We start from the raw sequence: 120147 nt of genomic DNA on the forward strand, positions 1-120147 counted from the left end.
AGGCTCTGTAATGTTGTTACTATAAAGGCTCTGTAATGTTGAGACTATAAAGGACTCTGTAATAATGTTACTATAAAGGCTCTGTAATGTTGTTACTTACTATAAAGGCTCTCTAATGTTGTTACTATAAAGGACTCTGTAATAATGTTACTATAAAGGACTCTGTAATAATGTTACTATAAAGTCTCTGCAATGTTGTTACTATAAAGGGCTCTGTAATAATGTTACTATAAAGTCTCTGTAATAATGTTACTATAAAGGCTCTGTAATGTTGTTACTATGAAGGCTCTGGAATGTTGTGAGTATAAAGGCTCTGGAATGTTTTTACTAAAGTATCTGTAATGTTGTTACTATAAAGGGCTCTGTAATAATGTTACTATAAAGTCTCTGTAATAATGTTACTATAAAGGCTCTGTAATGTTGTTACTATGAAGGCTCTGGAATGTTGTGAGTATAAAGGGCTCTGTAATGTTGTTACTTACTATAAAGGGCTATGTAATGTTGTTACCATAAAGTCTCTGTAATGTTGTTACTATAAAGGACTCTGTAATAATGTTACTATAAAGGCTCTGTAATGTTGTTACTATAAAGGCTCTGTAATGTTGAGACTATAAAGGCTCTGTAATGTTGAGACTATAAAGGACTCTGTAATAATGTTACCATAAAGTCTCTGTAATGTTGTTACTATAAAGGACTCTGTAATAATGTTACTATAAAGGCTCTGTAATGTTGTTACTTACTATAAAGGCTCTCTAATGTTGTTACTATAAAGGGCTCTGTAATAATGTTACTATAAAGGACTCTGTAATGTTGTTACTATAAAGGACTCTGTAATAATGTTACTATAAAGGACTCTGTAATAATGTTACTATAAAGTCTCTGTAATGTTGTTACTATAAAGTCTCTGTAATGTTGTTACTATAAAGGACTCTGTAATAATGTTACTATAAAGGACTCTGTAATAATGTTACTATAAAGTCTCTGCAATGTTGTTACTATAAAGGGCTCTGTAATAATGTTACTATAAAGTCTCTGTAATAATGTTACCATAAAGTCTCTGTAATGTTGTTACATAAAGGCTCTGGAATGTTTTTACTAAAGTCTCTGTAATGTTGCTACTATAAAGGACTCTGTAATAATGTTACTATAAAGTCTCTGTAATGTTGTTACTATAAAGGCTCTGTAATGTTGAGACTATAAAGGACTCTGTAATAATGTTACCATAAAGTCTCTGTAATGTTGTTACTATAAAAGGTACGGTAATGTTGTCACTATAAAGGCTCTATAATGTTGTTACTATAAAGGGCTCCGTAATGTTGTTACTATAAAGTCTCTGTAATGTTGTTACTATAAAGGCTCTGTAATGTTGAGACTATAAAGGACTCTGTAATAATGTTACCATAAAGTCTCTGTAATGTTGTTACTATAAAAGGTACGGTAATGTTGTCACTATAAAGTCTCTGTATTGTTGTTACTATAAAGGACTCTGTAATAATGTTACTATAAAGGCTCTGTAATAATGTTACTATAAAGGCTCTGTAATGTTGTTACTATAAGGGCTCTGTAATGTTGAGACTATAAAGGACTCTGTAATAATGTTACTATAAAGTCTCTGTAATGTTGTTACTATAAACGACTCTGTAATAATGTTACTACAAAGGCTCTGTAATGTTGTTACTTACTATAAAGGCTCTCTAATGTTGTTACTATAAAGGACTCTGTAATAATGTTACTATAAAGTCTCTGTAATAATGTTACTATAAAGTCTCTGTAATGTTGTTACTATAAAGGGCTCTGTAATAATGTTACTATAAAGTCTCTGTAATAATGTTACTATAAAGGCTCTGTAATGTTGTTACTATGAAGGCTCTGGAATGTTGTGAGTATAAAGGGCTCTGTAATGTTGTTACTTACTATAAAGGGCTATGTAATGTTGTTACCATAAAGTCTCTGTAATGTTGTTACTATAAAGGCTCTGTAATGTTGTTACTATAAAGGCTCTGTAATGTTGAGACTATAAAGGCTCTGTAATGTTGAGACTATAAAGGACTCTGTAATAATGTTACCATAAAGTCTCTGTAATGTTGTTACTATAAAGGCTCTGTAATGTTGTTACTATAAAGGACTCTGTAATAATGTTACCATAAAGTCTCTGTAATGTTGTTACTATAAAGGCTCTGTAATGTTGTCACTATAAAGGCTCTATAATGTTGTTACTATAAAGGGCTCCGTAATGTTGTTACTATAAAGTCTCTGTAATGTTGTTACTATAAAGGCTCTGTAATGTTGTTACTATAAAGGACTCTTTAATAATGTTACTATAAAGGACTCTGTAATAATGTTACCATAAAGTCTCTGTAATGTTATTACTATAAAGGCTCTGTAATGTTGTTTACTATAAAGGCTCTGTAATGTTGTTACTATAAAGGCTCTGTAATGTTGTTACTTACTATAAAGACTCTGTAATGTTGTTACTTACTATAAAGGCTCTCTAATGTTGTTACTATAAAGGACTCTGTAATAATGTTACTATAAAGGACTCTGTAATAATGTTACTATAAAGTCTCTGCAATGTTGTTACTATAAAGGGCTCTGTAATAATGTTACCATAAAGTCTCTGTAATGTTATTACTATAAAGGGCTCTGTAATGTTGTTACTTACTATAAAGGCTCTGTAATGTTGTTACTATAAAGGCTCTGTAATGTTGTTACTTACTATAAAGGCTCTGTAATGTTGTTACTTACTATAAAGGCTCTCTAATGTTGTTACTATAAAGGACTCTGTAATAATGTTACTATAAAGGACTCTGTAATAATGTTACTATAAAGTCTCTGCAATGTTGTTACTATAAAGGGCTCTGTAATAATGTTACCATAAAGTCTCTGTAATGTTGTTACATAAAGGCTCTGGAATGTTTTTACTAAAGTCTCTGTAATGTTGCTACTATAAAGGACTCTGTAATAATGTTACTATAAAGTCTCTGTAATGTTGTTACTATAAAGGCTCTGTAATGTTGAGACTATAAAGGACTCTGTAATAATGTTACTATAAAGTCTCTGTAATGTTGTTACTATAAAAGGTCTCTGTAATGTTGTCACTATAAAGGCTCTATAATGGTGTTACTATAAAGTCTCTGTAATGTTGTTACTATAAAGTCTCTGTAATGTTGTTACTATAAAGGCTCTGTAATGTTGTGACATAAAGGGCTCCTGTAATGTTGTCACTATAAAGTCTCTGTAATGTTGTCACTATAAAGGGCTCCGTAATGTTGTCACCGTAAATTCTCTGTAATGTTGTTACTATAAAGGATCTGTAATGTTGTTACTATAAAGTCTCTGTAATGTTGTTACTATAAAGGACTCTGTAATAATGTTACTATAAAGGCAATGTAATGTTGTTACTTACTATAAAGGCTCTGGAATGTTTTTACTAAAGTCTCTGTAATGTTGCTACTATAAAGGACTCTGTAATAATGTTACTATAAAGTCTCTGTAATGTTGTTACTATAAAGGCTCTGTAATGTTGAGACTATAAAGGACTCTGTAATAATGTTACCATAAAGTCTCTGTAATGTTGTTACTATAAAGGTACGGTAATGTTGTCACTATAAAGGCTCTATAATGTTGTTACTATAAAGGGCTCTGTAATGTTGTTACTATAAAGTCTCTGTAATGTTGTTACTATAAAGGACTCTTTAATAATGTTACTATAAAGGACTCTGTAATAATGTTACCATAAAGTCTCTGTAATGTTATTACTATAAAGGGCTCTGTAATGTTGTTACTTACTATAAAGGCTCTGTAATGTTGTTACTATAAAGGCTCTGTAATGTTGTTACTTACTATAAAGACTCTGTAATGTTGTTACTTACTATAAAGGCTTTCTAATGTTGTTACTATAAAGGACTCTGTAATAATGTTACTATAAAGGACTCTGTAATAATGTTACTATAAAGTCTCTGCAATGTTGTTACTATAAAGGGCTCTGTAATAATGTTACCATAAAGTCTCTGTAATGTTATTACTATAAAGGGCTCTGTAATGTTGTTACTTACTATAAAGGCTCTGTAATGTTGTTACTATAAAGGCTCTGTAATGTTGTTACTTACTATAAAGGCTCTGTAATGTTGTTACTTACTATAAAGGCTCTCTAATGTTGTTACTATAAAGGACTCTGTAATAATGTTACTATAAAGGACTCTGTAATAATGTTACTATAAAGTCTCTGCAATGTTGTTACTATAAAGGGCTCTGTAATAATGTTACCATAAAGTCTCTGTAATGTTGTTACATAAAGGCTCTGGAATGTTTTTACTAAAGTCTCTGTAATGTTGCTACTATAAAGGACTCTGTAATAATGTTACTATAAAGTCTCTGTAATGTTGTTACTATAAAGGCTCTGTAATGTTGTTACTATAAAGGACTCTTTAATAATGTTACTATAAAGGACTCTGTAATAATGTTACCATAAAGTCTCTGTAATGTTGTTACTATAAAGGCTCTGTAATGTTGTTACTTACTATAAAGACTCTGTAATGTTGTTACTTACTATAAAGGCTCTCTAATGTTGTTACTATAAAGGACTCTGTAATAATGTTACTATAAAGGACTCTGTAATAATGTTACTATAAAGTCTCTGCAATGTTGTTACTATAAAGGGCTCTGTAATAATGTTACCATAAAGTCTCTGTAATGTTATTACTATAAAGGGCTCTGTAATGTTGTTACTTACTATAAAGGCTCTGTAATGTTGTTACTATAAAGGCTCTGTAATGTTGTTACTTACTATAAAGGCTCTGTAATGTTGTTACTTACTATAAAGGCTCTCTAATGTTGTTACTATAAAGGACTCTGTAATAATGTTACTATAAAGGACTCTGTAATAATGTTACTATAAAGGCTCTGGAATGTTTTTACTAAAGTCTCTGTAATGTTGCTACTATAAAGGACTCTGTAATAATGTTACTATAAAGTCTCTGTAATGTTGTTACATAAAGGCTCTGGAATGTTTTTACTAAAGTCTCTGTAATGTTGCTACTATAAAGGACTCTGTAATAATGTTACTATAAAGTCTCTGTAATGTTGTTACTATAAAGGCTCTGTAATGTTGAGACTATAAAGGACTCTGTAATAATGTTACCATAAAGTCTCTGTAATGTTGTTACTATAAAAGGTACGGTAATGTTGTCACTATAAAGGCTCTATAATGGTGTTACTATAAAGTCTCCGTAATGTTGTTACTATAAAGTCTCTGTAATGTTGTTACTATGAAGGCTCTGGAATGTTGTGACATAAAGGGCTCCGTAATGTTGTCACCGTAAATTCTCTGTAATGTTGTCACTATAAAGGGCTCCGTAATGTTGTCACCGTAAATTCTCTGTAATGTTGTTACTATAAAGGATCTGTAATGTTGTTACTATAAAGGATCTGTAATGTTGTTACTATAAAGGACTCTGTAATAATGTTACTATAAAGGACTCTGTAATGTTGTCACTATAAAGTCTCTGTAATGTTGTTACTATAAAGGACTCTGTAATAATGTTACTATAAAGGCTCTGTAATGTTGTTACTTACTATAAAGGCTCTGGAATGTTTTTACTAAAGTCTCTGTAATGTTGCTACTATAAAGGACTCTGTAATAATGTTACTATAAAGTCTCTGTAATGTTGTTACTATAAAGGCTCTGTAATGTTGCGACTATAAAGGACTCTGTAATAATGTTACCATAAAGTCTCTGTAATGTTGTTACTATAAAAGGTACGGTAATGTTGTCACTATAAAGGCTCTATAATGTTGTTACTATAAAGGGCTCCGTAATGTTGTTACTATAAAGTCTCTGTAATGTTGTTACTATAAAGGACTCTTTAATAATGTTACTATAAAGGACTCTGTAATAATGTTACCATAAAGTCTCTGTAATGTTATTACTATAAAGGGCTCTGTAATGTTGTTACTTACTATAAAGGCTCTGTAATGTTGTTACTATAAAGGCTCTGTAATGTTGTTACTTACTATAAAGACTCTGTAATGTTGTTACTTACTATAAAGGCTCTCTAATGTTGTTACTATAAAGGACTCTGTAATAATGTTACTATAAAGGACTCTGTAATAATGTTACTATAAAGTCTCTGCAATGTTGTTACTATAAAGGGCTCTGTAATAATGTTACCATAAAGTCTCTGTAATGTTATTACTATGTTACTATAAAGGGCTCTGTAATGTTGTTACTTACTATAAAGGCTCTGTAATGTTGTTACTATAAAGGCTCTGTAATGTTGTTACTATACTATAAAGGCTCTGTAATGTTGTTACTTACTATAAAGGCTCTCTAATGTTGTTACTATAAAGGACTCTGTAATAATGTTACTATAAAGGACTCTGTAATAATGTTACTATAAAGTCTCTGCAATGTTGTTACTATAAAGGGCTCTGTAATAATGTTACCATAAAGTCTCTGTAATGTTGTTACATAAAGGCTCTGGAATGTTTTTACTAAAGTCTCTGTAATGTTGCTACTATAAAGGACTCTGTAATAATGTTACTATAAAGTCTCTGTAATGTTGTTACTATAAAGGCTCTGTAATGTTGAGACTATAAAGGACTCTGTAATAATGTTACCATAAAGTCTCTGTAATGTTGTTACTATAAAAGGTACGGTAATGTTGTCACTATAAAGGCTCTATAATGTTGTTACTATAAAGGGCTCCGTAATGTTGTTACTATAAAGTCTCTGTAATGTTGTTACTATGAAGGCTCTGGAATGTTGTGACATAAAGGGCTCTGTAATGTTGTCACCGTAAATTCTCTGTAATGTTGTCACTATAAAGGGCTCCGTAATGTTGTCACCGTAAATTCTCTGTAATGTTGTTACTATAAAGGATCTGTAATGTTGTTACTATAAAGGACTCTGTAATAATGTTACTATAAAGGACTCTGTAATGTTGTCACTATAAAGTCTCTGTAATGTTGTTACTATAAAGGCTCTGTAATGTTGTTACTATAAAGGAATCTGTAATAATGTTACTATAAAGGACTCTGTAATAATGTTACTATAAAGGCTCTGTAATATTGTCACTATAAAGGACTCTGTAATAATGTTACTATAAACGACTCTGTAATAATGTTACTACAAAGGCTCTGTAATGTTGTTACTTACTATAAAGGCTCTCTAATGTTGTTACTATAAAGGGCTCTGTAATAATGTTACTATAAAGGACTCTGTAATGTTGTTACTATAAAGGACTCTGTAATAATGTTACTATAAAGGACTCTGTAATAATGTTACTATAAAGTCTCTGTAATGTTGTTACTATAAAGGGCTCTGTAATAATGTTACTATAAAGTCTCTGTAATAATGTTACCATAAAGTCTCTGTAATGTTGTTACATAAAGGCTCTGGAATGTTTTTATAAAGTCTCTGTAATGTTGCTACTATAAAGGACTCTGTAATAATGTTACTATAAAGTCTCTGTAATGTTGTTACTATAAAGGCTCTGTAATGTTGAGACTATAAAGGACTCTGTAATAATGTTACCATAAAGTCTCTGTAATGTTGTTACTATAAAAGGTGTAATGTTGTCACTATAAAGGCTCTGTAATGTTGTTACTATAAAGGCTCTGTAATGTTGACTATACTATAAAGTCTCTGTAATGTTGTTACTATAAAGGCTCTGTAATGTTGAGACTATAAAGGACTCTGTAATAATGTTACCATAAAGTCTCTGTAATGTTGTTACTATAAAAGGTCTGTAATGTTGTTACTATAAAGTCTCTGTATTGTTGTTACTATAAAGCTCTGTAATGTTGAGACTATAAAGGACTCTGTAATAATGTTACTATAAAGGACTCTGTAATAATGTTACTATAAAGGCTCTGTAATGTTGTTACTATAAAGGCTCTGTAATGTTGAGACTATAAAGGACTCTGTAATAATGTTACCATAAAGTCTCTGTAATGTTGTTACTATAAAGGACTCTGTAATAATGTTACTATAAAGGCTCTGTAATGTTGTTACTATAAAGGCTCTGTAATGTTGTTACTATAAAGGACTCTGTAATAATGTTACTATAAAGTCTCTGTAATAATGTTACTATAAAGTCTCTGTAATGTTGTTACTATAAAGGGCTCTGTAATAATGTTACTATAAAGTCTCTGTAATAATGTTACTATAAAGGCTCTGTAATGTTGTTACTATGAAGGCTCTGGAATGTTGTGAGTATAAAGGGCTCTGTAATGTTGTTACTTACTATAAAGGGCTATGTAATGTTGTTACCATAAACTCTCTGTAATGTTGTTACTATAAAGGCTCTGTAATGTTGTTACTATAAAGGCTCTGTAATGTTGAGACTATAAAGGCTCTGTAATGTTGAGACTATAAAGGACTCTGTAATAATGTTACTATAAAGTCTCTGTAATGTTGTTACTATAAAGGCTCTGTAATGTTGAGACTATAAAGGACTCTGTAATAATGTTACCATAAAGTCTCTGTAATGTTGTTACTATAAAAGTCTCTGTAATGTTGTTACTATAAAGGCTCTATAATGTTGTTACTATAAAGGGCTCCGTAATGTTGTTACTATAAAGTCTCTGTAATGTTGTTACTATAAAGGCTCTGTAATGTTGTTACTATAAAGGACTCTTTAATAATGTTACTATAAAGGACTCTGTAATAATGTTACCATAAAGTCTCTGTAATGTTGTTACTATAAAGGCTCTGTAATGTTGTTACTTACTATAAAGACTCTGTAATGTTGTTACTTACTATAAAGGCTCTCTAATGTTGTTACTATAAAGGACTCTGTAATAATGTTACTATAAAGGACTCTGTAATAATGTTACTATAAAGTCTCTGCAATGTTGTTACTATAAAGGGCTCTGTAATAATGTTACTATAAAGTCTCTGTAATGTTGTTACTATAAAGGACTCTGTAATGTTGTTACTATAAAGGCTCTGTAATGTTGTTACTATAAAGGACTCTGTAATGTTGTTACTATAAAGGCTCTGTAATGTTGTTACTTACTATAAAGGCTCTCTAATGTTGTTACTATAAAGGACTCTGTAATAATGTTACTATAAAGGACTCTGTAATAATGTTACTATAAAGGCTCTGTTATGTTGTTACTATAAAGGGCTCTGTAATAATGTTAATAAAGTCTCTGTAATGTTGTTACATAAATGGAATGTTTTTACTAAAGTCTCTGTAATGTTTACTATAAAGGCTCTGTAATAATGTTACTATAAAGTCTCTGTAATGTTGTTACTATAAAGGCTCTGTAATGTTGAGACTATAAAGGACTCTGTAATAATGTTACCATAAAGTCTCTGTAATGTTGTTACTATAAAAGGTCTCTGTAATGTTGTCACTATAAAGGCTCTATAATGGTGTTACTATAAAGTCTCCGTAATGTTGTTACTATAAAGTCTCTCTAATGTTGTTACTATGAAGGCTCTGGAATGTTGTGACATAAAGGGCTCTGTAATGTTGTTACTATAAATTCTCTGTAATGTTGTTACTATAAAGGGCTCCGTAATGTTGTCACCGTAAATTCTCTGTAATGTTGTTACTATAAAGGATCTGTAATGTTGTTACTATAAAGGATCTGTAATGTTGTTACTATAAAGGACTCTGTAATAATGTTACTATAAAGGACTCTGTAATGTTGTTACTATAAAGTCTCTGTAATGTTGGACTCTGTAATAATGTTACTATAAAGGCTCTGTAATGTTGTTACTTACTATAAAGGCTCTGGAATGTTTTTACTAAAGTCTCTGTAATGTTGCTACTATAAAGGACTCTGTAATAATGTTACTATAAAGTCTCTGTAATGTTGTTACTATAAAGGCTCTGTAATGTTGCGACTATAAAGGACTCTGTAATAATGTTACCATAAAGTCTCTGTAATGTTGTTACTATGTACGGTAATGTTGTCACTATAAAGGCTCTATAATGTTGTTACTATAAAGGGCTCTGTAATGTTGTTACTATAAAGTCTCTGTAATGTTGTTACTATAAAGGACTCTTTGTTGTTACTATAAAGGACTCTGTAATAATGTTACCATAAAGTCTCTGTAATGTTGTTACTATAAAGGGCTCTGTAATGTTGTTACTTACTATAAAGGCTCTGTAATGTTGTTACTATAAAGGCTCTGTAATGTTGTTACTTACTATAAAGACTCTGTAATGTTGTTACTTACTATAAAGGCTCTCTAATGTTGTTACTATAAAGGACTCTGTAATAATGTTACTATAAAGGACTCTGTAATAATGTTACTATAAAGTCTCTGCAATGTTGTTACTATAAAGGGCTCTGTAATAATGTTACCATAAAGTCTCTGTAATGTTATTACTATAAAGGGCTCTGTAATGTTGTTACTTACTATAAAGGCTCTGTAATGTTGTTACTATAAAGGCTCTGTAATGTTGTTACTTACTATAAAGGCTCTGTAATGTTGTTACTTACTATAAAGGCTCTCTAATGTTGTTACTATAAAGGACTCTGTAATAATGTTACTATAAAGGACTCTGTAATAATGTTACTATAAAGGCTCTGGAATGTTTTTACTATAAAGTCTCTGTAATGTTGTACTATAAAGGACTCTGTAATAATGTTACTATAAAGTCTCTGTAATGTTGTTACATAAAGGCTCTGGAATGTTTTTACTAAAGTCTCTGTAATGTTGCTACTATAAAGGACTCTGTAATAATGTTACTATAAAGTCTCTGTAATGTTGTTACTATAAAGGCTCTGTAATGTTGAGACTATAAAGGACTCTGTAATAATGTTACCATAAAGTCTCTGTAATGTTGTTACTATAAAAGGTACGGTAATGTTGTCACTATAAAGGCTCTATAATGTTGTTACTATAAAGGGCTCCGTAATGTTGTTACTATAAAGTCTCTGTAATGTTGTTACTATGAAGGCTCTGGAATGTTGTGACATAAAGGCTCTGTTATGTTGTCACTATAAAGTCTCTGTAATGTTGTCACTATAAAGGGCTCTGTAATGTTGTCACTATAAATTCTCTGTAATGTTGTCACTATAAAGTCTCTGTAATGTTGTTACTATAAAGGCTCTGTAATGTTGTTACTATAAAGGACTCTGTAATAATGTTACTATAAAGGACTCTGTAATGTTGTCACTATAAAGTCTCTGTAATGTTGTTACTATAAAGGACTCTGTAATAATGTTACTATAAAGGCTCTGTAATGTTGTTACTTACTATAAAGGCTCTGTAATGTTGTTACTAAAGTCTCTGTAATGTTGTTACTATAAAGGACTCTGTAATAATGTTACTATAAAGTCTCTGTAATGTTGTTACTATAAAGGCTCTGTAATGTTGTTACTATAAAGGACTCTGTAATAATGTTACTATAAAGTCTCTGTAATGTTGTTACTATAAAGGCTCTGTAATGTTGTGACTATAAAGGCTCTATAATGTTGTTACTATAAAGGGCTCCGTAATGTTGTTACTATAAAGTCTCTGTAATGTTGTTACTATAAAGGACTCTTTAATAATGTTACTATAAAGGACTCTGTAATAATGTTACCATAAAGTCTCTGTAATGTTATTACTATAAAGGGCTCTGTAATGTTGTTACTTACTATAAAGGCTCTGTAATGTTGTTACTATAAAGGCTCTGTAATGTTGTTACTTACTATAAAGACTCTGTAATGTTGTTACTTACTATAAAGGCTCTCTAATGTTGTTACTATAAAGGACTCTGTAATAATGTTACTATAAAGGACTCTGTAATAATGTTACTATAAAGTCTCTGCAATGTTGTTACTATAAAGGGCTCTGTAATGTTGAGACTATAAAGGCTCTGTAATGTTGAGACTATAAAGGACTCTGTAATAATGTTACCATAAAGTCTCTGTAATGTTGTTACTATAAAGGACTCTGTAATAATGTTACTATAAAGGCTCTGTAATGTTGTTACTATAAAGGCTCTCTAATGTTGTTCTCTGTAATAATGTTACTATAAAGGGCTCTGTAATAATGTTACTATAAAGTCTCTGTAATGTTGTTACTATAAAGGGCTCTGTAATAATGTTACCATAAAGTCTCTGTAATGTTGTTACATAAAGGCTCTGGAATGTTTTTACTAAAGTCTCTGTAATGTTGCTACTATAAAGGACTCTGTAATAATGTTACTATAAAGTCTCTGTAATGTTGTTACTATAAAGGCTCTGTAATGTTGAGACTATAAAGGACTCTGTAATAATGTTACCATAAAGTCTCTGTAATGTTGTTACTATAAAGGTCTGTAATGTTGTCACTATAAAGGCTCTATAATGTTGTTACTATAAAGGGCTCTGTAATGTTGTTACTATAAAGTCTCTGTAATGTTGTTACTATAAAGGACTCTGTAATAATGTTACTATAAAGGACTCTGTAATAATGTTACTATAAAGTCTCTGTAATGTTGTTACTATAAGGGCTCTGTAATGTTGTTACTTACTATAAAGGTTCTGTAATGTTGAGACTATAAAGGGCTCTGCAATATTGAGACTATAAAGTCTCTGTAATGTTGTTACATAAAGGCTCTGTAATGTTGAGACTATAAAGTCTCTGTAATGTTGAGACTATAAAGTCTCTGTAACATTGTTACATAAAGGCTCTGTAATGTTGTTACTATAAAATCTCTGTAATGTTGTTACTATAAAGGACTCTGTAATAATGTTACTATAAAGTCTCTGTAAAGTTGTTACATAAATTATCTGTAATAATGTTACTATAAAGGCTCTGTAATGTTGGACTCTGTAATAATGTTACTATAAAGGCTCTGTGATGTTGTTACTATAAAGGCTCTGTGGTGTTGTTACTATAAAGGCTCTGTGATGTTGTTACTATAAAGGCTCTGTGGTGTTGTTACTATAAAGTCTCTGTAATGTTGGACTTTGTAATAATGTTACTATAAAGTCTCTGTAATGTTGAGACTATAAAGGCTCTGTAATGTTGAGACTATAAAGGCTCTGGAATAATGTTACTATAAAGTCTCTGTAATGTTGAGACTATAAAGGGCTCTGTAATAATGTTACTATAAAGTCTCTGTAATGTTGAGACTATAAAGTCTCTGTAACATTGTTACATAAAGGCTCTGTAATGTTGTTACTATAAAATCTCTGTAATGTTGTTACTATAAAGGCTCTGTAATAATGTTACTATAAAGTCTCTGTAAAGTTGTTACATAAATTCTCTGTAATGTTGTTACTATAAAGGCTCTGTAATGTTGAGACTATAAAGTCTCTGTAACATTGTTACATAAAGGCTCTGTAATGTTGTTACTTTAAAATCTCTGTAATGTTGTTACTATAAAGGGCTCTGTAATAATGTTACTATAAAGTCTCTGTAATGTTGGACTTAGTAACAATGTTACTATAAAGTCTCTGTAATGTTGTTACTATAAAGGCTCTGTAATGTTGTTACTATAAAGGCTCTGTAATAATGTTACTATAAAGTCTCTGTAATGTTGAGACTATAAAGGGCTCTGTAATGTTGTTACATAAATTCTCTGTAATGTTGTTACTATAAAGGGCTCTGTAATAATGTTACTATAAAGTCTCTGTAATGTTGGACTTAGTAACAATGTTACTATAAAGTCTCTGTAATGTTGTTACTATAAAGGCTCTGTAATGTTGTTACTATAAAGGCTCTGTAATAATGTTACTATAAAGTCTCTGTAATGTTGAGACTATAAAGGGCTCTGTAATAATGTTACTATAAAGTCTCTGTAATGTTGTTACTATAAAGTCTCTGTAATGTTGTTACTATAAAGGGCTCTGTAATGTTGTTACTATAAAGGGCTCTGTAATGTTGTTACTATAAAGGGCTCTGTAATGTTGTTACTATAAAGGGCTCTGTAATGTTGTTACTATAAAGGGCTCTGTAATGTTGTTACTATAAAGGGCTCTGTAATAATGTTACTATAAAGTCTCTGTAATGCTGTTACTATAAAGGGCTCTGTAATAATGTTACTATAAAGTCTCTGTAATGTTGTTACTATAAAGTCTCTGTAATGTTGTTACTATAAAGGCTCTGTAATAATGTTACTATAAAGTCTCTGTAATGTTGAGACTATAAAGGCTCTGTAATGTTGAGACTATAAAGTCTCTGTAACATTGTTACATAAAGGCTCTGTAATGTTGTTACTATAAAGTCTCTGTAATGTTGTTACTATAAAGGGCTCTGTAATGTTTGTTACATAAATTCTCTGTAATGTTGTTACTATAAAGGACTCTGTAATAATGTTACTATAAAGGACTCTGTAATAATGTTACTATAAAGTCTCTGTAATGTTGTTACTATAAGGGCTCTGTAATGTTGTTACTTACTATAAAGGTTATGTAATGTTGAGACTATAAAGGGCTCTGTAATATTGAGACTATAAATAAATGTTGTTACTATAAAGTCTCTGTAACATTGTTACATAAAGGCTCTGTAATGTTGAGACTATAAAGTCTCTGTAATGTTGAGACTATAAAGTCTCTGTAACATTGTTACATAAAGGCTCTGTAATGTTGTTACTATAAAATCTCTGTAATGTTGTTACTATAAAGGGCTCTGTAATGTTGTTACTATAAAGGACTCTGTAATAATGTTACTATAAAGTCTCTGTAAAGTTGTTACATAAATTATCTGTAATAATGTTACTATAAAGGCTCTGTAATGTTGGACTCTGTAATAATGTTACTATAAAGGCTATGTAATGTTGTTACTATAAAGGCTCTGTGGTGTTGTTACTATAAAGGCTCTGTGATGTTGTTACTATAAAGGCTCTGTGGTGTTGTTACTATAAAGGCTCTGTGATGTTGTTACTATAAAGGCTCTGTGGTGTTGTTACTATAAAGTCTCTGTAATGTTGGACTTTGTAATAATGTTACTATAAAGTCTCTGTAATGTTGAGACTATAAAGGCTCTGTAATGTTGAGACTATAAAGGGCTCTGGAATAATGTTACTATAAAGTCTCTGTAATGTTGAGACTATAAAGGGCTCTGTAATAATGTTACTATACAGTCTCTGTAATGTTGAGACTATAAAGTCTCTGTAACATTGTTACATAAAGGCTCTGTAATGTTGTTACTATAAAGTCTCTGTAATGTTGTTACTATAAAGGGCTCTGTAATGTTTGTTACATAAATTCTCTGTAATGTTGTTACTATAAAGGGCTCTGTAATAATGTCACATAAAGTCTCTGTAATGTTGTTACTATAAAGGCTCTGTAATGTTGTTACTATAAAGGCTCTGTAATGTTGTTACTATAAAGGCTCTGTAATGTTGTTACTATAAAGGCTCTGTAATGTTGTTACTATAAAGGCTCTGTAATAATGTTACTATAAAGTCTCTGTAATGTTGAGACTATAAAGGCTCTGTAATAATGTTACTATAAAGTCTCTGTAATGTTGTTACTATAAAGTCTCTGTAATGTTGTTACTATAAAGGGCTCTGTAATGTTGTTACTATAAAGGCTCTGTAATAATGTTACTATAAAGTCTCTGTAATGTTGAGACTATAAAGGCTCTGTAATGTTGTTAATATAAAGGGCTCTGTAATAATGTTACTATAAAGTCTCTGTAAAGTTGTTACAAAAATTATCTGTAATAATGTTACTATAAAGTCTCTGTAATGTTGGACTTTGTAATAATGTTACTATAAAGTCTCTGTAATGTTGTTACTATAAAGGCTCTGTAATAATGTTACTATAAAGTCTCTGTAATGTTGTTACTATAAAGGCTCTGTAATGTTGTTACTATAAAGGGCTCTGTAATAATGTTACTATAAAGTCTCTGTAATGTTGTTACTATAAAGTCTCTGTAATGTTGTTACTATAAAGGGCTCTGTAATGTTGTTACTATAAAGGGCTCTGTAATGTTGTTACTATAAAGTCTCTGTAATGTTGTTACTATAAAGGGCTCTGTAATGTTGTTACTATAAAGGCTCTGTAATAATGTTACTATAAAGTCTCTGTAATGCTGTTACTATAAAGGCTCTGTATTGTTGTTACTATAAAGGACTCTGTAACATTGTTACATAAAGGCTCTGTAATGTTGTTACTATAAAGTCTCTGTAATGTTGTTACTATAAAGTCTCTGTAATGTTGTTACTATAAAGGGCTCTGTAATGTTGTTACTATAAAGGGCTCTGTAATGTTGTTACTATAAAGGCTCTGTAATGTTGTTACTATAAAGGGCTCTGTAATGTTGTTACTATAAAGGGCTCTGTAATGTTGTTACTATAAAGGGCTCTGTAATGTTGTTACATAAAGTCTCTGTAATGTTGTTACTATAAAGGACTCTGTAATAATGTTACTATAAAGTCTCTGTAATGTTGTTACTATAAGGGCTCTGTAATGTTGTTACTATAAAGGTTCTGTAATGTTGAGACTATAAAGGCTCTGCAATATTGAGACTATAAAGTATCTGTAATGTTGTTACTATAAAGTCTCTGTAACATTGTTACATAAATAATGTTGAGACTATAAAGTCTCTGTAATGTTGAGACTATAAAGTCTCTGTAACATTGTTACATAAAGGCTCTGTAATGTTGTTACTATAAAATCTCTGTAATGTTGTTACTATAAAGGACTCTGTAATAATGTTACTATAAAGTCTCTGTAAAGTTGTTACATAAATTATCTGTAATAATGTTACTATAAAGGCTCTGTGATGTTGGACTCTGTAATAATGTTACTATAAAGGCTCTGTGATGTTGTTACTATAAAGGCTCTGTGGTGTTGTTACTATAAAGGCTCTGTGATGTTGTTACTATAAAGGCTCTGTGGTGTTGTTACTATAAAGTCTCTGTAATGTTGGACTTTGTAATAATGTTACTATAAAGTCTCTGTAATGTTGAGACTATAAAGGCTCTGTAATGTTGAGACTATAAAGGGCTCTGGAATAATGTTACTATAAAGTCTCTGTAATGTTGAGACTATAAAGGGCTCTGTAATAATGTTACTATACAGTCTCTGTAATGTTGAGACTATAAAGTCTCTGTAACATTGTTACATAAAGGCTCTGTAATAATGTTACTATAAAGTATCTGTAATGTTGAGACTATAAAGTCTCTGTAACATAATAAAGGCTCTGTAATGTTGTTACTATAAAATCTCTGTAATGTTGTTACTATAAAGGGCTCTGTAATGTTGTTACATAAATTCTCTGTAATGTTGTTACTATAAAGGACTCTGTAATAATGTTACTATACAGTCTCTGTAATGTTGTTACTATAAAGGGCTCTGTAATAATGTTACTATAAAGTCTCTGTAAAGTTGTTACATAAATTATCTGTAATAATGTTACTATAAAGTCTCTGTAATGTTGGACTCTGTAATAATGTTACTATAAAGTCTCTGTAATGTTGTTACTATAAAGGCTCTGTAATGTTGTTACTATAAAGTCTCTGTAATGTTGTTACTATAAAGTCTCTGTAATGTTGTTACTATAAAGGGCTCTGTAATGTTGTTACTATAAAGGGCTCTGTAATGTTGTTACTATAAAGTCTCTGTAATGTTGTTACTATAAAGGGCTCTGTAATGTTGAGACTATAAAGGGCTCTGTAATAATGTTACTATAAAGTCTCTGTAATGTTGTTACTATAAAGGGCTCTGTAATGTTGTTACTATAAAGGTCTCTGTAATAATGTTACTATAAAGTCTCTGTAATGTTGTTACTATAAAGGCTCTGTAATAATGTTACTATAAAGTCTCTGTAATGTTGTTACTATAAAGGCTCTGTAATAATGTTACTATAAAGTCTCTGTAATGTTGAGACTATAAAGGCTCTGTAATGTTGAGACTATAAAGGGCTCTGTAATAATGTTAATATAAAGTCTCTGTAATGTTGAGACTATAAAGGGCTCTGTAATAATGTTACTATAAAGTCTCTGTAATGTTGAGACTATAAAGTCTCTGTAATGTTGAGACTATAAAGTCTCTGTAACATTGTTACATAAAGGCTCTGTAATGTTGTTACTATAAAATCTCTGTAATGTTGTTACTATAAAGGGCTCTGTAATGTTGTTACATAAATTCTCTGTAATGTTGTTACTATAAAGGACTCTGTAATAATGTTACTATACAGTCTCTGTAATGTTGTTACTATAAAGGGCTCTGTAATAATGTTACTATAAAGTCTCTGTAATGTTGTTACATAAATTATCTGTAATAATGTTACTATAAAGTCTCTGTAATGTTGTTACTATAAAGTCTCTGTAACATTGTTACATAAAGGCTCTGTAATGTTGTTACTATAAAATCTCTGTAATGTTGTTACTATAAAGGGCTCTGTAATGTTGTTACATAAATTCTCTGTAATGTTGAGACTATAAAGGGCTCTGTAATAATGTTACTATAAAGTCTCTGTAATGTTGAGACTATAAAGTCTCTGTAACATTGTTACATAAAGGCTCTGTAATGTTGTTACTATAAAGTCTCTGTAATGTTGTTACTATAAAGGGCTCTGTAATGTTGTTACTATAAAGGACTCTGTAATAATGTTACTATAAAGTCTCTGTAATGTTGTTACTATAAAGTCTCTGTAATGTTGTTACTATAAAGGTTCTGTAATGTTGAGACTATAAAGGGCTCTGCAATATTGAGACTATAAAGTATCTGTAATGTTGTTACTATAAAGTCTCTGTAACATTGTTACATAAAGGCTCTGTAATGTTGAGACTATAAAGTCTCTGTAATGTTGAGACTATAAAGTCTCTGTAACATTGTTACATAAAGGCTCTGTAATGTTGTTACTATAAAATCTCTGTAATGTTGTTACTATAAAGGACTCTGTAATAATGTTACTATAAAGGCTCTGTGATGTTGGACTCTGTAATAATGTTACTATAAAGGCTCTGTGATGTTGTTACTATAAAGGCTCTGTGGTGTTGTTACTATAAAGGCTCTGTAATGTTGTTACTATAAAGGCTCTGTGGTGTTGTTACTATAAAGTCTCTGTAATGTTGGACTTTGTAATAATGTTACTATAAAGTCTCTGTAATGTTGAGACTATAAAGGCTCTGTAATGTTGAGACTATAAAGGGCTCTGGAATAATGTTACTATAAAGTCTCTGTAATGTTGAGACTATAAAGGGCTCTGTAATAATGTTACTATACAGTCTCTGTAATGTTGAGACTATAAAGTCTCTGTAACATTGTTACATAAAGGCTCTGTAATAATGTTACTATAAAGTATCTGTAATGTTGAGACTATAAAGTCTCTGTAACATTGTTACATAAAGGCTCTGTAATGTTGTTACTATAAAATCTCTGTAATGTTGTTACTATAAAGGGCTCTGTAATGTTGTTACATAAATTCTCTGTAATGTTGTTACTATAATGGACTCTGTAATAATGTTACTATACAGTCTCTGTAATGTTGTTACTATAAAGGGCTCTGTAATAATGTTACTATACAGTATCTGTAATGTTGAGACTATAAAGTCTCTGTAACATTGTTACATAAAGGCTCTGTAATGTTGTTACTATAAAGGGCTCTGTAATAATGTTACTATAAAGTATCTGTAATGTTGAGACTATAAAGTCTCTGTAACATTGTTACATAAAGGCTCTGTAATGTTGTTACTATAAAGTCTCTGTAATGTTGTTACTATAATGGACTCTGTAATAATGTTACTATAAAGTCTCTGTAAAGTTGTTACATAAATTATCTGTAATAATGTTACTATAAAGGCTCTGTAATGTTGGACTCTGTAATAATGTTACTATAAAGGCTCTGTGATGTTGTTACTATAAAGTCTCTGTAATGTTGTTACTATAAAGGCTCTGTGGTGTTGTTACTATAAAGTCTCTGTAATGTTGTTACTATAAAGTCTCTGTAATGTTGTTACTATAAAGTCTCTGTAATGTTGTTACATAAATTCTCTGTAATGTTGTTACTATAAAGGACTCTGTAATAATGTTACTATACAGTCTCTGTAATGTTGTTACTATAAAGGGCTCTGTAATGTTGTTACATAAATTATCTGTAATAATGTTACTATAAAGTCTCTGTAATGTTGTCACTATAAAGTCTCTGTAATGTTGTTACATAAATTATCTGTAATAATGTTACTATAAAGTCTCTGTAATGTTGAGACTATAAAGTCTCTGTAATGTTGAGACTATAAAGTCTCTGTAACATTGTTACATAAAGGCTCTGTAATGTTGTTACTATAAAGTCTCTGTAATGTTGTTACTATAAAGGGCTCTGTAATGTTGTTACTATAAAGGGCTCTGTAATGTTGTTACTATAAAGGGCTCTGTAATGTTGTTACTATAAAGGGCTCTGTAATGTTGTTACTATAAAGGGCTCTGTAATGTTGTTACTATAAAGGGCTCTGTAATGTTGTTACATAAAGTCTCTGTAATGTTGTTACTATAAAGGACTCTGTAATAATGTTACTATAAAGTCTCTGTAATGTTGTTACTATAAGGGCTCTGTAATGTTGTTACTTACTATAAAGGTTCTGTAATGTTGAGACTATAAAGGGCTCTGCAATATTGAGACTATAAAGTATCTGTAATGTTGTTACTATAAAGTCTCTGTAACATTGTTACATAAAGGCTCTGTAATGTTGAGACTATAAAGTCTCTGTAATGTTGAGACTATAAAGTCTCTGTAACATTGTTACATAAAGGCTCTGTAATGTTGTTACTATAAAATCTCTGTAATGTTGTTACTATAAAGGACTCTGTAATAATGTTACTATAAAGTCTCTGTGATGTTGGACTCTGTAATAATGTTACTATAAAGGCTCTGTGATGTTGTTACTATAAAGGCTCTGTGGTGTTGTTACTATAAAGGCTCTGTGATGTTGTTACTATAAAGGCTCTGTGGTGTTGTTACTATAAAGTCTCTGTAATGTTGGACTTTGTAATAATGTTACTATAAAGTCTCTGTAATGTTGAGACTATAAAGGCTCTGTAATGTTGAGACTATAAAGGGCTCTGGAATAATGTTACTATAAAGTCTCTGTAATGTTGAGACTATAAAGGGCTCTGTAATAATGTTACTATACAGTCTCTGTAATGTTGAGACTATAAAGTCTCTGTAACATTGTTACATAAAGGCTCTGTAATAATGTTACTATAAAGTATCTGTAATGTTGAGACTATAAAGTCTCTGTAACATTGTTACATAAAGGCTCTGTAATGTTGTTACTATAAAATCTCTGTAATGTTGTTACTATAAAGGGCTCTGTAATGTTGTTACATAAATTCTCTGTAATGTTGTTACTATAATGGACTCTGTAATAATGTTACTATACAGTCTCTGTAATGTTGTTACTATAAAGGGCTCTGTAATAATGTTACTATAAAGTCTCTGTAAAGTTGTTACATAAATTATCTGTAATAATGTTACTATAAAGGCTCTGTAATGTTGGACTCTGTAATAATGTTACTATAAAGGCTCTGTGATGTTGTTACTATAAAGGCTCTGTGGTGTTGTTACTATAAAGTCTCTGTAATGTTGTTACTATAAAGTCTCTGTAATGTTGTTACTATAAAGGGCTCTGTAATGTTGTTACTATAAAGGGCTCTGTAATGTTGTTACTATAAAGGGCTCTGTAATGTTGTTACTATAAAGGGCTCTGTAATGTTGTTAATATAAAGGGCTCTGTAATAATGTTACTATAAAGTCTCTGTAATGCTGTTACTATAAAGGGCTCTGTATTGTTGTTACTATAAAGGACTCTGTAATAATGTTACTATAAAGTCTCTGTAATGTTGTTACTATAAAGGCTCTGTAATAATGTTACTATAAAGTCTCTGTAATGTTGTTACTATAAAGGCTCTGTAATAATGTTACTATAAAGTCTCTGTAATGTTGAGACTATAAAGGCTCTGTAATGTTGAGACTATAAAGGGCTCTGTAATAATGTTACTATAAAGTCTCTGTAATGTTGAGACTATAAAGGGCTCTGTAATAATGTTACTATAAAGTCTCTGTAATGTTGAGACTATAAAGTCTCTGTAATGTTGAGACTATAAAGTCTCTGTAACATTGTTACATAAAGGCTCTGTAATGTTGTTACTATAAAGTCTCTGTAATGTTGTTACTATAAAGTCTCTGTAATGTTGTTACTATAAATTCTCTGTAATGTTGTTACTATAAAGGACTCTGTAATAATGTTACTATAAAGTCTCTGTAATGTTGTTACTATAAAGGGCTCTGTAATAATGTTACTATAAAGTCTCTGTAATGTTGTTACATAAATTCTCTGTAATGTTGTTACTATAAAGTCTCTGTAATGTTGTTACTATAAAGTCTCTGTAATGTTGAGACTATAAAGTCTCTGTAACATTGTTACATAAAGGCTCTGTAATGTTGTTACTATAAAGTCTCTGTAATGTTGTTACTATAAAGGGCTCTGTAATGTTGTTACTATAAAGGACTCTGTAATAATGTTACTATAAAGTCTCTGTAATGTTGTTACTATAAGGGCTCTGTAATGTTGTTACTTACTATAAAGGTTCTGTAATGTTGAGACTATAAAGGGCTCTGCAATATTGAGACTATAAAGTATCTGTAATGTTGTTACTATAAAGTCTCTGTAACATTGTTACATAAAGGCTCTGTAATGTTGAGACTATAAAGTCTCTGTAATGTTGAGACTATAAAGTCTCTGTAACATTGTTACATAAAGGCTCTGTAATAATGTTACTATAAAGTCTCTGTAAAGTTGTTACATAAATTATCTGTAATAATGTTACTATAAAGGCTCTGTGATGTTGGACTCTGTAATAATGTTACTATAAAGGCTCTGTGATGTTGTTACTATAAAGGCTCTGTGGTGTTGTTACTATAAAGGCTCTGTGATGTTGAGACTATAAAGGGCTCTGTAATGTTGTCACTATACAGTCTCTGTAATGTTGTTACTATAAAGGACTCTGTAATAATGTTACTATAAAGTCTCTGTAAAGTTGTTACATAAATGATCTGTAATAATGTTACTATAAAGGCTCTGTGATGTTGGACTCTGTAATAATGTTACTATAAAGGCTCTGTGATGTTGTTACTATAAAGGCTCTGTGGTGTTGTTACTATAAAGGCTCTGTGATGTTGTTACTATAAAGGCTCTGTGGTGTTGTTACTATAAAGTCTCTGTAATGTTGGACTTTGTAATAATGTTACTATAAAGTCTCTGTAATGTTGAGACTATAAAGGCTCTGTAATGTTGAGACTATAAAGGGCTCTGGAATAATGTTACTATAAAGTCTCTGTAATGTTGAGACTATAAAGGGCTCTGTAATAATGTTACTATACAGTCTCTGTAATGTTGAGACTATAAAGTCTCTGTAACATTGTTACATAAAGGCTCTGTAATAATGTTACTATAAAGTATCTGTAATGTTGAGACTATAAAGTCTCTGTAACATTGTTACATAAAGGCTCTGTAATGTTGTTACTATAAAATCTCTGTAATGTTGTTACTATAAAGGGCTCTGTAATGTTGTTACATAAATTCTCTGTAATGTTGTTACTATAATGGACTCTGTAATAATGTTACTATACAGTCTCTGTAATGTTGTTACTATAAAGGGCTCTGTAATAATGTTACTATACAGTATCTGTAATGTTGAGACTATAAAGTCTCTGTAACATTGTTACATAAAGGCTCTGTAATGTTGTTACTATAAAGGGCTCTGTAATAATGTTACTATAAAGTATCTGTAATGTTGAGACTATAAAGTCTCTGTAACATTGTTACATAAAGGCTCTGTAATGTTGTTACTATAAAGTCTCTGTAAAGTTGTTACATAAATTATCTGTAATAATGTTACTATAAAGGCTCTGTAATGTTGGACTCTGTAATAATGTTACTATAAAGGCTCTGTGATGTTGTTACTATAAAGGCTCTGTGGTGTTGTTACTATAAAGTCTCTGTAATGTTGGACTTTGTAATAATGTTACTATAAAGTCTCTGTAATGTTGTTACTATAAAGGCTCTGTAATAATGTTACTATAAAGTCTCTGTAAAGTTGTTACTATAAAGGCTCTGTAATGTTGTTACTATAAAGGCTCTGTAATAATGTTACTATAAAGGCTCTGTAATGTTGAGACTATAAAGGGCTCTGTAATAATGTTACTATAAAGTCTCTGTAATGTTGTTACTATAAAGGGCTCTGTAATGTTGTTACTATAAAGGGCTCTGTAATGTTGTTAATATAAAGGCTCTGTAATGTTGTTACTATAAAGGGCTCTGTAATGTTGTTACTATAAAGGACTCTGTAATAATGTTACTATAAAGGACTCTGTAATGTTGTTACTATAAAGGCTCTGTAATGTTGTTACTATAAAGGCTCTGTAATAATGTTACTATAAAGTCTCTGTAATGTTGAGACTATAAAGGGCTCTGTAATAATGTTACTATAAAGTCTCTGTAATGTTGTTACTATAAAGGGCTCTGTAATGTTGTTACTATAAAGGGCTCTGTAATGTTGTTAATATAAAGGGCTCTGTAATGTTGTTACTATAAAGGGCTATGTAATGTTGTTACTATAAAGTCTCTGTAATGTTGTTACTATAAAGTCTCTGTAATGTTGTTACTATAAAGGGCTCTGTAATGTTGTTACTATAAAGGGCTCTGTAATGTTGTTACTATAAAGGGCTCTGTAATGTTGTTAATATAAAGGGCTCTGTAATAATGTTACTATAAAGTCTCTGTAATGCTGTTACTATAAAGGGCTCTGTATTGTTGTTACTATAAAGGACTCTGTAATAATGTTACTATAAAGTCTCTGTAATGTTGTTACTATAAAGTCTCTGTAATGTTGTTACTATAAAGGCTCTGTAATGTTGTTACTATAAAGTCTCTGTAATGTTGTTACTATAAAGGCTCTGTAATAATGTTACTATAAAGTCTCTGTAATGTTGAGACTATAAAGTCTCTGTAATGTTGAGACTATAAAGTCTCTGTAATGTTGTTACTATAAAGGGCTCTGTAATAATGTTACTATACAGTCTCTGTAAAGTTGTTACTATAAAGGGCTCTGTAATAATGTTACTATAAAGTCTCTGTAATAATGTTACTATAAAGGCTCTGTGATGTTGTTACTATAAAGGCTCTGTAATGTTGTTACTATAAAGTCTCTGTAATGTTGGACTTTGTAATAATGTTACTATAAAGGCTCTGTAATAATGTTACTATAAAGGCTCTGTAATGTTGTTACTATAAAGGCTCTGTAATGTTGAGACTATAAAGGACTCTGTAATAATGTTACTATAAAGTCTCTGTAATGTTGGACTTTGTAATAATGTTACTATAAAGGCTCTGTAATGTTGGACTTTGTAATAATGTTACTATAAAGGCTCTGTAATGTTGTTACTATAAAGGGCTCTGTAATGTTGTTAATATAAAGGCTCTGTAATAATGTTACTATAAAGGCTCTGTAATGTTGTTACTATAAAGGCTCTGTAATGTTGTTACTATAAAGGACTCTGTAATAATGTTACTATAAAGTCTCTGTAATGTTGGACTTTGTAATAATGTTACTATAAAGGCTCTGTAATAATGTTACTATAAAGGCTCTGTGGTGCTCCTATATTATAAAGGCTGACGCATAGAGACACTGCAACCTTGGGATGTCTCTCTCTCTCTATGCAGTAAACCTATACACTACAGGTAGATCCTGCAGTCACATTACAGCTTACAGCTTTGTTCAAACACACACGTGCACAAGAACTCACGCATAAACAAACGCACACACCACAATACTAACGTATGGTATGAATGTGGCTGTAATTTCCCTGGTAATAGCCATGTCCATGTTTACGTAAGCTGATGTGAGCTTGGGCAGGGGGATAAATATGAAAAATGCTTTGGGCCAAGCTAAGGAAACAGATTCACAGATTTTATCACACTCTCACTGAACCTGTCTCCCCTGATTTACTAACACTCAATCTGCCCTACAGGTTTTTGTTCTCTGTATTGTTAGTAATGATAGACCAACCTATCTAATCCTTTGTACGATTAATGGATCCAGTTCCCTAGGGGTAGGAGCAAGGAGTTCAAGTGGCATTGGTCAGAAAAGCTTCTCGAATCACTGCTCTGTAATCAGTCAGTTCTCTCCACTAGAGAATTAATCGGCTGACCCTACGACTGTTCCATAGACCCACAGGCATCATCAGGATGGGACATAGTGTTCAGGTAGAAATACCTAGTATAGAACACACATGATCATTCTCTGTCATGTAAAATTAATTGTAGCAGTTCTACCGAATACATCTCTGTCTACATCATTGATCCACAAAAGGCCGCTCCATAGGCCAACATTTACCTCATATACTATCCACTGCCTATTATAAACCCGCTATGATTTACATCCCGCTTTACATCCGCACTGTACCCACGCTGGGTGTGGCCACTGCCCGGATACATCATGACGTTACGTGCGCGGATGCAGTGTGCTCTCTCCCCTCTCATTGCATAAACAAAGACAACGATGTGTAGGTGACATGTTATCACAAAAACCCAGTTGACAACAAAAATACAACGTCTCTTAGAATACCTTAACCGTTATTGTACCCCGCAATGCCACGTTGTACGTTGTTAGTAAACAAAGATGCTTCGTTAGGAAGTATAAAAACGCTTACTCACGCACAATCAGGATTCAAGAAATCCAGTCGATTATAGCCGATTTCCCCTCGTATATCAAGATCAACCGGGTGGGGAACTATTGTAGTAAATGTGGAATGTGGGATTTTATTATATGTGCTGCAAGGGCACGCGGTACGGTGTGGAGAAGAAGCGTAAAACGGCAACGTCAAACACTGGAACTTTTCCTACCGGAAAAACGGCCGTTATGTCAGTTGATCAAGATGATGGGATATGTCTGTCGAGTCAAGGTCATCTCAGATTTACTCGTTTCTTCTATTTCCGTTCGTTTTCCTATGCCAATAGCCATCTCTCTCTATCTCTCTTTCTCTCTCTCTTTCTCTCCGTCCAGCTCTTACCGAAAAACACCGACCGCACTGTACCGACTGTGACGTCACGAACGTCCACAGCTGCTGCAGGGTGATAAATGTATATTAAAGCCTATGGTTTAAATAAGCAGAAATACTACCACCTTGTTATCAAATTAGTACTACCACTATGAACAAAAATCGTATACATGGTTATGGATGGATACAATTTAAAAAACGAGGCTAACTTTGGCTTTTGAAAAGAAAAGAAAATGGTATCATAAAATGAGCTTGGATGTTTAATATGAGCTCGAAATAGCCCATTTTGAAATAGCCCACATTCTGTTTGCAATGAGTGAATGTTGAGGGAAAATAGACAAATGCCTAAATGATTGTAGATAGCCCAAGCATGCTTCATGAAAATCTAAGTCCTCATTTTGGCAATATCCTATGTCCTATGCCACAGTCACAAATAGGCCGAACTGATGTTCAACCCACTGACGTGCCCACTGGTACACTCTTCTAACTGACTGAGCTGTGTTTGTGTGTTTTATTTCATGTAACCAATGTATTTTAATAGGTAAATTGACTGAAAACGTATTCTCATTTAAAGCAACGAACTGGGGGATAGTTACAAGGGAGAGGAATGAGCCATTTGGAAACTGGGGATGATTAGGTGGCCATGATGGTATTAGTGCCAGTTTAGGAATTTAGCCAGGACACCAGGGTTAACACCCCTACTCTTACAATAAGTGCCATGGGATCTTTAGTGAACACAGAGAGCCAGGACACTCATTTAACATCCCATCTGAAAGACAGCACCTTACACAGGGCAATGTCCCAATCACTGCCCTGGGGTATAAAAAAAAATAGAGCAGATGAAAGAGTGCCTCCTACAAGCCCTCCAACACCACTTCCAGCAGCATCTGGTCTCCCAGGACCAACCCTGCTTAGCTTCAGAGGAAAGCCAGCAGTGGGATGTAGGGTGGTATGCTGCTGCTGCTGCTGCTGCTGCTGCTGTTGGTCCGTGTGAGTGTGTGTGTGCGTTCGTGTGTGTGTGTTTGATGAACTGTGAGTTGGGGACACAGAGGCCCCATTGTCTCTAGGGAAAAATTAACAGCTATTGGCTGAGTTTCAATCCAGAACGTTGATCCCTCCCCTCTGCCCTCATTTCCTGTCCTTCACAACAGCTGAGATAACAATGTGTCCCAATAGTCGGAAGTGGTTTCCTTTCCCCATCTCTCCTTCATCTGAACTAAATTTAACATCTTATCTGGAGAATGGTACACTTTGGAGGGCAGTGTCCCCGTCACTGTTCAGGGGCCTTGGAGTCTCCACTTTCAGCAGGACCTGGTCTCCCAGTCTTATCCAAGGATTGACTAGGACCACTCTGCTTAGCTTCATAGGCATCCCTGCATACATAGTAGTATTCATGGCTACTATGTTGATGACTCTATCTTGACCTCTGATTGGCTAGGTGGTTTCCACCATATTGTTAGAATCCATTTCGTTTTGGGATTGTTTTGGGTCTTGGCTTATGTGTGGTTTTTTGGACTACATCAAGGATCAAGTCCCCGTCTTAAGAGAAAGGAGGATCCTACAGTACCACCTGTGAACACAGAGCGTCAGTATAGCGCCACTGTCGAGGCTTTCACAGAGGAGAGGTTTTCCTGAATGTGACACCAACGTCCATCATGAGTGCAGTGTGCGGACTTTGGCAACAGAGTGAAAGGCCCGATAGTTCTAATGTAAAGTAGCCTAAACAAAGAAGCTAATAATAACAGCGATTCAGCACAACTGAAGCGGAAAGAGGCAGAATCAGAATTACGATGTTCACCACTAAATGTAGCACCACCAAACAATGGACGGTCACAGGTGCAGCATCTAGGGCTGCGTTTAGACAGGCAACCCAATTCTTATCTTTATGTCACTAATTTATATTTTGACCAATTACATAAGATATTTTCACATCTGATCTTTTTCAAGCTGATCTGATCGTTCAAAAGACCAAATAGTTAAAAAAAATATCAGGATTGGGCTGCCTGTCTAAACGCAGCCTATTAGGCCTAGGCCTATACTCTCGATTGTTAGCATATTTATTTCCTAACAAATAGTAAATTAAGTGAAATTAAAGAAGACAGACTAGACTACATCCAAACACAAACAAACCACTCGGATGATGATAAATAAATCATGCTCCAGCGGTCATTGTTCAGAGACTACCTATCTATAAAGTGCGCGTTCATGTCTCTCCGCGCTCTGCTATTGTTCCGCTCGCGCGTTTCCCTTGGTTCAACAGTTTTGTAGCAACAACACCAACCCCAACCCCCACCTCTACAAAAACACGGTGTTTATAACATCCACCCTCGGGGACGCGCACTGGACACTGGCTTTCACTGATGCATATTATTTTGTTGGACAATGTTCTGCGTAATTTGTGCGTTTGGTAGACTGTTTGTCTGATTTCCAGTTGACTTGTGATTTGAGGTGTATGTCAATACAGAAGATTGTTGTGCGGTTCTGGGTTTCGGAAGGGCTTGTTCAGAGGGACTCTGCCCGAAGCGCGATTCTGACGATTTATTTTATTGACGATTTTCTGAGAGAAGGCTTTGATTGTAATATACAACTGTGCACACTTGGACGTGAGAAACTATAATGTATAGTTGTCTACCACATGCATTGTAAGGGAAGGGAAGATAGTCTACTGCAACTGATTTTCGACAGAGGAGGAGGAGGTGGGGTGGATTGTTAGATAAGAGGGACTTTGTAAGGGGCTCAGCCAGGACATGTGAGAAGAACAAAACTATGCCCCTCACTGACGGACGAGAGCGGACAACGGACACACGCACCTGTCTGTCCACTGTCACACCGTGGCATATGGTGGTGTGTTTTTGTCTGGTTTTCTCTCTAGGAGACATAAGATTTACAGCCTTTTGATGGCTTTAGTGATTCGGTTTATTTTTGTCCAACCTATAGCCTAGGATACAATAGGAGATAATTGGACCCAAATATATTCCATTTTAAATTTGTATCTATTCAGATCACCTTAGTCTCAGATAAAAAATCTATTTTGCAAACGAGACTTGGTCGAATAGCAGCAATAGGCCTAATGTCTCATTGAGATTTAAATAATCCCTTCTTCAAAGGAGCATTGAATTGATTGAAAATGAATTTCGATCAGATTCTAACAGCTGTAGGAGGGTTTGGAAAGTACCAGAAGATTTTGTATGTGTGGATCTGTCTGCCTCAGATACTACTGGGTTTTCATATGATGGTCAGCATCTTTACCGGGGCTACACCAGGACATCGCTGCCGGGACAGCCCGAGCTCAGGCCCCGGTAATAACGTTCATAATGGTAGCCTGGCATTGACTTCAGCCGTTACTGCAAAGCTGAACCTCAGCATCCCGGTGGATCCACAGGCGGACGACTCCTGCGTCCTCGTGGACATTCTAACAGAGAACGGGACTGCGCGCGCGCCTTGCGAGCACGGATGGGTGTACAGCCAGGAGATTTATCAAAGCACTACCATCACTGAGGTAAATAATGCCTTTCCCTTATATTGTGTTCAGATTAATGGGGTTAATAGGAAAATGTTAGTTTCATCTGTTCACTTCCCTACTACAGTGCCATGGTCAACAGGGTACCATGGATGGAGACTAGGTGGAACCTCAGCTGTGCTAGGGGAAGATGTTATGAACAGTTCTCTCATCAGACCTGTTGTTCCCTGTCTCACCACACTCACTCACACACTTTCTCTCTCTCCTACAGTGGGACTTGGTGTGTGACAAGGCATGGCTCAACAGTCTGGGGTCTTCTGTCTACATGTTGGGTCTGCTGGTGGGAGCAGTCATCTTTGGAGCTATGGCAGACAGGTACATAACATAACCCTTGGCCCCTAACCTCTGACCCTCTCTACATGTTGCGTTTGCTGGAGGAAACTGTCGTCTTTGAAGCTATGACAGACAGGTATAGATGTAGCTTCTTAATTTGAGACAGTTTACTACAAGCAGGGGGAAAAAATCCTATAGCAACAGGAATTTGAATTATTATGTGGATTATCAAAGCACTACCATCACTGAGGTAAATAATGCTTTTCCCTTTTTGTATGGGTTGATACATTTTTTGTGGAAAATACAAACGTTAGAATCATTTTTAAACATCAAATGCACTACAAGTCTTTCTTCATTGCAGGAATGTTCTCTGGCAACAGGGTGATCAGATTAAGATCCTACATCTGTAGAATCTTCAATAAACCTTGACCCCTACCACCAGACCCTAAACTAGCCATACTCCCAGAACGGGGTCAAAAGGACCACAGGTCCTGACTTAAAGGAACTAAGTCGGACTTTCAATTTAATGCTGTTATGAGTTGTAATAGTAAAATGCACAAGGTGCAAATTCAAAATTTGGTAATGTATGGGCAGTTTTCCTCTTGTTATGTCATTCACTAACAGACCTTAGAGAGAGATATTTATAACCTGTCAGGAATTTACAGTTTATTAAGTACCAGCCCATGTTAGCTAGGTAGGATGTTAGCTAGGTAGGATGTTAGCTAGGTAGGATGTTAGCTAGGTAGGATGTTAGCTAGGTAGGTAAATCAGGCTAACTAAGCAGCTATCTAAATCTTGTAGTTACCATGGCCAGATGATTTGCCCATGGGGGCCTCTATGCCCCATGGCAAAATGTGTATAATTGCAGGAACTTATCTTTAAAACTGCAAAATGTTCTCTCAACCAAAAAGAGGGGTGTGAACAGTTTGGGGTCGCATGGGTCGGGGTTTGTTACTACGCCGATAAATTACAATATTCATCCGGACCATAGCCACCTAGGAAATTTCAGTAGCTCTGACCCCTACCTAAAACCTAACCCATGGTCAACAGGTACAATACTGAATTTATAACTTCAATGTCATACATTTTGAAAAATACTCACAGTCTCCCTCCCTTCCCTCTCTCCCTCTCTGTCCCCCTCTCTCTCTCTCTCTCTCTGTAGGATTGGTAGGAGGAATGCCCTGCTCCTCTCCCTAGCACTACAGACAGTGTTTGGAGTGGCTGGGGCTTTCGCTCCAAACTTCCCTGTGTATGTCCTGCTGCGATTTATTCTGGGGACTACTATCTCTGGAGTCATCATCAACGCCTTTGTACTGGGTACACACACGTATACCCCCCAAAATGTTAACTGTAATCTATATGACTGCTATTTACACAGGACTGTAATTTACATGAGACCATTCTGCCAAACATTCAATCCATTATTAGAATTTAAACAGTACCACAATGACATCACCTATATTCCTTCTTTCCAACCCCAGAACACACATTATTCCTAACCCCTGACCCCTAGCTCTATTCTCAGAAACCTAAACCCCTTAGTTCCACACCACCCGATCCACTCAAACCTTAATCTCCCCTTCCCCTTAACCTAACCCTTATTATACCTCTCCTTCCTTTCTCCTCTGCTTTCCTTCCACCCTCTTCTCCCCCTCTCCTTCCATCCCTCATTCTCTCCACAGGTACAGAGTGGACGTGTGCCCAGCGTCGTATGTTAGCTGGTGTCTTCACTGACTACTTCTTTGGCCTGGGCTACATGCTAATAGCTGGACTAGCCTACCTCATACGAGACTGGAGAAAACTACAGCTGGCTATATCTGTTCCTGGCTTTCTCTTCATCTTCTATATATGGTGAGGACACACACACACACACTAATGCTTGGCCGGTTGCTCTTCACTATTCATGTCTCTTTCTCTCTCCCAGAAGAAAAAAGTAATGTCCGCAACTCTGGTATTCTCCCATGGTGATTTAATCAGACGCACAATCAAGACGTTTCGTTCCGAGTTGGATCTTTGTCAGGTCATCATACACCACTGTGAAACACACCTACCTAAAAAACCTCTAGATGCATTAACATCTGGTCACTTGAATACATATAATACTTTAACCTCACAATAAATATTACACAGTAGACATGATGGAAAAACATAAATACAGTTTGTCTTGTATCCATGTAAATATACAGTGCCTTCAAAAAGTATTCAGACCCCTTGACTTTTCCAGATTTTGTTACTTTACAGTCTTGTTCTAAAATGGATTAAATAAAAAAAATCCTCAGCAATCGACACACAATACGCCATATTTGTCAAAGAAAAAACAGGTTTTTCGAAATAAAAACTTATTTATATATAACTTATTTACATAAGAATTCTGCACCTTTGCTATGAGACTCGAAATTGAGCTCAGCTGCATCCTGTTTCCATTGATCATCCTTGAGATGTTTCTACAACATGAATGGACCTGTTGTAAATTCCACCTGTTGTAAATTCAATTGATTGGACATGATTTGGAAAGGCACACACCTGTCTCTATAAGGTCCCGCAGTTTGACCATGCATGTCAGAGCAAAAACCAAGCCATGACATCAAAGGAATTGTCCGTAGAGCTCGGAGACAGGATTGTGTCGAGGCACAGATCTGGGGAAGGGTACCAAAACATTTCTGCAGCATTGAAGGTCCCCAAAGAACACAGTGGTCTCCATCATTCTTAAATGGAAGATTTTTGGAACCACCAAGACTCTTCCTAGAGCTGGCCGTCCAGCCAAACTGAGCAATCTGGGGAGAAGGGCCTTGGTCCGGGAGGTAACCAAGAACCTGATGGTCACTCTGACAGAGCTCTAGAGTTCCTCTTTGGAGATGGGAGAACCTTCCAGAAGGACAACCATCTTTGCAGCACTACATCAATCAAGCCTTTATGATAGAGTGGCCAGACGGAAGCCGCTCATCAGTAAAAGGCACGACACCCCTCTTGGAGTTTGCCAAAAGGCAACTAAAGATTCACAAACCATGAGAAACAAGATTCTCTGGTCTGATGAAACCAAGATTGAATTATTTGGCCTGAATGCCAAGCGTCATGGTGGAAACCTGGCATCATCCCTACAGCATTATGCCGTGGGGATGTTTTTCAGTGGCAGGGACTGGGAGACTAGTCTGGATCGAGGCAAAGATGAGCAGTGCAAAGAACAGAGAGACACTTGATGAAAACCTGCTCCAGAGCACTGGGAACCTCAGACATGGGCAAAGGTTCACCTTTCAATAGGACAACGACCCTAAGCACACAGCCAAGACAATGCAGGAGTGGCTTCGGGACAAGTCTCTGAATGTCCTTGAGTGACCCTGCCAGAACCCTTACTTGAACCCAATCGAACATCTCTGGAGAGACCTGAAAATAGCTGTGCAGCGATGCTCCCCATCTAATCTGACAGAGTTTGAGAGGATCTGCAGAGAAGAATGGGAGAAACTACCCAAATACAGGTGTACCAAGCTTGTAGCGTAATACCCAAGAAAACTCTGCTGTAATCGCTGCCAAAGGTGCTTCAACAAGGTACTTAGTAAAGGGTCTGAATAATTATATAAATGTGATATTTCTGTTTTTTTTTATAAAAACCGATTTTTGCTTTGTCATTATGGGGCATTGTGTGAAGATTGATGAGGGATTTGTTTTAAAAAAAAAACATTTTAAAATAAGGCTGGACAAAAAGGGTCTGAATAATTATATAAATGTGATATTTTTGTATACAATATGATATTATATACTCTCTCTCTACCCTCAGGGTGCTTCCTCAGTCAGCTAGGTGGTTGCTAGCCAATGACAGGAGAGAGGAGGCCATTGTTCTACTACGCAAAGCTGCTACAGTCAACGGACGTGTATTACCACCTACTATACAGGTACCACACAGACACATCTTATGTTTTTCACAGTGTTTGAGCATATTATTTTATGTGTGTGTATGTTTAGGTGGACTGGTGTGACATGGAAGGTAGAAGGAGCCACTCAGCTGCAGATCTTGTTAGAACACCCCAGATGAGGAAAAGAGCTCTTATCCTTTTCTATGTCTGGTAACTAAGAAGTGTGTGTGTGTGTGGACGTGTTTAACTATACATGTGGGGACCAGAAGTTCACACAAGAATAGTAAACAAACAAAAATTTGAAACTGGGGACATTTTGTTAGTCCCCAAAAGGTCAAATGCTATTTCTATGGGGTTTCTGGTTAAGGTTAGAATTAGTGTTAGGGTTATAATTAGGTTTAGGTTTAGGAGCTAGGGTTAGTTTTTCGGGTTACAGGCTGACTACACAGCTCGCGTCGCAAAATAAATTTAGAAATCTATATTATTCAATTATTGCACCCACACTGCTCGCATGTGCCAACGAGCATCTGCGTTGCAAGGGCTAAAATAGAAGTCAGTTCTATTTCTGACGCAGATCGAGCTGCAAGTCCTGCCTCTCCCATCTCCTCATTGGTTTATAGAAGCAGATACCCACGTGGGTGACTGAAAGACGAACAAGGTCGGTGGCGGTAATGCACCTAATTTATGAAAGTTGCCAATCGCAATATAAAGTCAAGAGAAGAAAAAGCCTAGAAGGAGGAGAGATGACTAGAAACAATTCGTTTGACCGTTTTATGTGTGGATTAATTGTCGGAGTAGAGGACCTTGTGCATTTCAGGTAAAATAACTCAATGTTTATATCCCAGGACAAATTAGCTAGCAACAGCAAGCTAGCTAAATAGGACAAATTAGTTAGCAAGTGCAAGCTAACTAGCTAAATTGCCATAAAGGTTTAATGCTTTTCGACCTGTCCCCAAATGAATGTAATTGGTTCAGAGTTTGTTTTTATATTTTAACCTGTGTTTGGTGTGGGGGGACAAAATACATTTATGCACGATGGCGCACGTGCGCAGCCAGTTTGGGTTACGTGTTAGGGTTTGAATAAGGGTATAGGTTAGGGTTAGGTTTATGGTTAGGGAAAATTGGATTTTGAATGGGACTGAATTGTGTGTCCCCAGGAGATTAGTAATACAAGACTGTGTGTATGTGTGTGTCTAACCCTGCTCTTTCTCTCTCTAGGTTTGTGAATGTATTGGTATATTATGGACTGTCTCTAGGTGTATCTAAACTGGGCTCAGACCTCTACCTGACCCAGTTCATCTTTGGATTGGTGGAGATCCCTGCCAGGTCATTGGTTCTCCTGTTCCTCCCTTGGAGCAGACGCCTATCCCAGAGTGTCTTTCTGGCCCTGGGGGGCGTGGCCTGTCTGCTCACTCTAACTGTACCTACAGGTGTGTGTGTGTGTGTGTGTGTGTGTGTGTGTGTGTGTGTGTGTGTGTGTGTGTGTGTGTGTCAGTGGAGACTCCTCATAGGAGGAAGGTTATCCTTTTTAGATAAAACTATACTAAATATAATCACATCACCAAATAATTGATTAAAACACACTATTTTGCAAATAAAGTCTACTGTAGCCTCAACAGCACTCTGTGGGGTAGCACCATGGTGTAGCCGGAGGACAGCTAGCTTCCATCCTCCTCTGAGTACAATGATTTCAATACAAAACGTAAGAGGCTCATGGTTCTCACCCCCTTCCTCCAACATATCATCCAATCAAAGGATCAGAGAATTAATCTAGTATTGAAAGCTTAAGCTACAGCTAGCTAGCACTGCAGTGCATAGAATGTGGTGAGTAGTTGACTCGAAGCGAGAGAAAGAAAATAGTTGAACATTTATTCCTAAATGAAGGAGAAGCAAGAGAAATAGAGAGATTATCATTTTTTTTCAGTTTCACTTATTTAGCTAGTAAATGCAGCGAGCTAGTTTAGCCTACCGAAACGCACTGCTCAAACAGAGGGATGCTATGTTAGCTAGCTGGCTATGACTATCCAACACAACTGAAACTCCTAAAGTCAAGGTAAGCTTTTGCTTTTACTAATTTATTGCCACTGGGGCCCGCTGGTGTAACTGCTTACTGGCTGTACACTGTAACGTTACTGCATGATTGTAGCAGATTTACTAATAGAACTATGACGTTACTTTAGCTAATAAGGTGACAACGATGTAGGCTGTGTGTAGCGGTTTGGCTTGGAAAGGTTTTTTCAGCTGATGTGTTGTGCATTTAAGTCCACAAGCGAAGGGAAGAGGTGAAAGGAGGAGAGTGCATAACCTAGATGCGAGAAGGAATACAACGTGGCTGATATGAAACTGTGAACTGTGTTTATTCGTGATCAGTGGTGTATTCATTCCATAGATTCTGTTGAAAAACATTTCTTAAACAGAAGCAAACTGAACAAAACGGAGATTAACATACCTGTAACATATTGGGTCCACAAAACAGCTGCTAGTCTGTCTACAAAACACCACGGCAGGCAGCCTAGCGGTTAGGAGCGTTGTGCTAAATGACAAAATCATGTAAGAAACATTCTCTCTCCATCCCTCTCTCTCTCTTAGACCATCCCAACCTGATAACAGGTCTAGCCATGGTAGGAAAGTTTGGTATCACTGCTTCCTTCGCCGTTATCTATGTTTATACTGCTGAGATCTTCCCAACTGTACTACGGTAAGAAGTGTGTGTGTGTGTGTGTGTGTGTGTGCACATTCATTTGTGTGATTGCTAACTTCTATTACCAGTGTGTGTGTGTCTACAGGCAGACAGGAATAGGTGTGTCCAGTATGTTTGCCCGTGTAGGGGGTGTGTTAGCCCCCCTTATCAACATGCTCCATACCAGAAGCCCCTCTCTACCCATGCTCATCTTTGGCTGCACCCCCCTGCTTGGCGCAGTTCTCGCCCTGGCACTGCCAGAGACTGCCAACAGACCACTACCGGATACCGTAGAAGACGCAGAGAACTGGGACACTAGGTATTATATCTACTGACAGACAGACACACAAACACACATCAGGGTTGGGGTCAATTCCATTTCAATTCCAGTCCATTCAGGAAGTACAATGAAATTTAAACTTTTCAATGAGGAAAATGTGGAATTGGAATTTGGTTAACATTCTGAATGAACTGGAATTGACCCCAACCCTGACACACACACACACGCGCACACACAATCAAGTCCACAAACTAACCCCTATTGCCAACCATAACCTGTGTTTCTTGACTGTTTTTGTTTAAAACGTTTTATGAGTTTGTTTTCTACTTCAGGTTTCCTCCAAAGAAGGGCCAAGGAGAGGACATTATCCAATCAGCAAGCAGCACAGAGGGGCAGGAACTACAGCGCCTAGCAACGGAGTCTTGACCACTTACACACATCCCAGCAATCCACACACAAACACACATACAGTTCAAGTCAGAGGTTTACATACACCTTAGCCAAATACATTTAAACTCAGTTTTTCACAATTCCTGACATTTAATCCTAGTAAATATTCCCTGTTTTAAGTCAGTTAGGATCACCACTATATTTTACGAATGTGAAATGTCAGAATAATAGTAGAGAGAATGATTTATTTCAGCTTTTATTTCTTTCATCACATTCTCAGTGGGTCAGAAGTTTGCATACACTCAATTAGTATTTGGTAGCATTGCCTTTAATTTGTTTAACTTGGGTCAAACGTTTTGGGTAGCCTTCCACAAGCTTCCCACAATAAGTTGGGTGAATTTTGGCCCATTCCTCCTGACAGAGCTGGTGTAACTGAGTCAGGTTTGTAGGCCTCCTTGTTCGCACACACTTTTTCAGTTCTGCCCACATATTTTCAATAGGATTGAGGTCAGGGCTTTGTGATGGCCACTCCAATACCTTGACTTTGTTGTTCTTAAGCCATTATTACACAACTTTGGAAGTATGCTTGGGGTCATTATCCATTTGGAAGACCCATTTGCGACCAAGCTTTACCTTCCTGACTGATGTCTTGAGATGTTGCTTCAATATATCCACATAATTTTCCTGCCTCTTGATGCCTTCTGTTTTGTGAAGTGCACCAGTCACTCCTGCAGCTAGCAACCCCACAACATGATGCTTCCACTCCCATGCTTCACGGTTGGGATGGTGTTCATCGGCTTGCAAGCCTCCCCCTTTGTCCTCCAAACATAACAATGGTCCTTATGGCCACCAGTTATTTTTGTTTCATCAGACCAGAGGACATTTCTCCAAAAAGTACAATCTTTGTTCCCATGTGCAGTTGCAAACCGTAGTCTGGCTTTTTTTATGGCGGTTTTGGAGCAGTGGCTTCTTCCTTGCTGAGCGGCCTTTCAGGTTTTGTCGATATAGGACTCGTTTTACTGTGGTTATAAATCATTTTCTACCTGTTTCTTCCAGCATCTTCACAAGGTCTTTTGCTGTTGTTCTGGGATTGATTTTCACTTTTCACACCAAAGTACATTCATGTCCTGGAGACAGAACCCGTCTCCTTCCTAAGCGGTATGACGGCTGAGTGGTCCCATGGTGTTTATACTTGCGTACTATTGTTTGTACAGATGAACGTGGTACCTTCAGGCATTTGGAATTTGCTCCCAAGGATGAATCAGACTTGTGGAGGTCTACAATTGTTTTTCTGAGGTCTTGACTGATATCTTTTGATTTTCCCATGATGTCAAGCAAAGAGGCACTGTGTTTGAAGGTAGGCCTTGAAATACATCCACAGGTACACCTCCAATTGACTCAAATGATGTCAATTAGCCTATCAGAAGTTTCTAAAGCCATGACATTTTCTGGAATTTTCCAAGCTGTTTAAAGGCACAGTCAACTTAGTGTATGTAAACTTCTGACCCACTGGAATTATGATACAGTGAATTGAAGTGAAGAGAAATAATCTGTCTGTAAACAATTGTTGGACAAATTACTTGTGTCATGCACAAAGTAGATCCTAACCGACTTGCCAAAACTATAGGTTGTTAACAAAAAATTTGTGAGTGTTTGAAAAACGAGTTTTAATGACTCCAACCTAAGTGTATGTAAACTTCCGAGGCAACCTCTCACTCGTTACAAGATTCAAAACCACATACCATACAGAAGGTCTGTATAGAAGCACTATGCCATGCAAGTAGCATGTGCGCACACACACACTCATATACACTTGCACACATACAATATGGGGGTCATTCATAATTCCTACAGTGAATGAGTCGCCCATGTTTTCCTAACCATAAAAAACAACTTTTTAGCGCTCTTCATTCAAACATGTAATATTGGTTTTGGTTTTCAGAAATTTGATAACATTACCGGGGTGGTAAAAACAAATGAATAACCCCAAAACACACAAACGTGCCAACAAGATTTTAGGTTGTTTGGTGAAACATGCTCATGTGATGAGTAACCTTGTCTGAGACCTGAAGATTTGCATCAACTCCCTGAGCAAATGCCTTTAGTTCAGTAGGCTATACTTTTTATTGCACACGGATGACCTGTCAACCTTCTAAAACATGTTTGAGAACCAATTAACTATTTTCATGGTACTGTACATCTGTCATTACATATCTAAATCGTATGTGGTATATCTATGCAATATGTCTACGCCGTTTTGTTACTTACTATCTTACTGCCTTATCTTTTCCAGATAACTATCACTCGAGAATGCTAGCTTGAGAGTACATCAGAATATTGCTCATAAATGTGAACACATGCACTAGCTTTTTACAATACCCTTTATGTAGCGCTTATAGTCTATTATGCAGGTATAATTCAGAGGTTTGCAAGCATTTTGGTTGATCATGTGTTGAAAGTAGTACATTAACTGCTACAGCTCTTTTTGGCTGATGTGTATTTTGTTCTGAGGGCATCATTGACAATTGGCAAAGGTTAGATTTGATCCATAGCTATAGACACTACATCACCAAGAGTATGTGGACACCTGCTTGTTGAACATACATTCCAAAATCATGGGCATTAATATAGAGTTGGTCCCCCCATTTGCTGCTATAACAGCCTCCACTCTTCTGGGAAGGCTTTCTAACAGCTGTTGGAACATTGCTGCAGGAATTTGCTTCCATTCAGCCACAAGAGCATTAATGAGGTACAGCAACGATTTTGGCGATTAGGCCTGGCTTGCAGTCGCCTTTCCAATTCATTCCAAAGGTGTTTAATAAGAGTTGAGGTCAGGGTTCTGTGCAGGCCAGTCAAGTTCTTCCGCATGGATCTCACTTTGTGCACAGGGGCATTGTCATGATGAAAACAGGAAAGGGCCTTCAAACTGTTGCCAAAAAGTTGGAAGCACAGAATCATCTAGAATGTCATTGTGTGCTGTAGCGTTAAGCTTCCCCGTTACTGGAACATCCAGAGGCATTTTGTAACACATTTTTGCAACCAAGGCCAAGATGTTTAAACATGCTATGACAGTGCCATTCTGTGAGCGTATGTCTACGGCTGAGCCGTTGCTGCTCCTAGGATGTTTCCACTTCCCAATAACAGCACTTACAGTTGACCAGGGCAGCTCTAGCATCACATCAATTTGACAAACTGACTTGTTGGAAAGGTGGCATCCTATGACAGTGCCATGTTGAAAGTCAGAGCTCTTCAGTGAGGCCATTCTGCTAATGTTTGTCTATGGAGATTGCATGGCTGTTTGCGCGATTTTAGACACCTGTTAGCAACAGGTATGGCTAAAATAGAAGAATCCACTAATTTGAAGGGGTGTCCACATACTTCGGTATATATAATGTACATGTGGTGCTACTGCTAGCAACAGCAAGGCATACATGTATTCATCATGTGTTTAGAACAACTGATTGTGTTGGGAAGAGTAAAGTCTTATTTGTCACATGAGTTAGCAAAACACTATTGAGTCAGCATGAACACAAAAAAAGAGCAGCAAGTACAAAAACATTCCACATTTATTGAGATGACTCCACGATTCCAGAGCACAAGTGTGCGTATAGCATGATTCAGTGTGTGCGCACGTTTGTGACAAAGTGTGTATATGAAAGGGAGCGAAAGGCACCGTGCGCCAACCAGCAATAAACATGTCTAAAAATCTTACTGCCTAAACGACATTACTTCATCCCATGCACCACACACACTTCTGATATTATTCCAATTTCAAATACCCCCTCCTATCATTTAAAAAGGAATGGTAACTCCTGTGCGTGCGTTTCATGTTTCTCCCTCGCTCTATGCCAGTGTAACATACGTAGCATCAGTTGTAACACCACAGTTGTTATCCTTCATAGACATCAGTATGTACCCATCGTTTCCCCAGTAGGTTGACCAGGAGTTCTTCACCAGCCAGTAAGGCTCCGCCCCCATGACACCATAACCCACTGCAAGCACCGCGTGGTCCAGGGAGTCAGTTGTGTTTCCTAGGCGTGAGGGAGAAGAAAGAGATTGCGTGAGTGATCGCGAGAGAATGAGAACAGCCCTGGGGAATACCTCAGACAGATTTGAAGAATAGCTGTGTATGTTTACCCTATAGCAGGCGTATTCAACTCTTACGCTACGAAGTCTGGAGCCTGCTGGTTCTGTTCTACCTCATAATTAATTGCACCCACATGATGTCCCATGTCTAAATCAGTCCCTGATTAGAGGGGAACAATGAAAAACCGCAGTGGAACTGGCTTCAAGGTCCAGAGTTGAGTTTGAGGGCACTATAGTATATAACTCACCACATTTGGGTTCATAGTAGACCCCGTGGCTGTAGAAGACAAAGGATCTATGTCCTGCGTCAATACTGACGGCCACTGGGCCGTGTTTAAACAACGCCACCTTCAGCGCCTCGGCATCACCTGACGTCACATTGGTGTAGCTCTGGACACGAGCTGTCAGCTGAGAAGTGTTGAGGTGGCACAGGCCATTCTGTTAGGAGAGAGTCATACACTAGGTTCAAGTACAGTATATTGTAAAGATTTACATGTCCTGTTTGTCAGAGTATATGAGTTTATAAACAAGTGTGTGTAAGACATGAAAAGCAGCCGGCAAAGCATAGAGCCCTGTGGATTACCTCTAGACAAGCTCTCTGTGTGTGTGTCTCACCATGCCCATGTAGGAACCATAGGTCTCCGTAGTGGCGATGCCTCCGTGTTTCATGATCCACTCATAGGCCCTCCACTCCTCTCCGCCATCACATCCGTTATTACCAAAGCCCCAGCTACAATCTACCAATATCTGCTGGGACAAGACCTGGAGGGACCCTGACTACAGGGAGAAAAGAGAAGAACTGACAATTATAACTAGGTGAGAAGCATTCTACTTCTCCGGGGCAATAAACCTGCTAACAGAAGGGGGGGGGGGGGGGGGGGAAGAGAGACAAATTACTGTTTTTTCACAGCAACTTCCACAGCTGCATCTGTGGGTTGCTAGGAGGTCAGATGGGAGGAATCTGATTGGCCCCCTGGGAAGTAGTATGTTTATGAACCTGCCAGTGCGGCAGGACACAGCACCTCCCGGTCACTTCCTACTGAGAGGACAAACTCATTTCCTTAGAGCTGGCAGAGGTACAAAGGAGGACCACTGACAAGACTAACAACCATCCCCTCAACTCTCCCAAATAAGTCCCAACTTCAGCTTAAATTGCCTCCTATGCAAGTTCAACAAACTCCTTGAACCACCACACGTGGCTCATTGAAAATCTCCTGAACTGCAATCAGGTACTACTGCTAATGAGTGCGTGTTGTTCAAGGGAATGGTGAATACTCAGCGCGACAGCCCATAAGAAACCTGTCTTGAACATTTCTAGAGTTGCTAGGCAACACCAGTGAGGAAGGAATGCCTGTGGATATGGATTATGGGGTGCAGGGAGACCAGAGATGGCGGTGATACATGCAAGTATACTACAGCTAGAGATCTTAAAACACCTCAACCACAATCAAATGCAAATACGTGAGAGGAAAGTGTTCACAAGCTACAGCTAATTGTGAACAACAAGTTGACATTTATTTTTCATCCATTTTACCATCTGAATAAAAGGACAATATTAATTATCTTCCTCCTTGGGGATGAGCTACAGCGCTGACTGTTGATATGGGTAGAAAATCCAATTAAATTTCCATCATTCATTAAGTTGGGTAAATTATAACCTTTCAGTGCAGCCTAAGACATTATTGAAAAAAACCTAACTTGCTTTACTTCACCTGTTCTGAAGATGGAGGGGTGTTAGAAAAACATGGTGTGGAACACAGATCAACTTGACCATATTACCAGACAGCAATATGGTCAAGTACAGCAAAGAAAGACCTAGCAAAGCTAGAGCTGGCTCAGAACAGAGCTGCATGCCTTACCCTTTACAGCACTAACATGCACGATAGTCTCTCCTGGTTGAGGTTGACGAGACATGAAATGCGCCGCTTCTAGTTATGAGTTATATTACTGTGATGAAAGTTCCAGATTGTCTGCACAAGCAAATAACATTCAGCTCAGACACCCATAACCAAAGTCCGAAAGACATTCACAGCAACGCACAGGATTCATAGCAAATTATTCAAGCAAACAGAAAAATTCCCTTTAAAAAACAGAGTCAACATTTCATGGTACAGAGTTTTCTAATTTACTGGAATTAAATTGGCCTGTGTGCATTTTACTTATCAAACAACTATCACAAGTGCACAGCATAACAGAGCCTAGTTGGAGTGAGATTTCTCCTGCAGCTTCTCTGCAGGAGTAAGACTTGTCCTTTTATGAGCCCATTCATTGCACAAGACTTTTAAAATGCAATAATGTGTTAAACAGTTATGGTGCATGATTATTTATTTATTTTATTTTAAAAACTATTTGTATCTCAACTGGTAATTGAAGCACATCTCCCAATCACCATCAAGTCAGGCAACTACTATCAGTGAGTCACCCACCACTTTACAGCGTGAGCTGGAGCTGCATTTTGAAAACATACTTAATTGTTTGACACCTGAATGTTCGTCTTACATTGCGTCAAAGTAGCCTATAGGCAAAATCTGACCATGGCAACATGGAGGCAATTATGTTATTTTTAAAAAGTTTGAGGAAGCTTACAATTTAGCCTACTATTCTGTGTGCCAGGTATGATTTTCATATGCGCATTTCTCATGGAACTTTCATTTCAATAATGTTTTTCATTTCTCAAAATCATTGTCACGTGCTTAATCATAAAATCTTAAGGCCAGGTACTTCTGTTTGCTCAAGCGCACGCTCCCTCAACATTATCAGGAGGGGAACAAGACAGTCTTTTTGTTTGAAGGGCTCAATGAAACAAATCTCTTACATGGTTATGAAAAACATAAACTTGTTTCTCAGTGTAGCAAGTTCTGAACTCTGCAAAGAACATTGTAAATTACTAATTAATCTAACCAAATGACAAGGATTAACAGTACATTTACTACTGGTGACAATCCCCATTACAAAAAAATAATTCTCAAAGGGCGAACAATGAGCAAGACTTGGCAGGATACAGCTGAGCCATTCTGGAGAGACTGGTCTATATCTACGCCACACATCCCTCCCCTCTTCACAACATTCTGGAGAGACTGGTCTATATCTACGCCACACATCCCTCCCCTCTTCACAACATTCTGGAGAGACTGGTCTATATCTACGCCACACATCCCTCCCCTCTTCACAACATTCTGGAGAGACTGGAGCCACACATCCCTCCCCTCTTCACAACATTCTGGAGAGACTGGTCTATATCTACGCCACACATCCCTCCCCTCTTCACAACATTCTGGAGAGACTGGTCTATATCTACGCCACACATCCCTCCCCTCTTCACAACATTCTGGAGAGACTGGTCTATATCTACGCCACACATCCCTCCCCTCTTCACAACATTCTGGAGAGACTGGTCTATATCTACGAGACACATCGCTCCCCTTCTTGTTACAACATTTAAAATTATACTCAAGACATTATCGTCACACATGAGATGTTTTTCACTGACACCCGCAACTCAACCAGCTTGGCCCATTGCCACGCGTGCTACCCAAATTGCGGACTTCCAATAGGCATAGGCCTACAAGCTTGTGATTTGAAACAATCCACAGCAATTTTCTTAAAGAATCTAATAATCCTTGATTCCTCTGATGCTAAGTTGTGCTTTCTGGTGAAGTATTTTATTGCTGTACAGATGGGAGTAATTATAGAATTTGGGCACATGCTTTTCCATTTAATTCCCTGTTGGACCCACCGCTATGACATTTCTCTCCTGGTTCTCATGTCAACTCTATTTCATTGTCCAGAAGCCAAAGGCAACATTCCTAGTCATATTAGCAACCCATCCTAGTTATTGCATCTTTAGATCCCCCTGCTATCACATGCCCTGTTCAGAATGGGGGTGTTCCAGGTGCCCTGTTCAGAATTGCATTTTGGCAAACATTTGAAAATGACGTTTTATTGGCTGCGTCATTAAATGAGTAGCATGTTCTGTTAAGATGCATTAACATGGTCCACCTTTTCCCAAACAGAAACCCTGGCGGACACTTTGTTGTATTTTACATTTATGTGACTGTTCGTCTATCAGTGTGTTTGTGGACCACAGTTAGAATAGTTGCTGCAAAAGCTAATGGGGATCCAAATAAACAGCTATAACACCACTCCAACTGAAGTCATTCTAAAAATCACTGTGAGATATTACTTTCAGGAAGAGAGCGCCCTCTACTGCTCCAGTGGTGGCAAAGCTCCAACATGAACCACAGATGGCCTGGTCCTTCACCGGAGTCACAGCACCTAGAAAATACACACAATGTTGTCACACACGCATGCACACGCACATGGAAGCTGGTGGGTGGAACTATAGGAGAACGGGCTGAGAAGTCTCTGGAACAGAATAAATGGAACGGTATCAAACAAAAATATGGAAACCACGTTTGACTCCATTCAGTTAATTCCAGAAATTACAATGAACTCGTCCTCCTATAGCTCCTTCCACCAGCCTTCTCTGCTCCACACACCATAGAGCCTCCAGTCCAGCTGATCAGGGACCTGTACTCCAGTGTATAGGTGCATGGGGAACGGCAAGCCGTTGTTGGGCCTCTTCCCTCTATTTCTGCCCCTCATCGCAGACATCTCCGACATGGTGAGGTCAGACAGAGAGTTGACCCCCAGGGAGAACGACAGGCCAGCACGGTTCATAGAGTGGACATACCTGGGAGAGGGAATGATGGAGGAAAGAGCGAGAGGGGAATAGAGGAAAACAGAATTTGTAACCAAATTATATTCACCTAAAACTTTCAATCATTCATTTGTTTCTCTTGCCCTCTCCCGGTTTCCTCAGCACCCTCACCGGAGGTTATGAACGAATGCGTGCTCTCTCTTCTCATGCTCTCTCTCGTCACCATAACGACGCCCAAACTGCTCCTTGAAGTGGCCGAACAACCGCTGGGCATGGCCTAACGAGGAAGTGTGAATCAGATCTTTCATCGGATTGGCCAGCAGGTGGTGCTCCACCCCCGGACCAGGAAATGAACCACAGCTCATCCCTGAAGAGAGAGATGTGACCGACAAGGACAAGAAAGTGATTAAGATTGTTTGTTAAATTGTCACATGGCTTGAGAGCTGTGTGTGCGCATGCGAACCATCAGGCAGGGCAAAGACTTTGGGGTCAAACTTTGAGCTGAACTCCTTGTAGTCGACCAGATATTTATCATAATGGGACCCCAGCAGGGTGTTGTAGCCCATCATCTCGTAGTATAGGGGCGTGGTCAGCTCAGCTCCTCCCATAACCCCTCCTTCAGGGCGTGTCACCCAGAGTGTGTAGGTATTCTTCTTGTGTCCGACTACTGTCACATTCTGCCAGACCTCACAGAGCACACCTCCATAGTACTCCATCCTGAGGAACTACACACAAAGACCACTTATTACAAATAACTTTTCAAAACTACCTGTATTAATTGAAAAACTCAACTACCACGTACACACCATGAACCCCTGGAGGTCAGGTAGGGATCCTTGAGGTGTGACTGGCTCTTCTTCTGTGCCATTGACCTGGAAACACTTCATAATGTTTAGCTCCACCTCTGTGGTCTCAGGAGTGATCTTATAGGATGATCCCCAAGGAAGCTCCATCCCCATCTGGTACGTCGACACCTGGCCTGCAGGTCACCATGACAATGTGACAGGTTAAAGGACATATTCATAGCCTGTTATACATTGAAAAGTATTAGTAAGTTCATAGTATGTGAGGATCTTAAAACATCTAAGGTTAAAATATGCATTCAGTATTAGTTGATAGAGATTGATAACATTCATATAATTGTGTTAAAGTTCAAATCTGTCAAAGGGTACGAATTGTGAGAGTAATGTGTAAACGTTATATTGATTACTTTATTTTGTGGTGCCTAAAAGTGAATCTGTGATCTACGAAATGCTTTTAATCTATGAGCCGGAGATCGATTGCTCTGGTCTCCACCCATATTCCTGGGGAAATTCGCTGTCTTTTTCTCATTGAACTAAATGTTGACTTGAGAATACAACACCGTATCACTCTCGTGATTATTTCTCCCCTGTTTTCAGGGGCGTAACAACACACAGAAAATAAGAACTGAAGTTGACTGCGTGTTAGTGCTGAACTAACGAAAGTCTGTACAACCTAGAATAGAGTTAGAGATCCCTGGTCTTAGTGGCCCTCTCATCTCCAGGATTTTATAGCGTGATTTAAAAGAAGCTGTAGTTCACTGCTTAGTTGACAAGTTTCACTGTCTAGAAGTGCTGAGGTTTCAGTCTACTGACCTTGACTCAGTAGAAAGGCCTCTGTTCCACACGTGATTCACTGAAGGGGCATCTCAAATGACATCCACTACAACCCTGCTGCCAACATGCACTACTTCTGATCAAAGCTGCAGCACAGGGGACTCCTCAAAAGGATGTCATTTCAGACCAAAAAAAAACCCCACAGGTCCTGTCCACCCAAGAACAACTTCTAAAAATCTGCTATGATTTTATTGACATAAGCAATATGGTGGATATTCCAGCTTGCCTGAGAGAACACGGAGCCGTATTGCTTGACTATTGTACAGCTAGTGTGCAAATAGTTACCGTGGTAATAGTCGATACGGCTGGTCCTCCCCTTCAGGTCGAACCAGGCCTCAAATGGTTCCTTTATCTCAGCATAGGGCAGGGAGATCACACCTGATACACAAATGAAATTAATAAACTAACTAACAGTAAGTCACTCTGGATAAGTATGTCTGTTAAATGATTAAAATGTAAATGGTGTAATCTTGTAGTTACTGACAAGTCATGCAAAAGTACAGGATACATATTATTACCATACATTAAGTGACCACTCCTCAGTTCAATAACAATAGGTCTCACTCACCTTTGACATGGTATGCCTTTCCAAAGTCTGGGACTGAAGGGAGAGCATTTCCCTCTGTGGCTGTGAAGAAAGAGAATGTCAATGCCAGAGGTGTATGAAGAGGTCATATTCCAGAGTCTACCCTTAACCCTTCTCATACTATTACTGCTAACATTACCCCTTCGCTGTGACCTAAGAGAAGAAAGTGGGTTACAGATGTGGAGTTTAGTCCTGCAACAAGCACACAAAGTAAACAACACATATGATAACAGTAGAGACCAGGCTTGTGACTGCCACGTGCCAAAGTCTCACGCTGGTGGTGTGGTTGGCTGGATGACCTTTGAGGACTTATCAGACTGGGCAGACAGACATGAGCTTTGCTTTTCTCACTCACTATTGTTGAAAAATAAGTGTTACCTACTCTAGTCAGAAGCAACGCGAGTCAACAGTCGATGCCCACAGAAGACACACACACTTTTATTTAACTAGGAAAGTCCGTTAATTAATTACAAATTCCTATTTACAATGACTGCCTACCCCGGCCAATGCAATGCGCCGCCCTATGCGACTCCCAATCACGGCCGGATGTGATAAAGCCTGGAATCGAAAAAGTGATTGTAGTGACGCCTCTTGCACCCAGATGCAGTGCCTTAGACCGCTGCGCCACTCGGGATACACGAATGCAGTTTAGAGATGGTGTTCATTTTATGCCAGTTTACAGTGACTCTAAAAAATAATACATGTTTATCACGATGTTGTACCTAAATCAGTTTGACATAGTAGACTACTTAGGCTAGCCGACTAAACTCCAGTCTGGGTTCATTCACCATGGATTAGAGTTTAGTCAGCTACAACAGAGCAGTATACCACCCGTGAATCAGAATCAACATTTGTTTACCAGTGCAACATGCAGGGTCTTGTCACAGAAGTTACTATAATTTGAACTCGTTCATTCCAAGATATTTGACTGAGAGTTTTAGCAGTGCGGTCAGGTCGCCCCGGTGTCACGAGATCTGTACAGGCGCGGCAACAGTTATGTTCCCAATTAGCATTTTATCCAAAACACAATTTAGTTCATACAATAACATTACAAATAATTGTAGAGTAGGCCTACATTTGGTTGAGTAAAGAGGACTCATCGAATACGCAAAACATAAACAAAACAATCAGAATCTATCATCTTTTAATGAACTGTTTTAACAAAAACATCGAGATCTTACCTACTACGCTCCACAATAGCACAGTTAGAATGTACCAATCCCTCATAGCTTCTTTTCGTAGGTTGTTCTGCGCGTATATGAGAGCAGTCAGAAAGACATAAACATATCGTATTGCGTTCTGCAACGACTTGAGTGATACAAAATATATTGAATTTAAGTCCATGCTGTTAATGATTGGCATCTATGTTGGCCAATCAGATGGAAGTCATGATAGAAGCCCTCCAATCACAGGACAGGGGTGGGTGATTTGGGCAAGTCATGTGATTTCGGTCATATGAGGATTTTTGGTATTTATTGTGCATTTCTACAGATATTTTGGCATTATTCGGCATCTTTAGAGTCTGTCAGAGAGAAAATGACATAATCATGTGCATTTACTGTCAGAGCTTTTATCGCATTTGATAACATTCCCCTGGTCTTCTATGGCTGTATTCCGCAGTGTGGCAGAAAGCCATTGCCTCATAAAACGACAAATACAATTGCGAACCTGCGACACTATGTAGATCCATGTTCTTACTGTCAGTGATTATATGTGATAAGGACACGATTTCAGAAATACATAACTAAAATTGTGCCTAATTGAGTCAGATAACAAATGAGTAGTGTACTCTGTCCGCGAGATTACAAAACTGTAGTTTAATCGAGGTATTGAAATTTAATTGATAAGTACAATAACATTATTACACAGAAACATTCATAAAGGTTGATTCGTACAGTAAATTTAACTTCACAACAGAGAACCAGAACTGCGTCATAATATATTAGTCAAATACCTGAGTTGGGCTTGAAGTCGTCTAAACGGTGGAGGTGTCAGAATACCCACAAAACCCAAACCGGGAATTGGTCTCAATCATATTTCCACCATTCATTTTTTCCATAGGGGATTTTAGAGACTTAAAATAAGGGCTGTGTTTCGTGTAGGCTTACCGTGGCGTGACGTTTTGATAACCATGTAAATCTCTCCTGGCCAAATTGACTTGTCAATATATTCCACTCAGATACGAAAATGCAGATTACAAATCCCTACAAGCTTCTGCATTTTATCCCTAGCTGACACCTTTGCTAACAGGTATTGTGCCATTAAAAACGTGCACAAAACAGTTCACAGAATATGTCAATTTAGTCATTACTATATTTAGCTAACATTAGATAGTTAATCCCTTAGATTCTTATCATTGCCTCGATTCGGCAGTCTCGTCCAGATCATCATGACATTTGTAGTTCTTTATGACACCCACATTAGCAACTAATTATCATTTCATTTTTGGGGGGTGTAAATTCAAGAAAATATATTGATAAAAGTCACCTTGTCCGAAAGAGATTTAGACGGTTATCAAAACATTACGCCAGGGTAGATCTACACGAAACACAGCCATTATTTTAAGTGTTTCTAAAATCCCCTATAGGAAAAATACATGGTGGAAAAACGATTGGAACCATTTCCTTGTTTGACAGCTAGGTTATCGCTATTATGACTCATACTGTGGAATAGTCCAAAAAGTACCAACTCCAAGCTATATTAAGTGCAGCTCAAATACTCTTAAATTGTTTACTTGACATATGTATGACACGTTTTTAGATGACACATTTTATACAGCAGTTTTAACATAACATGATTAAGAATTAATGTCTTTGTTAACTAACAGACTGTCATATGCATTTCCTCCCCCTAGTTTCCTCTTTCTAGTTCCTTATTATTGTGGAATTCAACCGTGATCGTTTGGGCATTTATAAACCACTAGCTAGACTTGAGGAAGTATAGCTGACACTATCCTAATTTAAAACAATAGCCCTACACTGCCCTAACTGAAATGTATTTGATTGATCTAAAACTAGCCCTACAGGTAGGCTAAAAGTATACCCATACGTATCCTACTGTAGGCAACAAAACCCAACACATACTACCAGCAGCACTACCTTTTATATGTACAGATTCTAGTGGGAAGTGTAGTGTGTGTGTGTGTTATTCTGGGCGATCAGCCAGGTTAGTTCTGATAGGTAGTGTAGTATCCATCCAGTGGTTGGGGTTCAGGATCATGGAATTCCAAACAGATGCTTCTTCCTCTGTTGAATCCATCCAACACACTGCCACTCCGTAGCTCAGACCTGTAACACACACCTTATTACAATGTCATCTGTGCATACACAGTGCGTATTTATCTGTGTGTATCTCACCTGTCCCCCGGCTGAGTCGGACCCCTCCCAGCAGGTGTGTTTTTAACCCTTCACGGTGCCAGACAGTCAGCTCGGCACAGGCCTCTCTCAGGTCAGCAGGCTGGAACCCGTCATACACCATGGTGTGGTTGTAGGTCGGACTGACCGACCGCTTAACCAGGCGTGTCTTCTGACCGCTTGACCGGCTGGTGTCCGGCAGCACGTAACTTGGATTAAAGTCAAAGTAGGGTTAAAGAACAGCTATTATACACGTTCCACTATACTGTAAACACAGTCTTATCCCACTAACTCTAGACCCCCGTTCCACAAATCCAGACCTTGAGAACGGCCACACTGCGGGTTTTCTTCCAACTCCTGACCTCTGAGCTCTAACCCACCTCTTGATGAAGGAGTCAACGACACCCCCTTTGGTGGAGAGAAGACCCTGCGCTTCCCGCAGCCAGATGTGTAGCTCCCCTGTTAGAGGTAGACCTCCACCTACACAGAATACGTTCAGAGTAAGTTCAGACAGAGAGAGTGAGTGAGTATGACAGAGAGAAGGAGAGAAAGTGCTGGGTGTGTGTGACGAGCATAGTGAGCTCAGTTTACCCTCGGACCCTGCTGGGATGAACTTGATAGAGAGCAGGATGTTTCCTCGACTACTGATAGACTCTGGACTACACTGGACCTGAGAGAGAGAGAGAGAACAGAAAAAGAGGAGAGCGGGAATTTGAAGAGAAGAGAGATTAGGTTAGAAGGGTTACATAAGAGATCGTTGAAATTCTCAGCACCTTCTCTTCTCCTGGCCAGTTAAGACCACATACAATTTAAGACTTACTGCATGCTGTGGTGTGAGTGTGTGTATACCAGCTCTTACCCGTGGCTGTAGCTGGTACCAGTCAGAGCATGTATGTTTCCAGTCCCAGTGAGCCAGCTCTAGCTCTACCTCTCCTAGGAACAGGTTTCTGCCCAGTGGGGCAGCGTGCCACACAGACAGGTTCAGAGTCCTGCCACGCACCTCTGACACACTGATTTTATACTGAAACAAACACAATTATACTGAGAGACACAAGTGGTTCATACATTCACATGTACATCAGACAAGACAGACAGAAGACAGACCGGCAAGTAGACAGAGAGGTAACAAACAAGACAGATGCTGAGGGAAAGGAATCGAGAAAGAGTGTGTGCTCTCACTTTCAGTGTCTGGTCAAAGACTGGGCTGAGAGTCTTTTTCTTCACTGATGTTTTCTTCTTACTGTGAGATGACTTATCAGGCAGGAGATATGCCTTCACATACCTACAACACACGCACACACGCACACACACACACACACACTTCTTAACACAAAACAAGTGCTTCTCAAAGGGATAGTTCACATTAATGATGCCTGTAAGCATCCTCGAAACAGCAACCCTAGTTTACTTACGGGTCGGAGTGGTTCTTGCGTGCGGCGGCCAGGTCTTCACAGCGACACACTCTGATCTGCAGCTCCTCCCTCTGAGTGTCATAGTCCAATGAGAATAGGACACGCCCTTTCACCTCCACTGCTCCGAACTCCCCCGAACTGAACAGACTCATCATACTGCCACTCAACTACATACACACACACATACACACGTGTTTTGTATGTATGCATGTACAGTTGAAGTTTGAAGTTGACATACACTTATGTAACAGTACAACTTTAGACCGTCCCCTTGCCCATACCCGGGATAGAACCAGGGACCCTCTGCACACATCAACAACAGTCACCCACGAAGCATCGTTACCCATCGCTCCACAAAAGCCACGGCCCTTGCAGAGCAAGGGGAACCACTACTTCAAGGTGTCAGAGCAAGTGAAGTCACCGATTGAAACGCTATTTAGCGCGCACCACCACTGACTAGCTAACAGTTTCACATCCGTTACACTTAGGTTGGAGTCTTTAAAACTAGTTTTTCAACCACTCCACAAATGTCTTGTTAACAAACTATAGATTTGGCAAGAGATTAACGTAATTTAGTGTGAAAAGTGCAAATAAATCCCAGAACAACAGCAAAGGATCTTGTGAAGATGCTGGAGGAAACAGGTACAAAAGTATCTATATCCACATTAAAACGAGTCCTATATATTGACATAACCTGAAAGGCCGCTCAGCAAGTAAGAAGCCACTGCTCCAAAACCTCCATAAAAAAGACATACTACAGTTTGCAACTGCACATGGGGACAAAGGTTGTACTTTTTTGAGAAATGTCCTCTGGTCTGATGAAACAAAAACAGAACTGTTTGGCCATAATGACCATCGTTATGTTTAGAGGAAAAAGGGTGAGGCTTGCAAGCCGAAGAACACCATCCCAACCGTGAAGCACGGGGGTGGCAGCATCATGTTATGGGGGTGCTTTGCTGCAGGAGCAACTGGTGCACTTCACAAAATAGATGGCTTCATGAGGAAGAAAAAGTATATGGATATAATGGAGCAACATCTCAAGACATCAGTCAGGAAGTTAAAGCTTGGTCGCAAATGGGTCTTCCAAATGAACAATGACCCCAAGCATCCTTCCAAAGTTGTGGAAAAATGGCTTAAGGACAACAAAGTCAAGGTATTGGAGTGGCCATCGCAACGCCCTGACCTCAATCCCATAGAACATTTGTGGGCAGAACTGAAAAAGCGTGTGCGAGCAAGGAGGCCTACAAACCTGACTCAGTTACACTAGCTCTGTCAGGAGGAATGGGCCAAAATTCTCCCAACTTATTGTGGGAAGCTTGTGGAAGGATACCCGAAACGTTTGACCCAAGTTAAACAATTTAAAGGCAATGCTACCAAATAATAATTGAGTGTATGTAAACTTCTGACCCACTGAGAATGTGATGAAAGAAATAAAAGCTTAAATAAATAATTCTCTCTACTATTATTCTGACATTTCACATTCTTAAAATAAAGTGGTGATCCTAACTGACCTAAGACAGGGAATTTTTACAAGGATTAGATGTTAGGAATTGTGAAAAACCTAGTTTAAATATACTTGGCTAAAATGTATGTAAACTTCCGACTTCAACTGTATGTATGTATGTGGCTCACTGTGTAGTTAGACTGTAGACTGCTGACTGAGCTCCCAGGCCTTAGAGGTGTCGGATCAGCATCTGTCACACCACTGGACACCGAGTTTGTGTCCTCCGAGTCCTACACACACACACACACACACACACACACACACACACACACAGTCAGCATGTTTCTAGAACAGAAAGAGGCAATAGTAGGATAAAACATTATCCCCAAACAAGGAGTGAGTGTCTGTAGACTGTACCTGCAGTGTTCCCTCCCCTGTCTCCTCTCTGTGTACATTCCTCCTGCTGTAATAGTCTGGAAGGCGCAGACAAAAACACATTAATCAGACAGAATGAGAGAGGGAGAGTGCGGTGGAGGAGGGCGAGAGAAATGAACAGGGGGGGAAGAGAGAGACAGGGAGGAATGTGTACCTGAAGATGAGATGCTGTTGCTGTCCTGGAGACTCTGGAAGGGAAGAGAGGGGAGAGAGATTACCTCTCCACAACTAGACAGACAATCCTCCTCCTCCTCCTACACACACACACACACACACACACACACACACACACACACACGCACACGTATGACTAACCTGTGTGTTTGGGCTCCTGGTTCTGGGTGTAGGTGTGAGACGATTTTGACTCCTGTAACTGAAATTTTAAAACTAAAACGACATACATTAAAACTGTACATACAAGTACTTATTCAACAATACATGCACTTCTTTAAGCATTATCTTTACATATCTGACATTTTTGTTTGACTGTCCACACTCAGTTCTACATGTGAATCATATCAGATTTGCACATTCACACTGATGTAGCCTCTCATATAGCAGATGCAATGCTCCTGTTTCTTGAAAATGTTGGATGGTTGTCATGGTAATGGATGTGGTATGACTCAGAACTCAAAAGATCAGATTCTACATGCTTTTTGCTGTTTACACATTGGGGAAAAGATCAGATACTGTATGTATCACATATTTGAATACATCAGAATTGGGGTGGATGTGTGAAAACACATAAACACACAAACATACAGTTGAAGTCGGAAGTTTACATACACCTGAGCCAAATACATTTAAACTCAGTTTTTCACAATTTCTGACATTTAATCCAGAATAATAGTAGAGAGAATTATTTATTTCAGTTTTTATTGCTTTCATCACATTCCCAGTGGGTCAGAAGTTTACATACACTCAATTTGTATTTGGTAGCATTGCATTTAAAATGTTTAACTTGGGTAAAACGTTTCTGGTAGCCTTCCACAAGCTTCCCACAATAATTTGGGTGAATTTTGGCCCATTGCTCCTGACAGAGCTGGTGTAACTGAGTCAGGTTTGTAGGCCTCCTTGCTTTCAAATGCTTTTTCTATGGGATTGAGGTCAGGGTGTTGCGATGGCCACTCCAATACCTTGACTTTGTTGTCCTTAAGCCATTTTGCCACAACTTTGGAAGTATGCTTGGGGTCATTGTCCATTTGGAAGACCCATTTGCGACCAAGCTTTAACTTCCTGACTGATGTCTTGAGATGCTTCATTATATCCATATATTTTTTCTTCCTCATGAAGCCATCTATTTTGTGAAGTGCACCAGTTGCTCCTGCAGCAAAGCACCCCCACAACATGATGCTGCCACTCCCGTGTTTCACGGTTGGGATGGTGTTCTTCGGCTTGCAAGCCTCCCCCCCTTTTCCTCCAAACATAACGATGGTCATTATGGCCAAACAGTTCTATTTTTCTTTCATCAGACCAGAGGACATTTCTCAAAAAAAGTTAATATTTGTCCCTATGTGCAGTTGCAAACCGTAGTCTGTTTTTTTTTTATGGTAGTGGCTTCTTCCTTGCTGAGCGGCCTTTCAGATTATGTCAATATATAGGACTCGTTTTACTGTGGATATAGATAATGTTATACCTGTTTCCTCCAGCATCTTCACAAGATCCTTTGCTGTTGTTCTGGGATTGATTTGCACTTTTTGCACTAGAGTATGTTCATCTCTAGGAGACAGAACGCATCTCCTTCCTGAGCGGTATGATGGCTGCGTGGTCCCATGGTGTTTATACTTGCGTACTATTGTTTGTACAGATGAACGTGGTACCTTCAGGCATTTGGAAATTGCTCCCAAGGATGAACCAGACTTGTGGAGGTCTACAATGTTTTTTCTGAGGTTTTGGCTGAATTATTTGGATTTTCCCATGATGTCAAGCAAAAAGGCACTGAGTTTGAAGGTACACCTCCAATTGACTCAAATGATGTCAATTAGCATATAAGAAGCATAATTTTCTGGAATTTTCCAAGCTGTTTAAAGGCACTGTCAATTTAGTGTATGTAAACTTCTGATCCACTGGAATTGTGATACAATGAATTATAAGTGAAATAATCTGTCTGTAAACAATTGATGGAAAAATTACTTGTGTCATGCACGAAGTAGATGTCCTAACCGACTTGCCAAAACTATAGTTTGTTAACAAGAAATTTGTGGAGTGGTTGAAAAATGAGTTTTAATGACTCCAACATAAGTGTATGTAAACTTCAACTGTACATATAACAGCACAAACCAACCTCTCTTTATTATAAATGCCTTTACCTTCTCTTGTCATCCTCGTCTTTCTTGTCATTTATCTGACAAGTTGGGTCTTTGTTGTTAGTGGGAGGAGCATCTTCTGTCTGCCCGTTAAACACCCCACTCAGAGGCAAATCTGTCAATCAATAAATTAATCAATCTATACCAGATGTCCTGCTTCTTGGTTATTATTGGTGTGTGTGTGTAGTCTGACCTGTTCTTGGCTTCCTGCGTCGTATAGAGGCCTGTACGATGTCAACGCCGTTCTTCGTGTCTCGGTGGCGTTTGCTTCTCTCCTCATTAAACCATGCCCCCGACAGTGACCTCAAACGCACTGGGTCTGCCTCTTTCTGCTGCAGGGTCCTGAGGGTTAAACATCATGTTCACTATATTTAAGCAATAAGGCCCAAGGGGGTGTAGTATATGGCCAATATACCACGGCTAAGGGCTGTTCTCAGTCAAGACGCAACGCAAAGAGCCTGGATAAATCCCTTAGCGGTGGTTATTGCTATTATAAACTGGTTACCAACATAATTAGAGCAGTAAAAAATAATTGTTTTGTCATACCCATGGTATATGGTCTGAAACACCACAGCTGTCAGCCAAACAGCATTCAGGGCTCGAACCACCCAGTTTATTATGATATCATTTATAATACAGCTTCTTAATGAGGGTTACTTGCAATGACAGTCAGATGTGGTTGTTTTCACAACCAAACTTAGTTGAATGCACTGACTGAGTCATCTTAGACAAATGGGTCTGATAAATGACTAAAATGTCAAATAAAACAATGAATCAAGTGCTGGGTAAAATAAAAAGCTTACACCCACACTGGCCCTCTGTGGATAACATTAACAGTCCATAGGTTTGACAGACCTCTATATTTGGAAAAACGTCACTCAATCAATCAGTCAACTTGATGCCCATAAGGGACCTAAAGGGTTAAATAATAATCACCTCTGACCTTAAACGACCATCATCACGGGAACGCAGCTCAGAGTCCCTTAGCAACACTTCCAAGATGGAAGACTGCTCTGCCTCTGACAGGTGACTCAGGTCCAACAACTCCCCTTCTCCCTCCATCACCCTGAGAGCGAGAGGGAGATTACATTGTAAAATACAGTACTACTAGTATGACAGAATGCCGGACTCAGGGATCGGTTTACTACGTTTATCAGTTGGCACTTCCTCCTAAAATGAGGCTATTGTAGAATCTCTATAGTGTGTTTGTACTGTATGGTCTGTATGGTCTGTACTGTATGGTCTCACCTGGGCGATTTAGTGCATGCGCTCAGAGCTTCCTTGTGTTTTTTTTAGGTTTGTTTTGCAATCAGGATACAAAGCGCAACATCCGCGGAGCGCGAGATTTACACAGTACAACACTTCCCCAACAGCCTGTTTTAACGTGTTAGTAAAAAAGTATGTTAGGCACCTGTGACCTCGGTACACACCTTCTAAAAGCAAACATGCAGAATAGAATACACATGAAACAAACAGCGCAAGAGAAGGCTACCTGTCCCAACTTGCTCTTAAACTGGAATGAAACTGGTAAAAAGTTTCCAAACACGCTGGGGGAAAATACAAATAACAGTTCATACTTACATCAATGATGTCCAGTGTTGGTGGATATTTTCTCCAGGAGAAGTTTGGTGTCTGAAAAGTCCAAGCGGTGTGGTGGAACTTGGCGAGGTTGACGCGACACGGTAGACTGCTGAATAAACGCGAACACGCCTTCTCTTTCAGGCAGGATGCAAAACACGAACTGGAGCTAAAAAATAAATAACATCAGATAAACCTGTAGGCTATTAGAGTGTTATACGAAGTTTACAACACATTTATATAATGGGATGTTGTAGACACGTAGCCTATACATATGCTTACTCGTATATTGCTCTTTATTTACGCGAAATCGGCGTAGGCTTAATAATAATCAATAATCGGATCCGACAGGAGCAGTTTGTGTGAGCCGGTTAATTTGCTTAGTTGCATTTGCATAAGAAAAACACAGTGTCTCAACTGTGGTGGTCACAACACCCCAGAACTCTATTCATAATATTTGAATAAACATAGTAAAAGTTTAATTAGTTGCGGAAAGGAGAGGGAAATTGAAGAGGGTGGTAGAGACAAAGCTGATGTGGCTTGCTGTGTGTATATTTTTTGGTACATCATGATAAGTGTTATCAGACAGTATCGTGCTGTGTTTGATGAAAAGGTGTGTGTGTGTGTGTGTATGTGTGTGTGAAAGAGAAAGAGAGAAATAGTTGTATTTGATAGAGGTTAGAACATTTCATTCAGAGATATCTGGCCAACTGGCTAGGTGGGGTACTTTACAGTAGCTGCCCCACCTTTTAAACACACATAGGTAAGCCTACACAGTCTCAAACACACAGAGAAATCGATACACTTACACAGTCTCACACAAACATAGCTACACCAGTACAGAACAGTGTGTACTGACAGTCTTTGTTGTTTAAAGAGAGAGTGTGTGAGTGTGTTTCAGAATGAGAGGGAGAGATACTGTTTGTGTGTGTGTGTGTGTGTGTGTGTGTGTGTGTGTGTGTGTGTGTGTGTGTGTGTGTGTGTGTGTGTGTGTGTGTGTGTGTGTGTGTGTGTGTGTGACTCCACCACCAAGCCTTTTGTTAGTGTGTGTGTTTGTATGTGTGATTTTGAGAGAGAGAGAGAGAGAGTCCAGCATTCAGTCCTTTGTCAGTAGAACTGGAGGACAGCCAGTTTGTTTGTGGGATTTCAGTTCACTGAGTTGGGAGGTTTTATAACCAATCAGTCCAGAAATTACATTCTGTCTGAACAACCCAAAACAGCCCCAAACAGCCATCCAATCAACCAACCAACCAGCCAACCAGCCAACCAACCAACCAGCCAATCAGCCAGCCAGCCAACCAGCCAACCAACCACCCACTGATCAACCAACCAGTCAACCAACCAATAGCACCAGGACTGGGTCATGTTCAGTGGGCACTAAACGGGATAAAGTGTTTTGAAATGGAATGAAACAGGGAGGTACCAACTGGACTTTCTACATTTTGTCCAACTGAACCTGCAACTGTTCCCCGATCCAGGCTCTGTTCCCTCTACTATCCTCATGTTGAGGCACACAGACACACCCAGCTCTACTAGCCTCATGTTGAGGAACCCAGACACACCCAGCTCTACTAGCCTCATGTTGAGGAACCCAGACACACCCAGCTCTACTAGCCTCATGTTGAGGAACCCAGACACACCCAGCTCTACTAGCCTCATGTTGAGGAACCCAGACACACCCAGCTCAATGTCACTTCATATCCGTATCATCACATCTAAACACACACACACTCCTTTTTAACTCACTCTCTCTCCCTCTTTATTTCTCTCTCTCTCTCTCTCACACACACACACACACACACACACACACACACACTCCTTTTTAACTCACTCTCTCTCCCTTTTTATTTCTCTCTCTCGCTCACACACACACACACACTCACATAAACCTATTATTTTGCATGATCTTTATTTTCATAAACAACACAACAACAGAACAGATCCCAGAACCCTCCCTCCTGAACGCAGCTCAAGCCAAACCAGTTCAACAACACAAATTAACGAACATGTTTAAACACGATTGAAAATCATTACACATTCACATAACTACAACCTTCTAAGACAATACTATTTGCCAACTGTAAATTCAGAAGGCATTTAGGCCAACTGACAGGAAAAAGGGAATACACACACACACACACACACACACACACACACACATGGGCACACACACACACACACACACACACACACACACATGGGCACACACACACACACACATGGGCACACACACACATGGGCACACACACACACACACACACAAACAGGAGTTACACAACATAATGGACGGTCAGTCAAACAAACAAAATGACCGACAGGTGCACATCTGAGACACACAAAAAAGTATAACACACGCACTGGAGTATGGTAGATTGACGTCATGCAAAGCATCGTGACAGCATGGTGAGTCACAGCTCCCCCTCATCCCTCCCTCCTTCATCTTTCACTGTCCTCCTCTTCTCTCTCTCCTCTCCTCTAGGCTGGCTGCTCTCTGTGGAGGGGAGAGAGAGAGAAAGAGAGACAGAGATTATTGTTCAGCCTATTATATTACTTCAGCTCTCTAGATGTCACTGTGATGCAAACACACACACACACACACACTCTCTCTCTCTCTCTCAATTTTTTTATTTCAATTTAAGGGCTTTATTGGTATGGGAAACATATGTTAACATTGCCAAAGCAAGTGAATGAGATAATAAACAAAAGTGAAATGAACAATACAAATTAACAGTAAACATTACACTCCAAAAGAATAAAGCATTTCAAATGTTATATTATGTGCAAATAGTTCAAGTACAAAAGGTAAAATAAATAAACATAAATATGGGTTGTATTTACAATGGTGTTGTTCTTCACTGGTTGCCATTTCAAATCAAATCAAATTGTATTTGTCACATACACATAGGTAAGCAGATGTTTAATGCGAGTGTAGCGAAATGCTTATGTGTCTAGTTCCGACCATGCAGTAATATCTAACAAGTAATCTAGCAATTTCACAACAACTACCTTATACACACAAGTGTAAAGGAATTAATAAGAATATGTAAATAAAAATATATGGATGAGCGATGGCCGAACGGCATAGGCAAGATGCAGTAAATGGTATAGAGTACAGTGGGGCAAAAAAGTATTTAGTCAGCCACCAATTGTGCAAGTTCTCCCACTTAAAAAGATGAGAGAGGCCTGTAATTTTCATCATAGGTACACTTCAACTATGACAGACAAAATTAGAAAAAAATCCAGAAAATCACATTGTAGGATTTTTAATGAATTTATTTGCAAATTATGGTGGAAAATAAGTATTTGGTCACCTACAAACAAGCAAGATTTCTCGCTCTCACAGACCTGTAACGTCTTCTTTAAGAGGCTCCTCTGTCCTCCACTCGTTACTTGTATTAATGGCACCTGTTTGAACTTGTTATCAGTATAAAAGACACATGTCCACAACCTCAAACAGTCACACTCCAAACTCCACTATGGCCAAGACCAAAGAGCTGTCAAAGGACACCAGAAACAAAATTGTAGACCTGCACCAGGCTGGGAAGACTGAATCTGCAATTGGTAAGCAGCTTGGTTTGAAGAAATCAACTGTGGGAGCAATTATTAGGAAATGGAAGACATACAAGACCACTGATAATCTTCCTCGATCTGGGGCTCCACACAAGATCTCACCCCGTGGGGTCAAAATGATCACAAGAACGGTGAGCAAAAATCCCAGAATCACACGGGGGGACCTAGTGAATGACCTGCAGAGAGCTGGGACCAAAGTAACAAAGCCTACCATCAGTAACACACTACGCCGCCAGGGACTCAAATCCTGCAGTGCCAGACGTGTCCCCCTGCTTAAGCCAGTACATGTCCAGGCCCGTCTGAAGTTTGCTAGAGAGCATTTGTATGATCCAGAAGAAGATTGGGAAAATGTCCTTTGGTCAGATGAAACCAAAATAGAAGGTGGAAACATCATGCTTTGGGGCTGTTATTCTGCAAAGGGACCAGGACGACTGATCCGTGTAAAGGAAAGAATGAATGGGGCCATGTATCGTGAGATTTTGAGTGAAAACCTCCTTCCATCAGCAAGGGCATTGAAGATGAAACGTGGCTGGGTCTTTCAGCATGACAATGATGCCAAACACACCGCCCGGGCAACGAAGGAGTGGCTTCGTAAGAAGCATTTCAAGGTCCTGGAGTGGCCTAGCCAGTCTCCAGATCTCAACCCCATAGAAAATCTTTGGAGGGAGTAGAAAGTCCGTGTTGCCCAACAACAGCCCCAAAACATCACTGCTCTAGAGGAGATCTGCATGGAGGAATGGGCCAAAATACCAGCAACAGTGTGTGAAAACCTTGTGAAGACTTACAGAAAACGTTTGACCTCTGTCATTGCCAACAAAGGGTATATAACAAAGTATTGAGATAAACTTTTGTTATTGACCAAATACTTATTTTCCACCATATAATTTGCAAATAAATTCATTAAAAATCATCCTACAATGTGATTTTCTGGATTTTTTTTGTCATTTTGTCTGTCATAGTTGAAGTGTATCTATGATGAAAATTACAGGCCTCTCTCATCTTTTTAAGTGGGAGAACTTGCACAATTGGTGGCTGACTAAATACTTTTTTGCCCCACTGTACATATGAGATGAGTGATGTAGGGTATGTAAACATTATATAAGTGGCATTGTTTAAATTGGCTAGTGATACATTTATTCCATCCAATTTTTAATTATTAAAGTGACTAGAGATGAGTCAGTATTTTGGCAGTAGCCACTCAACGTTAGTGATGGCTGTTTAACAGTCTGATGGCCTTGAGATAGAAGCTGTTTTTTAGTCTCTCGGTCCCAGCTTTGATGCACCTGTACTGACCTCGCCTTCTGGATGATAGCGGGGTGAACAGGCAGTGGCTCGGGTGGTTATTGTCCTTGATGATCTTTTTGGCCTTCCTGTGACATCGGGTGGTGTACGTGTCCTGGAGGGCAGGTAGTTTGCCCCCGGTGATGCGTTGTGCAGACCTCACTACCCTCTGGAGAGCCTTACGGTTGTGGGTGGAGCAGTTGCCGCACCAGGCGGTGATACAGCCCGACAGGATGCTCTTGATTGTGCATCTGTAAAAGTTTGTTTGTGTTTTTGGTGACAAGCCTAATTTCTTCAGTCTCCTGAGGTTGAAGAGGCACTGCTGCGCCTTCTTCACCACGCTGTCTGTGTGGGTGGACCATTTCAGTTTGTCCGTGATGTGTACGCCGAGGAACTTAAAACTTTCCGCCTTCTCCACTACTGTCCCGTCGATGTGGATAGGGGGCTGCTCCCTCTGCTGTTTCCTGAAGTCCACGATCATCTCCTTTGTTTTGTTGACATTGAGTGTGAGGTTATTTTCCTGACAACACACTCCGAGGGCTCTCACCTCCTCCCTGTAGGCCGTCTCGTCGTTGTTGGTAATCAAGCCTACCACTGTAGTGTCGTCTGCAAACTTGATGATTGAGTTGGAGGCGTGCATGGCCACGCAGTCATGGGTGAACAGGGAGTACAGGAGAGGGCTGAGAACGCACCCTTGTGGGGCCCCAGTGTTGAGGATCAGCAGGGTGGAGATGTTGTTTCCTACCCTCACCACCTGGGGGCGGCCCGTCAGGAAGTCCAGGACCCAGTTGCACAGGGCGGGGTCGAGACCCAGGGTCTCGAGCTTAATGATGAGTTTGGAGGGTACTATGGTGTTAAATGCTGAGCTGTAGTCAATGAACAGCATTCTTACATAGGTATTCCTCTTGTCCAGATGGGTTAGGACAGTGTGCAGTGTGATTGTGATTGTGTTGTCTGTGGACCTATTGGGGCGGTAAGCAAATTGGAGTGGGTCTAGGGTGTCAGGTAGGGTGGAGGCGATATGGTCGTTGACTAGTCTCTCAAAGCACTTCATGATGACGGAAGTGAGTGCTACGGGGCAATAGTCATTTAGCTCAGTTACCTTAGCTTTCTTGTGAACAGGAACAATGGTGGCCCTCTTGAAGAATGTGGGGACAGCAGACTGGGATAAGGATTGATTGAATATGTCCGTAAACATACCAGCCAGCTGGTCTGCACATGCTCTGAGGACGAAGCTAGGGATGCCGTCTGGGCCGGCAGCCTTGCGAGAGTTAACACGTTTAAATGTTTTACTCAAGTTGGCTGCAGTGACGGAGAGCCCACAGGTTTTGGTAGGGGGCCGTGTCGTTGGCACTGAATTGTCCTCAAAGCGAGCAAGTAAATTGTTTAGTTTGTCTGGGAGCAAGACATCGTGGTCCGCGACGGGGCTGGTTTTCTTTTTGTAGTCCGTGATTGACTGTAGACCCTGCCACATACCTCTTGTGTCTGAGCTGTTGAATTGTGACTCTACTTTGTCTCTATAATGACGCTTAGCTTGTTTGATTGCCTTGAGGAGGGAATAGCTACACTGTTTGTATTCGGTCATGTTTCCATTCGCCTTGCCCTAATTAAAAGCCGTGGTTCACTCTTTCAGTTTTGCGCGAATGCTGCCATCAATCCACAGTTTCTGGTTGGGGAAGGTTTTAATAGTTGCTGTGGGTACAACATCACCGATGCACTTGCTATTAAACTCGCTCACCGAATCAGCGTATTCATCAATGTTATTGTCCGACGCTATGCGGAACATATCCCAGTCCACGTGATCAAAGCAATCTTGAAGCGTGGAATCCGATTGGTAGGACCAGCGTTGAACAGACCTGAGCACAGGCGTTTCCTGTTTTAGTTTCTGTCTATAGGCTGGGAGCAACAAAATGGAGTCGTGGTCAGATTTTCTGAAAGGAGGGCGAGGGAGGACTTTGTATGCTTTGCGGAAGTTAGAATAACAAGGACCCAGGGTTTTGCCATCCCGGGTCACGCATTTGATATGCTGATAAAATTTAGGGAGCCTTTCCCTGTGGCAACAGGTCACAAATATTGCTGCTGTGATGGCGCACTGTGGTATTTCACCCAGTAGATATGGGTGTTTTCAAATTCTTTGTGGATTCTTTGTGGATCTCTGAGGGAAAAATGTTCACAGACATTTTCCAGCCAGAACTTTAACATGTTCTAAAGTGAATACTGGAACAATATTTCTACATAGAACCTGTGGAATGGACAGAGGTTGATCCAAAGACCACTAACGTCATTTGGTTGTTATTTTGCGATGTCATTAAAAATGTAATAAAGGAAATATTGTAACTTGAAAAGTAGACACTATATGTGTGAAGTTTCCATCCTCTACGTTGTGTATGAAATAGGAAACATAAAGTATTTTTGTTTAGAGAGGGATGTGATCTTAGAAAATATAAGAGGAAATTGTTTCTATAACTTTGTACAAGTAATTAATCACCGCCCCCTTGAGTGAGGTCAGAGAAAGTGTCAGCCACACGAACCACCCCTTTTGAATAAACTGTATAAAATGATGGGTTAAGAATTAACATATCAGACCAGAAAGACATTGCTCTGCAGCTTACGTCCAAAGTGGTTCGAACTCTGAAATCTCAACACGAGGTAGAGACGATGAAGTCACCTCCCAGACAATCACTGGTATGGCCGATTAGCTGTCCTAAGTAAAATATGTTGAAAAGCTTATTTAAGTGGGACCATTCTACTACTCTCATCACCCCACTGAGAGCCATCGACACGGCTGGCTAGCCTATCTACAAAGAATCATCTTCCAAAGCAAGTGGAAGTAGAGTGAGCTCTGTAGCTCTGTTCAGGACTACATGATGGGTCGCCAGATACCGGACGACAGCAGAGGAGAACAACAGTAGAAGAGATGGGTGGGGACCCCTTTTGGACAATCAGAGCTTTACAAGCGTGCCACAAAAGGTCCAACATCTTTTCCAAGAAGGCCTGGTTCCATCAGAAATACACAGTGAAACAAAGCATTTACATGTAAATACATTCATGATTTCTTACTCCAAACAGGCGGTGGTTTGTGTGCAAAGTATATGATTACTTTGAGAGTAGTTTCTAAAATGTACCAAAATTAAGTGTCTTTATCTCTCGCTCTCTCCATGTCTTTTGTAAGAAGCCGGCATATTGTGTCAGTCCGCTAGGGATTTGTTTCTAATGTATTAAGTGTGTATGTTTATATTTTAGTTAGCTAGTAAATAAATAATTAAACCAATTTGTGTAGTATTGAATCATAAGTAAGGCCGGGTATTTGCAGATGCAAGGAGGATACAAAGTTCTGATTAATAAGTTGACTGTTTATGGATGTGATAGGTAAAGACCTTAAAAGTTTAATTCGGGAGATGGTAACTCTTTAAAGAACCGCTCTCGTGGTGCCCCAAATCCTAATGAGTTAATAGTTACATGATTAATTTAATCGGGTAAAGATTAAACGCAGTTAGTTGATTAGATAACTAACAGTCATCAGATTAATGAAAGTAAAGTCACGACAGTGGCCTTTCTCAATAGCAAGACTTTGCTCACTGAATCTATACATAGTCAAAGCTTTCCTTAAGTTTGGGTCAGTCACAGTGGTCAGGTATTTTGCCACTGTGTACTCTCTGTTTAGTTTGCTGTGTTTTAATTGTTCATTCTTTCCAATGTGTCAAGTAATTATCTTTTTGTTTTCTCATTATTTTGTTGGGTCTAATTGTGCTGCTTTCCTGGTGCTCTGTGGGGTCTGTTTGTGAACAGAGCCCCAGGACCAGCTTGCTTAGGGTACTCTTCTCCAGGTTTATCTCTCTGTAGGTGATGGCTTTGTTAAGGAAGGTTTGGGAATCGCTTTCTTTTAGGTGGTTGTAGAATTTAACGGCTCTTTTCTGGATTTTGATAATTAGCGGGTATCGGCCTAATTCTGCTCTGCATGCATTATTTGGTGTTTTACGTTGTACACAGATTATATTTTTGCAGAATTCTGCATGCAGAGACTCAATTTGGTGTTTGTTCCATTTTGTGAATTCCTGATTGGTGAGCGGACTCCAGACCTCACAACCATGAAGGGCAATGGGTTCTATAGCTGATTAAAGTATTTTTTAGCCAGATCATAATTGGTATGTCGAATTTTATGTGTCAGGTGTGCTCCCTCTCCAGCCTCTAGGTCACCAGGCTGCTCGTTATGGTGCACACTTGTCACCATTGTTACGCGCACCTGGACTCCATCACTTCCCTGATTACCTTCCCTATATATGTCACTCCCTTCGGTTCCTTCCCCAGGCATTATTGTTTCTGTTTGATGTCTGTGCGTTGTTCGTGTTTCTTATTTTGTATTATGTTGTGTTTATTTATTAAAACACTCACTCCCTGAACTTGCTTCCTGACTCTCAATGAAGTCGGGTCCGGGAACCGCTACAGGCTCTCATGCCTCAGACAGATCGCCAGGCTCCCCTGCTTCCACCGGCTCATCAGGCTCTCACGCCTCAGACAGATCGCCAGGCTCCCCTGCTTCCACCGGCTCATCAGGCTCTCATGCCTCAGACAGATCGCCAGGCTCCCCTGCTTCCACCGGCTCATCAGGCTCTCATGCCTCAGACAGATCGCCAGGCTCCCCTGCTTCCACCGGCTCATCAGGCTCTCATGCCTCAGACAGATCGCCAGGCTCCCCTGCTTCCACCGGCTCATCAGGCTCTCATGCCTCAGACAGATCGCCAGGCTCCCCTGCTTCCACCGGCTCATCAGGCTCTCATGCTTCAGCCGGTTCGCCATGCTCCCCTGCCTCAGCCGGTCTGTCCCTCGCATCAGCAGTGGTGACCGGTCCGCTCCTGTTCCTCAGGATCATCCCTTTGGTTGGCGTCCTGTGGCTGGAGCCGAACGCGCCGGGGAGGGGGTACCATCACGTATGCTCTCTCTCCAGGGCTCTAGGTCGCCATTCTCCCGCATCTCAGCCGGACTGACAGGTTTCCCACGCCTCAGCAGAGGTGACTGGTCCGCTTCTGATCCCCGGGATCGTCATGTCTGTGCGTTGTTCGTGTTTCTTATTTTGTATTATGTTGTGTTTATTAAAACACTCACTCCCTGAACTTGCTTCTCAACTCTCAGCGCACAATGTTACATTATGTTCCTTTTGATGGCATAGAAGACCCTTCTTGCCTTGTCTCTCAGCTCATTCACAGCTTTGTGGAATTTACCTATGGCACTGATGTTAAGGCAGAGTTATGTATAGTTTTTTGTGTGCTCTAGGGCAATAGTGTCTAGATGGAATTTATATTTGTGGTCCTGGCAACTGGACCTTTTTTTTGGAACACCATTATTTTTGTCTTACTGAGATTTACTGTCAGGGCCCAGGTTTGACAGAATTTGTGCAGAAGCATCTAGGTGCTGCTCTAGGCTCTCCTTGGTTGGGGACAGAAGCACCAGATCATCAGCAAACAGTAGACATTTGTTTGAGGATAGCCCCCCCCCCTCCAACAGGAGAGGGGGGGTTTGGTCTGTTTTATTACTTAAATACCTTGCAGACACTTTCCCTTTGGCTCTGCAGTATGGGAAGACCGAAAATACTTTGTTAGACAGAGAGACTTTGCCGCCAAAATTTCAACATCAAACAATGGACACTGGGACAATATATTTCAACATCTGAATGATGAGAGATGGAATATGGAAAATGAATGTATATTTTGTGATGTCATTAAAATGATCAGCAAGACCTTATAACAGAAATATTGTAACTTTAAGAGCTTTCACACGGTATATGTCAGATTTACAGCTACATTTACAGCTATAATTATATGATTAAATATGAAACTATTTTTGAAAAGATAGAAATGTGATTTTAGCCTTCTAAATGAGATAATGACTTTTCATATAAACATAGGCCCAGTCAGTAACCACGCCCACGTGAGCACAGACACTGAGTCGGCATGTTGGAATGTTCCTAAGACCAGAGTGCTTAAAAGGACTTGCTAATGAAATGTATATTAGACCAAAACATGCCGGGGTGCTGTGGTCCTAGCTGTACCCTGAATAATCAACCATTGAGACCAGAGAATGTGAGGCCACGGTCCACGCGTTGAAATGTTTAGAACTTTGTAAACTAGACTAAAACATGCACCGTCTGCAGCCGTGCATGTAAAGTAGTCTAGGACATTTTGACCAAAGACAAGAGAGAAGAAGGGGCGGCAGATAGCCTAGTGGTTAGAGCGTTGGGACAGTAACAGAAAGGTTGCTAGATTGAATCCCCGAGCTGACAAGGTAAAAACCTATCGTTCTGCCCCTGAACAAGGCAGTTAACCCAATGTTCCCTGGTAGACCGTCATTGTAATTAAGTATTTGCTCTAAACAGACTTGCCTTGTTAAATAAATAGATCCCTCAGAACACTGTGTGTGGTACATCTGAAGTACCTATTCTAATGAACACTCCAGAAGAAAAGAAGTCTACAACTAAGAAGGACATTGTAACTATGGTGGAAAACCAGAGACTTACATCAAACCACTTCCCATAGATGGATCGAGTGGTGACGACAGAGAAAGACATCTACACGTAAATATATATTGCATTTCTGTGGTTGTTACTGTGCTAAGTATTCTGGTTACAGTGAGCACAGTTTCCATATGTATGATAAGTTTACTCTTTGTCCCTCCCTTTCCATTGCGTAACCAAACGGTCATGCTTTTGTTAGTCAACTAGGGACCTGTTTTCATTGTATGTGTGTTTACGTATTTGGTGTGATGATTTAGTTAGTTGATAAATAATTAAGCCAATTTGTGTATCGCTGATTCATCACTTAGGTTAGAGTTCGTGCAGATATCCAAGGTTTATGCGACATTCAGAATGTGACTGATGAGGTAATAATTAATATTTGTCTATAATTGATGTAAGAGATATTTAGATCATCTTTAGAGTTTAATTCAGGAGATAGTAACTCGGTAAACAACTGTTCCCGTGGTGCTCCAAATTCCAAATGAGTTAATTGTTACATGATTAATTTAATTGAGTAATAAGTAAACGTAGTAGGTACATATTTGGTAGATAGCAGTCATCACATTAATGATAGTCACATCACCTTTTTTTCCAAACACCACTTTCCATCAATTTGTATAGCAGACCCTCATGCCAAATTTAGTTAAAAGTTTTTTTGAAATCAACAAATCATGTGAAGATTTTGTCTTTGTTTTGTTTTGTTTGTTTGTCAATTAGGGTGTGCATGGTGAATACGTGGTCTGTCATATGGTAATTTGGTAAAAAGCCAATTTGACATTTGCTCAGTGCATTGTTTTCACTGAGGAAATGTACGAGTCTGCTGTTATTGATAATGCAGATGATTTTCCCAAGGTTGCCGTTGACGGATATCCCATGGTAGTTATTGGGGTCAAATTTGTCTCCACTTTTGTGGATTGGGGGTGATCAGTCCTTGGTTCCAAATACTGGGGAAGATGCCAGAGCTAAGGATGATGTTAGAGTTTAAGTATAGCCAATTGAAATTTGTGGTCTGTATATTTTATCAATTTCATTGAGGACACCACCACAGGCCTTTTTGGGTTGGAGGGTTTGTATGGTGTCCTGTAGTTCATTCAAAGTAATTGGAGAATCCAGTGGGTTCTGGTAGTCTTTAATAGTTGATTCTATGATTTGTATTTGATCATGTATATTTTTTTACTGTTTGTTCTTTGTTATAGGGCCAAAAAGATTGGAGAAGTGGTTTATCAATACATCTCAGTTTTGGATAGATAACGCTTCATGTTGTTGTTTGTTTAGTGTTTTCCAATTTTCCCAGAAGTGGTTCGATTCTATGGATTCTTTAATTACATTGAGCTCTTTTCTGACATGCTGTTCCTTCTTTTTCCGTAGTGTATTTCTGTATTGTTTTAGTGATTCACCATAGTGAAGGTGTAGGCTCAGGTTTTCTGGGTCTCTGTTTATGGTTGTATAGTTTTCTCAATTTCTTTCTTAGGTTTTTGCATTCTTCATCAAACCATTTGTCATTGTTGTTAATTGTCTTCGGGTTTTCTGTTTGACATTTTTAGATTTGATAGTGAAGCTGAGGTCAAATGTACTGTTTAGGTTTTCTACTGTCAAGTTTACACCGTCAGTATTACAATGGAAAGTTTTGTCCAGGAAGTTGTCTAAAAGGGATTGAATTTGTTGTTGCCTAATTGTCTCTTGCTCTCTCTCTCACACACACACACACACACACACACACACACACACACACACACACACACACACACACACACACACACCCTCACTCACATGGGGTCGTAGGTGGTATCTTTCTTGAGGAAGCGCATGGCGAAGAATCCCCCAGCCTGCACACACAGCACCAGGATGATTCCTCCTATGAAACTGGACATGTCAAAGCTGGCCTGGGAGAACTCTGATGGCTCTGGAGGAGACTCATCTGACAGGCGGAGATATATGGGGAGGGGGGGAAGGAGAGATATGAGAGGGGGAGAGGGATGAGTAATAATAGAGAGATCAATAAGGGATGGATAAAGTGATGGAATGTTGAGTTTAATCTCACCTGAGTCCCCTTCACCTTCTTCCGCTATCTCTATGACTAAAAACACATAAGGAAATGTAATCAACGTTATTGTTATTTAGCAAATAGTTTTTACTCACATTGTCTATTTTGTGTGTGTGTGTGTGTGTGTGTGTGTGTGTGTGTTACTCACCTGTGCACATGGCTGGGTCGTTTGTCACATTACAGTTCTGAGAATCACCCTGATCGGATACACACCCAGTATCATTACCTACGAGAGAGAGGAGGGATGGTGTGTGTGTGTAGGTCAGATCCTGACACACTGAATAATTTAATCATCTGGTAAAGACCTGGAGGGTTGTCTTACCTGTGTGTGTGTGTGTGTGTGTGTGTGTGTGTGTGTGTGTGTGTGTGTGTGTGTGTGTGTGTGTGTGTGTGTGTGTGTGTCTCACTGTTCCCGCAGACCCTCCAGACACAGCCAGTCAGATTTAGGGTGGAGTCTCCGACACACAGGTCACATGACTCAGCCTGGGAGCAGTCTATTGGAGGCAACAGTTGTCAATCAATCAGCCAGTGCAGAATAACACACATAAACACATTCAGGGCGGACCTCTGCTTTCCTCATAACAGGAATCAATGAATCATTCAAGATAAATTGAACTTTAGTCACAAAATATTTAGTCGCAAACTTTTTTTTTCTCATCCAACAAATACAACCAATAGTAGATGGGGAGGGGTACACAGAAAAATACAAAATTAGCTAAAACCTAGGATTCACTTAAATCATAGGCATTGAGCTACACTCATTCGTTAAACCCTAGGCATCGAGCTAAACCCTAGGAATTGAGATCAACCCTAGGCTTTGAGATCAACCCTGGACATTGGGCTAAACCCGAGGCATTGGGCTAAACCCAAGTCATTGAGCTAAACCCTAGGCATTGAGCTAAACCCTAGGCATTGAGCTAAACCCTCGGCATTGAGCTAAACTTGTTGAGCTAAACCCTAGGTATTGGGCTAAACCCAATATATTGAGCTAAACCCTAGGCATTGAGCAAAACTCTAGACATTGAGCTAAACCCTAAGCATTGAGTTAAAACATAAGTGTTGAGCTAAACACTAGGTATTGAGCTAAACCCTAGGCAATGAGCTAAACTCATTGAGATAAACCCTAGGCAATGAGCTAAACTCTTGGCATTGAGCTAAACCCTAGGATTTGAGCTAATCCCTAATCATTGAGCTAAACCCTAGGCATTGAGCTAAACCCTAGACATTGAGCTAAACCCCAGGAATTGAGATAAACCCAAGGCATTGAGCTAAACCCGAGACATTGAGCTAAACCCGAGACATTGAGCTAAACCCTAGGCATTGAGCTAAACCCTAGGCATCGAGCTAAACCCTGGGCATTGGGCTAAGCCCTAGGCTTTGAGCTAAACCCTAGGCATTGAGCTAAACCATAGGCATTGAGCTAAATCCAAGGCATTGAGCTAAACCCAAAGCAAAGGTTTATTTCAAAACCCTAGTGATTGAGCTAAACACTAGGCATTGAGCTCAACCCTAGGGTCTGAGCAAAACCCTAGGAATTGAGCTGTACCCTAGGCATTGAGCTATACCCTAGGAATTGAGCTAAATTCATTGAGCTAAACTTATTGAGCTAAACCCTAGGTATTGGGTTAAACACTATATATTGCACTAAACCCTAGGGATTGAGCTTAAACCTAGGTGTTGAGCTAAACCCAAGGTATTAAGCTAAGCCCTAGGCATTGAGCTAAACTCGTTCAGCTAAACCCTTGGCATTGAGCTAAACCCCAGGAATTGAGCTAATCCCTAATCATTGAGCTAAACCCTAGGCATTGAGCGAAACCCTAGGCATTGAGCTAAACCCTAGACATTGAGCTAAACCCTAGGCGTTGAGCTAAACCCTAGGCAATGAGCTAAACCCTAGGTATTGAGCTAAACCCTAGCCATTGAGCTAAAACCTACGCATTGAGCTAAAACCTAGGTGTTGAGCTAAACCCAGGGCATTAGCTAGACATTAATCATTGAGATAAACCTGTAGGCTTTGAGATAAACCCTAGGCATTGGGCTAAGCCTATGCATTGAGCTAAACCCTAAGCTTTGAGCTAAACCCAGGGAATTGAGTTAAACTCATTGAGCTAAACCCTAGGCATTGAGCTAAACCCAAGGCATTGAGCTAAATCTCATTGAGCTAAACTCTAGATATTGAGCTAAATCCTAGGTATTTAGCTAAACCCTAGGCATTGAGCTCAACCCTAGGTATTGAGAAAAACTTATTGAGCTAAACCTTACCTATTGAGCTAAACACTAGATACTGAGCTGAAACCTATGCATTGAGCTAAACCCTCGGCATTGAGCTAAACTTGTTGAGCTAAACCCTAGGTATTGGGCTAAACCCAATATATTGAGCTAAACCCTAGGCATTGAGCAAAACTCTAAACATTGAGCTAAACCCTAAGCATTGAGTTAAAACATAAGTGTTGAGCTAAACACTAGGTATTGAGCTAAACCCTAGGCAATGAGCTAAACTCTTGGCATTGAGCTAAACCCTAGGATTTGAGCTAATACCTAATCATTGAGCTAAACCCTAGGCATTGAGCTAAACCCTAGACATTGAGCTAAACCCCAGGAGTTGAGATAAACCCAAGGCATTGAGCTAAACCCGAGACATTGAGCTAAACCCGAGACATTGAGCTAAACCCTAGGCATTGAGCTAAACCCTAGGCATCGAGCTAAACCCTGGGCATTGGGCTAAGCCCTAGGCTTTGAGCTAAACCCTAGGCATTGAGCTAAACCATAGGCATTGAGCTAAACCCAAGGCATTGAGCTAAATCTCATTGAGCTAAACTCTAGATATTGAGCTAAATCCTAGGTATTTAGCTAAACCCTAGGCATTGAGCTCAACCCTAGGTATTGAGAAAAACTTATTGAGCTAAACCTTACCTATTGAGCTAAACACTAGATACTGAGCTGAAACCTATGCATTGAGCTAAACCCTCGGCATTGAGCTAAACTTGTTGAGCTAAACCCTAGGTATTGGGCTAAACCCAATATATTGAGCTAAACCCTAGGCATTGAGCAAAACTCTAAACATTGAGCTAAACCCTAAGCATTGAGTTAAAACAAAGTGTTGAGCTAAACACTAGGTATTGAGCTAAACCCTAGGCAATGAGCTAAACTCTTGGCATTGAGCTAAACCCTAGGATTTGAGCTAATACCTAATCATTGAGCTAAACCCTAGGCATTGAGCTAAACCCTAGACATTGAGCTAAACCCCAGGAGTTGAGATAAACCCAAGGCATTGAGCTAAACCCGAGACATTGAGCTAAACCCAAGACATTGAGCTAAACCCTAGGCATTGAGCTAAACCCTAGGCATCGAGCTAAACCCTGGGCATTGGGCTAAGCCCTAGGCTTTGAGCTAAACCCTAGGCATTGAGCTAAACCATAGGCATTGAGCTAAATCCAAGGCATTGAGCTAAACCCAAAGCAAAGGTTTATTTCAAAACCCTAGTGATTGAGCTAAACACTAGGCATTGAGCTTAAACCTAGGTGTTGAGCTAAACCCAAGGTATTAAGCTAAGCCCTAGGCATTGAGCTAAACTCGTTCAGCTAAACCCTTGGCATTGAGCTAAACCCCAGGAATTGAGCTAATCCCTAATCATTGAGCTAAACCCTAGGCATTGAGCGAAACCCTAGGCATTGAGCTAAACCCTAGACATTGAGCTAAACCCTAGGCGTTGAGCTAAACCCTAGGCAATGAGCTAAACCCTAGGTATTGAGCTAAACCCTAGCCATTGAGCTAAAACCTACGCATTGAGCTAAAACCTAGGTGTTGAGCTAAACCCAGGGCATTAGCTAGACATTAATCATTGAGATAAACCTGTAGGCTTTGAGATAAACCCTAGGCATTGGGCTAACCATATGCATTGAGCTAAACACTAAGCTTTGAGATAAACCCAGGGAATTGAGTTAAACTCATTAAGCTAAACCCTAGGCATTGAGCTAAACCCAAGGCATTGAGCTAAACTCATTGAGCTAAACTCTAGATATTGAGCTAAATCCTAGGTATTTAGCTAAACCCTAGGCATTGAGCTCAACCCTAGGCATTGAGAAAAACGTATTGAGCTAAACCTTACCTGTTGAGCTAAACCCTAGATACTGAGCTGAAACCTATGCATTGAGCTATACCCTCGGTATTGAGCTAAATTCATTAAGCTAAACCCTATGCATTGAGCAAAACCCCAGTATCAACATAACCCTAGGAATTGAGCTAAACCCTAGGCATTGATCTAAACACTAGGCATTAGGCTAAAATCAATTAGCTAAACCCTAGCTATTGAGCTAAACCCTAGGCATTGAGCTAAACCGTAGGCATTGACCTAAACCCTAGGAATTGAGCTAAAATCATTAGGCTAAAATCATTTAGCTAAACCCTAGATATTGAGCTGAACCCTATGCATTGAGCTATACCCTAGGTATTGAGCTAAATTCATTAAGCTAAACCCTATGCATTGAGCAAAACCCCAAGTATCAACATAAACCCTAGGAATTGAGCTAAACCCTAAGCATTGATCTAAACCCTAGGCATTAGGCTAAAATCATTGAGCTAAACCCTAGCTATTGAGCTAAACCCTAGGCATTGAGCAATAGCCTAGGCATTGTGCTTAAGCCTAGGCATTAACCTAAACCATAGGAATTTAGCTAAAATCATTAGGCTAAAATCATTTAGCTAAACCCTAGATATTGAGCTGAACCCTAGACATTGAGCTAAATCCTATGCAGTGAGCTAAACCCTAGGCATTGAACTAAACCCTAGGGATTTAGCTCAACTCTGGTCATTGAGCTAATCCTAGGTATTTGGCTAAAACCTAAGTGTTTAAAAAATCCCTAGTTATTGAACAAAAGCCTAGGAACTGAGCTAAACTCGTTGATCTAAACCCAAGTCATTGAGCTAACCCCTAGATTTTGAGCTAACCCTAGATATTGAGCTAAACCCTAGGCATTGAGCTAAACTAATTGAGCAAAACCCTAGGTATTGAGCTTAAGCCTAGGCATTGCGCTAAACCCTATAAATTGAGCAAAAACCTGGGAATTGAGCTAATCCCCAGGCATTGAGGTTAAGCATTGAGCTAAACCCTAGGTATTGAGCTAACCCTGGGCGTTTAGCTAAACCATAGGCATTGAGCTAAACCCCTGGTATTGAGCTAAAACCAAGGTGTTGAAAAAATCCCTAGATATTGAGCTAACCCTAGGAATTGAGCTAAACGTATTGATCTAAACCCAAGTCATTAAGCTAAACCCCTAGATATTGAGCTAACCCCTAGATATTGAGCTAAACCCTGTGCATTGAGCTGAACCCTAGGCATTGAGCTAAAACCTACGCATTGAGCTAAAACCTAGGTGTTGAGCTAAACCCAGGGCATTAGCTAGACATTAATCATTGAGATAAACCTGTAGGCTTTGAGCTAAACCCTAGGCATTGGGCTAACCCTATGCATTGAGCTAAACCCTAAGCTTTGAGCTAAACCCAGGGAATTGAGTTAAACTCATTGAGCTAAACTCTAGATATTGAGCTAAAACCTAGGTATTGAGCTAAACCCTAGGCATTGAGCTAAACCCTAGACATTGAGCTAAACCCCAGGAGTTGAGATAAACCCAAGGCATTGAGCTAAACCCGAGACATTGAGCTAAACCCGAGACATTGAGCTAAACCCTAGGCATTGAGCTAAACCCTAGGCATCGAGCTAAACCCTGGGCATTGGGCTAAGCCCTAGGCTTTGAGCTAAACCCTAGGCATTGAGCTAAACCATAGGCATTGAGCTAAATCCAAGGCATTGAGCTAAACCCAAAGCAAAGGTTTATTTCAAAACCCTAGTGATTGAGCTAAACACTAGGCATTGAGCTCAACCCTAGGGTCTGAGCAAAACCCTAGGAATTGAGCTGTACCCTAGGCATTGAGCTATACCCTAGGAATTGAGCTAAATTCATTGAGCTAAACTTATTGAGCTAAACCCTAGGTATTGGGTTAAACACTATATATTGCGCTAAACCCTAGGGATTGAGCTTAAACCTAGGTGTTGAGCTAAACCCAAGGTATTAAGCTAAGCCCTAGGCATTGAGCTAAACTCGTTCAGCTAAACCCTTGGCATTGAGCTAAACCCCAGGAATTGAGCTAATCCCTAATCATTGAGCTAAACCCTAGGCATTGAGCTAAACCCTAGACATTGAGCTAAACCCTAGGCGTTGAGCTAAACCCTAGGCAATGAGCTAAACCCTAGGTATTGAGCTAAACCCTAGCCATTGAGCTAAAACCTACGCATTGAGCTAAAACCTAGGTGTTGAGCTAAACCCAGGGCATTAGCTAGACATTAATCATTGAGATAAACCTGTAGGCTTTGAGATAAACCCTAGGCATTGGGCTAAGCCTATGCATTGAGCTAAACCCTAAGCTTTGAGCTAAACCCATTGGGAATTGAGTTAAACTCATTGAGCTAAACCCTAGGCATTGAGCTAAACCCAAGGCATTGAGCTAAATCTCATTGAGCTAAACTCTAGATATTGAGCTAAATCCTAGGTATTTAGCTAAACCCTAGGCATTGAGCTCCAACCCTAGGTATTGAGAAAAACTTATTGAGCTAAACCTTACCTATTGAGCTAAACACTAGATACTGAGCTGAAACCTATGCATGAGCTAAACCCTCGGCATTGAGCTAAACTTGTTGAGCTAAACCCTAGGTATTGGGCTAAACCCAATATATTGAGCTAAACCCTAGGCATTGAGCAAAACTCTAAACATTGAGCTAAACCCTAAGCATTGAGTTAAAACATAAGTGTTGAGCTAAACACTAGGTATTGAGCTAAACCCTAGGCAATGAGCTAAACTCTTGGCATTGAGCTAAACCCTAGGATTTGAGCTAATACCTAATCATTGAGCTAAACCCTAGGCATTGAGCTAAACCCTAGACATTGAGCTAAACCCCAGGAGTTGAGATAAACCCAAGGCATTGAGCTAAACCCGAGACATTGAGCTAAACCCGAGACATTGAGCTAAACCCTAGGCATTGAGCTAAACCCTAGGCATCGAGCTAAACCCTGGGCATTGGGCTAAGCCCTAGGCTTTGAGCTAAACCCTAGGCATTGAGCTAAACCATAGGCATTGAGCTAAATCCAAGGCATTGAGCTAAACCCAAAGCAAAGGTTTATTTCAAAACCCTAGTGATTGAGCTAAACACTAGGCATTGAGCTTAAACCTAGGTGTTGAGCTAAACCCAAGGTATTAAGCTAAGCCCTAGGCATTGAGCTAAACTCGTTCAGCTAAACCCTTGGCATTGAGCTAAACCCCAGGAATTGAGCTAATCCCTAATCATTGAGCTAAACCCTAGGCATTGAGCGAAACCCTAGGCATTGAGCTAAACCCTAGACATTGAGCTAAACCCTAGGCGTTGAGCTAAACCCTAGGCAATGAGCTAAACCCTAGGTATTGAGCTAAACCCTAGCCATTGAGCTAAAACCTACGCATTGAGCTAAAACCTAGGTGTTGAGCTAAACCCAGGCCATTAGCTAGACATTAATCATTGAGATAAACCTGTAGGCTTTGAGATAAACCCTAGGCATTGGGCTAACCATATGCATTGAGCTAAACACTAAGCTTTGAGATAAACCCAGGGAATTGAGTTAAACTCATTAAGCTAAACCCTAGGCATTGAGCTAAACCCAAGGCATTGAGCTAAACTCATTGAGCTAAACTCTAGATATTGAGCTAAATCCTAGGTATTTAGCTAAACCCTAGGCATTGAGCTCAACCCTAGGCATTGAGAAAAACGTATTGAGCTAAACCTTACCTGTTGAGCTAAACCCTAGATACTGAGCTGAAACCTATGCATTGAGCTATACCCTCGGTATTGAGCTAAATTCATTAAGCTAAACCCTATGCATTGAGCAAAACCCCAGTATCAACATAACCCTAGGAATTGAGCTAAACCCTAGGCATTGATCTAAACACTAGGCATTAGGCTAAAATCAATTAGCTAAACCCTAGCTATTGAGCTAAACCCTAGGCATTGAGCTAAACCGTAGGCATTGACCTAAACCCTAGGAATTGAGCTAAAATCATTAGGCTAAAATCATTTAGCTAAACCCTAGATATTGAGCTGAACCCTATGCATTGAGCTATACCCTAGGTATTGAGCTAAATTCATTAAGCTAAACCCTATGCATTGAGCAAAACCCCAAGTATCAACATAAACCCTAGGAATTGAGCTAAACCCTAAGCATTGATCTAAACCCTAGGCATTAGGCTAAAATCATTGAGCTAAACCCTAGCTATTGAGCTAAACCCTAGGCATTGAGCAATAGCCTAGGCATTGTGCTTAAGCCTAGGCATTAACCTAAACCATAGGAATTTAGCTAAAATCATTAGGCTAAAATCATTTAGCTAAACCCTAGATATTGAGCTGAACCCTAGACATTGAGCTAAATCCTAGGCAGTGAGCTAAACCCTAGGCATTGAACTAAACCTAGGGATTTAGCTCAACTCTGGTCATTGAGCTAATCCTAGGTATTTGGCTAAAACCTAAGTGTTTAAAAAAATCCCTAGTTATTGAACAAAAGCCTAGGAACTGAGCTAAACTCGTTGATCTAAACCCAAGTCATTGAGCTAACCCCTAGATTTTGAGCTAACCCTAGATATTGAGCTAAACCCTAGGCATTGAGCTAAACTAATTGAGCAAAACCCTAGGTATTGAGCTTAAGCCTAGGCATTGCGCTAAACCCTATAAATTGAGCAAAAACCTGGGAATTGAGCTAATCCCCAGGCATTGAGGTTAAGCATTGAGCTAAACCCTAGGTATTGAGCTAACCCTGGGCGTTTAGCTAAACCATAGGCATTGAGCTAAACCCCTGGTATTGAGCTAAAACCAAGGTGTTGAAAAAATCCCTAGATATTGAGCTAACCCTAGGAATTGAGCTAAACGTATTGATCTAAACCCAAGTCATTAAGCTAAACCCCTAGATATTGAGCTAACCCCTAGATATTGAGCTAAACCCTGTGCATTGAGCTGAACCCTAGGCATTGAGCTAAAACCTACGCATTGAGCTAAAACCTAGGTGTTGAGCTAAACCCAGGGCATTAGCTAGACATTAATCATTGAGATAAACCTGTAGGCTTTGAGCTAAACCCTAGGCATTGGGCTAACCCTATGCATTGAGCTAAACCCTAAGCTTTGAGCTAAACCCAGGGAATTGAGTTAAACTCATTGAGCTAAACTCTAGATATTGAGCTAAAACCTAGGTATTGAGCTAAACCCTAGGCATTGAGCTAAACCCTAGACATTGAGCTAAACCCCAGGAGTTGAGATAAACCCAAGGCATTGAGCTAAACCCGAGACATTGAGCTAAACCCGAGACATTGAGCTAAACCCTAGGCATTGAGCTAAACCCTAGGCATCGAGCTAAACCCTGGGCATTGGGCTAAGCCCTAGGCTTTGAGCTAAACCCTAGGCATTGAGCTAAACCATAGGCATTGAGCTAAATCCAAGGCATTGAGCTAAACCCAAAGCAAAGGTTTATTTCAAAACCCTAGTGATTGAGCTAAACACTAGGCATTGAGCTCAACCCTAGGGTCTGAGCAAAACCCTAGGAATTGAGCTGTACCCTAGGCATTGAGCTATACCCTAGGAATTGAGCTAAATTCATTGAGCTAAACTTATTGAGCTAAACCCTAGGTATTGGGTTAAACACTATATATTGCGCTAAACCCTAGGGATTGAGCTTAAACCTAGGTGTTGAGCTAAACCCAAGGTATTAAGCTAAGCCCTAGGCATTGAGCTAAACTCGTTCAGCTAAACCCTTGGCATTGAGCTAAACCCCAGGAATTGAGCTAATCCCTAATCATTGAGCTAAACCCTAGGCATTGAGCTAAACCCTAGACATTGAGCTAAACCCTAGGCGTTGAGCTAAACCCTAGGCAATGAGCTAAACCCTAGGTATTGAGCTAAACCCTAGCCATTGAGCTAAAACCTACGCATTGAGCTAAAACCTAGGTGTTGAGCTAAACCCAGGGCATTAGCTAGACATTAATCATTGAGATAAACCTGTAGGCTTTGAGATAAACCCTAGGCATTGGGCTAAGCCTATGCATTGAGCTAAACCCTAAGCTTTGAGCTAAACCCAGGGAATTGAGTTAAACTCATTGAGCTAAACCCTAGGCATTGAGCTAAACCCAAGGCATTGAGCTAAATCTCATTGAGCTAAACTCTAGATATTGAGCTAAATCCTAGGTATTTAGCTAAACCCTAGGCATTGAGCTCAACCCTAGGTATTGAGAAAAACTTATTGAGCTAAACCTTACCTATTGAGCTAAACACTAGATACTGAGCTGAAACCTATGCATTGAGCTAAACCCTCGGCATTGAGCTAAACTTGTTGAGCTAAACCCTAGGTATTGGGCTAAACCCAATATATTGAGCTAAACCCTAGGCATTGAGCAAAACTCTAAACATTGAGCTAAACCCTAAGCATTGAGTTAAAACATAAGTGTTGAGCTAAACACTAGGTATTGAGCTAAACCCTAGGCAATGAGCTAAACTCTTGGCATTGAGCTAAACCCTAGGATTTGAGCTAATACCTAATCATTGAGCTAAACCCTAGGCATTGAGCTAAACCCTAGACATTGAGCTAAACCCCAGGAGTTGAGATAAACCCAAGGCATTGAGCTAAACCCGAGACATTGAGCTAAACCCGAGACATTGAGCTAAACCCTAGGCATTGAGCTAAACCCTAGGCATCGAGCTAAACCCTGGGCATTGGGCTAAGCCCTAGGCTTTGAGCTAAACCCTAGGCATTGAGCTAAACCATAGGCATTGAGCTAAATCCAAGGCATTGAGCTAAACCCAAAGCAAAGGTTTATTTCAAAACCCTAGTGATTGAGCTAAACACTAGGCATTGAGCTTAAACCTAGGTGTTGAGCTAAACCCAAGGTATTAAGCTAAGCCCTAGGCATTGAGCTAAACTCGTTCAGCTAAACCCTTGGCATTGAGCTAAACCCCAGGAATTGAGCTAATCCCTAATCATTGAGCTAAACCCTAGGCATTGAGCGAAACCCTAGGCATTGAGCTAAACCCTAGACATTGAGCTAAACCCTAGGCGTTGAGCTAAACCCTAGGCAATGAGCTAAACCCTAGGTATTGAGCTAAACCCTAGCCATTGAGCTAAAACCTACGCATTGAGCTAAAACCTAGGTGTTGAGCTAAACCCAGGCCATTAGCTAGACATTAATCATTGAGATAAACCTGTAGGCTTTGAGATAAACCCTAGGCATTGGGCTAACCATATGCATTGAGCTAAACACTAAGCTTTGAGATAAACCCAGGAATTGAGTTAAACTCATTAAGCTAAACCCTAGGCATTGAGCTAAACCCAAGGCATTGAGCTAAACTCATTGAGCTAAACTCTAGATATTGAGCTAAATCCTAGGTATTTAGCTAAACCCTAGGCATTGAGCTCAACCCTAGGCATTGAGAAAAACGTATTGAGCTAAACCTTACCTGTTGAGCTAAACCCTAGATACTGAGCTGAAACCTATGCATTGAGCTATACCCTCGGTATTGAGCTAAATTCATTAAGCTAAACCCTATGCATTGAGCAAAACCCCAGTATCAACATAACCCTAGGAATTGAGCTAAACCCTAGGCATTGATCTAAACACTAGGCATTAGGCTAAAATCAATTAGCTAAACCCTAGCTATTGAGCTAAACCCTAGGCATTGAGCTAAACCGTAGGCATTGACCTAAACCCTAGGAATTGAGCTAAAATCATTAGGCTAAAATCATTTAGCTAAACCCTAGATATTGAGCTGAACCCTATGCATTGAGCTATACCCTAGGTATTGAGCTAAATTCATTAAGCTAAACCCTATGCATTGAGCAAAACCCCAAGTATCAACATAAACCCTAGGAATTGAGCTAAACCCTAAGCATTGATCTAAACCCTAGGCATTAGGCTAAAATCATTGAGCTAAACCCTAGCTATTGAGCTAAACCCTAGGCATTGAGCAATAGCCTAGGCATTGTGCTTAAGCCTAGGCATTAACCTAAACCATAGGAATTTAGCTAAAATCATTAGGCTAAAATCATTTAGCTAAACCCTAGATATTGAGCTGAACCCTAGACATTGAGCTAAATCCTAGGCAGTGAGCTAAACCCTAGGCATTGAACTAAACCCTAGGGATTTAGCTCAACTCTGGTCATTGAGCTAATCCTAGGTATTTGGCTAAAACCTAAGTGTTTAAAAAAATCCCTAGTTATTGAACAAAAGCCTAGGAACTGAGCTAAACTCGTTGATCTAAACCCAAGTCATTGAGCTAACCCCTAGATTTTGAGCTAACCCCTAGATATTGAGCTAAACCCTAGGCATTGAGCTAAACTAATTGAGCAAAACCCTAGGTATTGAGCTTAAGCCTAGGCATTGCGCTAAACCCTATAAATTGAGCAAAAACCTGGGAATTGAGCTAATCCCCAGGCATTGAGGTTAAGCATTGAGCTAAACCCTAGGTATTGAGCTAACCCTGGGCGTTTAGCTAAACCATAGGCATTGAGCTAAACCCCTGGTATTGAGCTAAAACCAAGGTGTTGAAAAAATCCCTAGATATTGAGCTAACCCTAGGAATTGAGCTAAACGTATTGATCTAAACCCAAGTCATTAAGCTAAACCCCTAGATATTGAGCTAACCCCTAGATATTGAGCTAAACCCTGTGCATTGAGCTGAACCCTAGGCATTGAGCTAAAACCTACGCATTGAGCTAAAACCTAGGTGTTGAGCTAAACCCAGGGCATTAGCTAGACATTAATCATTGAGATAAACCTGTAGGCTTTGAGCTAAACCCTAGGCATTGGGCTAACCCTATGCATTGAGCTAAACCCTAAGCTTTGAGCTAAACCCAGGGAATTGAGTTAAACTCATTGAGCTAAACTCTAGATATTGAGCTAAAACCTAGGTATTGAGCTAAACCCTAGGCATTGAGCTAAACCCTAGACATTGAGCTAAACCCCAGGAGTTGAGATAAACCCAAGGCATTGAGCTAAACCCGAGACATTGAGCTAAACCCGAGACATTGAGCTAAACCCTAGGCATTGAGCTAAACCCTAGGCATCGAGCTAAACCCTGGGCATTGGGCTAAGCCCTAGGCTTTGAGCTAAACCCTAGGCATTGAGCTAAACCATAGGCATTGAGCTAAATCCAAGGCATTGAGCTAAACCCAAAGCAAAGGTTTATTTCAAAACCCTAGTGATTGAGCTAAACACTAGGCATTGAGCTCAACCTAGGGTCTGAGCAAAACCCTAGGAATTGAGCTGTACCCTAGGCATTGAGCTATACCCTAGGAATTGAGCTAAATTCATTGAGCTAAACTTATTGAGCTAAACCCTAGGTATTGGGTTAAACACTATATATTGTGCTAAACCCTAGGGATTGAGCTTAAACCTAGGTGTTGAGCTAAACCCAAGGTATTAAGCTAAGCCCTAGGCATTGAGCTAAACTCGTTCAGCTAAACCCTTGGCATTGAGCTAAACCCCAGGAATTGAGCTAATCCCTAATCATTGAGCTAAACCCTAGGCATTGAGCGAAACCCTAGGCATTGAGCTAAACCCTAGACATTGAGCTAAACCCTAGGCGTTGAGCTAAACCCTAGGCAATGAGCTAAACCCTAGGTATTGAGCTAAACCCTAGCCATTGAGCTAAAACCTACGCATTGAGCTAAAACCTAGGTGTTGAGCTAAACCCAGGGCATTAGCTAGACATTAATCATTGAGATAAACCTGTAGGCTTTGAGATAAACCCTAGGCATTGGGCTAACCATATGCATTGAGCTAAACACTAAGCTTTGAGATAAACCCAGGGAATTGAGTTAAACTCATTAAGCTAAACCCTAGGCATTGAGCTAAACCCAAGGCATTGAGCTAAACTCATTGAGCTAAACTCTAGATATTGAGCTAAATCCTAGGTATTTAGCTAAACCCTAGGCATTGAGTTCAACCCTAGGCATTGAGAAAAACGTATTGAGCTAAACCTTACCTGTTGAGCTAAACCCTAGATACTGAGCTGAAACCTATGCATTGAGCTATACCCTCGGTATTGAGCTAAATTCATTAAGCTAAACCCTATGCATTGAGCAAAACCCCAGTATCAACATAACCCTAGGAATTGAGCTAAACCCTAGGCATTGATCTAAACACTAGGCATTAGGCTAAAATCAATTAGCTAAACCCTAGCTATTGAGCTAAACCCTAGGCATTGAGCTAAACCGTAGGCATTGACCTAAACCCTAGGAATTGAGCTAAAATCATTAGGCTAAAATCATTTAGCTAAACCCTAGATATTGAGCTAAATTCATTAAGCTAAACCCTATGCATTGAGCAAAACCCCAAGTATCAACATAAACCCTAGGAATTGAGCTAAACCCTAAGCATTGATCTAAACCCTAGGCATTAGGCTAAAATCATTGAGCTAAACCCTAGCTATTGAGCTAAACCCTAGGCATTGAGCAATAGCCTAGGCATTGTGCTTAAGCCTAGGCATTAACCTAAACCATAGGAATTTAGCTAAAATCATTAGGCTAAAATCATTTAGCTAAACCCTAGATATTGAGCTGAACCCTAGACATTGAGCTAAATCCTAGGCAGTGAGCTAAACCCTAGGCATTGAACTAAACCCTAGGGATTTGCTAGGGATTTAGCTCAACTCTGGTCATTGAGCTAATCCTAGGTATTTGGCTAAAACCTAAGTGTTTAAAAAATCCCTAGTTATTGAACAAAAGCCTAGGAACTGAGCTAAACTCGTTGATCTAAACCCAAGTCATTGAGCTAACCCCTAGATTTTGAGCTAACCCCTAGATATTGAGCTAAACCCTAGGCATTGAGCTAAACTAATTGAGCAAAACCCTAGGTATTGAGCTTAAGCCTAGGCATTGCGCTAAACCCTATAAATTGAGCAAAAACCTGGGAATTGAGCTAATCCCCAGGCATTGAGGTTAAGCATTGAGCTAAACCCTAGGTATTGAGCTAACCCTGGGCGTTTAGCTAAACCATAGGCATTGAGCTAAACCCCTGGTATTGAGCTAAAACCAAGGTGTTGAAAAAATCCCTAGATATTGAGCTAACCCTAGGAATTGAGCTAAACGTATTGATCTAAACCCAAGTCATTAAGCTAAACCCCTAGATATTGAGCTAACCCCTAGATATTGAGCTAAACCCTGTGCATTGAGCTGAACCCTAGGCATTGAGCTAAAACCTACGCATTGAGCTAAAACCTAGGTGTTGAGCTAAACCCAGGGCATTAGCTAGACATTAATCATTGAGATAAACCTGTAGGCTTTGAGCTAAACCCTAGGCATTGGGCTAACCCTATGCATTGAGCTAAACCCTAAGCTTTGAGCTAAACCCAGGGAATTGAGTTAAACTCATTGAGCTAAACTCTAGATATTGAGCTAAAACCTAGGTATTGAGCTAAACCCTAGGCATTGAGCTAAACCCAAGGCATTGAGCTAAACTCATTGAGCTAAACTCTAGATATTGAGCTAAATCCTAGGTATTTAGCTAAACCCTAGGCATTGAGCTCAACCCTAGGCATTGAGAAAAACTTATTGAGCTAAACCTTACCTATTGAGCTAAACCCTAGATACTGAGCTGAAACCTATGCATTGAGCTATACCCTAGGTATTGAGCTAAATTCATTAAGCTAAACCCTATGCATTGAGCAAAACCCCAGTATCAACATAACCCTAGGAATTGAGCTAAACCCTAGGCATTGATCTAAACACTAGGCATTAGGCTAAAATCATTGAGCTAAACCCTAGCTATTGAGCTAAACCCTAGGCATTGAGTAATAGCCTAGGCATTGAGCTTAAGCCTAGGCATTAACCAAAACCGTAGGACTTTAGCTAAAATCATTAGGCTAAAATCATCGAGCTAAACCCTGGATATTGAGCTGAACCCTAGACATTGAGCTAAATCCTAGGCAGTGAGCTAAACCCTAGGCATTGAACTAAACCCTAGGGATTTAGCTCAACTCTGGTCATTGAGCTAATCCTAGGTATTTGGCTAAAACCTACGTGTTGAAAAAAATCCCTAGTTATTGAACAAAAGCCTAGGAACTGAGCTAAACTCGTTGATCTAAACCCAAGTCATTGAGCTAACCCCTAGATTTTGAGCTAACCCCTAGATATTGAGCTAAACCCTAGGCATTGAGCTAAACTAATTGAGCAAAACCCTAGGTATTGAGCTTAAGCCTAGGCATTGAGCTAAACCATAGGCATTGCGCTAAACCCTATAAATTGAGCAAAAACCTGAGAATTGAGCTAATCCCCAGGCATTGAGGTTAAGCATTGAGCTAAACCCTAGGTATTGAGCTAACCCGGGGCATTTAGCTAAACCATAGGTATTGAGCTAAACCCTAGGCATTGAGCTAAACCTTTGGCATTGAGCTAAAACCAAGGTATTGAAAAACTCCCTAGATATTGAGCTAACCCTAGGAATTGAGCTAAACGTATTGATCTAAACCCAAGTCATTAAGCTAACCCCTAGATATTGAGCTAAACCCTGGGCATTGAGCTGAACCCTAGGCATTGAGCTAAACTAATTGAGGTAAACCATAGTTATTGAGCTATACCTTAGGCATTGAGCTACACCCTAGACATTGAGATATATCTTAGGCATTCACCTAAAACCTAGGCATTGAGCTATACCTTAGGCATTGAGCTATACCCTAGGCATTAAGCTACCCTCATTTAGCTAAACCCTGGGCATTGAGCTAAACCCTAGGCATTGACCTAAACCCTAATCATTGAGCTAACCCTGTAGGATTTGAGCTAAACCCTAGGTTCTGAGCTACACCCTAGACATTGAGCTATATCCTAGGCATTCACCTAAAACCTAGGCATTGAGCTATACCTTAGGCATTGAGCTATACCCTAGGCATTAAGCTACTCTCATTTAGCTAAACCCTGGGCAATGATCTAAACCCTAGGCATTTAGCTAAACCCTAGGTATTGAGACAAACCCTAGGCATTGAGCTAAACCCTAGGCATTGACCTAAACCCTAATCATTGAGCTAACCCTGTAGGATTTGAGCTAAACCCTAGGTTCTGAGCTAAACCCTAGGCTTTGAGCTAAATCCAAAGCACTGAGCTAAACTCATTGCGCTAAACCCTACCCATTGAGCTAAACCCTAGATATTGAGCTGAACCCTATGCATTGAGCTAAACCCTATGCATTGAGCTAAACTCTATGCATTGAGCTAAACCCTAGGTATTGCGGTAAACTCATTGAACTAAACCCTAGGCATTGAGCTAATCCCCAAGTATCGACCAAAACCCTAGGAACTGAGCTACACCCTAGGCATTGAGCTAAACCCTAGGCAATGAGCTAAACTCATTGAGATGAACCCTAAGCAATGTGCTAAACCCTTGGCATTTAGCTCAAACCTAGGAATTGAGCTAATCCCTAATCATTGAGCTATACACCTTAGGCATTGAGCTATGCCCTAGGCATTAAGTTAATCTCATTGAGCTAAACCTTAGGTGTTGAGCTAAACCCTAGGCATTTAGCTAAACCCTAGGGATTGAGATAAACCCTAGGCATTGACCTAAAACCTATGCATTGAGCTATACCTCAGGCATTGAGCTATACCCTAGTCATTAAGATAATCTCATTGAGCTAAACCCTAGGTATTGGGATAAACCCAAGGCTTTGAGCTAAACCCTATAAATTGAGCGAAACCTGTATGATTTGAATTAAACCCTAGGTTCTGAGCTAAACCCAAGGCATTGAGCTAATCTCATTGAGCTAAACTCCAGATGTTGAGCTAAATCCTAGGTATTGAGATAAACCCTAGGCATTGAGCTAAACCCCAGGTATTGAGCTAATCCCCAAGTACAGACCTAAACCCTAGAAATTGAGCTAAACCCTAGGCATTGTGCTAAACCATATGCATTAAGCTAAACCCTAGAAATTGAGCTAAACCCTGGGAAATGAGCTAAACCCCAGGCATTGACGTTAAGCATTGAGCTAAACCCTAGGTATTGAGCTAACCCTGGGTGTTTAGCTAAACCCTAGGTATTGAGCTAAACCCTATGCATTGAGCTAAACCCTTGGTATTGAGCTAAAACCTAGGTGTTGAAATAATCCCTAGTTATTGAGCTAAACCCTAGGAAATTAGCTAAACTCATTGATCTAAACCCTAGGCATTGAGCAAACCCCTAGATAATGAGCTAAACCCTAGTTATTGAGCTAAACCCTAGGCATTGAGCTAAACCCAAGGCATTGAGCTAAATACTGAGCGTTGAGCTAATCCCTGGGCATTGAGCTAAACCCTGGTTATTGAGGTAAACCCTAGGCATTGAGCTCAATCCTAGGCCTTGAGCTAAACCCTAGGGATTTAGCTCAACCCTATTCATTGAGCTAAACCATAGGTATTGAGCTAAACCCAAGGTATTGAGCTAAGCCCTAGGGAGTGATCAAAACCCTCTGCATTGAGCTAAACCTTAGGCATTGAGCTAAACCCTAGGCATTGAGCTAAACTCGTTGAGCTAAGCCCTAGTTATTGAGCTAAATCCTAGTTATTTATCTAAACCCTAGGCATTGAGCTAAACCCTATGGATTGAGCTAAACCCTATGGATTGAGCTAAACCTCAGGGATTGAGCTAAACCCTGGGCATTGATCTAATCCCTAGGCATTGATATAAATCCTAGGCATTGAGCTAAACCGTATGCATTGAGCTAAACCCTAGGCATTGAGCTAAACCCTAGGCATTGAGCTAAGCTCAATGAGCTAAACCCTAGGTATTGAGCTAAGCCCTCGGCATTGATCTAAACACTAGACAATGAGCTGAACTCTAGTTATTGAGCTAAAACCTAGGCATTGAGTGTAACCCTAGCCGTTCAACTAACCCCTAGGCATTGAGCTAAACCCTAGGCATTGAGCTAAGCTCAATGAGTTAAACCCTAGGAATTGAGTAAACTCATTTAGCTAAACCCTAGGCATTGAGCTAAACTCATTGAGCTAGACCCTAGGCATTGAGCTAAGTGCAATGAGATAAACCCTAGGCATTGAGCTAAATTCATTTAGCTTAGCCCTAGGCATTTAGGGGGTCTGAGCATTGTTTGCCAAACTACCAATGTTTCATTTGCTTACACATATCATGTCATTTCAAATGAGAGGTCATGAAGAATAGGAGACAAGGGAAGGAGTCAAGGGAAGGTTGGAAACAATACTATAAATGTAAGTGGGGCCAAGAGGAACAGAGAGTCAGGAAGTTCAAAGGGTGACAGACCACACACACACACACACAAACATGCTCACATACCTACCTGAAGAGTCCGACTGACAATGAGAGGTGATAACCACTGAAAGGACCAGCAACGCTGCACCGAGGGCCTTTAGCTCTAACCCTCGCATCCTGACCACTACAGACCAGTTCAGACTAGTACAGACCAGCAAAGACCAGTACAGACAGGTAGAGACCACAGACTAGTCAGAGAAAAACAAAAAATAGCTTCAGTTCCTCAGGTGGCTTCAAGATGTCAACAGGGTTCTAAAATGTTCCAGAAGGTTCCAGAATGTTTCAGAACATTCCAAATGTAAGATTAAGTACTTTTCAGTTGGTTGTAGATCCCTTGCAGAGGCCTCAAACTCAACAAAAAATAAATGGGGTTCTAGCTTTAGAAAAGATTAAATGAAGAGCAGAGGAGTTATCTGCATTTGGGAAAGAGAGAGACAGGAACCGGTGTAACTCGACCTTAGTCTACTTGGTTACCTAGCCATCCCCCTCCCCTTCTCCACCACCCTGAAACCGACACCACTGAGACAGATTGACACCTTTTTACCTCAGAGCCCCAGGACACACACACAAAAGCATGCTCACAAGCACGCACACAGGCACACAAACACACACTCATATGCCCGCGCACACACACACAGGAATGTGCACACACACACACAGGCGTGTGTGCCCACACACGCTGATTATCATTCCGACACAGATATTACAGGTACTGTATAGACACTGTCACACAAGGACATGTGTATTTTGTCAAATGCGTATTTATGTGGTGTATATATACAATGTGTTGTTAATTCCTGTCTATACATTGCTTTCTAACTGTATAATTAACATGTTGATTGACACACACACATTGCAATGAATACTGCTTTAAGTCAATAAACACTTGTCACCTTCACCTCATACAGACCCATGCCTTCTCCATCACATGCACTCCTCCCACACACACAACCCAACCTCCTCTCCTCCTCTCCCTTCTCCTCCTCTCCATCCTCTCCCTCCTCTCACACATCGATTTGAGCTGGAGCGTCAAAGAGGTGTGTATGGGTGTGTGTGTATGAGGAGAGGCAGTATGTGTGCCTGTTAGATAACCGAGGAATTTCCGCAGTCATATGAGCACGAGCTTGAGCTTCCCATTAACAGCTAATAAATCCCACCTGAGGGCAGTCAAACGGTAAGGAACAGATCTAACTGCCTGTCTCCTCTCTATCTATCCCATCTAGGTGTTAAAAGGTAGTGTAACAGAGGTGGTTCGGTGAACCACATATACTTGATTAGGAGGTTAATCACGCCTGAAACCTGAACACTTGCGTAAGCTCCCCTTGTTGCTGCCTAGGCTTTTGCTCATTGGGTTACTGTGGTGCAACACGTTGAAGTACACTGAACAAAAATGTAAAAGTGTTGGTCTCGTGTTTCATGAGCTAAAATAAAAGAGCTGTTGCCAGATAATTTAATGTTTATTTCTCTACCATAAGCCACCTCCAACGTCATTGTAGAGATTTTGGCAGTAGTTCCATCCGGCCTCACAACTGCAGACCACGTGTAACCAGTCCAGCCAGGACCTCCACATCCGGCTTCTTCACCTGCGGGATCGTCTGAGACCAGCCACCCGGACAGCTGATGAAACTGTGGATTTGCATAACCAAATCCTTTCTGCACAAACTGTCAGAAACCATCTCAGAGAAGCTCATCTGCGTGCTCGTCGTCCTCACCAGGGTCTTGACCTGACAGCAGTTCGGCGTCGTAACTGACTTCAGCGGGCAAATGCTCACCTTCGATGGCCACTGGCACGCTGGAGAAGTGTGCTCTTCACGGATGAACCTCATTTTCAACTGTGCGAGCCATTTGCTGATGTCCCCGTTGTGAACAGAGTGCCCCGTGGTGGTGGTGTGGTTATGGTATGGGCAGGCATAACAGACAACGAACACAATTGCATTTTATCAATGGCAATTTGAATGCACAGTGATACCTTGACGAGATCCTGAGGCCCATTGTCGTGCCAGTCATCTGCTGCTCTCACCTCATGTTTCAGCATGATAATGCACGGCCCCATGATGCAAGGATGTGTACACAATTCCTGCAAGCTGAAAATGTCCCAGTTGTTCCATGGCCTGCATACTCACCAGACATGTCATCCATTGCATGTTTGGGATGCTCTGGATCGACATGTACGACAGCATGTTCAAGTTCCTGACAATATCCAGAAACTTCGAACAGCCTTTGAAGAGGAGTGGGACAAAATTCCACAGGCCACAATCAACAGCCTGATCAACGGTATTGGAAGGAGATGTGTCGCACTGCATGGCTGGTTTTCTGATCCACGCCTCTACCTTTTTTTAAAGGTATCTGTGAAAAACAGATGCATATCTAATCACAGTGATGTGAAATCCATCGATTAGGGCCTAATGAATATATTTCAATTGACTGATTTCATTATATGAACTGTAACTCAGTAAAATATTTGAAATTATTGCAAGTTGCCTTTATATTTTTGTTCAGTGTCATATTCAGTGGCTGAATTATAATATCTCCCTCTCCCTCGTCTACCTCTCTCATTCTTTCCTTCTAATGTGTAAATGACGTAATGCTATATATTTCTCCCAAAGAGAACCGGAAGTCAGTTTCCTTACATGGTTCTATGTCAACGAGAAAACGAGGGTCCCCCTCTCTGCGCAGTGCCGTGGCCCGTGCGTAATCACGTAGACACATTGCAGCAACCACTGCAGCCCACGCACGCTGTTTTGTATTACCGGGGAAACCGAGAATCTCAGTTGCCAGGTAAATCATCCATGACCGGGTTTCCCAGATATATCTATCAATCATCTCTCATCAGATAGCCTACATTATTAACCAATCAACATTAATCAGCTGTTCATGTTTCAAAATAGATAGTAAGCCTATACATGTTCAATTTCGTGCTTTTCAAAACACCCAAGGCCATGTAGGCCTAGAGAGAGATAGACATATAGCCTACGCACTTTTTCTCAAATCGAGACCTTGGAACTATAAGGTTCTATCTGACATTTTAAAAAAACAATTGTATAGTCATATTTAATTGATCTTTAGATGGTTCTTCATATATCTGTGAAGATAGATGTTTGAAAACATACATTTTAAGTGAAAAAATGAAAAACTAGAAAGTTGATGTTGTAATTCGATCATAATACATTTCTTAATAATGTGCTCTGACTCTATATTGGTAAAATAGTGTTATTCTATCATTTATGTATTCCTACAGTTGTCTCAATATCTTAATGTCTAATTCAGAAGTGTCATATAGAACCTTATAGCTGAACCCAGACTGACATTTCGGAGCCAGGATCGATCTGCGATTGCACCCCCCTAAAAAAAACGGATTACAAATGTTACAAGATTTTGATACTCTGCACTTTAGGTACCTTTAAGAAAGAAAAAAAAACACTACAAAACAGTTTTGAATTCTGGGATGTGAAAACTTTGATGCTCAATATCTCAGAACTATGCCTTGCGCATATAGGTCAAGAAATTATCATGTATGATTCATCCGAGACAAAGGGTGCTTAGCCAGTGACTCACCTTAGGACACTGCATGTAGGCTATTCATGCACTGAGATCCTATTTTGCTCTTGCTTATTGAATGACGTACACGTTTCTGTTAACTTTTCTAATTCTGCAGAGACAACTACACTTATGACCTCAAATGTTTTCTTATAGTCTTATTCAATACCGCAAAAAAATAAATGACAACAATCGATTATGCAAGCAAATTCTAGAATACAATTAGGTTTCAGAACCTTGGACAGCTCCTCTAGGTGCGAGCCCCACTACGCTGCGAGCCCCCCCTATACGCCCCTTTCTCGCTCTCAACCATTTACACTTACAATAATATTTACTGCGGTGTGTGTGAGAGTGTGTGTTTGTGTGTGTGCGCGTGCGTGCATGCGAGAGTTTCGGAAGCGCCTGTCCGAAATTTTTAAGGAAAAGTTGTGCGCGAGGCAAGCCGCAGTGGGAGGGGCGGGAAGCTGCCGCATTTTTCTGAATGAAATTACTCTACAGGAGCCCCCCATCCCACCCCACACTCCCGTCTCTCCGAGCGCCTCATTGGCTAAAGCCTGCCATCACTGACGTCAGTCAGACCTTCCCTAGTGAAGGAACATTCGCGCAGGAGATCCATCCAGTCATTCCGGTGTTCACCACCGGAGAAACGGAGACAACCTAATCGCAAGGAGGATATGCTATTACTCTGATGGGGACAGACAAGCCTTACTGAGATATTACCGACCATCGATATACCACGAGACAAGCTGGACACAGACAGCATCACGGCATCACAGTTTCCTGGATTCTCTGTCAACAGAGCTGATTTGAAAGAATCGTGATCAAGGTCTTGTTAGAAGGTAAGATCTTCTGTCTGTCTGTCTGTATGTCAGTCTGTGTGTGGGGGCAGTGTATGTAAACCTCAATTTATATCAGAGATAAAGCATGAGGACATGGATTTCCAAGCTAGTGGGCATCTGTTACACAACACACCACAAGGCACTGTAGGAGAAGAGTGGAGAAGAGACACCAGAAGGGCTGCATTCCAATTCTGTCTTCTCCACCTTCTATCTGGAGTGTGTACTCGTTCACTCCCCCTTGTATATTTAAAAGCATTGGCTAGACATACATATAGGCTAGACAGGGCTTCGTCATCATATATCTCCTACATTTCTTGAGGGGAGTGAACAAGTGCACACTTTGGAGAGAGAAGAGTAGATATCAGGCAATGAAATGGAATGGTCCCATAGTAATGTGAGGAGCATGCAAAGTCTCTCCTTTGAGATGAACCAGTATCACTGTGGTTCAATTGCACTACCTCCTGTGCCATAAATGCCCAGACCTTTTGGCAGATGCCGAAGTGGCCTAAGACCCAAGAGAGGAAGCCACTGTAGACTATCGAGATGCAGGAGAGGAGACGAGGAGAGGAAGCCACTGTAGACTATTGAAATGCAGGAGAGGAGACGAGGAGAGGAAGCTACTGTAGACTATTGAGATGCAGGACAGGAGACGAGGAAAGGAAGCCACTGTAGACTATTGAGATGAAGGAGAGGAGACGAGGAGAGGAAGCCACTGTAGACTATCGAGATGCAGGACAGGAGACGAGGAAAGGAAGCCACTGTAGACTATTGAGATGCAGGAGAGGAGACGAGGAGAGGAAGCCACTGTAGACTATTGAGATGCAGGAGAGGAGACGAGGAGAGGAAGCTACTGTAAACTATTGAGATGCAGGAGAAGAGACGAGGAGAGGAAGCTACTGTAGAGTAGATGCAGCCCCAGTGCAGGGTGTCTGTCTGCTGCTGTTAAGTAACAATAACAAACCACATGCAGGAACAGAGGGAGAGGGAGACTACTAGTCTGTGACATTGTTTGTTAACATCTTTGTCTTCTCTCTCTCTCGCTCTCTCTCAGGTGTCGTGTGTGTGACTCATGATGACCCAGAATGACTCGGACATCTGGTTCGAGGAGTCTTCAGGTTCAGGGATGACTTCGCCCCTTTCCCAGCTGGACCAATCAGATCCCACAACCATTCCTGAGGCCTCTCCTCTCAGCCTATGGGGAGTGGCACTGTGTGTCTCCGGAACCCTCATTGTGTCCGAGAACACCATTGTAGTGGCGGCCATCTTGGCCACGCCTTCTCTCCGTGCTCCTGTCTTCCTGCTCCTCGCCAGCCTGGCATTGGCCGACCTGCTGGCGGGCGTGGCCTTGATCCTGCACTTCCTCTTCCTGTTCTGTGTGGAGCACACGGATTGGTCAGATCTGATGACGTCAGGGCTTCTGGCGACATCACTGACCGCCTCCCTCCTCAGCCTGATGGGCGTGGCGCTGGACCGTTATCTGTCGCTAAGCCACGCCCTCACCTACGGCTCCCGCCACTCGCGTCGATGCGCCGCTGGTCTGCTGGCACTCGTCTGGCTGGGGTCATGTCTGATCGGCTTGGGCCCAATGCTGGGGTGGCACTGCCTCAATGACATCACATCCTGTTCCGTGGCGCGACCCCTGACCCGGACGTACCTGTCGTTGCTTTGTGGCGGCTTCCTGCTGGTCATCATGGTAACGCTGCAGCTATACACCGGGATCTGCCGCGTCGCTAGGCGGCACGCCCATGCCATCGCCACGCAGAGGCACTTCCTGCCTGACGACCAATCGTACAACAGCAAGCACGGGGGCCGGGGGAAGGGCCTATCTCGGCTGTTGTTAGTCCTCGGAGTGTTTGTCAGCTGCTGGACGCCCTTTGCCCTTTACGGTTTGCTGGGCGACGCATCTAGCTCGCCCCTGTATACGTACGCTACGTTAGTGCCGGCTGCGGGGAACTCTCTGCTCAACCCTCTGCTGTATAGCCTGAGGAACAGAGACATACGCAAGGTGCTGCTGCACGCCTGCTGTCCTCACAGACACACACACAACACACACAGGCCTGTTGACGTGTAGGATGGAGACACACATAGACACACACATACTGTCCCATATAACTGTAACGCATACAAATAGCACATCCTCATCATCACTTGCACTTCAGATAAGAAGCAATCAGAATGTACTGTTCCAGAAGGCAGCCATCTTGGAGTCAGCTGGAATAAGCTCTGTCATTGGCTGTGAGACCTGATGTACTGTATCATTTCATCATGTGCCTCATCCTCAACTAACATGAAGACAATCCACTCTGATGCAATCACAGAGGTGCAACTATCGTAATTCATCTGGGTCCTTGGTGGGACTATACTATGCTGCTGTCGGTGATCCAAAGGTCAAATGCAGAGTAACTTGAAGGACTCTTAAACTCTTATAAAGGGTTTGCACTAATACTGTAAAAGGCACCTCAACTATCTCTGAAAAGGTTTGAGTTTGCCAATGTTTTTTTTAAATAAAATGTATGAATGTTGTCATTTTCTACTTCCTAAATAAAAACTACTTTATTTTGTACTAAAAGTGAAGTGGAGTCTCCTTCTTTCTATACGCACGCATGCATGCGCACACACACACAGACGTACTTGACTTAAGCCTGTTGACAATTGTCCTGCATCTCGGTTTGGAGCAAGTTTTCCCAGGTCACACCAGTTGAGGCCGCTCTCAGTCATTTCTGCCTGGACTTTCTGGGTTTCTGGGTCGCCCTCTGTTTCTTTTTCCCTGTGGGTTCCATTTCAACCACTGGGACAGATGTCAATTAAATGTCTATTCCACGTTGGTTCGATGTAATTTCATTGAAATGGTTCAACCAGTGGGCAGGGACTGGCGAGTGATGATGGTGGTCGGTTTCTGAAGGGTGTCCAATCCAGCTCCACTCATCTTTTTATTTTTCAGGAGGATCTTGAACATGGTGGATGACTGTAAAGCTGAAAAATGTGGACCTGTGGGAGAAGCCATTGACCTACACAAACGTTTTAAATATTTTCTATGAATCCACAAATCACATTACAGTTGAGAAGGATTCAAACATTTCATAGGTAATGGATATACAACACAAGATGTTGGTGGCACCTTAACTGGGGGAGGACGGGCTCGTGGTAACGGCTGGAGCAGAATAAGTAGAATGGTATCAAATACATTGCCATTTCCTTCACCGTTCCAGCCATTATTATGAGCCATCCTCCCCTCAGCAGCCTCCACTGATATACAGTATTGACACATGGATACAGAAAGATACTTCTTCTCCATTCAGAAAGGCTACCCATGCCACCTGACACAGAGCAGTACCTCGCTAGCTGCTTTGCCTTTTTCCTATGCAGGCCTGCAAGCTGAAGGCCACGCACTGTCAGCCTATGTACATGGCCAAGACTCCCAAATATCAGCACTACAAGTTTGCACTGATAACCTGGTATTTCAGCAACTTGTCAGCAAAGGCCTGCTCCACTTACGGGTGAAAATAGCAACCCACTTCCAATATGAGCACTTCCCTCCGGCCTCTCTCACAACAACACTATCTGAACCCCTCCCTCTGGCCTCCCTCCAGCACCTCCCTCCAGCCTCAATCACAACAACACTATCTGAACCTCTCCCTCTGGCCTCCCTCTTGCACCTCCCTCCAGCCTCCCTCACAACAACACTATCTGAACCCCTCCCTCTGGCCTCCCTCCAGCACCTCCCTCCAGCCTCCCTCACAACAACACTATCTGAACCCCTCCCTCTGGCCTCCCTCAGGCCTCCCTCCAGCCTCCCTCACACAACAATCTGAACCCCTCCCTCTGGCCTCCCTCCAGCCTCCCTCACAACAACACTATCTGAACCCCTCCCTCTGGCCTCCCTCCAGTACCTCCCTCCGGCCTCCCTCACAACAACACTATCTGAACCCCTCCCTCTGGCCTCCCTCCAGTACCTCCCTCCGGCCTCCCTCACAACAACACTATCTGAACCCCTCCCTCTGGCCTCCCTCCAGCACCTCCCTCCAGCCTCAATCACAACAACACTATCTGAACCCCTCCCTCTGGCCTCCCTCCAGCACCTCCCTCCAGCCTCAATCACAACAACACTATCTGAACCTCTCCCTCTGGCCTCCCTCCAGTACCTCCCTCCGGCCTCCCTCACAACAACACTATCTGAACCCCTCCCTCTGGCCTCCCTCCAGCACCTCCCTCCGGCCTCCCTCACAACAACACTATCTGAACCCCTCCCTCTGGCCTCCCTCACAACAACACTATCTGAACCCCTCCCTCTGGCCTCCCTCCAGCACCTCCCTCCAGCCTCCCCCACAGCAACAACAACATCTGACATATTTGGTATACAAGAAAACATCATCAACATGCAGGAATATGCACTGATGGTGTTACTGCCTATCTCACCTCATTAGCTATCAGGTTGACAAAGTGGTCATGTCCAACGATGTATAAGTCCTTGTATGAACAGCAACCACTAACAATATGTGAAACAGACTCCATTACATTTGACTCATGTAAGATACAAAACGGATCATGGTTTGCAGGGTACCAGAGTGCTAGGTTGTATTTTGTTGGTAGAACCTGAAGCCTTAACAGTGGTGTGAGTGTCCTCGCCAATAGCAGCGTTCTGGTACATGGGATGGTAGCTGGTGGGTGGAGAGAACAAGTTGAAGAGCTTGACCATGAGTATTCAATCAGGCTTGATATGATTGACATTTCCCCTCTGCCTGTGGTCATGAAGCTAAAGGCTGTGAGAGAAGTGGCTTTAGCAAAGGTTCAACATCTGTTTGCCAATGTGCATATCCCACAGAAGGTTTTAAGGGAAATAAAGTGGTGAGAAAGTGTCTATCCTTAAACACACACCACATGTGAAGTTATTTTCCTGAGCCCAAAAAAGGGAGGGGTTTGGGTGTCTTGAATGGAGGATTTAAATATTTATAACCCAGTGTGAATATTCATGATGTTCTTTGTGAAGTGTCAGAACACACACGCCTACACACATAGGGCGCGTTCCTCAATTAAGGCGAGGCGATGCAACAACCAATGGGCGAACTCTACCGGTTCACGCATAGACCAAAAAAGGTATCCAGAGACAGAAGAGAAAGCAAGACACCCCTCTCAAAAGTTATTTTCTGGTTCAATGAAAGTCAATGAACTAAGTAGACCAGACCCAGCCGTGGTCATAATCTTAGAGCATGAATATAAAATGCTAATATCTTCAGCTGTGAGTGATGACAAAAATCGGCCTTGGTGACAATTTAAATAATTTTGGAATTTGACTTCTCTGTGGGATTGTCTCTATTGGAATTGTCTTTTTCGGCCATGATTCAGTTAAACTGCAGCACTGAAGCAATACTGTAGGTGTAGTCAAAAGCGTGCTTCCAGACTGGAACCTTGGGCCCTTGGTCTCAACCGCCGAGCTCATGCAGCAACGCTGCTCAATGACCAAAGGATTTTTTGGCGGAAAAACAGAGCGGAGCATCAAGAGTTATGCTAATTATCTACATTTACGTTGGAGGTGTGAATTGCATGCCATTACCACTGCTATGTGACAGGTAGCCTAGAATCCACATTAGCCTAGCCATTAGCCTAGCCTAGCCTAGCCATTAGCCCAAACAAAGAAAACAATGTTTGTGCATCCAGGTATACTTATATGGGTGAATCAACTTATTTTTATAGACATTATTTCATATGATTTAATACATGTTATTAACAAAGTTTGCTCCATTTGAAGTATAAATAAGTGATAATGCCGAGAAGCCGTGTTTGGAGGATATATTTTCACGGGTGTTGTCATCGAGGGCCGGCAAACCGTGCCAATATATCCTTCATAGACTGGCTTCAAGGGCATTATCACTTTTATACAGGGTTGGGTAGGTTACTTTCTAAATGTAATTCATTACAGTTACTAGTTACCTGTTAAATTGTAATCAGTAACATAACTTTTGGACTTCCCAAACTCAGCAACGTAATCTGATTACATTCAGTTACTTTTAGATTACTTTCCCCTTAAGAGGCATTAGATGACAAAAATGTATGTTACCAATTGAACTACATTTATTGCAGGATAAATCAATGTTAAAGTTTACATAGCTGGCCATATATGGATATTACATTTTTCTACATGTTCTCTCTACTACCGCATGGCAAGCGGTACCGGAGTGCCAAGTCTAGGACAAAAAGGCTTCTCAACAGTTTTTACCCCCAAGCCATAAGACTCCTGAACAGGTAATCAAATGGCTACCCGGACTATTTGCATTGTGTGCCACCCCCCTCTTTTTACGCTGCTGCTACTCTCTGTTTATCATATATGCATAGTCACTTTAACTATACATTCATGTACATACTACCTCAATTGGGCCGACCAACCAGTGCTCCCCCGCACATTGGCTAACCAAGCTATCTGCATTGTGTCCCACCCGCCACCCATCAACCCCTCTTTTACGCTACTCCTACTCTCTGTTTATCATACAGTGAGGGAAAAAAGTATTTGATCCCCTGCTGATTTTGTACGTTTGCCCACTGACAAAGAAATGATCAGTCTATAATTTTAATGGTAGGTTTATTTGAACAGTGAGAGACAGAATAACAACAACAAAATCCAGAAAAACACGTCAAAAATGTTATAAATTGATTTGCATTTTAACGAGGGAAATAAGTATTTGACCCCCTCTCAATCAGAAAGATTTCTGGCTCCCAGGTGTCTTTTATACAGGTAACGAGCTGAGATTAGGAGCACACTCTTAAAGGGAGTGCTCCTAATCTCAGTTTGTTACCTGTATAAAAGACACCTGTCCACAGAAGCAATCAATCAATCAGATTCCAAACTCTCCACCATGGCCAAGACCAAAGAGCTCTCCAAGGATGTCAGGGACAAGATTGTAGACCTACACAAGGCTGGAATGGGCTACAAGACCATCGCCAAGCAGCTCGGTGAGAAGGTGACAACAGTTGGTGCGAATATTCGCAAATGGAAGAAACACAAAAGAACTGTCAATCTCCCTCGGCCTGGGGCTCCATGCAAGATCTCACCTCGTGGAGTTGCAATGATCATGAGAACGGTGAGGAATCAGCCCAGAACTACACAGGAGGATCTTGTCAATGATCTCAAGGCAGCTGGCACCATAGTCACCAAGAAAACAATTGGTAACACACTACGCCGTGAAGGACTGAAATCCTGCAGCACCCGCAAGGTCCCCCTGCTCAAGAAAGCACATATACATGCCCTTCTGAAGTTTGCCAATGAACATCTGAATAATTCAGAGGACAACTGGGTGAAAGTGTTGTGGTCAGATGAGACCAAAATGGAGCTCAACTCAACTCGCTGTGTTTGGAGGAGGAGGACTGCTGCCCATGACCCCAAGAACACCATCCCCACCGTCAAACATGGAGGTGGAAACATTATGATTCGGGGGTGTTTTTCTGCTAAGGGGACAGGACAACTTCACCGCATCAAAGGGACGATGGACGGGGTCATGTACCATCAAATCTTGGGTGAGAATCTCCTTCCCTCAGCCAGGGCATTGAAAATGGGTCGTGGATGGGTATTCCAGCATGACAATGACCCAAGGCAACAAAGGAGTGGCTCAAGAAGAAGCACATTAAGGTCCTGGAGTGGCCTAGCCAGTCTCCAGGCCTTATTTCCATAGAACATCTGTGGAGGGAGCTGAAGGTTCGAGTTGCCAAACGAAACCTTAATGACTTGGCGAACATCTGCAAAGAGGAGAGGGACAAAATCCCTCCTGAGATGTGGGCAAACCTGGTGGCCAACTACAAGAAACGTCTGACCTCTGATTTCCAACAAGGGTTTTGCCACCAAATACTAAGTCAAGTTTTGCAGAGGGGTCAAATACTTATTTCCCTCAATCCCTCACTGTCTCTCACTGTTCAAATAAACCTACCATTAAAATTATAGACTGATCATTTCTTTGTCAGTGGGCAAACGTACAAAATCAGCAGGGGATCAAATACTTTTTTCCCTCACTGTTTATGCATAGTCCCTTTAACCATGTCTACATGTACATATTACCTCAAGCAGCCTGACTAACCGGTGTCTGTATGTAGCCTCGCTACTTTTATCGCCTCGCTACTGTATATAGCCTGTCTTTTTACTATTGTTCACCTAATACCTTTTTTTTTCACTATTGGTTAGAGCCTGTAAGTAAGCATTTCACTCTAAGGTCTACTACACCTGTTGTATTCAGCATTTCACTGTAAGGTCTACACCTGTTGTATTCAGCATTTCACTGTAAGGTCTACTACACCTGTTGTATTCAGCATTTCACTGTAAGGTCTACACCTGTTGTATTCAGCATTTCACTGTAAGGTCTACTACACCTGTTGTATTCAGCATTTCACTGTAAGGTCTACTACACCTGTTGTATTCAGCATTTCACTGTAAGGTCTACACCTGTTGTATTCAGCATTTCACTGTAAGGTCTACTACACCTGTTGTATTCAGCATTTCACTGTAAGGTCTACTACACCTGTTGTATTCAGCATTTCACTCTAAGGTCTACTACACCTGTTGTATTCAGCATTTCACTCTAAGGTCTACTACACCTGTTGTATTCAGCATTTCACTCTAAGGTCTACTACACCTGTTGTATTCAGCATTTCACTGTAAGGTCTACACCTGTTGTATTCAGCATTTCACTGTAAGGTCTACACCTGTTGTATTCAGCATTTCACTGTAAGGTCTACTACACCTGTTGTATTCAGCATTTCACTGTAAGGTCTACTACACCTGTTGTATTCAGCATTTCACTGTAAGGTCTACTACACCTGTTGTATTCAGCATTTCACTCTAAGGTCTACTACACCTGTTGTATTCAGCATTTCACTGTAAGGTCTACTACACCTGTTGTATTCAGCATTTCACTGTAAGGTCTACTACACCTGTTGTATTCAGCATTTCACTGTAAGGTCTACTACACCTGTTGTATTCAGCATTTCACTCTAAGGTCTACTACACCTGTTGTATTCAGCATTTCACTCTAAGGTCTACTACACCTGTTGTATTCAGCATTTCACTCTAAGGTGTACTACACCTGTTGTATTCAGCATTTCACTGTAAGGTCTACTACACCTGTTGTATTCAGCATTTCACTGTAAGGTCTACTACACCTGTTGTATTCAGCATTTCACTCTAAGGTCTACTACACCTGTTGTATTCAGCATTTCACTCTAAGGTCTACTACACCTGTTGTATTCAGCATTTCACTCTAAGGTGTACTACACCTGTTGTATTCAGCATTTCACTCTAAGGTCTACTACACCTGTTGTATTCAGCATTTCACTCTAAGGTCTACTACACCTGTTGTATTCAGCATTTCACTCTAAGGTCTACTACACCTGTTGTATTCAGCATTTCACTGTAAGGTCTACACCTGTTGTATTCAGCATTTCACTGTAAGGTCTACACCTGTTGTATTCAGCATTTCACTGTAAGGTCTACACCTGTTGTATTCAGCATTTCACTGTAAGGTCTACTACACCTGTTGTATTCAGCATTTCACTCTAAGGTGTACTACACCTGTTGTATTCAGCATTTCACTGTAAGGTCTACTACACCTGTTGTATTCAGCATTTCACTGTAAGGTCTACACCTGTTGTATTCAGCATTTCACTGTAAGGTCTACTACACCTGTTGTATTCAGCATTTCACTGTAAGGTCTACACCTGTTGTATTCAGCATTTCACTGTAAGGTCTACACCTGTTGTATTCAGCATTTCACTGTAAGGTCTACACCTGTTGTATTCAGCATTTCACTGTAAGGTCTACACCTGTTGTATTCAGCATTTCACTGTAAGGTCTACACCTGTTGTATTCAGCATTTCACTGTAAGGTCTACACCTGTTGTATTCAGCATTTCACTGTAAGGTCTACACCTGTTGTATTCAGCGCACGTGACAAATAAACTTTGATTCGAAGCAAATGCGACTGCTGTCATGACTGTTGACTTAAGGGGGCTGAATAATTTTGCACACCCCATATTTTTCAGTTTTTGATTTGTTAAAAAGTTTGAAATATCCAATAAATGTCGTTCCACTTCATGATTGTGTCCCACTTGTTGTTGATTCTTCACAAAAAAATACAGTTTTATATCTTTATGTTTGAAGCCTGAAATGTGGCAAAAGGTCGCAAAGTTCAAGGGGGCAGAATGCTTTTGCAAGGCACTGTAGCTAATTGCGTCTGTAGTGTTTTGTGTAACATCTCCCAGCAAATAATGTTAGCAAGCAACTCAACTGCAACTAAAATTGCTACATAGTTTATCCGTGTATTAGGTAGTTACTGTAGCGATCTTCCACCTCAGATAGTCAAGTACTGTAATACATTTTGTTGACAGATTTGATTTTGTAATGTTTTGATAGCTCCACCTCATTTAGCTAGACTGAAGTTGACATAGCTAATGTTTGTTGAAAAGTATGTGTGTGTGTGTGTGTGTGTGTGTGTGTGTGTGTGTGTGTGTGTGTGTGTGTGTGTGTGTGTGTGACATAGCTAATGTTTGTTGAAAAGTGTGTGTGTGTGTGTGTGTGTGTGTGTGTGTGTGTGTGTGTGTGTGTGTGTGTGTGTGTGTGTGTGTGTGTGTGTGTGTGTGTGTGTGTGTGTGTGTGTGTGTGTGTGTGTGTGTGTGTGTGTGTGTAAACCATACAAGACAGGTAGCTTGTTAATGCCAACTGATATATTTGGGTTCAGTTGGCTTAACAAAACGTTTGTGTGTTTTCAGGATGACATCTTCATCCATGAAAAGGTTTTCATCCTGGAGGAGACTGTGCAGGAGGCAGAGGAGGTACATTCAAATCCATGTTATTTCTAAGGCTATTGTTTATTTCAAGACGCCGCCTTAATTATTTTCTACCAACAGGAAAGAACGGTTAGTACAGCATGCCAAACTGACCACTGGGTGCCAGAGTGTTCCTGTGCTGCAGTGGAGAAGAGGTCCACCAGGACCATCACTAAAGGGCTCGGGGCCCAGCTAGATTGAGCTCACAACCATCAGTATACAACCGAGTCCTGCCCCTATATGCCACAGATTGAGCTGACGGAGAGTGAGATCAGTGAAGACCAGAACTCGCTGTGTGAACCTGAGAGCTCAGAATCACAATCATCACAGTGCAAGCCAAAATATACTATGGATCACTTTGTGGGAGCGGGCTGGTGTTCCGAAAATGGGGAAGGACCAGGCCATTCAACAGCGAATTAAAAGATACACCCATCCATAAAGGGAATCAGAGTGTAATTGTTTTTCCACTGTTTTTCCATTTTTTTTACCTGTTTCAACAGACCTGCTACCTTGTCCCGGTCCTGCTGTTTCAACAGACCTGCTACCTTGTCCCGGTCCTGCTGTTTCAACAGACCTGCTACCTTGTCCCGGTCCTGCTGTTTCAACAGACCTGCTACCTTGTCCCGGTCCTGCTGTTTCAACAGACCTGCTACCTTGTCCCGGTCCTGCTGTTTCAACAGACCTGCTACCTTGTCCCGGTCCTGCTGTTTCAACAGACCTGCTACCTTGTCCCGGTCCTGCTGTTTCAACAGACCTGCTACCTTGTCCCGGTCCTGCTGTTTCGACTCTCTCTCAACCTATGAATGCTCAGCTATGAAAAGCCATTTGCTCCTGAGGTGCTGAACTGTTGCACCCTATATAACCACTGTGATTATTATTTTCATGTAAAAAGGGCTTTTGCAAAATACATTTGATTGATTGATTGATTGATTGGTTGTTTGATTGGTTGTTTGATTGGTTGATTGGTTGTTTTCTGTGCTGGATGCTGTGTATTCACTAACTGTCTGAGTGATGGGACATTTATAGTATCAGTAACATATATTTGTGTGTATTTAATCTGCATTTTAACTTCTTAAAGTGGCAATCTGCAGTAGAAGCAATAACAAAGTGTCTCCCTGTTCCTCTTTCAGTAAAACGCTGAGGGATGGGGCTGGAGAAATGTAGCTCCTCTCAAACTTATAGACAGAGCTATAGATGCAAGGACTGACCATCCATGATATCAAAATTGAAATCCTGTTTCTGTGATCTATTTCCACCACCATCTACCCAGTTTGCTTTAGATAAAGGCGTCTGCTAAATGGCATACATTATTAAAGTCTACTTTGACTGTGCCAACTGGCTGCCCAGTGTAGTTACCATTCCTTTCCAATAGATGGCAGCCAAAGCTAGTTGAAGTCACTATAGCCACAGGGACACGGGTTTAGTGCGCGTTGAAAGTCGTTTTTATCTTCAAAGCAAGTGTATCTGGTTATGCTTGAACCAGTTGTTATAGTGGACAAGCTAACTAATACTATTTTTACATAAGGTGCCGGCATTAGGTCTTGAAAAAAATTACAGCAGGCTAGATTTACTAAATTAACTGGTTTTATTCCAACCCTATGTAAATGCCTTTGTTTCTACGTTGCGTGCCTTATGGAAGAAACGACACAGGCAGGGATGAGACGGCGTTCACCTCGTCCAATTCTCCCCTGTGCCCATAGGGTGAACTGGCGATAAACTGCCAGCCTGTGTGCTCTTCAAACAAAATCACAATGTATTTATAATGAACACGCCCCATTATTGGTTAGAATGAGATTTCATGAATCATGACGCTGTCTGCGATTCGAACTCCGGTCGTATAATCAAAACGTAAATGTATTACCATCACGCCAAACAACGCTGGTGATAAACACCATTGTAGGATACTGATTATATATACTGAGCACCTACCCACTATTGATATTAACCTTAAACAATATATAATCAAGCAGCATTTCAGCAATTATTTAACTGGTATATTTGCTGCTGACTGGTCGAGTAACCCCTTCTGCCAGGAAGTCCTTCATACGAATTAGTGGTGCATGTATACTAGATAGCTGTAAATTGCTGCGTGTCGCTCCAGCACGCCCACCATTGTGACTCGCTGGTGGGCGTGCTGGCAGCATATAGCAGCATGTTGGATCGTGTGTCAAAAATGCATCATAGCACGTTTGTATGGTCTGGTTATTAAATGGGTACATAGTTCAATAGTAATATCATCTAAAACTCAAATGAGACAGATAGTTGGCTAGTTGGCTAGCTTATTTATTTTTATTTCACCTTTATTTAACCAGGTAGGCAAGTTGAGAACAAGTTCTCATTTACAATTGCGACCTGGCCAAGATAAAGCAAAGCAGTTCGACAGATACAACGACACAGAGTTACACATGGAGTAAAACAAACATACAGTCAATAATACAGTATAAACAAGTCTGTATACAACGTGAGCAAATGAGGAGAGAAGGGAGGTAAAGGCAAAAAAGGCCATGGTGGCAAAGTAAATACAATATAGCAAGTAAAACACTGGAATGGTAGTTTTGCAATGGAAGAATGTGCAAAGTAGAAATAAAAATAATGGGGTGCAAAGGAGCAAAATAAATAAATAAATAAAATACAGTTGGGAAAGAGGTAGTTGTTTGGGCTAAATTATAGGTGGGCTAGGTGCAGTAATCTGTAAGATGCTCTGACAGTTGGTGCTTAAAGCTAGTGAGGGAGATAAGTGTTTCCAGTTTCAGAGATTTTTGTAGTTCGTTCCAGTCATTGGCAGCAGAGAACTGGAAGGAGAGGCAGCCAAAGAAATAATTGGTTTTGGGGGTGACTAGAGAGATATACCTGCTGGAGCGTGTGCTACAGGTGGGAGATGCTATGGTGACCAGCGAGCTGAGATAAGGGGGGACTTTACCTAGCAGGGTCTTGTAGATGACATGGAGCCAGTGGGTTTGGCGACGAGTATGAAGCGAGGGCCAGCCAACGAGAGCGTACAGGTCGCAATGGTGGGTAGTATATGGGGCTTTGGTGACAAAACGGATTGCACTGTGATAGACTGCATCCAATTTGTTGAGTAGGGTATTGGAGGCTAATTTGTAAATGACATCGCCAAAGTCGAGGATTGGTAGGATGGTCAGTTTTACAAGGGTATGTTTGGCAGCATGAGTGAAGGATGCTTTGTTGCGAAATAGGAAGCCAATTCTAGATCTAATTTTGGATTGGAGATGTTTGATATGGGTCTGGAAGGAGAGTTTACAGTCTAACCAGACACCTAAGTATTTGTAGTTGTCCACGTATTCTAAGTCAGAGCCGTCCAGAGTAGTGATGTTGGACAGGCGGGTAGGTGCAGGTAGCGATCGGTTGAAGAGCATGCATTTAGTTTTACTTGTATTTAAGAGCAATTGGAGGCCACGGAAGGAGAGTTGTATGGCATTGAAGCTTGCCTGGAGGGTTGTTAACACAGTGTCCAAAGAAGGGCCGGAAGTATACAGAATGGTGTCGTCTGCGTAGAGGTGGATCAGAGACTCACCAGCAGCAAGAGCGACCTCATTGATGTATATAGAGAAGAGAGTTGGTCCAAGAATTGAACCCTGTGGCACCCCCATAGAGACTGCCAGAGGTCCGGACAGCAGACCCTCCGATTTGACACACTGAAATCTATCAGAGAAGTAGTTGGTGAACCAGGCGAGGCAATCATTTGAGAAACCAAGGCTGTCGAGTCTGCCGATGAGGATGTGGTGATTGACAGAGTTGAAAGCCTTGGCCAGATCAATGAATACGGCTGCACAGTAATGTTTCTTATCGATGGCGGTTAAGATATCGTTTAGGACCTTGAGCGTGGCTGAGGTGCACCCATGACCAGCTCTGAAACCAGATTGCATAGCAGAGAAGGTATGGTGAGATTCGAAATGGTCGGTAAAGATAGCTAGCTAAGTTAATTAAATATCACCAGCTACCTAACTTCATATTAGCTAGCTATCTTGATGTATTTACCACTGTAAAAAACAAACTCAAAATGCATTTATAGGTAGCGAGCTAACAGCCATGGAGGAGGGTGAAAGGATAGCAGCCCCAACTGTCAAAGTGAGAGAGTAGGCTATTCTGGACAGGGCAGGTACTTTTGTGTAGTTCCTGTCCCTATAAGTGAGGACGGAGATAATAGTAACATAATATTCAGTTCGGTGTAATTTGACTATAATGAAGTCTGTTTCTTGTGAGGTTTTCTGTCCTCAGATAAAGAAAGCTATGAAATCGTGTCTACATATGAAGAGCAGTGATTCTCAGTTCTGGTCCTAGGGACTCAAATGGGTGCCAATTCTTTGTTTTTGTCTTAGCACTGCACAGCTGATTCAAATGATCAACTCATCATCAAGCTTCAAGTGGTATTTATGTATTCATTTGTGATGCTATCCTTAATATGATCCTGTTATTGTCACATGCTACACATGCACAGACAGTTTACATACAGTCAGAAGTTTACATACACTTAGGTTGGAGTCATTAAAACTAGTTTTTCAACCACTCCACACATTTCTTGTTAACAAACTATAGTTTTGGCAAGTCGTTTAGGACATACAGTGGGGCAAAAAAGTATTTAGTCAGCCACCAATTGTGCAAGTTCTCCCACTTAAAAAGATGAGAGAGGCCTGTAATTTTCATCATAGGTACACTTCAACTATGACAGACAAAATGAGGGGGCAAAATCCAGAAAATCACATTGTAGGATTTTTTATTTATTTATTTGCAAATTATGGTGGAAAATAAGTATTTGGTCACCTACAAACAAGCAAGATTTCTGGCTCTCACAGACCTGTAACTTCTTCTTTAAGAGGCTCCTCTGTCCTCCACTCGTTACCTGTATTAATGGCACCTGTTTGAACTTGTTATCAGTATAAAATACACCTGTCCACAACCTCAAACAGTCACACTCCAAACTCCACTATGGCCAAGACCAAAGAGCTGTCAAAGGACACCAGAAACAAAATTGTAGACCTGCACCAGGCTGGGAAGACTGCATCTGCAATAGGTAAGCAGCTTGGTTTGAAGAAATCAACTGTGGGAGCAATTATTAGGAAATGGAAGACATACCAGACCACTGATAATCTCCCTCGATCTGGGGCTCCACGCAAGATCTCAACCCGTGGGGTCAAAATGATCACAAGAACGGTGAGCAAAAATCCCAGAACCACACGGGGGGACCTAGTGAATGACCTGCAGAGAGCTGGGACCAAAGTAACAAAGCCTACCATCAGTAACACACTATGCCACCAGGGACTCAAATCCTGCAGTGCCAGACGAGTCCCCCTGCTTAAGCCAGTATATGTCCAGGCCCGTCTGAAGTTTGCTAGAGAGCATTTGGATGATCCAGAAGAAGATTGGGAGAATGTCATATGGTCAGATGAAACCAAAATATAACTTTTTGGTAAAAACTCAACTCGTCGTGTTTGGAGGACAAAGAATGCTGAGTTGCATCCAAAGAACACCATACCTACTGTGAAGCATGGGGGTGGAAACATCATGCTTTGGGGCTGTTTTTCTGCAAAGGGACCAGGATGACTGATCCGTGTAAAGGAAAGAATGAATGGGGCCATGTATCGTGAGATTTTGAGTGAAAACCTCCTTCCATCAGCAAGGGCATTGAAGATGAAACGTGGCTGGGTCTTTCAGCATGACAATGATCCCAAACACACCGCCCGGGCAACGAAGGAGTGGCTTCGTAAGAAGCATTTCAAGGTCCTGGAGTGGCCTAGCCAGTCTCCAGATCTCAACCCCATAGAAAAATTTGGAGGGTTTTGAAAGTCTGTGTTGCCCAGTAACAGCCCCAAAACATCACTGCTCTAGAGGAGATCTGCATGGAGGAATGCGCCAAAATACCAGCAACAGTGTGTGAAAATCTTGTGAAGACTTACAGAAAACGTTTGACCTCTGTCATTGCCAACAAAGGGTATATATAACAAAGTATTGAGATGAACTTTTGTTATTGACCAAATACTTATTTTCTACCATAATTTGCAAATAAATTCATTAAAAATCCTACAATGTGATTTTCTGGATTTTTTTTCTTCTCATTTTGTCTGTCATAGTTGAAGTGTACCTATGATGAAAATTACAGGCCTCTCTCCTCTTTTTAAGTGGGAGAACTTGCACAATTGAAAAGGACATTCAACAAGCACAGCATTTACACAAATGACTGATGATTGACTGAGAGAAATTGATGATGAAAAGATTGTGGGGGCTGTTTTGTTAGACTTCGGTGCGGCTTTTGACTTTATTGATCATAGTCTGCTGCTGGAAAATGTGTTATGGCTTTACACCCCCTGCTATATTGTGGATATAGTTACCTGTCTAACAGAACACAGAGGGTGTCACACCATGATCTGTTTCACTTGTCATTGTGCTTCTCTCCACCCCCCTCCAGGTGTCGCCCATCTTCCATATTATCTCCTGTGTATTTATACCTGTGTTTTCTATCTGTCTGTGCCAGTTCGTCTTGTTTGTCAACCAGCATTTTTGTTTCAGCTCCTGCTTTTCCCCAGTCTCTTTTTTTCTCGCCCTCCTGGTTTTTGACCCTTGCCTGTCCTGTCTCTGAGCCCGCCTGCCTGACCACTCTGCCTGCCCCTGACCCTGAGCCTGCCTGCCGTCCAGTACCTTAGCCCCACCTCTGGATTATTGACCCCTGCCTGCCCTTGACCTGTATTTTGCCTGCCACTGTTGGATTATTAAACTGTTGTCAAATCAACGTTGTCTGCATCTGGATCTTACCTTCAAACCTGATAGTGCGAACCGGCCATGACTGACCCAGCAGACCCGGGGCAGCTGCACAATGTCATCTCCTCCCAAGTAGCCACCATAGGTAGGCACGAGGAATTGCTTCGTGGCCTTATGGAGGGGGGAAAACGTTGGTTGAACGCCATGACCTTCCTCACCCCTCTGGACATTTTGCTGGAGCAATTCCGTGGGTTGTCTGGGAGGCAGCCTACCATGGTGGTAACCCCACAGCCCCTCAGTAACTCAGCTGTGAGCAGTGCCATCTCGTCGGTCACTCCACCTTCTTGGGAGCCCCACTCATCTCCCACGAAACACTTCAATGGAGAGTCGAGCACCTGTCAAGTGTTTCTAGCTCAGTGTGCCCTCATCTTCGAGCTTCAGCCCTCTTCCTTCCCCTCGGATCGCTCCAAGATAGCCTACCTCATCACGCTGATGTCCAGGAGGGCTCTCACCTGGACTACTGCTCTATGGGAACAACAGCCAGCCATATTCGTTAGCCTAGAGGGGTTCGTGGGAGAGGTGAGGAAGGTTTTTGATGCCCCTTTCTCCGGGAGAGAAGCTGCTTGGAAGCTAATCCAGCTTCGGCAGGACTCCTGCAGTGTGGCAGACTATGCGGTGGATTTCTGCAAGTTGGCAGCGGAGAGTGCTTGGAACCAGGAAGCGCTGTTCGATATGTTCCTGAACAACGTCTCGGAGGAGGTCAAGGACGAGCTTGCTGCTCGGGAGTTAACTACGGATCTCGATTCCCTCATCGTTTTGACCATTCAAATCGATGGGCGATTACGGGAACAACGGAGAGGAAATTCAATTTTACTCGCTCATCAAGATTTTCCACCTTGCCTTCAAGTCATCCCGGAAGTCCCCGACGGTGCCGTTGCCGAGAGAACCCAAGGCTTCCCGACCTCCCCTGAGAGTCGCCGAAGACGGTTGAGTCACTGCTTCCCGAGCCTATGCAACTAGGCAGAGCTGGGCCGTCGGGGAATAACAGCGAGACTATTCAATTTCTGCTAGTCAAGTCTCCTCAGATTCCCGTGGTTTTGAGATTTTCCTGGCTCCAGCGACACAATCCTCTAATCAACTGGTTTACGGGTCCCATCATGGGCTGGAGTCCATTGTCTGAAGTCAGCGCAGCTCACCCCATGACGTCTTCTTGGGGGCTCGGAAGGTGCCCCGGACCTCTCCACCATCCCCGTGGAGTACCAGGACCTCCGGGAGGTTTTCAGCAAGGCCCGGGCCACATCGCTTCCGCCGCACTGACCCTATGACTGTGGGATGTACCTTCTCCCTAGCACGGAGGACGTCTGTACTCTCTGTTGACACCGGAGACCAAGGCTATGGAGAGCTATATTGGGGACTCCCTAGCTGCAGGATTTATCCATCCCTTTTCGTCTCTCACCGGCGCAGAGTTCTTCTTCGTGGAGAAAAAGGACAAGACCCTGTGCCCGTGCATTGACAACTGGGGACTCAATGACATTATGGTTAAGAGCTTTTACCCACTACCACTCATCTCCTCGGCCTTCGAGCCGTTCAAGGGCGCCACTGTGTTTTCCAAGTTGGATCTACGGAACGCCTACCATCTGGTGCGGATACGAGAGGGGGACGAGTGGAAGACCGCCTTCAACATGGCCGGCGGCCACTACGAGTATCTGGTCATGCCTTTTGGCCTCACCAATGCCCCTGCTGTGTTCCAGGCTCTGGTAAATGATGTTTTCTGTTATATTTGAACCGGTTCATCTTCGTCAACATTGATGACATCCCCGTCTTCTCCCGCTCCCCCAAGAATACGTACTCCACGTCTGGCAGGTTCTTCAACGCCTTCTGGAGAATCTGCTGTTTGTGAAGGTGGAGAAGTGCAAGTTCCATCGCTCCAGCATCCCCTTTCTGGGTTACATCATCTCTGCTGGGAGTGTCCAGATGGATCCTCGGAAGGTGAGAGCGGTGGTGGATTGGCCTCAGTCTACGTCCCAGGGTGCAGCTGCAACGTTTCCTGGGGTTTGCCAACTTTTATCGCCGTTTTTATCTGGGCTTACAGCACACTGACTTCCCCCCTGTCTGCACTCACCTCTACCAAGGTTCCGTTCAAGTGGTCCTTTGCCTCAAGTGGTCCTTTGGGATCCCGGGCATTCCGGGATCCCAAACACCGCTTCACCACTGCTCCCATCTTGGTTCATCCTGACCCTTCCCGTCAGTTCATGGTGGAGGCCAATGCTTTGGATGTTGGAGTGGGGGCTGTCCTGTCCCAACGTTCTGCCCTGGACCTTAAGTTGCATTCCTGCGCCTCCGACACATTGGTGCGGCTGGCTTCCGGGTTGGTCCCTCACCATCCCTGGTCCCACATATCCATGGATTTCTTCACGGGTCTCCCCCCGTTTGAGGACAACACTGCCATCCTGACTATGGTCGACTAGTTTTCCAAAGTCGCCCAATTGATTCCTTTCCCCAAACTACCCTCGGTAAAGGAGACGGCCCAGCTCATGGTGCAGCGCGTCTTCTGGATCCATGGACTGCCCGTGGACATGATCTCTGACCGGGGTCCTCAGTTCTCGTCCTGGTTCTGGAAGGCATTCTGCACCGTCATTGGGTCATCGGCCAGCCTGTCCTCTGGGGTCCAGTCCAATGGCCAGTTGGCGCGAGCCTCCACCAACCGCACCACCTGGAGCCAGCAGCTTGTATGGGTGGAATATGCCCGCAACACCCTTCCCTGCTCTGCCACGGGCCTATCGCCCTTTGAGTGTTCCCTGGGGTATCAGCCCCCACTCTTCCCCGAGCAGGAAGAAGAGGTCGGTGTACCTTCTGCTCAGATGGTTGTCCGCCATTGTCGTCGTACAGTCCGGTCGGCCCTTCTCAAGACCACCTCCAGGTATCGACGACAAGCGGACCGCCATTGGACCCCGGCTCCCCACCATCGGACCCCGGCTCCCCAGGATCCTCCGGGTGGAATCCTGAAAACTCTCCCCCTGGTTTCTCGGCCTGTTTCCCACCTCTAAAATGATTAGCCCCTCTGCTGTTCGTCTTCTGTTGCCCCACACCCTTCGTATTCATCCCACCTTTCATGTGTCCATAGTTAAACCCATGTCTCACAGCCCTTTGTCTCCTGTTGCCCCTGACCCTGAGCCTGCCTGCCGTCCTGTACCTTTGCCCCACCTCTGGATTATTGACCTCTGCCTACCCTGACCCTGCCTGCTGTCCTGTACCTTTTCCCCACCTCTCGATTACTGACCCCTGTCTGCCCTTGACCTGTCTTTTGCCTGCCCCTGTTGGATTATTAAACTGTTGGCAATTCGACGTTGTATGTATCTGGGTCTTAACAATCTTTACTTATGTCACTGTGTATGCGGATGACTCAACACTATACATGTCAGCTACTACAGCGACTGAAATGATCTCAACACTTAAAAGAGTGTCAGTTAGTTTCAGAGTGAGTGGCAAGAAATACATTAGTTGAGGTTTAGGATTTAGTGAATGAGGACTAAATCTTGTAATAAATCATGTGGAAATTGAGCAAGTTGAGGTGACTAAACTGAAGTAACCCTGGATTGTAAACTGTCATGGTCAAAACATATTGATACAACAGTAGCTAAGTTGGGGAGTATGTCCATAATAAAGTGTTGCTCTACCTTCTTAACAGCACTATCAAGAAGGCAGGTCCTACAGGCCCTAGTTTTGTCAAACCTGGACTACTGTTCAGTCGTGTGGTCAGGTGCCACAAAAAAGGACTTAGGAAAATTGCAATTGGCTCAGAACAGGGAAACACGGCTGGCCCTTGGATGTACACAGAGAGCTAATATTAATAATATGCATGTCAATCTCTCCTGGCTCAAAGTGGAGAGATTAACTTCATCACTACTTGTATTTATGACATTGTATTTATGACATGTTGAATGCACCGACCTGTCAATTTCAAATACTGGCGCACAGCTCGGACACTGTCATGGAAAATTACATAATTAGTCATGCTATCCTGTGTTTTACTGCTTATTAAAGAATAGTCTCTTGTTATATGCTAGTTTTTTCTAACCAGATTAAGATGTATTAGAAGGAGCATTTCACAATTAAATGACATTCCAATTGAGTCACCACAATCCTTGAAACTTAAAAAGTCGCAGCGGGTTAATTCCTTGGTACGGGGCATTGAAAAATGCCCAGGTTTTAGATCGATTAGGATATCATTTAGAATCTTTGGTAAATTTAACCACTTCAGGATTTTCGATAATAAGACCAGAATTGTATGCCGCTCGCCTCATGGCTATACAGAATAGGGTAGCGCTTGACATGTTGCTAGCATGGGAGGGAGGAGTGTGCAAAATGATAGGTGACCATTGCTGTACATTCATACCCCGGGGTGAGGGTAACTTGACTATGGTGGTGTAAAATCTGAAAGAGCTCAGCTGTGATCTCGCTAATGAACACCAACCAGACAACGATTGGAATCCATTTGGATGGGTTTCGTCATTATTGGATGTTATGGGAGCTACAATATTTCATTGGTTGATTTATGGCTTAGTTATTTTATTTACAATAATGCTTATTATAACTTGTGTTAAGAAATTGTGCAGCAAAGCCGTTGAGACTATTCTTGCCATACCATTACTGACCCCTGAAGGAGACGCCTCAGAACCCTATTTACCTGATTTATTTCCTATGTCTGATTACATGTCTGATGAAGACGATGATGATCTCTAACGCCAAGGAAAAACATTGAGGTAATGGTGCAGCATGACCATAGGCCATGCTCACAGTGGAGGTTCTGTAAATAATGCTCCCAAGGTAGAGTTAAGCGCCTACCGTCATGGTAAGTATGGTAACCCTTGGGGTGATAAAGTATGTACCAATGTTTATATTCATATGTTCCTTTCCCCCTTTCTTGCACTATGTGAACATTTGAAACTCAATGACCTTGGAGGTAATTAACAAATTGTAATGTACTAAGTATAAGAAGTCTTTCCTTTTCCTCTTTTTCCTCATGTTTAAAGCTTGTTTAATGAAAACGCTTGTAAGTAATTTTATATTAGGTTGAGACTTAGTCTCAAAAGGGAGGAAATGTCATGGACAATTACATAATTAGTCATGCTATCCCATGTTTTACTGCTTAAAGAATAGTCTCTTGTTATATGCTAGTGTTTTTCTAACCTGATCCAAACTTCTCTTGGTGTGACTTAGTCATAAAATGGGGCTTACAGCTAGCTAAGAGACGTTTGGGTGCAACCGCAGCATGTGAAATCCTGTGGGTTTACTATCTACTGATAGTCACATGTATGGAACCTTGCAGAAAGGAGCACAATATAGTGTTTGTTGTTGTGAATGCAGTTAGCACGAGGGCTCAACTGTCTTTCTTAAAGTCTGCACAGACAACTAATGACCTTTTACACACTATCTGCTGACTGCCACGTATACAGAAAGGGGTTGTATCTATCAAAGCAGAGACCTGGCTATGTTTGTTAAGCTTTCAACTCTGAACCATTCTTGGTGATGCTGATTGCTTCATTTTTTAAAATCTTATAATAAACCTGTTGTTGGAAGAATTTAGTCTCTGTTCCTCTAGAATTTCCCTGACAACACCCATGCATACCCCACAAGACATGCCACAACAGGTCTCTTCACAGTCCCCAAGTCCAGAACAGACTATGGGAGGCATGCAGTACTACATAGAGCCATGACTACATGGAACTCTATTCCACATCAAGTAACTGATGCAAGCAGTAAAATTAGATTTTTTAAAAACAAAAAAAACACCTTATGGTACAGCGGTAACTGTGAAGCAACACTAACATAGGTACAGACACATGCATACACACACGATAACATATGCACTATACACACACACACACACGGACTTTGTACTGTAGATATGTGGTGGAGTAGGGGCCGGAGGGCACACAGTGTGTTGTGAAATCTGTGAATGTATTGTAATGTTTTTTTAAATTGTATAAACTGACTTAATTTTGCTGGACACCAGGAAGATTAGCTGCTGCCTTAGCAGCATAATAAATACAAATAATCATACTCTCTTGCCATTATCTGGCAGAATCCACACTCACACCAGTTTGTGTTTGGCT

At 40.7% G+C, this 120147-nt stretch overlaps 5 protein-coding genes across 8 annotated transcripts; 2 read left to right on the forward strand and 3 right to left on the reverse strand.

Moving 5' to 3' along the window:
* Window positions 1–29218: 29218 nt before the first annotated feature.
* si:dkey-166k12.1 (solute carrier family 22 member 13) lies at window positions 29219–41722 on the forward strand. The gene is made up of 10 exons (XM_029659195.2): window positions 29219–30446; window positions 30679–30782; window positions 31903–32057; window positions 32423–32591; window positions 34513–34627; window positions 34698–34798; window positions 35807–36018; window positions 37178–37286; window positions 37375–37587; window positions 37881–41722. Exons 1-10 carry the CDS (start codon window positions 30075–30077, stop codon window positions 37972–37974), a joined length of 1644 nt encoding a protein of 547 aa, XP_029515055.2. The 5' UTR covers window positions 29219–30074; the 3' UTR covers window positions 37975–41722.
* On the reverse strand, window positions 41487–51513 carry LOC115128602 (digestive cysteine proteinase 1-like). Of its 3 annotated transcripts, none has more exons than XM_029658570.2 (11): window positions 51016–51513; window positions 48890–48949; window positions 48607–48699; window positions 47491–47663; window positions 47148–47409; window positions 46856–47051; window positions 46524–46717; window positions 46208–46299; window positions 42640–42801; window positions 42273–42462; window positions 41487–41969 (listed from the first exon to the last, which is right to left on the reverse strand). In XM_029658570.2, exons 1-11 carry the CDS (start codon window positions 51038–51040, stop codon window positions 41782–41784), a joined length of 1635 nt encoding a protein of 544 aa, XP_029514430.1. In that variant the 5' UTR covers window positions 51041–51513; the 3' UTR covers window positions 41487–41781. The 3 variants fall into 3 exon arrangements, with proteins under 3 accessions (XP_029514430.1, XP_029514431.1, XP_029514429.1); XM_029658571.1 differs by lacking the exon at window positions 51016–51513 and adding an exon at window positions 50862–51007; XM_029658569.2 differs by lacking the exon at window positions 51016–51513 and adding an exon at window positions 50089–50234.
* A 94-nt stretch (window positions 51514–51607) lies between these two features.
* Window positions 51608–59554, reverse strand: sytl1 (synaptotagmin-like 1). 2 transcript variants are annotated; one of them, XM_029658572.2, is made up of 16 exons: window positions 59439–59554; window positions 59106–59231; window positions 58801–58923; window positions 58051–58199; window positions 57861–57972; window positions 55867–55924; window positions 55706–55739; window positions 55534–55589; window positions 55305–55406; window positions 53673–53839; window positions 53440–53542; window positions 53120–53281; window positions 52852–52930; window positions 52641–52740; window positions 52264–52469; window positions 51608–52194 (listed from the first exon to the last, which is right to left on the reverse strand). In XM_029658572.2, exons 3-16 carry the CDS (start codon window positions 58917–58919, stop codon window positions 52052–52054), a joined length of 1590 nt encoding a protein of 529 aa, XP_029514432.1. In that variant the 5' UTR covers window positions 58920–58923; window positions 59106–59231; window positions 59439–59554; the 3' UTR covers window positions 51608–52051. The 2 variants fall into 2 exon arrangements, with proteins under 2 accessions (XP_029514432.1, XP_064873907.1); XM_065017835.1 differs by lacking the exon at window positions 59106–59231.
* Window positions 59555–61327: 1773 nt separating this feature from the next.
* On the reverse strand, window positions 61328–92616 carry cd164l2 (CD164 sialomucin-like 2). The gene is made up of 6 exons (XM_029659196.2): window positions 92171–92616; window positions 73246–73332; window positions 72987–73064; window positions 72836–72871; window positions 72565–72712; window positions 61328–61926 (listed from the first exon to the last, which is right to left on the reverse strand). The coding sequence occupies exons 1-6, from the start codon at window positions 92256–92258 to the stop codon at window positions 61911–61913; spliced, it is 453 nt and encodes a 150-aa protein (XP_029515056.1). The 5' UTR covers window positions 92259–92616; the 3' UTR covers window positions 61328–61910.
* Window positions 92617–97587: 4971 nt separating this feature from the next.
* gpr3 (G protein-coupled receptor 3) lies at window positions 97588–98988 on the forward strand. The gene has a single exon (XM_029659197.2). It carries the CDS (start codon window positions 97588–97590, stop codon window positions 98587–98589), a length of 1002 nt encoding a protein of 333 aa, XP_029515057.1. The 3' UTR covers window positions 98590–98988.
* Window positions 98989–120147: the final 21159 nt, after the last annotated feature.

The sequence above is a fragment of the Oncorhynchus nerka genome, linkage group LG4, assembly GCF_034236695.1.
Source record: "Oncorhynchus nerka isolate Pitt River linkage group LG4, Oner_Uvic_2.0, whole genome shotgun sequence".
In the NCBI taxonomy this organism is placed as follows: domain Eukaryota; kingdom Metazoa; phylum Chordata; class Actinopteri; order Salmoniformes; family Salmonidae; genus Oncorhynchus; species Oncorhynchus nerka.

Bases quoted from the DNA above. Each gene is read 5' to 3' on its own strand.
- si:dkey-166k12.1 (XM_029659195.2), top strand. From the start codon at position 30,075: ATGAATTTCGATCAGATTCTAACAGCTGTAGGAGGGTTTGGAAAGTAC. The intron at 32,592-34,512 runs GTGAGGACACAC...CTCTACCCTCAG, and splicing joins CTCTTCATCTTCTATATATG to GGTGCTTCCTCAGTCAGCTA. The intron at 34,628-34,697 runs GTACCACACAGA...GTGTATGTTTAG, and splicing joins TATTACCACCTACTATACAG to GTGGACTGGTGTGACATGGA.
- LOC115128602 (XM_029658569.2), bottom strand. From the start codon at position 50,134: ATGAGGGATTGGTACATTCTAACTGTGCTATTGTGGAGCGTAGTAG. The intron at 48,950-50,088 runs GTAAGATCTCGA...CTTTCTTCACAG, and splicing joins GCTATTGTGGAGCGTAGTAG to CCACAGAGGGAAATGCTCTC. The intron at 47,052-47,147 runs GTTCGCATGCGC...CTCTCTCTTCAG, and splicing joins AGTCTTTGCCCTGCCTGATG to GGATGAGCTGTGGTTCATTT.
- sytl1 (XM_065017835.1), bottom strand. The intron at 55,925-57,860 runs GTAAAGGCATTT...TTAAAATTTCAG, and splicing joins GACGAGGATGACAAGAGAAG to TTACAGGAGTCAAAATCGTC. The intron at 52,931-53,119 runs GTAAGAGCTGGT...TCTCTCTCTCAG, and splicing joins GGTACCAGCTACAGCCACGG to GTCCAGTGTAGTCCAGAGTC.
- cd164l2 (XM_029659196.2), bottom strand. From the start codon at position 92,258: ATGCGAGGGTTAGAGCTAAAGGCCCTCGGTGCAGCGTTGCTGGTCCTT. The intron at 73,333-92,170 runs GTAGGTATGTGA...TGCCTCCAATAG, and splicing joins TTGTCAGTCGGACTCTTCAG to ACTGCTCCCAGGCTGAGTCA. The intron at 72,872-72,986 runs GTGAGTAACACA...ATGTGTTTTTAG, and splicing joins CGACCCAGCCATGTGCACAG to TCATAGAGATAGCGGAAGAA.
- gpr3 (XM_029659197.2), top strand. From the start codon at position 97,588: ATGATGACCCAGAATGACTCGGACATCTGGTTCGAGGAGTCTTCAGGT.